Source organism: Zeus faber (assembly GCF_960531495.2).
Source record: "Zeus faber genome assembly, chromosome: 12".
Classification (NCBI taxonomy): Eukaryota; Metazoa; Chordata; class Actinopteri; order Zeiformes; family Zeidae; genus Zeus; species Zeus faber.
This window is the reverse complement of record NC_137196.1, coordinates 15,646,671-15,790,434: the sequence shown is the minus strand read 5'-3', so window position 1 is coordinate 15,790,434 and position 143,764 is coordinate 15,646,671. Positions and strand designations below refer to the sequence as shown.

The following is a 143,764-nucleotide window of genomic DNA, read 5'->3' as shown; positions in this document are numbered from 1 at the left end:
GATAGCAGGGACGCACAATGAAGTGCCACAGCCAGAAATTTTGCAACGTCTGAGCAGCTCGTCCCAAGCTTATATAATGCTGCACCACTTTCTAGATCTTTGGATCTTCACGACTGGGAAAGCAGGCCTAGTTGCAGCTAACCTCGAATTTAAAGAATGTGAGAAAAATACAATTTTTGATCAAACAATTTCTATATAAACAGATCTATCGCTGTAGGAAGCATGGAGGAATGATTTACAGTGCCCGGGCCAATTACTATCTGTGTATGTGTGTGTGTGTGTGTGTGTGTGTGTTAAGATAAAGGGTGTGTGTGTGTATGTGTGCAAGAGAGCGCTTGTGTCTTCTCTGTCTGTGTGTGTGTGTGTGTGTGTGTGTGTGTGTGTGTGTGTGTGTGTGTGTGTGTGTGTGTGTGTGTGTGTGTGTGTGTGTGTGTGTGTGTGTGTGCGCGGGAGAGAGAGCGAGAGAGGTCCCATCATCACACATGGCTGCTTCTAAACTGTGAATTATACATGTTCGGTGACATGATCTTATTTTATAGCTGCAGAATGGGGAAGTGCATGGAGACAGCGGCTGACATTCAAGTACTTAGCTCAAGGTTTCTCTGGATTTGCTTTCCTTGTTTGTTACAGAATAACAACCGCCACAGCCCAAATATTATGAAATATAAATTCAACCCACGCCAAAAGCCCACCCCCCCCTCCCCACCCCGAATGTCTATGCATTTTGAAATTGTATTGTATTTAAGTATTGTATGGTGTTAAATGTAACATGGTGGAAAAACTCGAGGAGAATTTAAAGTGGTTTGGTTTGTTTTTTTTATCCAATTAGATAGTTTGTAGAGGAATCATTTATTCTTATTTTCATAAACATCAAAATTTAAAAACAAAATATATATTGAACTCATAGACAACTGGATCATATTGCCAACCTTCAACTTGTCAAATTCAACGCCGTCAAGGTTGCTTATTTCCACCAAAACTATAAGAATTAATTGATCAGCCCGCAGGCCCGTTTTCTGCCGTTGGTACCCATGGAGTTGGAAAAAACGCCGCTGGTCCTCCATCCCGATCAAACAAGCGTGTTTTTATCACACGGCCGTGCTCTACTTACATCGCTCGGGGGGGTTGAGGGGCAGGTTTCGAGTCGTGCAGGCTGCACCTCCGGGCCCGGGCACCCTGCTCAGAGGAGGCCCCCGGAATGTGACTCACAAAGACGGCTCCGGTCCCGACGCATGCCCCGCTCTCTTTAAAACCCAGAGACGGCGAGGACACCCCGAGGCTCCTCAAGTCCTGTCCGCTCCTGGGGGGTAAAGGGTTCCTTCCATGGCCGAGAGGGAGGCTGCTGGAAACTAGTGGACATTAGTTTCCCCCCCCCTCTAGCCCAGGCGAGCATCCATTCCGCCTCCTCCGGCGAGGAACCCCACTGGATCGGCGCGGCGCGGCGCTACGGTAAAGGACACGAGATGCACCCCAAAATAATACTCCCGGACGCTCCCCCCCGCCCCCGCAAAGTCTTTCTCCCCCAACTTTCGCGAGAAAGCACTCCAAAAACGGCTCGAGAAAAAAGTGATTAGTTCAAGTCTGGGTTTCGGTCGCGGCGAGGCGGGTGTTCACCCTCCTCCCCTCTTCATCCGCACGCCGCGGCAGACAGCGCTGTGGAGCCGGACTTGAGGCGAACAAGACGGGGAGAGAAGAGACGGCGCACCGGCTGCCTGCTGCAGCAGCTGGCTGTGGTGGGAGGAGCCAAAGACCCGGAGCGGATCGCCAGGGAGGACCGGACCGGACCGGTCCTACCCGCTCACATGGTGACGGGTGTTTTAGGGAAGCGTCGCGGCTGGATTTGTCACGGTGAACGTAAAGGCTTGTTTAAGAGAATCAAGGTGCGTGTGTGTGTGTGTGTGTGTGTGTGTGTGTGTGTGTGTGTGTGTGTGTGTGAGATCCGTCTGTTCAGGTTTTCAGGTCGGTATCGGTACACACACACACACACACACACACACACACACACACACACACACACACACACACACACACACACACAGATGTTACATTTCATCACCTAAACAAGCAATTACTCACTCTCTCTCTCTCTCTCTATATATATATATATATATATATATATATATATATATATATATATATATATAAATGTGTGTGTGTGTGTGTGTGTGTGTGTATATATGTATATACAGACACATATATACAGTATATATATATGTGTGTGTATATATATGTATATATATATATATACAGTATATTGATAGAAATATATAATATTATGTTTATAACATTATATTGTGTTTTTAACATATGTTTATGCATGTTTAATACTTACTAACCAACAAACTACTAATCCATTTGACAACAACAGACGACACCCATGCATATAGATAGATAGATAGATAGATAGATAGATAGATAGATAGATAGATAGATAGATAGACAGATAGATAGATAGATAGATAGATAGATAGATAGATAGATAGATAGATAGATAGATAGATAGATAGATAGATAGATAGATAGATAGAAATGCAATGTCATGTAGTATGAGCTGTAGAAAAGTAGGATAAGCATTTACCGATGCTTCCTTGGTGTGTGTATATTCTCGTGTTCTAATTAAATATGATGCACGTTGGAGTATTAATGAAGTCCAACTTGACTTCATTAAAAAAACAGAAACGTCCCGCCTGTGGCAGGGAGACGTCTCCACCGGCGTAGTCGTGATTTGTCGAGTGGCTCGACTCGACAAGCTGCCGGCCGTGTCACCGTCTGCCTCGCAAAGTCCTGCATTAGGGAAACAAGGGGAACGGGCCGTTTGAAATTCTACTCCTTCTCTTTGGGGAAATGAGGAAAATAAAAGCGCTCCCCCAAAATCTCCGATTTTATTCAGCGCCGGCGCTCAGGTTAACCTTTGAAAGCGTCACACACAAGATGAACGGGAGCCGCTCGGCATACTAATGTTTCATGAGGTGGGAGATACATATTCTACATGCTCCGTGCTGCCAGCTGTGTTCCTATTCGGAGCCACGTGCCCCTGCAAAAAAAAACAACCCAAAAAAGCCTTTTCTTTGGTTTGTTTACAAGCTATGTGGTTTAAAAATATGGAAAAAAAGAATTGTCATTTTGGCAACTTCCCCACAATTGACACACGAGACGGGGGGGTGGAGGAATGATAATCCAGACCTTGGAAACCAACCAGTGTGTTTATCATAACGTTGTCCAACGTCGGCTCCGAAACATCCCAGGCGACACCGGTCAGTTATACGGATACGGCTGGAGTTTTCACTCCGTCGTCGCCACCCGAAATCTGTTAAAGGAGGCGTTATAAAAGAGATGCTCTGGGAGGGGGACGGAGATATTCGCAAGAGAAAAGGATTTTCGAACAAGAAGCCAAACTCGATCGGCGAGCTCGGGACTATTAATGTCCCCGAGAGGTATTCTCTCCGTCTCTTAAGTACATTGCTGGGTCAGTGGTCTCTGTTACACGTGGCTTCAATAAAAAATAAAAAAAAACACACACCGCCGTCGTCTGCCCCCCCTTACGCCCCGCCCCGCCCGGCCACACAAGGGAAACGCGAATTTGGGTCAAATTCACCAGGTGGAAAGTGAGAGGATTAGTGCAGAGCCAGCATGTTTTCCGAGGCATAATTTTACATAATAAAGAAATTGCCGAGAAGGTTAAGAAAAACCAGATGTAATGATGCTGATCAAGTGGCGCATACACTTATTTAGCGGGCGGGCGGGAGAAATGTTTATGTATGGAGGACAATGGAATACATAAACACTGTGTTTTATTTGAACGTGACCCAGCAGGGCCTACGTTATTTATGATTAATTCATTGTGTTCAGTGCGGTGTGGATCCCCGTCCGCCCAAGCCGTTTCGCTGTGGAACACGGAAACCGGGGGAAAAACCGTTGGGTTTTACCTCCTTCTGCACTTGTTTGTTTGTTTGTTTGTTTGTTTATTCCCGCGTTTAATTGTGAATATCGAGTATTAGCGTGATTAGCCACATGTACAATTGCCTTCTCTATTCATCGCAAAGCCATCAAAGCCACAAATTATTGCTGCACTCACTAGCTGTGACAAATCAATGTCATGCAAATGGAAGTCTCTTCCTTTTAGAGATGTGTAGTTAGTAATAACGGCTGAAGGGAAATATAAGTGAAATATAATTGTGAATTTCCACTACTTACAGTAAATGCAGGTCATTCCACAGTTAAACTTGACTTTTAATCATTTTTTTCAACATTGAAACCAAGAAAAACGTGCATTTAAGGACAGGACAATTAAGGACGGTCTGGTGATTTACCTAAAGCGTATTTTAACCAAATAAATGTGTTATTTTCAAGCTGTGATTTTGGTCACAGGGTCAATTTCACAACATCAGGGAAAATGCAGGAAAAAAAGGAGAGAACTTACTTTACTTCTTCAGGGAATGAAGATGATGCAACGTGCTGTTGTGGAATATCCCAAATATTTCATAGCGAGTGTGCTGATTCATGGGACACGACTAAAATGTAAACGTTTCACGATCCGTGATGAATTACTCACGAGAGGAGATGTTTTCGAGCATGAGATATGGAACGGATTCACACAGTAATGCAAAAAAACCCCACCATTTCAGAAGGGTTTGGATCATTGTAATTCAAGGTCAAGTTCTGTGAGAGTGGGTTGGGACGGGCGGAAATGCTGTTTTTCAGAGTGTAGATCGTTTTTATTCACCTTATAAGCAGTTTATCTCAAACCTGCGTGTAGGTTGTTGCATAGGAGGCTTTACGTACGTGTGAAGATCTATATTTGTAAATGTAATATCAGCGCGACACCCCAATCACGGAATATCCCATGTAACCCCAGTAACTGCATTACGTATGACTTTAAAAGTGTACGTACCGTGTGTCAATATAAACTCATGTTTATGTTGTTATACGGACTTCTGCCAATGAAGAAAATTAAGCCACAGCTTTCAGGTAAATAAACACTTTACACGCCCGTGTCCGGCCAGGAGTTCATAATTTGTATCGATCATATCGCAGCATCCCGAACTGACAATTTTCATGCCGTGATTACATTGTTGCTGTTTGTAATTATAAAATATATCTATATATATGTATATGTATATGTATATGTATATGTATATGTATATGTATTATCATTATTATTAGTAGTAGTAGTATTATTATTATTTTAATAATAATAAATTATTATCATTAAAAATGATTTTTGTAAAACAGTCTGTTTTTCGCGGTGCCGTATGAGGTCATCTGCCAAAAAAACCCTTTGACAGATAACGTCCGTGTCTGTGCGGGGCCACAACAGAGCGCCTCCAGGAAACGCGTAAACAAATAGCCATTCCGCTTAATTCCCTTTTATTACCAAGTGACCAAAAGTAAGAGCGATAATTGGATTTGTGAAAAGCAAGGATTTTTGTGGCTTTTTCTGGTGCCATCGAACCCCCCAGCGAGTCCAGACGTCTCTGAGTCCTATCCCTGTGTCGCCTCTTTCATTTACTTTTCTCCTCCATGTGCGTCAGGCCCTCCAAGCGCCGGTCACATCGCGGGCAAAACCTCACGCGGGGACGGCGGCTGTTTTGTAAATAAGAGGCCGGTGGACGTTGCTGCGAGTCATTATTAGGTGGTTTTGCTCCTTCTGATCAAAAGCTGCGAATTCAAAGGCAATCTCACACTGAAGGGAAAAAAACACACACATTCAGTGAAGGAAAAAGAAAAAGGGAGGAAAAAAAAAAAAAAAAAATCAAAGAGCCCAAATTGAGTTTTGAGGGATTTTCTGTGGGACTTGATGAATGGGCTTGGTCCACGCAGACAAAAAAAAAACAACCAAAGAAAAAAAAAAACATTTCCTGTCTGTATTGAGATGAAGCTCATTCCACAGCACACATTTACCAGTATATATGGAACAAGGAGGACACACACTTACACAGACTGCCTCTGTGTGTGTGTGTGTGTGTGTGTGTTGTGTGTGTTGTGTGTGTGTGTGTGTGTGTGTGTGCGTGCGTGTGTGTGCGTGCATGCGTGTGTGTGTGTATGTGTATGCGAGTGTGTGTGAGTGTGTGTGTGCACGCGTGCGTGCCTGTGTGTGTGTGTGTATGTGTGTCTGCGGGGCGCGTGCATGTGTGTGCACGCATGTGTGCGTGTGTGTGTGTGTGTGTGTGTGTGTGTGTGTGTGTGTGTGTGTGTGTGTGTGTGTGAGTGTCCTGTAAGCTCAGGTTAACAGGCTCCTTCACCTCAGATCCGGACCGGGGGCCTTAAAAGCGAGGTAGCTTGTTATTGTTCTTGTTCCGTTGCTTCAGCATCCTTCTGGTAACCGCACCGTCCTCCATCTTCACCCCACCCCCCGCCCCCCCCGCCCCCGTGGGACCTCCGTCAACTGCAGCCTGAGTTGACTGAAGTCAGATAAAGCCTAGATAATGGACCCAACCCTGCACACCAGATACCATCTGACAGGCAACATGGATCCGGACTCGTATCCTCTTCGGATCTCGTTGGCTCGCGGAACGCCTGGTTTGTGTTTGTTTCTCTTTTGCCATTCAAATGCTCTCACACCCGTACAAATGAATTTAGAATACAAACTCTTTGTTCTCCCAATATGAGATCCGTCCAAAAGATTGTGTGTGTGTGTGTGCGCGTGTGTGTGTGTGTGTATGGAAAACAAAACGCTTATCAGAAACAAGCACCCTCTCTCTCTCTCTCTCTCTCTCTTTACTTTTGAACTTATTTGGAGCTGCGGTTTGCAATCAATGGGAATGTTTGTCCTGATTCTGTTCTTGCATTGGGGGATATTTATTTTTCACTGTGGTTATGCGACAATTGTTATCCTGTTGTTGCGCGGCGCGCCTCGCTCTCGTTTTCAGATTGGCTGCAGCGCTGCAAAATGGAAACAGATGCCGATTGTTCCCGTTCTGGAGAGGGGGGGGGGGGGGGGGGGGATGGGAGGAATGGAGGAGGGAGGAGGGGAAAAAAAAAAAAAAAAAGGATCCCAAAGATCGACTTCCACTTCCCCATAGAGATCGCTTTGTGTTCGCTGTTCCTCCGCGTCCGCCAGCCTGAGCGGACCTGACGCGTGGCCGTCGCGCGAGTAGCACAAAGCAAAGTGGTAACAACGTAGGCTGATATTTGAATAAATGAAAATTGATGGCGTTCATTTGAACACGAGACAAACCCTGATCCGAAACGTAGCGGCGCCGTCACGGTATAAGTAAAGCCGAATCAGCGATACTGCCGGAATTATTTCGAAAAGACTTAAAAACGACGGAGTTATCTTGGAATTCAACATTTCAGGTAGCGGGCACGTCTCAAATCTATAGTTTTGTCGTCAAACCCGTTATATATATATATATATATATATATATATATATATAAACAAATAAAAATTGTCATGCAAACGGAAATCCCAAGTCTTACCGTTCATGTGAGAACAACTGAGTTGGTTCTCCAAAAACGGTCGAAATAAGTGCCTATATATTCTTTTTCAGCGTGGGAGAAACGTTTTTTTCTTTTTCTTCTTTTTGATGCCTTCAAAAGCGCCGTTACTCCGGGAGGAGTTTTGGAACCGGCCTCTATTTTTGGCACCTGGTGCTTAGACGCACGGTTTAACGCTGACACACACAGACACAATAAATCCAAAGCAACCCCCGTAAAAGGCAGAACGCACACTCCCAACACAGTCAGTCGTAATCAGAAGCAACTTTTCATTCACTCTTTTTTCTTTTTCTTTTTTTTTTTTGGACAGCATGAAATATGCGGGGGCTGGAGCGCCTTTCCATAGATTAATCAAGTGGAATGTGTATATTGTATTTTCTGGACTCAATTAAACATTTGTAAAGCGAGGCAATTGTATATTTTCCCAAAGCCGATTTTTTTTTTTTCTTCCTCTCGTAAATGTCTGAGCGTTTTCTCGTGTTGTTAAAGACGACCTATCATGAAAAAACCCACACACATTCGGGTCTCTGAAAGGGCCCACGAACACACAAACTGTGAAGTAAGACAACCCAGTCAGTTTTTTAGTGGGGTCCCTATTTCAGAAAAAGTGATTCGGCGAGCCGTTCAGATTTGCTTCCCCTTTCTGCGTCACTTGGAGACTCATTTGAATTACAACCATCCCTCCCGTCTGAGTAACTCCACCCGCGGCTACCAAGCGCCGCCGGACCACCTAGGGCATGGGAAGTGCTCTGTTTTCTTGGCCGCACAGGCCAGCACAAATCTCAAAGAAAGAGGAATTAACCGTCCGCGAAAGATAATTGTGTGTGTTTCGTTTGGCGTTTTTGGGGCTTACCAGCCAACCCTCCCGTTTCTCCCGAGATTCTCCCGTATTTTACTCTTCTCTCACGCTATCCTCCCGTAGGCTGCGCATCTCTCCAAACGAAACCCCCAAAAAGCGGTGCGTCTCTATTGTGGATGTATTTCTATTTTTTTTCCGACGTTTCCTAAATGAATTCAATAAAAAAATAATAATCCCTGTGCGCAGTGCCCTTGCCTTTACGAAAGTCGGAACTAACTTTTCAAACGAGGCCTTGTAGATCTAATATGAGTGAAGATTCAGCAGCTAATTTACATTGAACGCGGCACACGCCGAAGCAGCCCGTGGAGAGCAGGATGGTTATAGAGGCGTGTTAGAAAGGCTACAATGCATCATGTTTTTTAGCAAAAAAAACCCTTCAAAGACATGTTTTGGGGAATTCAGAGACCTATATTAACCTGTTGAAAAGGAGTATAATGGGTCACCCTTTCACACGTAATGAACTGGTCATGAGTGATCTCAATAGAAATTCACAATTACGACATCCAATTTTACTTATTCAATTATACTCCCATTCAGTGCATTGGTCATTTGAACGAAATGCACTAGAAAAGGAAAATCGGGCCGAACCAGCTTTTCTCTTTAAAGTCCGTTCGTCAAAATTATGAAGTACATGCATTAATACATTCATACGATGTTCTATCAAGCCGTTTTAAACTATTTTAAGTCATCGTGTGAAACCACGTCACGTAGAAAATGATCGTTGCCACGTGGTGAGTCTGAAAGTGAGAAAAATTACATTTCTTTCATTTAAGCCTCCTCGTAAACGGGACCACTCTCGAGTCCGCGGCTCTTTTTCCCAGCTGAGAGCGCGAGCCTCGCTTCGCCTCAGAGGCGTAATCAAGGCGTTTTCGAGGGTCACCCAGGAGAAAGGGCCCGCACTGAGAGCGGGGTTACGGGGCTTTTCTTCCCGGCGACCGTCATGTGCTCGAGAGCGCCGGCTCGTGCGATCTAAAACGCCATAAATCAATGGCGCATCTCCCAGGTCGAAGCTGCGAGCTGAGGAAATGTGCTTTCACTTTAATTTGATTGCACCTTTACAACCAGTTTCCCTAGCACCGGCACTTAGTGATTTATTTGTAAAAAGAGAAACACACACGCACGCACGCACACACACACACACACACACACACGCACACACACACATACACACACACACAACCATATGCGGTGGCTTATAGCTGATTCGTAAACCTTTACCCCTTTAAATTAGTTTTACATGCAGGAGGACAAAAGACCAAGCTTAAGAGCCGGAATAACAAATTGACGAACAAATACATAAACTTAACAATGAGACTCGGGCGTGCGGCAGATTTATGGCGGATTTCTAAGTGATTCCAAATGCCAGTTGTTTCTGGAGAATACAGTACGTATTGAGCCGTAGGTGGAAGGTAAGGGCTCCGCTGAAAAACCACATCCGACACGCGACGAAAGGTTTTGACGTGATTGAAAAAACGGTCCAGGAAGCGCTCGGACAGATACGGGCAATCACAGCCGCCGTCAGCTCCATGTCCGTCTCGACTTTTCCGTGATTTTGGCCTTTCAAGTGAATATTGCCGAGCGTATCGATAGTTCCTCCCCCGTTGCTTCTCCCGTCTACCCCTTCATATGCGCGCCATGTGTGCCTGTTTCCCGAGGTACCATCCAGACGTCCGAGGGCTTTTCGCGACAGATACTTTACACATGTTAGACTATTAAGACAATAAGGCCGTGAGATGAAACGATAAAATGTTCATATCAAGAGCATTTACCACTCACCAGGCGCCGGGCTGTCTGACAGTGGCTCAAATTGATTCTTAATTGGGTTTGTATGGACCCTGAACCGGCTGTTGATGAGCGCGGTGAAATATGGACGGGCTGTTACGGGTCTCCGGTTCTCCCCGGCGAAATACCTAGAGGAAGAGAGGGAGAGAGGAAAAAAAAAAGAAGCCCAGCCGAGGAGGGGAGCAGAAGACGCTCCTTGTAAGTTCGGTGTCAGGAAAAATAATTGTTACGATAATGGATTATCTGCACATGTTGAACAGCAATCCGGGAGATCCATCATCTCCGATGCGGATGGAACAAAAAACACTAATTCAAAGGGATGTCGTTACTCATCGGCAGTCACAACCAGTTGGCGTTAACCAGCTGTGTGGCTAAATGTCTTTTCGGGAAAAGCTCGTCTTTTTCGGCGGTCATAAATCACTCGGCGTCGCCGTGGAATGCGAGTCGCCGCTCCGGAACAGCCCCAGCGTCGGTGGAGGTGATTTTCCTCTTCTTCCATGGGCTGACATTCCTCAATATCTATTTTGGCTTGCCTGGCGTGCACACTGGGCTGTGTAAAAGCCTGGTTAAAAGGTAAGATGGTCGGGGTTTGGGGGACGGGGTGTGGGGTGGGGTGGAAGGACGGGGTGGGGGTGTTAGGAGTTCAAATGCTCCCGAGTGCATTGAACGCCCCCCCCCCCTCCTTCCAGTGGAGCTCAGCAGGCCTCTATTGGAAGGGGGAGGGAAAGAGGTTACCCCAACCTTCCCTTTTTTGCTTATGAATTTTTCTACCATGGTCACAGAGAAGGCTTGTTACCAGAGCGAGCGGAGAGAGGGGGGGAGAGAGAGAGAGAGAGAAAGAGAGGCGGGGGTGGGTGGGGGGTCGCTGAGCCGTGCTCTAAAGCCTCATTCAAGCTGAAGGGAGAATCTGCTGTAGATTATGTCTCATCCCTGGTCTGGTCTGGTCTTAATTTTAATACTTTTATAGAGTGAGTCTAGCGGGGTGATTCTGATTACTCTCTACCTTTGAAGGCCAAACGCAATTTGATCAATTTCAGGAGTTGATGATACGATGATAACAGCAGCACCAAGAACTACTGCTTCTGCTTACCGCTGCTGCTGCTGCTGCTCACTGCAAGCTCTACGATTTCTACCAGTATTAGTATTGGTGTGGTAGTAGTTAGTGATGGACCGGGACTAAAAAAAAGGCCCTGGTATTTGCAACAGAGAGGCCCTAGTTTCAACACCAACACCCGCCCCACCCAAATGTTAACATAAAAAGCTTGAGTTAGCAAGTGACCACATAAAACGGCGAGTGTCAGGCGCCAGCTATCCTGAGGGGAAACTTCGTGGGAACCAGCTACTAGATGGTTGGATAAGTCTTTTGCCTCTGGGGGGGCACAGTAAGCGGTCGTTCTGGCGGGCCCCTCCCAGGAAATTGTGAGCGTCAGACACTTCCTTTCCTGCATTCTGGCGAAATTTATATGCACCAATTTGCGCCTTTTCTGCATCAATTTATGGTGTAAATGTCTTTATTTATGCAAAGGAAAGCTTCTTTCATGTTTTTATTGGGGGGGGGGACAAATGCACAAATATTGTCAAATATTGAGGGGGGGCGTACTCTCTCTATCTATTTATCTCTATTTGTTTTATTAGTAAAAACAAACAAGGGAAAACAAAAAAAACAGTGCAACGTGTGAGTTCCTGCACAGTACAAATCGTGCACACACACAGCACCGCTGACGGGTAGCGATCGCTGCGGTCACAGCAATCATGTCATTTTGGATCCCGCTTCGACTAATGAGCATCAGGGGCAGGTAGCAGGAATGTTTGGAAAAATTGGCACGGCGGCAATTCAGTTCATCAAGTCCTCGCCACTATTTGAAGGGCACTCGGCGAGTCCTCACGCTCCTCAAAGTCATCGACAATGCGCCCTATGTCCAACTCGCCCGGTCATTTTCAGTTGATAACATGTCCAATCCACTATGCCCATCCTCTCCCGTCGTGCTCCTCAGATAGTTTTTAATTCGGTGGTTTGGCCTTTGGAGAACGAGGGCTTGGCAGTCGTGAAGGTGACGGGAAGAGTCAGAAACTGTCGACAAGACTGTTGACAACTGTTGATGATGACGTACAGATTGTTTTGGCTGTCGAAAGCGTGTATTACCCGACATACATTTGGAGGTGATTTACTCGTACATCTGCATGTTGTAATGTTAGCTGTGAGCGTGCGAATTAAACAACTAATCATGCAACACAACATCTCAAAGTGATTTAACAAATGTAATGGTTTTATTTGAGGCGTGACTGAAATTGTTGTCAATTAACTGCCAACCATGATTGTAATTTGTATGTGACTTAGGTGATATATATACAATTGAGTGTACTGACTGCAGCTATGGTAATGCTTTAAAGGTGACATCATATCAGCACTAAAACCAATTATTATGTTAATACATGTTTTGCGGCCCTGTCTATTCGGGCCGGCCATTCGGGTATTGCCCTTCTGGCATTTGCCCAATTGCCAGATCTGTCACTTGTAGTAGTAGTAATAGTAGTAGTAGTAGTAGTGGTATATACCAATAATAATAATAGCAATAATAAAAGTCATGTAATTAATCCCTTATAATTTGTCAGATGGCAGGGGGAACAGGTTGTCATTATTACACTGCCACCTCCTCTCAGAGCGGCCAAAATACATTTGACCCTTGTGTACGTCGTAAATTGGCCAAGACAACCAGGAACTGTTGTCCCACCGGGGTGGTCTGTTGGCAGTTCTATCCCAGGGTGGCCTCCGCACCCACAGGCCCCGTCAGAGTCGTCAGTGTCACCACGGCCACTTCTATTTTGGTCATCAAATGACGGGGCAGGAAGTGGGGTTGGTGGTCGGGTGGTGGGGCACCGAAAAAAAGAAAAAAAAAAAAAAAAAAAACCAAGGTATGCCTCCAGCACATGGTGGTCTCGTCATTTCCAGAAGCACCACAACACTGAGAATGTGAGGCAGAAGGAAAGAATTTATAAGCCTGAAAGCACCAGTGCTGGTGTTTGAGAGCTGGGATTCACAAACCTGGCATTTCAGAAATGGCAGGTAGCAGGTGGTGACGCGAGCCCTTAATAAAAAAGAGAATCTCGTCACCTAAAGGGAGATGGTGTTCTAGTGCTGTTGTTTTGTTCTCCCAGGTTTAAGAAAAAAAGCTGTCATTAATATTTGAACTGGCGTAAACGAATCAAATTTTGTCGCCAGAAAATACCGTTGGGTTGTTTTCCCCAGCCATGGGAATTTCGTTAAATTATATATTTATATTTTATGAACGTCATTTTTCATCTATACTGTAGAAATGACAAGTTATTCTGCTCAAGTAATGGCAATATGACAATATCCTCTTTTTTTTTTCTTTAGAAAGGAATACATTTTCATTCTGGGAGCAATTATTGCAATATTACAAAGACAAATACCAAATATGAATATTACCAAAATAAATCATTGTTATTTCCCTTTCATCTAAATAAGTATAACATGAAAATCTTTCTCGCCACTCTTTTCTATTCTGTTCTGTTCTATTCTTCTCTGCTTTCTTCCATCTTTATTTGCAACATTGTGTGAACAAAAACCCTGTTAGGAGAATCAACGACCCTTATGTCTCTATAGAAGAAAAAGTCTGTGATCTATTTTTCCTTATAGCCACCATTTGCTCTTGTGACATTTTTAGATCTTCTTTGTGAGGACAAATTTAGATTTATATATACATATATATAGATATATATAGATATATATATATACAGTACACAAATATATATATATATATACTCTTTATTACATTCCAACAGTGACCAGATTTCTTTTGTATTTTAATGAGTAGATGTATCCTCTGTATTTTTCGCTGAGAAAAAGCCACGGCTGCCAGATTTGTGGCCTGTTGTGGTCCAAAAGAACAGCACCACAGGGAACTTCAGACAAAAAGTATAACTCAGATTTCAGTGTTTGAAATAAAGTCAGCGCCTAGGGGACGAGAGCGTTTCCCAGCCCAGTATTTCAAAGCAAAGGCGGCGGGGGCACTCTCCTCGGAACAGGACGGGTCTCGGAAAAAGAAATACGAGAGAGAAAAACATTAGGCTCGACAAATATAAACATGCACAATTGGTTTTGCTACTTGTTTGCAGGGCGAGCACAGTTTATAGGGCAACCCGGCAACGACTCCGGGACAGGTGCCGAGGGTTAGTGTATCTGGCCAGAAGGTTAGGAGCGCTCAGTCTATTTACAAGGGTTTAACGGTGGATTTGCTCGACACACGGCAGCACCAGCTCTTTGGCAAATACCTCGATGGGACTTGACTCCATAATGTGTGTGCACATTTCAGAAAGAAAAAAAAAATCCATAACATTTATGGTGTCTGTGGCGCAGTGGGTTGCGCGATGAAACACATCCTTCAAGACTTTTCTATTGTTAGCGCGAGGCCGGTGTCACGGCATGGGCGCACCGAGTGGTTTTTACAACAACTTCAATATTGATCTTGAGGAGGACCTTGAGGCATGTGCAAGAAAAGCACCGTTTTGGCAGGAAAAGCAGGGCTCGCCATCACAGAGGAAAAAAAAAAAACCCAAAAAACATTTAGCATTGCAGGAGATGAAGTTAAAAGGCGGTCAGGGGGGAATGGACAAATCATTATTATGCATCATTGTCTAAAAGAAGTCTCAGTATCTCCACTTTGCGGTGAATTAACATTTGAGCGAGGCTCGCGGCGTCCTCCGTACACAGCGTACATTGATTAGTTCCTGCATGAACTCTCCCCCTCCCCCGGCTGCCTCCAACCCCTCATTGGAAATATGTTAATGAGATCCGTCACGATCGCTGATTCCCTTTGAACTTTTTTTTATATCGTCGCGGGCGGAGTAAATCACAGAGGTGGAGAGCAGGAGGTTTTTCCGCCGCAAGCCCGTGGCCCCTCTTCCACCATCTGCCGGACCTCATTTAATTTGAATAATAAATGATAGACTTTTTTCTTTTTTTTTTCGAGTTTGCTTTGGCGTTCAAGGAAACAGCCACCGGCCCGCGGATTTTTGTTTCACACAGTAGGCCCCGCCAACGGTCTCCGGGCCACTCCGCCCCACACGCCGACTTCCATGAAGCCCGCGGCGGCCGCCAGCATTTAAAGTGCGACTCAAAGCCCAAATGTAAATCGAGGCCTCAGTGTGAGGGGGATTGAGCCCTACTCTATTTGAGTAGCCGCCCGTGAAGTAAAAGGACTTGGCATCCTGTTTATCTTGGAAAACAAAAGAGAACTTGAAAAGTATTTTATGCTGGAGTCTGGTCCGGATGGGAAAAAAAAAAAAAAAACAGTTATAATAAAAGGACTAAAGCAGAAAATGCACTTTATCGATAGGCGAGATCTAGTCATTTGGGTTCTCGCCGTGGAGACACAGCAGACGCACACAGCACATAATCCAACTGTTTATTAGATTTGTATTCATTTTTATGAAATTGCGGAGCTGGCAGCGGAGGAACGGTCGGCGCGGACCTTTTCTCGCGCGCATAAAGACACCTTTAAGTCGAGACGCCGAGTCCCCAGCTGGAGAGGAACTGAAGCAAATCTAATACGGTTGTGCCGTCTTTTTTTCTTCTTTTTTTTCCCTCTCTCAAAAGGCAGAGGGGGCCACGTTCCAAATAGCGATAAAGACCCTATCCCAGGATGTTCCTCCCCGTCGCCGCGCTTCAAAACTCAAATTTGGGAGACGCGGAGACGTTGAGATGTCGGGATTTTGAACATGCGGTTGCCAATGGATTCAAATCTAGTTGGTCGCCGCCCCCCCCCCCTTCCCGCTTAGCTGTCAGCGCCCGGATTGCGCGGCTCTGTCTCAGATTGCAAAGCTGCGCACCTCAAAGGGTTACGGCGCGCACATGCTTGGCGGGGACCCAACCCACCGTAATTTGCACTTTATCCATATGAAACGGAATCAGAATATCGATGTCAACAAGGTGTTAATTCGGCATTGCTCATAAAACAAGTCAAATATTGGCTGCGCTGGAAGGAGAAGAAAAAAAAAAACAGAAGGTGCACCCTCTGTTGGAGTGTCTCCAACAGAGGTGGTGTGCGAGCAGTTTTTATTTTGCCAAGAACAAACGCCCTGTTACCATTCCACCAGAAGAGCCCGGCGGAGAGCGCACCGAAAGCCAGCCAGTCGTCCCCTCCCCCGGCAGACACCTCCGCCGCCCTTTTGACTGATTGACCTCTGCAAGTTTTTCTGAAGCCTGGAAATCGGGAATGCCCTTGACACACGCCGCGCGCGAGAGAGACGGGGAAAAACTGACCAAAACCCCAGGGATCAGCAGGGCAGTGAAGCAGGCCGTTCCATTTCCTCTCCCCTTAAGAACCACTTTCAGCCCCCGCTCGCACTGGGACCGATGTGCCCGGGCACGAACAATGGAACCTCGGCGGAATTAATGAAACAATTATCACTTGACCTTACAATTAACCATCTTTCCAAATTCTCCCATGCCTGAATTACTTCCGGAATAACATTCAAGGAAAGTGTACATAGCCTCCATGATGGAACAAAAAAACGAACCCTCGACGGCAGGGGGAAGGCCTTGTGGGGCTCCTGGGTCTCCAGACTTCCCCTCTCTGATCAAAACGATTAGTTGTGATAATGGCTATCCGCACACAGCAGCTGCGACCCCACAACGGCATCACAATGAGCTCGGTGTTTAAGTATTTCATTATTGGAGCCGTGGTGCGAGCGGCTCGCGGCGCCAGCTGAGCGCCGGCGAGCATTTGCGGGGGGGGGGGGGGGGGGGGGGTAGCACAGCGCTAATCACAAGATAAGCGCCGAGCCTGCCCCGCGAAAAACACAACACATTGGCACCTTTGAGACCGAACCAGTTAGCGGCACGAGAGGAAATGTTCACGGCGCCGAGCCGAAACAGCAGGGGGGGGGGGGGGGGGTGTTTGCCGAGCGGCTGCTTTACCACGTGGGTGACGCGCTTTCCCTCACCGCTTGTTCGATGTAACCGTGGCTGTCAAGCGCGTCGGCATCTTCCGCAAAAATGTAAAAGAAAAACGAAATAAAAATTCACGCGTTTGTTTTTTTTACTCTCAGACCAAAACAGAGACAAAAACATAAAATAAAAGACGCGAAAAACACACAAAAGTAGGATTCGAAAAAAAACCAAATATACAGGGTGTCCGTCTCGGCAGGGATTGTGGTCGCACGCCACAATCGGAACTCCGTGTGGTGCGGCGAAACCACCGCCAGGTGCATTCGTTCAGACTATTTCCCCCGGACCGATTGCTGGGCTTCACATCCCCTTTTTTTCCTTTTTTCCCGTTTCGGTCGTAGTCGGAACTCGTTTGTTGCGCCCGCCGCGTAGAAACAGCGGCGGGCACAGAGGGAACGGCCGTCCGTCCGTGTACGTTTGTCTGGCTGGTCCAGAATTCAGCCGGGGACAGACTGCGAGCGGGGAGGAGACAGCGGGCCCCAGGCAAGCTGCCCTGGCTTTGTTTACAACAAAAAGCCATTGTTTGATGTGGTCGCGCAGCCCGCTCCAAAGCTCCCGCTCCCACAGGATGTGCTCTGGGTAAAATGCCAGACGGAGGCCACTGTTGGATGACTCGGAGCCAGCCGTGGTGGGACAGCGAGCGCGCTCCTCCCGGGGCCTCCAGAGACCCCGCCCCGTCATCCAAACACGGAGGACAATAGCGCGAGTGTTGCCATGGTGCAGTATCGCTTTGTTTCCCTCGCCGTCTCTCGCCGAGATGTGCGAGTGAAATTTTCTTTTGGTTTGGACTTTCAATTTCAATTTCAGTCTCACCAAATAAGAGAGTTGAATCTAGCGGCCACACAACTACCTGTGTGCTTCACCTTGATGTCATTTCACCCTAACCCGGGGACACTGAAAACGGCATGGCTGCTCATTTGCGCTTTTTCAAAAGGACAAGAATGCATTGTGCAAGCGGTTGGATGTTATATATTTATTTATTTATTTGTATTCTTTGTATATGTATTTCTCTGTATTTCTTTATACATTTTTTATTTTGCGTCACTCGTACGCAAAAAAATAAAAATTCAATTTCTGGCATTTCTTTTTCTAAACAGAAATACATTTCCCGTCACCCATCTCAACCAAGCAAGAAAACAATATCCATGCCAACGAAATCCTTGTCCTCTATTCCCTTCCTATTTTTAATTGTACCGCTGAAGCACCACTGACATATTAACAGGCCAAATTGAAGTGTACAAAGCATATTCAATTGTTATTATTCAACACACAGCGCACGGTACATTAAGGAGTGTCCATCTCAAATGCCTGCTTGGTCCATCTCCCTCATCAATTTATTCCGCACCGGGAAGAAAATGCTTTGCTATGCAGACAAAAGGGAAATCTGAAAACGCGGCGCTCGCTTCCAATTGCAGCGCCGCGTGTTTGCCGAAGCCCCCGTGCTGCGGAGGTGCAGGGTAACAGTAGCCGGGATACGGCTCTAATCTCCGCCTAAAGCCAAACTGGCCAAGCCGGGGTACATGCGGTGGAAAGCCAAGCTTAAGTCCCCCCCCCGACGACCTTGCCCCCTTCCATGCGGAGAGGGTGAGATGAAAGGAGGTGATGATGCCTGCACCGCCCTCCAGAGGTGCTACCTCCACAGACAGGGGTGGGGGAAGGGCGGAGGGGGCGGGGGAGGGAGGGGTCAGGATCTTCATGGCCGCTCCTCAAACATCGCTAATTGCCCACTTGGCTGGAGTTTCCGTCCTAAGTGATTGGATCCAGCGTGCGGCGCTTGGAGAACACACTGTAAACAGTGCCACGCCGAGCCCCGACCTTCACCAGCCCACGTTTCATGTCGCTCGGCGCGCACAGGCGCACGCCCCCGCGCCGCTGAGCGAAGTCTCCTCGCGGGTGATGTCAAAGTCGGCGACGAGGAAATAAACGCGCTCTACCCCCGTGTGTTTGCGCGTCACGGCGCAGACCGGATTTGGGCGACCCAAGACGAGCTGTCGCGGGGGGAATTGAAAGTGACAACAAAGATCAACGCCGACTATGTTTCTTATTTTTGCACCTTGCACAACTTTGTCAAGAGACGTTGCAGCTGGCTGTTTCATTCTTCATTATTCACAGCCGGGATGAATAGCCCCTAAGCACGGGCACCTGTGAATTTTATAGATCGATGCCGCGCTGCCTCAGCAATAGCTGTTGGTATTCAGATATGATGAAACATTCTTCGAAGGCATTCATCACCGGAGGAGCGCGCCGTTCGGAAAAAAAACAAAATAAAAATAACCAAAACTGAATTATCTGAGCTGGCTTTGATAAAGATCGCTGGTCTTTATCTTTTATCCTTATCCTTATCTTGTTGAATCCCAAGGCATCTGAGTTTATAAAGTTATGAAAGAAACGCTTTGAATTAAATACAACGCCGACACACCAACATGCTCTTCTGTGCAAGGGCTTTGGGAAGATTGAATTGAGTTCATATCTCGGGAAAAAAACGTTTAAGCTCCAACATAAATATGAATATTTTCCCTCTGTCACAGGCATGGGCTTGTTTTCTGGCGGCTTTGCAACCAACTGTAAAATAAAAATAAAAAGATTGGTCTTGCAGGGAGGCTGATCTTTTTCTTATTTCTATAACTGAGAAAGAAAAAAATATTTTTTTTCGAGAGCCTCCATCTCAAAATGACTTCTATGCACCGGAGCCCATCAGTACGACTCTATATATTGAATAAGATTGTGTCTGAAGGTCTGTGCACTTCATATATGCAACCTCCTCCTTTCCGCGCATCCGGCGCTTGGAAGTCAGTAATCTGGGAAACCGAGTCTGCCGATGACCTCCGTGGCACGCTGGATGGGATTTGTTTTTATTTATTCCTTGCTCTTAGCATCCGCGCACGTCGGGCTCGTTGGCTCGCACACATTCCTGTGATGACCTCTCCGCATCCTCATCACCCCCACCATTACCTGCCAGCAGCATATAGCACCGCCGCCCGTTCCAACATTATAATGACACTGCAGGCCTTTTTTCCACTTGTTTCACTTCACAGATGATAACCCGGCGCAGGAGGTGCAGAGAGGCCGTTCTGCAAACCAATCTGACAATGTTTACTCGGCTCCAAAGGAAGAAGGTTTAGTTAAAGCTGCTATCATCGTATTTAAACACGTTGGAATAATGTACACTTTAGACGTTGTAGTAACGGTAATAAGTTAATAATAACATTGTAATAATAGCATTGTAATAATGCAGTTATAGCACTGTAATAATAATGTTGTAGTCATTTAGTAATGACATTGTAAAAAATATGTGATAACATTGTAATCATAACAATGTTATAATTTAATAATAACATTGTCATAATTTAGTAATACATTTTAGTAATAACATTGCTATAATTTTGTATGAACATTTGAATGATTTATACCATCCACTGTTATCGTGTTCATATTATTGTATACATATTTATTCATCCTGCGCAGAAATATTTCAATTATATTAATATTTACACAGACAGCCAATACGAGCCAGTGCAACCGCACCGCCACTACAACTCTGCCAGAGAACACACTTAGAATATTTAGTATTCTGACTGTGAACCAACTCCGTCTGCACTGCCATGCACCAGCCCAGTCCAAGACAAATTCCTTCTTTATGAAAATGTACTTGGTCAAATAAACTCTGATTCTGGACATTGAGCGTGTAACAGTACTTTATTGCGTGCAACTCTGAATTCTACATCATAATCACCCAAAAAATGATGACCCTTCTCCAACACAGAAACCGTCATCCTCTTCATCATTTTCATTACCAATTTAACTTAGAGTCTCGAAAAAAAAAAAGCCACAGAGTCAAGTACGGAGTCCATGGGGAAAAGAAATCGGTCTTAGACTTTTCCGCTCGACAGAACAGCTCCTTTGCTTTTCAAACTTTGATTAGGATAATTGCGTACGACAGCTTTTTTGGCTCAGATCGGGGAGAGCTTTGAATGCGCCGCTGAAATTTAAATCAGAACCACAGTGATTCATAGCAATCCTACCTCACTCAGACCTTTGAAAATAAACACTTATATAACACCCCCCCCCCCCAAACCAATTTCAGAGTTTAAGAATGTGGTATAAAGAAGAATTGATTATACACAAATCTCAATGGAGCCAAATATATATCAAAGCCATCAACGATCTGTGCAAGGACTTATCTCATTGCTGGAGAACAAAAAAGGCGATGTTCACGATGGAATGTCTTTCACTCTGCCTTTGAAAAGACCATGTGGTAGAGCGAATAATCCCCGTCCTCGCTGGCAGTCAACCTCTCAATGGCTAACATGAGAACCACACCCACCAGTTCAAGGATGCTGTGATATGAAAGATAGACAGATAGAAAGATAGATAGATAGATAGATAGATAGATAGATAGATAGATAGATCGATAGATAGACAGACAGACAGACAGACAGACAGACAGACAGACAGACAGATAGATAGATAGATAGACAGACAGACAGACAGACAGACAGACAGACAGACAGATAGATAGATAGATAGATAGATAGATAGATAGATAGATAGATAGATAGATAGACTGAGTGGTTGATTGATTGATCGATTGCAGCGAAGGATTGCTCAGAAAGGCGGAGAAAGGACCACGGAAAACTTGCAACAATTTCAGGTCCGCCGTCCAGCGCCAGCTCCATGAAAGGGGAGTTCTATGGAAGGAGACCAGGGAGGACCACTCTGCCGAGAGAGGGACACAAGAAAGCCAAAAGATACCTGGATAAGGCCAAAATCCTTCCGGGAGAAAGTCATCCTGGACGGATGAGATCAAATCCGGGTTTTTAAACAAAATGAAGCTTTCACAGGAAGGTCCACACGGTCAGACACGGAGGAGTTTCAGTCATGTTTTCGGGTTGGCTTTGCTGCCTCCGGCACTGGGAGCCTTGGATCTGCTCCTGGCATCGTGAAATCTTTCGAAATGGAATATTTTGGAGCACAGTGTTATGGCAGGAAGCCGGGTCTGCGTGGACGGGTCACGGGTGTTGCAGCAGGACGATGACCCGAAACGCGCTTCAAAAAAGAACCCAGGAACGGTTCAAAACAACACGCTGGACGGTTCTGAAGTGGCCGGCAATGAGTCGAGATCTAAACCACACTGAACACCTGTGGAGAGCTCCCAAAATAGAAGGTGGGGGAAGGCAAGCGTTCAAATCTGAGAGAACAGCAGTTTGCAAAAGAAGAGAGAGACAATCTGCCAGGAGAAATAGATAGATAGATGGATGGATGGATGCATCGATAGATAGATAGATAGATAGATAGATAGATAGATAGATAGATAGATAGACAGACAGACAGACAGACAGACAGACAGACAGACAGCTAAATAGATAGATAGACGGATAAATGATAGATGGATGGACAGATAGATATATATATAGATAGATAGATAGATAGATAGATAGATAGATAGATAGATAGATAGATAGATAGATAGATAAACAATTGATGGATAGCTAGACAGATAGACAGATAGATTGGTAGATGGACGGATAGATAGATAGATAGATGGATGGATGGATGGATGGATGGATGGATGGATTTATTTTATTTTTTTTCAATTCTGAATTGAACTGGGAACACAAAAGATATTTTCTCAAATGGAAATGCTTTTTTGGAAAAGCAAGGGCGCCAATATTTCCAACCACAAATGTAAATAGATTGCACAAGAGCGAGAGAGAGAGAGAGAGAGTGTGTGTGTGTGTGTGTGTGTGTGTGTGTGTGTGTGTGTGTGTGTGTGTGTGTGTGTGTGTGTGTGTGTGTGTGTGCGTGCTTGCATGAGTGCGTGCCGGCGCGCGTGCATTTGTGTGCGCGCGGTGAAACGCGATACGGCGGTCACCAGATCCCGATCTGAAAATCTTTTCCCAAAAAATCCATTCTCAAACACACTGCCACAGTTGCATATTGGTTGCAAGCGTTTTGCGGCTTGTACAACACGGCGCGACAAATGAACAGCGACAGAGGCAGTGGAGGTGCCACTTAAAATAGTTGTAATTGTGCCAAAGGTATTTGGGGAGGGTTCTCACAGAATATTAAATAAAAGATTGAGGGGCGGGGCGGGGCGGGGTGTTTCTTGGTGAACGCTGGCTTAGCGACTCCAGAGAGGCCTGGGGGGATAAGCCGCGAGCTGGATGGCAGCACAGGGTGAAGGCTCAGACAATACAGGAAGACGGCGCGGCGGCCATGACTCCTGGATGACACGTTGCGCAGGCGGCCACGTCTCCTCCGCAAAATTGTCAAAAAGACCCAAAAAATAAAAATAAAAACGCAGGGAGCAAGAAAAAAGGATATTGAGGACAAAAATATTCTCGGAGTACCCCCAGCGAGGTAAGTTAAGGTGTGACACAAGACGGGGAGAGGATAGCTTTGGGTTTTCTTCTTTTTTTGGGGGGGCGGTGGGGATTGAAAGAGTCGGTGGGGTAATATAATTGGTTCCAGGAGCGGTGAGTGATGTAGGGAGGGGAATCAGACGCGCCGCCGAGAAGCCTGACAGTACATGCCGCGGAGAGAAAAGGAAAAAAGGAAAACAAAATAAATGCAAGTTGACAGGCAAAATGGGCGACAGTTAGGCTTAGTGTTATTACCATGACAAAGAGTAAAAGAGCGCGGTGTCTGCTCCCTGCGTGGAGGGTGAAGAGGTTTAAGGACAGAGCAGCAGGAGCCGAGGAAGTGGCACACCGAGCCCTGTGTTGTGTCGGAACGCGCCTGTGTGTGTGTGAGTGTGTGTGAGTGTGTGTAAGTGTGTGTGTGTGTGCGTGCGTGCGTGCGTGCGTGCGTGCGTGTATGCGTGTGTGTGCATAGCAGATATTTGGATTCTGCATCCTTCCACCTCTGTCAAGCAGCATGCAGCATCCAGTCATATTTCTCTCCAGGCCTCGTTCCTTCCTGCTCTCCCAACACAACTCGTCGTCTCCGGAGATTCTGCATGTCCAAATCCCCCCCCCCCCCAACATGATTCAGTGTGTTTTCCGTACACATAGACCGGTGTTAAAGTTTGAAATCAAGTGCGAGAGGTATAATTACTAGGGACCGATATCTCCTCAGGGCCCCTTCAGGCATTAAGCAGACAGATTACTCCTCTGCAGGGCAGGAGTGACATCATCCTCGGGTTTGGAGGCCGAGACGAGTGTATGTGCATCGTAAAACCGCTCCTACCCTCACCGTTCCCCCGGAAAAAAATAATAGAGGTTAGCATAACAAGTGGCGTGAGTATTTATGCGCCGTCCACCTCTGCCTCTGCCCGCTCGACGACCACATCAAATGGGGCGAGACAGGGTTAATCTCTCCCCAGGGTGTTGTGGCGGATTTCGACTTCTTCTTTTTTATTATTTTTTTTTCCTCTCAGCCTGAAAGAAACCTCCTTGAGTGGAGAGTCCCCTGTGTTGACGGATAAATCTTAATAAAGGGGACTTATTTTCCCTTCTTTTTTTTTTCTTTATTTCTTGATTAATTTTTTCTTTTATTTATTTATATATGTACTTATTTTAGTTGTTGTTTTGTTATTTGTTTATTTCTTTATTTATTCATTAAAAAATATTTTTATTTGTTTTTATTTTAATTTTTCGCGAATTTTCTTTTTAACTCCGACAGAATTCTAATTTAAAGAATAAAACACGATTAAAGAATATTTTGAGGGCCTACATTTTTGAAGCGTTATTATTGAAGTAATGACCGCATTCCTCGTTTTGTACGACAGCATCAAGTGAGACCCCAAAGATTCTCTAAATGCAAGTTTACCATTTGAGAAAATAGGTGGAAAGCGATTCGAACGTCACAGCTATGACAGCGGCAAACTACTCCGGCACCCCAAAAGTCAACGTTGAAGGCGGAGTTTCGCAAAAAAATCAAAATTAAATTAAAAAAAAAACAATGAACAATACAGCATTTCAAATTTCCCAAGAAGTAGGTTTTTTTGACGGACAACTCCACATGAGTCTTTCTTCTGTCCCGCTTTATCCGGAATGAATCGAGGATTTGGACAAATGATTTCCTAAACGGTGTCCGTATCTGCCGCTCCGTGTTATCGGCTGCTTGGGTCGGCTATTGTGCTGTGCTGGCCGTGCCCCCTCCTCCCCACCCCTCTCTAACTGGTTGATTTCGGGAGGGTGGGAGGGTGGGAGGTAGGGGGGGGGGCAACCCCCCAATCCCTCGGGCGGCGGGTGAGAAACGGACGTTATTATGATTCAAAACCCAAATTGAGTGGTTTATCATCGGCCGGGACACACACAAAAAAATCTAAACGCAGCCCGGTAATTCATTTCTCAAACCAATTATCTGATTAGGTAATATGTTGTCTCGTTGAACTGGAGAGAGTGGACAGCGGAATTACCGGTAAGCCCCTTGTTCACCATATTTCTATCTGGGTGATTACCGCCGAGTGCAACAGGGTGTTTTTATCCCCCCGCCGTATCGGCCATGCCAGGCCGGTCGTGTTTCCTAACCTCTGGTTTCTAAAGGGGAGGCGGGGCTGGAAATGTTGTCCTCATCAACAATGACCGGGAGCCAAAATCCCCCCTAGTTATACGGAAACCATCGGCGGGGTTGAACATGATCCCTGAACCTGCCCGGCACCTGCCCCGGCTTTTTCAAACCGCCATCATTATCAGCCGCACGGGCGGTTCCACCCAACGGCCGCTGTTAGCCGAATTTTAACGACGCGTAGGAGACAGGCGGTACCGCCTCGGAAGGGGTTTTCGGACGGAATCGGTGAGTTTGGCGGCGTCTCGTAACCCGTCAACCATTTAAACACCGACGAGGAATCAATCAGTCGGCTTGCTGTGCTGGCATGGTTTTTTATTTATTTTTATTTTTTTTTTAAAGTAGTAATAACGTGCACCGACCGCGGATCATCGATGCGGTGGGCGATGGCGACGGCGCAAAGTGACAAATGGTTTGTGTCGCGGCGCACGTGGAATTATGCAGCGGCGACACCTTTTTACGGACCTTGATTATGCCACACAGCTCCCCGGGCGCCGGAGACACCGGGATGTGTGTCCAAAAATATTCATTTTGGTTTCATTTTTTTTGAGGGGGTGGGGGGGGCACGGGGGCTTCTGCGGGTGGAGATCTCCAAGTGCCTCATTGGCTCCTCGACGTGTTTACGCCAACTTAACTAAAAAATAAAATATTAATAAATAAATATATGACAATATATATATAGCATAAATATAAATACAATTATAAATAAAGCGATAAATAAACAAATAAATGAACAAATAAATACATTTATATTATTTAAGCCCAATTAAATTCAAGCATTATCTCAGAATGAAGATACGTCAATGTCAATTTATTACAACGACCAATTCATTAATATGACATCATTATAAGTAATCCCCAAAGCGTTATTTATATAAAGAAATGCAAAAATCGAATCGCATCGTAAGGATAACCATCACCTTCAACACCGTCATCTTCCCCAAGGTTCCGTCCAATCGAATCAAATGTTAAATCTTAAAGTACATTTTGAATGATTTGGTTCTGCTTCACTGGCCTTAGATCCCACCCACCCACACACCCACGCACGCACACACACACACACACACACACACACACACACACACACACGCACACACATATATACAGTATATGCAGTATATATCACTTTTGGACTTGGGCACACATGGAGCAGCCGCAGCAGATTGAGCGAGAGTTCCAGGAGGAGAATCCCCGCTGGAACCTATTAAGGACAGGTAATGAGCCTTAGATCTCACCTTTGAGAGCTTTTTAAAGTTATGGCGAGCGGCTAACCTTCCACTTTTAATCAATTTGAATTGATTTGAGCTAAATACATCCAGCTCTCAGATCCAACACTCGGCTTGTTGGAGGTTGTTAGCGGGGTTTGCTCTGGCCCAAAAGTGAGATGTACAGAGAACACCACCTGCCCTGTTCGTCAAAAACGGTGCCTGAGGTTTTACCCGGCGAGAGTCGAGCAGGAAAAACCATTGTACAGCTTGTTCCTGGAACAGGAGAGGCGCTGCCATTATATACGGTAGAAAAAGTATTTTCTGCAACCGCTTTCTCCCTCCAAGAAACACTGATCCCAGTGGAGCTCAAGTTACTGGTATTCCTGTATTCCAGCTTATATCAATAAGACATTAAATAAATCTATAAGACACATGATGACACGTGACACATAATGATATTATTATTATTATTATTATTATTATTATTATTATTGTTATTATTATTATTATTATTATTATTATTATTATTATTATTAATAATAATAATAATAATTATAATAATAATAATAATAATAATAATAATAATAATTTTTATAGTAAATGGTCCCAGTTTTCACCACAATCAAAAAAATATTAATTATAATAATAATAATAATAATATTTATATTAAACTTGTTTTCGGCGCTTACATAGACGTTTATCATGTTCTGTCCCACTCATTACCTCACAATAAAAAACAAACAATCCACCACAAAACATAAGCAATAATAATAATAATAATAATAATAATAATAATAATAATAATAATAATAATAATAATAATAATAATAATTGAATAAATCACAATATAAATAAGGAGTTGTTTTTTTTAAATTCGTAATAATAATAATAATAATAATAATAAATGATGTGAAATAAAAACACACTGTTTTTATTTGTTTTGTTTTGAGAAACAAGGAATGGGATTAATTCTGCAGGCAGCAATGCATGGGGTCCAGGGTTGGTCGGTGTGACGTGTGTGTGATGGTGTGATCTATGTGACGAAACAATGTACAAGTCCTATCCGCAATACAGAGGAATTTATTAAGGTTAGGGTTACAACTAACTACAATTCAAGATGACGTATAACCAGGGCTTCATTTGTGCCGGATCCTGCAGGAACTTGATCCTAGACCTCCCAGATTGGAACCAGCACCTATTTGACATCAATCACACACCTGTCAACCCTCCCATTTTCTCCGGGATTCTCCCTTCTCTCCCGCTGTCCTCCTGTTTAAATACTTTCCTGTAAATATCCCTAACCACAAGAACGGGACGTGCGTGATGCAGCACAGGACGCGCAGGTCTTTTTTTGGTTTCGTTTAATTAGGAAATGGAGGAAAATAAATAAATCTAAAATAAAAACACACCTTTTAAATTGGTTTGGTTTGGAGAAACGGGGAACGGGGAGGCGCAGCGGAGCGGGAATCACTCCCTCTGGTGAAAGAAAAAAAAAGCCAAAATTTGATGTTCCCGATGCTATTTCTTCCAGCCCCACCCGCCTAATTCTATTTTTTCCAGCCCAACCCACCTAATGCTATTTTTTCCAGACCAATGTGATCAAAAGCAGCCAAATTGGGTGGAAAACCGTCCAGTCTTGCAACACTTCTCCGGTTGTGCCATGTCGCAGTGACGCAACGACGATTCTCTGTGACTAATCAGTCGTCTGCGGTGTTTTCACGTGACCTTCTGGCATCTCTGACAGAGATGAGAAAAACACAGTTTTTTACTAACTCCTCAAACTTGAACCACAACATGTGTGGACTGCTGCGAATACAAATCGTATTCATTTGTGTCCGTGGGTTCTGAGCGCCAGACACTTTGACCGGTGATAATGGATCCGAACAAACACAATGGGTTCCCGCCATTCGGGCTGGACCCTTAATACGTATATCGTTTATAAATTTGACTTTAAATCAATCAGTAAATTGGTGTTTTTAGAGTATTTATTCATCGTTCATTTACCGGCAGCTTTGCATATATAGATGAAGACAGGTTTAAACAGGTTGCAAAAACCTCCACAACATATTTCACAACATATCTTTTTTTTTTTAAATCTATAACAATTGATTGTTCTTTTTTTTTTACAATGGTTCCTGCTGATTAGTTACATCGGTGAGGAATTGATCAACTAGAATTTGGTAAACATTTTCTGAAGCTCAGGAGAACATTCAACGGAGCGGCAACCACAACAACAACAACTTTCGACGTGAGTAAACAATTTTATTCATTAAACTGAATTTATTGATTTGTTCATTTTCCGCTGCTGCGCTGACAGTCGTACAACAGCCTCCGGCAAAAAAATAAAAATAAATAAATGTTTTTTTTCTCGTTTGACTTTCAGCTCATTTAGTTGTATTTCATCAAATAGGCCATTTGAGTTTTATCAATAAAACCAAAGAAAGACCATTTAAATAAACAAGCACGGGCGGAGTTAAGCGGGCGGTTGTCAGACTGAAACAGGTACGGTTAGGATTCACGGCGGGGCAGAGAATTCCGCTTTTTTTTTTTTTCTCCCCCCGATACTACAGGAGAATTAGATATGCCGCGGGCCAAAAAAAAACAAAACTTTTTTCCCCCCGCAGAGATGACCTCAGACGTGTAATTTAAGAAACGTTCACGGGACAGCATTAATGTTCCAGCTTTCCTGGTAATCCTCCCCTCCCGTAGACTCCCCACGTGCCGGGGAGAAACCGAGCTCAGTAACACGCGCCCGTTTGTAAATATGTAACTGTGGAGCCGTTCCACCGTGTCTGTTTTGGGGGCGGGCGGGGATCCTGATCAGCGGAAAGTGCACGTAAGCGCAATTGGTCTTTTTTAACCGTCATTAAATACGACTGCGGATCATCTTTGTTACCCGTCCGCCTCGGCTTGTTCCAAGGCAGCGCCGCCGAAAAGCCCCGCTCGGCTGAAAGGGGAGCGTCCATCTTTGAAACCAAAGTCGCTTTCTCGTTCTTATTTCCATTATTTAACCGCCAGGAGCCTCTTTGATGTTCCCGCACGGCGGCGGCGGCAAAAAAAGAAAACGTCACTCGTCAACCCCTTCGCCGCCCAAGATTAAAGTCAGAATCCCGTCGAGCGCACGGGAAGAAGCCGTCGTCGTCGTTGTTATCATATACCGTAATGATCATTTCTCACGCGGGTTTCACCTCGAGCAACCAAAGGTTTTTTTGTTGTTTTTTTTTAAGTAATTGCTGCTGTTTTCTGTCGCTGTTTCAACATTTTTGGGGTTTTTTTTTGGGGGGTCGAAAAAGAATCAACGCAATATTTCCCAACGCCGCGCACATGTTGCTCTCCGGAGGGGGGCGGGGGCGCTTCACATCGGGCTTCATTTACATACGCTTCCTTTATTTTCTCGGGATACTTTCTCCCCTTTGATGCCGTTTCCAAATCACGTTCGAGGGCGGGCGAGTCCATAAAACAAAAACAGACATTGTGTATTTGCATAGCGCCAAGCGTCCGCTGCCAAGGTGCTCCGGTGCATTTCCGGCGCAATTTGGGCAATCACATCCCCATGTGAACGCAACGCAAGTTTGTTGGTTCTCGCTCCGCAGCGTTTCCAGGAACGTGGCTTTTTTCCCCCTCCGCGGCGCGGGGAGCGTGCGTTGGGCCCGACCGGCCTCAATCTTAAATGCAATTTACTTATAATTGCTTTTGTCATTACCGTTCCGATTAACTTGATTACCCCCGAGCTCCGCCGCTGCCCCACGATCCTCCGAAAACGGGCTGGACGTTTCCCAGCCTTTTGTCTCTGCGAGACAGTCGGTCGCCTCAAACCGCGCTGCTCCTCCGCCTCCGTCCACGTGAGGCTTCCCAGCGGGGGGCGCTGCGTCTTGGTGGGAGGCGGCGCCTTTTACACGGATTCTACCCTCCAGTGTGTCCTTCACTTCCTCTCCCGCCCCCTTCTCAAATGTGGCTCCTCTCTTTTCTGTCTCATTAGCAGCCGCAGGGAGGAGGAGGAGGCGGAGGAGGAGGCGGAGAGGAGGCTTTTCTTTGCTCGCGTCCAGACTGGCCGCTGCCGCCAACTCACACTTCATTTTGCGGGGAGGAGACGGAACCCCGACCTCCGGATCCAGGGAAAACGCTAATAACACATGAGAGGAATCCATGCATACCTCTCGCTCTCTCTCTCTCTCTCTCTCTCTCTCTCTCTCTCTCTCTCTCTCTCTCTCTCTTGCTCCCTCCCTCCCTCTCTCTCTCTCTAGCTCTCTCTATCTGGGAGCTGGCGGGGGGTTTATTTTGGTACTTCAAGGTGCTGGGGCATTAAAAATATATATCTGGCTGGCTGGGAAGAGACTTTTAACCTATACCCAATGTGCTGGTTTGCCTCTTGTGCACCTCGTCAGGCAACCCGCCCCACCCCCTAAAAAAAAACCCCCAAAAAACGATCTGGAACAAATACAATCTCAGATGTCGGGACGAATTAAAGAGAAAAATGTCCAATACGGTAGTTATTTGATGCACAAGCTCATTTCTTTCAATATCCCATCGACGCTAATCGACTGTTTGGGGATCCCATTTCATGATGATTGCAGTATTTTTGAACGCCTCCCCGCACGCCTCAGCGTCGTCGCTGCAGACAACGGGGAGAGCTCCACGGGGCGGCAGCACGGCAGACCAGCAGCCGCCACGGGGCGACAACAGACGCGCTTGTCGCCCTCCTCGCCGGCCGCGACGCTTCCGGAGCCTCGTAGACAAACAAAACCGGCCGCGCCACCTGCACCACGACAAAACTATTCCGTTCGCAAAAGTCTCTGTGGCAGGAAAAAAAAAAAAAAGAAAAAAGAAAAGAAAAAAAAAAGCTGGAATATGACAAAAAAAAAAAAAAGAGGGAGGGAGGGGAGGGAATAGCGTGCGAGCGTGGCCGCAAATAGCATTCACAGACACAGCATAATGATTTGGGGTACGGAGCGAGCAATAATTCCAGTTGCACCCCACCCCACCCCAAACCTTTGAGGAGGTTCTGGGGTATTTTCAAAATGTTTTTGTCAATGTTTTTTTTTTTTTAATTTCTTTACACAGAGAGCAGTTCAAACTGGTCAAGCTCCCACGGTTTTTTTTTTTTTTTTTTGATTAACATTGGAGTAATTGTGGCCCCCAGTTAGAGCCGGGCTCAGGTTGAATGAGGTTTTTCCAAATCTAATATCTAACCTAACATTACAAGAGGGGGGCCCTGGGGATGAATATTTATCATTTATTACGCGATTGTTCGTATAGCGTGCCAGGTCGTACATAAACATGCTATCTTTCTTTATCTTTGTAAAATCGCGTGACCCCGAGGAGGAGGAGGAGGACATAAAAAATTTAATTAAATAAAACTAATTTACAAAATACAACCGAGCCTGCACCCACTTCAAATATTTTTGGAAATTTAGGAAAACACAGCACCGGAATGAACACAGAGCGCGTAATATACAGAGAGGAGTCGTTCCAAATGCTGTCTCTCCTCGTCAGTAATGATCCAAATGAACTGAATGCAAAACAGAAACAACGCGCGCAATTACCGTCCTCTTTCCCGAAAGAAACGAGAACCTCTCATTACCCCATTGTGATGTTCAAATGTCGGTAATTGCCGATAAGTCCGGGAGGCTGCAAGGACTCGAGATAGCACTGATGCAGACACAAGCCATCCATCTAAATCTATACCGTTTAGTCATGTAAAATTTACCATTTTCCTAAAGTGGTCTTAAAATATCTAGTCCTCTACTGTCACCAGGAACCAACTTGAATATATAACTTCCATGGAGATGGGAGGGAAGGTGGAACCAACGAGCAATGCAAAAATCTGGATTTATTTTATCTTCGATTTTATTTTGTTTTCTCTATTCGTGCAGTGGCTGCTGATGCCCTAGCCAAGAAAAGGGGCATAAGACTGCATCAACATGCAATGACCTTTATGAATAAAAATTAATAAAAAGATATATATATAAATTCAAAATCCCTGAGTGAGGTCGAAGGAAAAAGGAGGAGCAAATATTACTTGGCAAAAGAAATACCGTAGATAGGAAATATATAAGATAAGATAGCACTTTATTAATCCCTGGGGGGAAATTCATGAATTTGGGAATATACCGTATATAAGCCCCCTTCGCCGAGAAGCCTGCTTTCATTTAAGGAGTCAGTAAAAGCATGTAGGCTGGCGGAGGGGCCTCCAGAAGCGGAAATTAGGATTTATCTCCGAATTGTTTGTGGAGAAAACACTGAAATGAACATTTTCAGATTGCTCTGTTATGACACATTATGCTGCTATAACTATGGTACAAGTGGTGAACTTTCCCAACAGGCGGAAAAACGATGAACACACATAAAAAAGATACGATATCATACAATACAATGATTGTTATCATATTCAAAATGGAGAGTCACCACCAGATAACAGACATCATACATTCCACCGCTGCAGCATGCAAAGCTCTTGACACATTGGCAGTGTAATGCGTGTGATTTCTAATACACTTTAGGGACAGTTGTTACAGCTGGCCGGCAGACCAATTGTTTCGGGGCTTTTTTTTTATTCAATGAAATGGAAATAAAAATCTCATTGTTTGATCTTTAGAACATTGACTTGATTGCTGTTGACGTACATGCCTCTGAGGATAACATGGACATCTGTTTATAGTCGATGTGAACAGAAAATTGGCTTTTGTGAAGCTGAAATACAAAAGAAAAAAAAAAAACAACACATGGCACCGGCGGAAATAGGCAAAGGTTTCTGTCTTGCTGCAAGCCATATCAAAATAAAATTTAATGAATAAAGGTGCAAATTAAGATAACTTTTTCGAGGGTGGTTAGGGCAGCACTATTGTCTCAGACCTGGATATCCATATACATATATATATATATACATATGTGTATATGTGTATATGTGTATATGTGTGTGTGTTTGTGTGTGTGTGTGTGTGTGTGGGGGTATATATAAATCTATAAATAAATAAGTAAATATACTGTATATTTATATGTGTGTGTGTGTGTGTGTGTGTGTGTGTGTGTGTGTGTGTGTGTGTGTGTGTGTGTGTGTAGATTCTGTTGTTTATTTAACAGCTAGATCATCCCCTTGTTGTTTATTATAATTTCGATTTTCTTTCTTTTTCCTTTAAAGTGTGTGTTTTGCGTCCAGTCTGCACATCTGTGTCACTTTTGTTTATCCGTGCTCTTGAAAAGAAATCCGAATCAAATGTGAAGTACAAAAAAAAGAAAAAAAAGAAAAAGTTCCGTAATGGCTCCTTCTATCTCTCTGGCCACAACTTTTTTTATAACTAACAGTGGCCTGGGCATTTAAAAGATACAGAGCTCGCGTGGAAGCCGCCAAATTGAGCTGGCATTGGTTTGTGTTGGCCAGATTATGATTGGCTAGTGCTCCCCGTTGTGGTTTAAAATCGCGCAATAACCTATTTTTTTGCTCTTCCCGGACGTAGGTGAAGCTGTTATCCTTCTCAAACATTGTTCTGTACTCATACGAGATTTCTCTCTTTCCCCCTTTCCATTTTTAGATTGTTGCGTTCGTGTCTAGGTCACCGTGCTGATTGTGAAAAACACTTGTTTTAACCTCAGTTAGTACAATTGTATTATGAATTGTGTCATATAAGCAGCGATCAAAAGCATCTTGAAAAAGCGCCGTTATTTATGGAGAAATCATAATATTACAAAGAGATAAAGGTACACAGGTTTCATTCGTGTAATGTCCATTTTTAGAAGCACGCACACGGTAGAAGCGTTCTGGCGAAGAGATATATTTGAATGCGACAATCAATAAATTGTCGGACCAATAATATATCATCAAGCATGTATTCACATTATTAAAGTAGAGCTGTCTCCAGAGCGCCATTTTACACGGAAACACACACTAGCCCTGGGCAGGGAGGATAGCAGCGTCATAAGAAAACCAAACTTGTGCAGCACTTAACAACTCAAAGTGTTGAGAGTATTTCTCACAACACAATAAAACCGACTCGATGTTTGTGAAGCGGCGTGGTACTGTGGATCCTGCTGACATTACTGCGGGAAAAGAAAAAACAAAACAAGAAAAAAACCTTTCTGCGATCTCAATTACGCTCCGTGGAAAGTACAGCGTACGGCTATCCGCGACGTCCATTTTTCTCCCTTTTGGCCCGTCCTCCGGCGGGTTTTTCACGTAAACAGCTTTTAATCAGGTCTGCAGACATCCACGCTGCGGACACGGGGGCCGACTTTCTCTCACGCAACGCAACCTTTCTACCCCATGCGGTTCCACTGCCTCTGCGTGCTTTCGCCTTTACCTTTTTAAAATGGAAAACCTCCTGGATAAAGGGCTGCCAAATATATATATATATATATATATATATATATATATATACTGTGTCTATAGGGAGAGGCGCATAGGCCTGGAGGACAGCGGGGAGCGATGTGGAGCTCCACGGGAACAGAATATAAATGCTCAACTCTCCCTAAAGACTCGGGGACGGCGTCAGACATGTATGAACACAAGAGCGGCCGGGTTTCCCAGGCACGGATTAGGCTTTAATTCGAGTTTTAATTTGCAAACTCAAAAGGCGATTTTTTTTTTTTCTTTTTTTTTTTCAATTTAAATCTGAAACGAATCCTAATTCGGATCAAATTGAAACGGGCTTTTCATCCCTTTCGTGCACAGTGCGTTTCAATAGAAACCGGCTTTCATACAGTTGTTCCGCCCCAACTGTATGGCTCTATGAATAGTTTTTGGCTTCCAGGTTTTGTCCTTCAGGTAACCTTCATTTTTTACGTTCCCTTTTATCCATTTTGCGTAATACAGTTTCAGTTTCCTGTATAAATCTGGCTGCAGTGCCTGTCTATAGAACTTACCATCTGTTGGGGTTTTAAAGGATCTTAAGAGATGATTGAAATCACTATCGCTTTTCTTTCTATTTTTTATTTTTTTTTTCATTTTAACATTCAACTCTTTCGGTTGTTATTCACGACAACACACAATAAATGCATGAAATATAGAATTAATGCAAAATTAGACCTGCATACATGATTTGGTCTTTTTTATTTACTTTTTTGCTGTTTACTCCTTTAGCACAGAAAGTTGGAAGCTGTCGTTTGTTATACAGGAGTTTCATGAGCCGCGGCATATTAAGACTTGCCGGGCCGCCTTTTTTTTATTATTTTTTTATTGAGCAGCCTACGCAAAGGATCGATGGATCGAGCCGTGAGCCTGGGAGCAATATTTACCGTCCTGCAATCAGGTCAAGCCGAAGCCTTCGACGTCTGCTCTCGGGATTCAGGAGAACAGCCATTCCTCAGCCTTGGATGTGAGAACATTGCCCCCTGCTGATTCGGCACCGCACCGTGTTGGGAGGCTCGGAGGAGACGCGGCTGACGGACAGAAGACACATGTGGTACGGGATAAATCACACCAGGCAGCGGTATAGGAGGCCGACTCCGATTTCACACACAAGTCAGTGTCAGCTCCATGTGAGACTCATTTGCAGCGGAAAATCTGCCTGAAATGTACGAAACCAAAAGTCTTGGAGATGTAATGGAAGATTATGCCCAAGAAGCCGACATAACTGGAATATATTTCCACTGAACATTCATTATGCATGAATGCAGGCAGCATTCATGGCATATATAGTTGTAGCTCATGTTTCCAACTTGCACAATTTCCTGTTATTGACAGTGTAACGGTGATGCAGAGGTTTTTATTGTTGATTTTTTTTTTTTTTTCTTGCATATTGCTAATTCTTCACATTTATAGTTTATAAGTTGATTGTATATTACCAAGTCTGTCTGTCTGTCTGTCTGTCTGTCCTATCTATCTATCTATCTATCTATCTATCTATCTATCTATCTATCTATCTGTCTGTCTGTCTGTCTGTCTGTCTGTCTGTCTGCCTGTCTGCCTGTCTGTCTATCCATCTATATTACTAATACTATTAAGAAAACCTGGAAAGACAAAGCTGACAGGAAAAATGTTTTTTTTAATTGGTTAAAAAATACACTGTGGTTCCCATCATCAGAACGGGTAGTCATCTTATAATATTAATATTCATATCATTAAATCCCTTGGACACAATGGTGAATTATTTTATTGGTAAATAAATGAATAAAACACAACCAGAACAGCATTATGTAAAATATGATCATTATAATATTTTTAATATTAATCCAAGTGGGAAATGGAGGTATTAAGGCAGCAAACGGTGCAATTCAAAACATGGTAATGGGCACCCCTGATCCTGTTGCCGGTTCACCGGTTGTCCTTCCTTGGACAACCTTTTGTAGGTACTGACCCAGTCCTCTAGCTGCCACAATGCGGTCCTTGTCAAAGTCGCTCAGATCCTTACGCTTGCCCATCTTTCCTGCTTCCAACACATCAACTTCAAGAACTGACTGTTCACTTGCTGCCTCCTATATGCCACCCCTTGACAGGTGCCGTTGGAAAGAGATGATCAATGTTATTCACTTCAGCTGTCAGTGTTTTTAATGTTGTGGCTGAACGGTGTATATAGTTAAGCTGAAAAGCCCATTCGTTGATGTGGTTATCATGGCGTTAAAACGGCGTTGCTTTTTTGTTCGCTATCTGGTTTTATCTTTTATGTTACCTCCATACGACATCTAGACAGAGGATCGTGACATAAAAATGAATAAGCGAGAGGAGGGCAACTCCATACAACTTGATATATCACACGTGCATCTACACAGTGGCTGGGCCTGTGGAACACACAAGACAGTTTCACATTTGGTAGAATAAAAACTCGTATTCCGGTGGAGCCCCTGTTTCCGTCCGGTGTTGATCTGTATTCAAACAGTCTGTCATGTCAGATCAAAGCACCCAATTAGCAGTCAATTCTGTTTCAGTATTTCTAATCATGCCACCGCCGCAATTTACATTTGATCTCCGCGCACGGAGGCAGCCTCCCGCCAGACAGTTGCAAGGGACCCCACTTGGCGAGAACGTGAGCGTCCCCGCTGTGAACAAAGCGTTAAAACAAGTGTTTTGTAGCAATAGCGCCGCGGGCCGGCGGCGCCCCCGACGCTACCTGCCTCCTGGCTATGAGACTCGAGGAGACACCGGAGATAAGAGATAAGAGGTCGCATCCGCTCGGCCTTAACCCCGCCGAGTTGAAAATCAGAGCCTTTGGAGGGCGGATGAAACGCGGCCTGACTTTGAATGGAGGCGTCACGCTGGGGAGGGGGTCGCTTGGGCCCCGCAGCGTGGGGGCCTGTCCCCCTCGCCGGGTGTTCTGAGTGGAGATGAGACGCTGATTGAATTCTGCCTCGCCACCTGCATGACACCGGCGGATTCATCCTGCTTTGCTGGCACGCAAACACAACAGCTCACCTCCGGCTCGGTACACTCAAGGAGCAGCCTCGGCGCACGGGGCCCCGCACGATGCGCGGTGGTTTGTTATTAATTATAGGGGCGGCGGCGCCTGATTACTGTGGCCTGATAACACTGCTTTGAGAAAGAAACAACAGAGGAGTAGGGGGCGGATTTCACGTCTCCTATAGTTGAATGAACCGCTCGTTGTCTAAGGCAAGAACAAGAAACATACAGTACGGGAGAGAATTTCTTTGGGTGTAATATCAGGGATTTATATTGACAACCATATATGCTTAGATATTCAACATCCTTCGACCACGGCTCCCATTAAAAGCTGTCTTTCATCCATTAATGGTTGTTGCATAGTTTCAATGAACGGGCGTAAATTGAGCTGATGGGGTGCCTCTCTAAATTTGACGAGAACGTGAATATCAGATCTTTACCCGACTGAATACAGCCAAGCTGGCTGGAGCGCTGATGACCAGCGTTTCCCAATCCTTTTTCTGGCCACGGCACACTTTTTACAATGAAACAATCCCGCGACATTTAACCGCAACGAACCCTAAAAAACACGTGAATCCTTCTTCTTCTGCCCTCACCACGTGTAGCCGTACATGACTATACAGCGCGGTAAAACTCTCTTCCAATAAGCGCCCGGAGACAGGATCTCACTTTTGGTATCTTTAAATGGAAGCGGTGTAAAACTGTGGAACAATACAGAAATATGCAGTTAAACGATCAGTTTCTATGCGGATGTAGATAACCTGTTAATACGTTGTCATAGCTTCTACATTGTACTGTATGTACTAAATGAATGAACTTATCGATTGTGCTTTCTCAAGGGCAATGACTAGGCTGATGGAAGAGATGTTAATTCGAGTCTGGATGACGTGATCGGATTGACCGAGCGTGTCTCCATCTGTCTATGGCCGTTCTGATGTCATGCTATCATCACAATGCTATGATGTCGCAATACGGACTGGAGGGGAGGTGCCTGGAGGGCGGAGCAGTTTTTACTTTCAGTGTGAAACTTGAGCTTCGTCTGATGAACACAGAGCTGGTATCCTGGCTGGAATGGATGGGTTTTTACAGCATGGCAATTTTGATCTGGCAACACAAAATGTTTTTTTGGGTTTTTTTTCATATTTCAAATGTTAATATTTTAATGGGATTTGAAGATTATCAGTTCATCTGTTAACGTCGGTCTTTTCTTTGCAGTCTGCCTCCTCGTTCCCTTTCCCATTCCTCATATCTCTGCCAGGGCCTCTAACCAAGCACCAGAACAAACAATCTGCTCAGATCATATCCCACGATGCTCCTGTGGTGCCCCCAGTTTGCTGCAGAACTCTGACCTTTTCAGCATCCCACTGGCTCACCCGATGGTGGGGAGTACGGCTGCGGAACAGGAAGATCTAACATGGTCTACACACATGGTCTCCATTGATGTTTCTCACTCGCTATGAAAAAAAGAAAATCGAATAAAAATAAATAAAAAATCCAACTTTTTGAGTCACGCACTGTTTACTGATGTTGCTTGTTGTGGGCGATGCAGACCTCCCCTACTCACAGCCGGATCGGCTAGCTCTGGTGAAAAATTGGATTATATCCCTTCTCAAAATGATGCCACGGTTGAAGTCGTCCAAGACATCAAACGAGTTTATCTTGTTCCAGACAGACACATCTCTCAAGATGGATCCCAGGAGAAGACGCCGTCCCTCCAAGATCCTGGAGCACCCGTACTTTAAAGAAAATCATTTACATTAAATATATACATTGTTTTTTTATTATATATATTTTTTTAATTGATTTGTTTGTGATTAATATTATTCTTATTTTTTTTTAATTATTATTATTATTATTATTATTTTATAAATAAATAAATAAATAAATTAATTTATTTACAAGAGGTGAGAACCAATGACAATGACTCCCAAATTGATGGATCTTTTTGGTTTTGTTTTTGGTTTTTTTTTACAAGGGAAAGAGAAGCAGGGCATGACATAATAGCGCTTTTATGTGAAGTAGAAAATGCAAAAATGTAACGTAATGTAAGATTGACTTGCAATCCTCACAGTATTAGGATAAATTGGTGATCCAATCAGAAGCGAGATATGATTGTAATGTCCACTCGGATGCAACTCTATATTAAAGTGCAAAACATACAGGGCTTAGGGTAAGGCTTTCAATTTCAAGGTTCACAAACAGAGTTGGGCATTATTACAATTACATGTATTTGAAATACGTATTTTGATTACTTTTGAGTATTTTTTAAATTTGTATCTGATCCAAGGGGAAAAAAAATAGATTTGATTTGTATCTAGATAAGTGTCTTATAATGAAATGAGGATATCATATATTTATATTATGCTCGTACTGTATGCCTTGTTGTCGGCGAAAGCCCTTTTTGTATTTTTGACTGTTCAAAAATACAAACTGTCACGTGACTTGGCGTTTTGATTCATAATGCATCGAGATGACTTGCTTGATGCATTATAAAACAACTTGGTGCGTGTGCCAGCTTTGGGCTTAGGATGGCGTTCATCCCTGGTCACTGCACAGTGCTCTATCTTTATTCCTGCCTTCTCCAAAACCAGGACGACTCCGTCTGCTCACCTCTTACTCCTGACCCGGATGTGCTGTTACTCTCGAGAACTAGAGCGACGTTGCTTATTACGTCCTCTCTCACTAAGATATGTCACTGAAACATAAAGTACCGGTGTGTCTGCCTGACCACGTTCCTAGATTTTTTTCCTGAGTCTTAAGCAAACCCTGACGGTTTCTCCTGAGCCTCAGTTTTCACGGCAAATGATCCAGGTTTCCGGGTGATGACTCCAGGTGTTATGATCCTCAATTCTCACTGCAGCTTCTGTCCGGAGGAGCTTCCGGTCTCCCGGCTGTTTTGTCGTGGTGCCTCTTTCTGTTTCGGCTCGAGCCGTTGCCGTTTCTTCGTGGCCCCTTTGTTGTTCTTTGTCGGACGGAATCCGCCGCGGCGTGATACGCAACCCATGAGGAGCTCAGCGGGAGAGGCTCCGCATGTTGCGGCGCGGTACCTCAGCCAAGCCAGGTAAGGATCAGTTTCGCTGTCACTTGACTTTTTCCAAACGCCTCTTCACAATTTGGACTCCCTTTGTTTCGGCTTTGCCTTTGGCCTGTGGGGACGGGGGGACTGGAGGTGCTGTGCTGAATTCCCGAATTCACTGCCGCCGTACTATGCTCCATCGTCACTAACCACCGATTGTGGAAACCCCATGGCTTTGGGTGGACGCTTTTAATGTGTGTGATAACACAATTAGCCGGGGTGCTAGAAAGCTGTGCTTTTTTATTTTTAGCAATCTATCGCCAGCAGATCTCTGTCATTAAGATGGCATACATCAGTTCCCACCTTTTGCCGCGGTTCGGTTGGCATGTCTGCCATCAGCGTTGGTTCTATAAACTGCCTTCTCTTCGTTTGTTTGTCGTGGTGTCTGAGGCAGGTGTCACGTTCTGATCATCCCCCTCGACGTCCACAACGATCCCCCGGGGGGCCAGCACACGGCCTCTCTCGCTCGCCTCTTACATTTCTCCACGGCGACAAAGCATATCCTGGCGCACGGGCCGCGGCATCACCATCCCGTTCTGTCTGAGCACTAGGCCATTAACCGCGCTCAGATCGGCTGTGACAGGATTGAACCGCGGACCGCTGCGTTTCGACCAGCCGTCTTTGGAGATTGGTTATCGCCGCCCGCAGCGTGCGTGTCTCTCACCGCGTCCTTCGCAATTTTCTGCGACGTGATGTCGGACGCGGGGAGAGGAGACGTCGCCGCGTCGACGCGCACCTGGACATCGTCGGACGCGATCGGTGACCTGTTTTCCCGTGCCAGGGAGAGGTGACCTTGACAGCGACGTCGGCACGCACCATGCGTTTCCCCCGGTGTGCACGCCAACTCCAAATCATACCTTTATGATCAAAATCAGTGGTTGGTGATCCACGCCCATACACTAGCCCCAGAGTCTCTTTCTCAATCTGAGCGTAACGTTTCTCTGTCTCTGTCGTGGATCTTGAGGCACATGCCACTGGTTGCCATTCATCTCCTTCAGCCCGCGGTAGCACAGCGGCAAAGGCATATTTTGAGGCGTCTGTGGAGATCTTTGTTCTTCTAGATAGTCTAGAGTCTGTTTCAATTTTTTATTTTTTTTTCCTCATTCCTTGTCATGTTTCTCCATTCAAACATTGCATTGCAGCAGCTCTCTGAGGCATGCTGTCTCAGAGGATGGATTCGAAATGAACTTGCCACGGAAGTTAATCATTCTCATGGCTCGCAGGACTCCCTTCTATCAGCGGGTCGAGGCACCTTCTATATGGCTTGCACTTTAAAAGCAATCTGGCTCCACGCCCTCTCCTGATAGCTTGTCGCCCCCCAGAAAAAAAGATCTCCCCATGCCACGATCACATCTGTGTACACTCCTGTGCCTTCCAAACCCTCTATTATTGCCTCCATTGCTCTGTGGAAAGATCGCGGGCGCTGAAAAGACGCCGAATGGGAGCCTGATGTATTAAGGGGCAGCGCTCGGTGCTTTCAGCATCGAGCTTAAGCCGCCAAAACCCCTGCGAAGCATCAAGTTTACTGAAAAACTTTGCACCGAGCCATTTCGCTGGCGGTGTCTTCCCTCCTTGGGATCTGATTCATCTCTCCTTTTCACGTTCTCATTCAGATGTTTGGGATCCAGGCAGACTTTTAACTCTTAACATTTGCTTTCTTTACACAGGGGATGGAGTTAACCCAGTCCGTTGGTCGTTCGGCCCGTTCAGTGACCCCCTGGCTGCGTCGTCCCGTCCAGCTCCTTCTCGAGGCTGCCACCGAGCGGCACCGGGACCCTCTTGGCCTGTGCACCAGAGGCTCGGCGTCACTTTTCCAGTCGGATTTTGGAGGTGAACGTTAGCGTCCTTTCAAGGATATCTGGGAAAGCTATGTACAACGCTATGTGTGTTTCCCCTTTGCATTGTGCGTCCAGTGCTAGCTTTTTCACTGTGGATCTGTTAAATCTTTTTTTTTTTTAACACCCCAGGTCCTCACACACGCTTTGTCTCCCAGGAGTGATTGTCCATTAGGAACCGGCACAAACAGCACATTGTGCACTTTTCCTTTTACAGTCACTTTTCGTCTGCACGCTGCCTATGTTACTACGGGCAATTTATCATGTGCTCTAAGTGGAACTGTTTTTCTTATCATTTTGGGTTTCTCTTTGAGTGCTTCGACATCGTTTATATTTATTGAATTGGCCTTTGCCCAAGTGTCAAGCTGTAATGGAACCAGCGTCCACTCATTGACCACCAGTGGTGCAGTGGTGCAATCCATTTATCCTGACCAGTGTCTGCAATCTCTGTGTGCTGCACATTTTCTTCTTCCGCCACGGAGGCAGACACCATACAGGTGAGGAATGACTCACTGAGGTTGTCGCCGTCACCCGTGTCATTAACTGTCCGTACCTTGCATTATTTCTTTCTGTCTTTAGAAAAAACACATTTCACGTGTCTTTCCGTACGCAGGACACTGTCTTGGTTTATGCTCGTCACCCAGCCGCTTGCAACTGAACACGTCTTTGTCCTTGTATTTGAATTTGGTATCCTCGCTATCTGGCATAGCTCCACTGCTGTTACCGATGTGAGTTCCTTTTCCCTCGATATCTTTTCCCGAAAACCTTTCGTCATTAGTTCCAAAGAACATTTGGTCATGAATCAGAGTCTCTAAGGTCATTGAAATTGGACGATTTAGCGGTACGCTTTAGCTCTGTGAGAAAAAAAAACTATCTGATGACTCCCCTTGAGGCCTGCATAGGCGAGCGGAATACATACTGTTATGGTTTATAAGTTTCTTTTTTTTTTTTTTTTCCCCGACTGGCAGCGCTCTTCGAATCTCTTCGAGACCTCTTCATATCTGTCTTTGTCCCCTCCCCGAGCGAACAAAGCGATTTTGTTGCCGGCAATGGTGGGCAGCATTGGAAATCTTCCTTTCATCTGCTCGTCCTTCCACTCCAACGGCCGCAATACACAGCTGAAATCGCTGTGTATTGAAATATTTAATAATTTAATAATAATAAATAGAATAAAAGCATAAAGGCGGATGACAAATCATAAACAAACATGAATAGATAACGTAGTATTGATAGGAGTATTGATTTATCAGTGTTCATGGTTATAAATTCGGTTGTATTTATATATATTGTATTTATAACAAAACAACAAACACTACCACCGGCAAAACGCCAACCACATCAAAAATAATGGATGGGAAATACTTCACCATTGTGTCAAATTTGCCAAATGGGAAAGTGGAGGGCGTGCATATGTTGTGGACAAACAGTGACAATATGTGAGTCTGACCTCCAATTTTGAAACTCATTTAAAGAGTCCGTGCCCGGAAAAATTGGGAGAGCGTGAGGCACACAAGAAAAGCGCACATCGGTGGTGAACGAAAGAAAGCCGGGCCTTCATACGGACAAAAGCCAACTTTTTGACTGTGAACCAGTCACAGAGAGGGCGGTTGACTCACTCATAACGCCGTTCATCACTAAAGGCGGGCGTGGCCTGAGCCACGGTGCCGGCGTGGCATCCGGAAGAAGTCACTACGTAGTCTAACTGATTAAGACCTCAATGAAAGTGGGCCGAGTGCCCATCCACGTAGCAGAGTGTGCTCACTGGGGGCAGCTGGATGTTAGCCCTCCCCCTGCCGATGCCAACAGGCCACCAGATATATGGGCACTCCACCAGCCCCGGCACCCGGGGCACCCGCCGCAGAGAAGCCGCGCAGCGGGAGCAAAAGGCCAACAGCCGCCCCCTACACCCCAACCCACACCCACAACAGCAAGCAACCCCCCCAGGGGCCCCGGAAGGCTCCCAGCCGGGCCCCCCGCCCAGCCGGCGGGGGGCCCACCTGGCCACCCCCCGGCCAACCATGCCCCCACACCGACCCACCAGCGACCAGCCACCCCGGAAAACCCCAGTGCTCAATGGCACTGGGGCACTGGCAGTTGCAGTTAAAATTGCGGGGTGTGGGGATGCGAGGGCTTCAGGCAAGTCGAACCCGAATCACTCGCATCCCTCCTGCCCCGCAGACCCTGGTCTGGTGGAGTGTTGTTCGGGGTAGGATTGGTGTGCGAGTGTATGTGTTCTAAGCTAATATATATATATATATAATATATATATATATATAATGAGTGGGATTCAAATTTCGGGAAGGACGAGAAGCAAGCTGGGGCAGGAGTGTGACAGGCAAGATGGCAGCCGCCCGCCGCATCCCCACCCACAAAGCTCGCACCCCACCCATCCCGCAAGCCCTAGGGTTAGGCCTATCGTGTGGCGTAGAGCAATCGGATGTAGGGGCGCAGCAAGCCGGACAGCGACCCCAGCAGGCCCACCTCCCGTAGCTGGTGGCACCCAACCTACAGCGTTCTGCCACGGCCGCAGAGTGGACCGCCACGCACCTCCGCCATGCCGGACAGCTCCGCACCCCCATCAGGTCCCTGGTCAGCCCCCAGCTGCTGAGCAGGCGCACCACAGAACACAGGGTGGCAGACGGCACCACCACCCACAGCCCGACCCCCATGCACCGAGAGTGCCAGAGGACAGGTGCCCCGGCAGCCCGGTGTGACGACAGGAGACCACCGAAGGAGGCCACACGGTGGGCCCCGCGCCGAGCACACCCAGTTAAAGTTTGTTACGACTTTGGTTGCCTTGCCGTGCAACTTTTGAGACAAATTTTGAGAAATGTAATTGCCATGTATTTGTATTTTGTGTCTTTCTATATTTCAATGTATTTTTGCCTTTCTCTGTTCACAAAAGAACTGGAGATGACTAAGATGGACGAATCGGCCACGCTCGCCACTTCAAGGAGAAAGAGAAGACGAAAAGCAAAAGGTTCTTTAACAAAGCCTTCAGAAACACGCAGCGCTTTGTCTACTGTTCTGGGGCATTGTTCTATCCAACAGCGCTCCACCTTCGGCTCTCCACCCCACATCGCCCCACGCTGCTCCACCCACGGCCCTCCGTGACGCCGCCCTTAATCTATCCCTCCGTGAAACCCACTGCTCCACGCACGACAGCCTGCCAGATGCACAGATGGATCATAACATGCACTGCTCCACACGCTGCACTGAACTGTTCCATCCAAGGTCCTCTGGACTGTGGTCTGTCCTCTTACATTGCAAACCTCCCTATCAACCATTATGGAAATAAACACATTTAAATGTTAGTTTTACTGTCCGAATTAAAATGCAAATGGGGTTATTTACTTCCATCTTTGATTTAGGATCTCTGTGCAAACTGCAAACGTATGGAAAATAATTGGCAAACGGGTTTTGAACTTTCGTTTTACTACTTTGATGACAATATAAAACAACAGCAGGTTTTACACGGGAGTTTGCTCAACACTGCCCTCCTGTGGTTAGCTGTGATAATTACCACTTTAAAGGCGACGAGGCTGGAGTCAGCATGTTGGACTGTTTTTAAGCCTGATGACCCCTGAGCGGATTTATGTGTTTAATGTCACAAAAAATGTAATAATAGTGTAAAAAAGTGTATCTGAAATGATATGATTTTCGTTTTTTTTTTTTTTATTATCATTATTGCATTGAAATCTTTATTACAGTGCTTTATTACAGTGCTTTAGTGCTTTATTACAGTGCTTTTTTACAGTGCTTTTATGCTTTATTACAGTGCTTTAGTGCTTTATTGCAGTGCTATATTACAGTGCTTTATTGCAGTGCTATATTACAGTGCTTTATTGCAGTGCTATATGACAGTGCTTTATTACAGTGTTTTAGTGCTTAGTAACATGCCTTAGTGCTATATTACAGCACTTTAGAAAGAAGAAGTGAAACAAAGTGAAAAGTGCTTTATTACAGTGCTTTATTACAGTGTGTTAGTGCTTTATTACAGTGCTTTATTGCAGTGCTTTAGTGCTCTATTACAGTGCTTAATTGCAGTGCTTTAGTGCTTTATTACATGCTTAATTACAGTGCTATATTACAGTGCTATATTACAGTGCTATATTACAGTGCTATATTACAGTGCTTTATTACAGTGCTTTATTACAGTGTTTAATCTCAGTGCCGTAGTGCTATAGTACAGTGCTTTATTACAGTGTTTTAGTGCTTAGTTACATGCCTTAGTGCTATATTACAGCACTTTAGAAAGAAGAAGTGAAACAAAGTGAAAAGTGCTTTATTACAGTGCTTTATTACAGTGTGTTAGTGCTTTATTACAGTGCTTTATTGCAGTGCTTTAGTGCTTTATTACATGCTTAATTACAGTGCTATATTACAGTGCTATATTACAGTGTTTAATCTCAGTGCCGTAGTGCTATAGTACAGTGCTTTATTGCAGTGCTTTGGTACTTTATTACTGTGGTTTTTCAGCTCCGGTCTTCAGGCACCCCGTGTGCTGAAAGTCTTCCCACACTTTGCACATATTCAATAAGGAATGAAAACATGTTTTATTTTATTTTGATTGGGAGTGAAAGTGCAGAGCTGGAACAAATGCCTGCGAGTGGGTGAGACAACACCCTAAGTAGGTGTAGGTTTAACGTGACCTTTATGCCACATTTGCTTATAGGGAAATATCAGTTTTAGCAGTTGAGAAACTAAAGCACCACCCTAGGATTTGAAGTCATACATGGGGCTTTGCGGATCAGCATCAACCCAGAGGTTAAATAGGTTTAAAGATTTTTTTTTCTTCCCCATACCATTGGCAGAAATATAGGTTTCTTGCATCAGGTTCTAAGTAGGCATGGGTGTGAGCAAACCAATACTAATGGGATCTGTTATGATGTTATGTTGGGGACAAAAACACTATCCAGAGTTACTTAAAATGATGAGCTGCTGTTTAATAAACTGCCAACACTATGAAATAAAATAGACATAATTTGGAAACTGTTCTAATCCTCCAAGTGGCTGACTGGTTTAGGGTTCTAAACTAACCAACACAACTAACTTAACCCAAATTGAAGGCATAAAGTCCAATGTTTTTCACTGGACTTTGTGGTATGTGTGTGTTTCTGTCAATCAGTGTGTGTGTGTGTGTGTGTGTGTGTGTGTGTGTGTGTGTGTGTGTGTGTGTGTGTGTGTGTGTGTCTGTTATGTCTCAATTGGGGCCATTAATGCTGCATTCCACTGATGACGAAACTCGGATAATAACCTTCTACTGAAAAAAGTACGAAGGAGCGGCCATTTCATCTGGAATTCCAATTCCGAATTTCAGGGCAATTTTATCTGCTGTACAGATGCTCATAGAATCCAAAAGTGCGCCAAACGAATACAAATACACTGCGGGCTTCCATGTTTCGCCCGAACGGAGGCAACGAAACACGTTGAGCTCGGAAGTGGGAACTACTGCACCGTGCCAGTGCATTGCACTGCTGCCTCACAGCAAGAAGGTCCTGGGTTCGATTCCCGCCTGGGGCGCTGTTGGCACCGTGCTCCGGGCGGGTTATCCCCCAAATAGGAGCCTTTCTGTGTGGAGTTTGCATGTTCTCCCCGTGCTCACATGGGGGTTTCCTCCACCTCACGTCAGTAAGGACCCCCCCCCAAAAACATGCACACATCATCGTCTGACCAGCGATGGACACTCATCACCAGGTCCACGGGCGCGTCCACCTACGCTGCCCACTGCTCCTGGCTGTGCCCCCCCGGAGGAAGGACAAGCCAGGGATGGGTTAAACGCAGAGGAACCATTTCACCTGCCACCGCCCAAAGCATGTGCGTGTGTGTGTGTGTGTGTGTGTGTGCAAGCATGTGTTGCTGTGTGACAAACAAAGATTGTTTCTTTCTTTTTTTTTCTTCCACTGCCTCGGGAGTTGCCGATTTCCGAGTCGTGAGAGGACGCCGCGCAAGACCCCGGGGGCCCGTCCTCTTTCGGGGGTCCGAGGCCTTTCTGACGTCATCATCACCCAAACGCGGCCGGCTAATCAGGTGCGAGCTTACTGGGACGCCCCGCCATAACATTCTGACGGGAGAGCAGGGGAGGTGAACGGCGCGGCGGTGCAACGCAGACTGGTTTCAGGTCGAGCGCAGGAATTGATATGAAATGCGTTGTCGCCGAGGTTAGCATGGCAAGCTGCGCGACTCCCCGGCGTGGCTTTGTGTCCGTCTTTCGGCCCGTGTAGCTGCGGGTAGCTCGGCGCTGGGCCCCAGCGTCTGTTGAGAGCTAAGGCTAGCTAGCTAGCCATCGGTCCGCTAGCTGGGTTACTGAACGCTTAGATGTGACGTCACGTAGCGTCTAATCCCCCAAATCTACCAAACTGGCCAAAACATTGGATCTGGTCGGTTTCAAGTCGGGCGCGGCAGGATCGCTGACCCCCCAGAAGAAGATGAAGAAGAGGAAGGAGCTGAACGCCCTGATCGGACTCGGAGACAGTAAGAGGAAGAAGACCAAGAAGGGCTCCGGGCACCGGCTCCTCCGAACCGAGCCCCCGGACTCAGAGTCCGAGTCCAGCTCGGAGGAGGATGAGTTCAACACCATGAGCAACGCTGCCGCGTACGGGAAGTGAGTGCTGGGATATACACGCCGACATGCCGTGTTCACACAATAACCACGACGATCCCTGAACATATCCTCCTCGATAATGGACGAGGCTCTTAAATATTGATGCCAGTGTCGTTGTGTTTCGTGTGGTTTACAGGAGGAGTTACACGCAGTGCTGCAATGTGTGTTACCCTCTGTTTCTCTTCATCATTCTGGCCGCCTGTGTCATGGCTTGTTCTGGACTCATATGGATGCAGATCGCGCTGAAGGAAGACCTGGATTCGCTAAAGGAAAAACTGCACTCAAGTGAGAGATGAATTTGTATCTACAGGTTAAGATAAGATAACATTTAATTCATCCCCGGGGGGGGGGGGGGGATTCAGGATATTAGTTTGTGCAGTGGGCGTCCAAAGGTCCAGATTTCCCTTTGGACGCCAAAACGTTTCTTGCTCAGTTTATACTAATGTTTAACGTTGTTTTTGTGGAGCAGTGGAATCCAGCCAGAAAGCGTCCTTTCGTGAAATACCAAAATTAAGCGAAGACCTGAAAACCAAGCAGAAAGAGCTTGAGACTATCGAGAGTGGAGACCGGGGTTTGAGCAAACTGTGGTCTAATCTGACGGAGATGAACAGAAAGGTAAATTATCGCTCTTCGTTGAAGTTTTGGTGTCTTTAGATACCAGCCAATTATGTCCGGATGTTAAAGATCATGAACTTATATTGCATGCTTTATGTTGCATGCTCCTTTATTGTGGCAATGTGGGTTATTTCTTGAGCAAAAAAAGATAGAAAAATAAATTAGATATAATGAATGTGCAAAGAAATTTGGGAAATTGGCTGATGCACCCTGACTATTTGTAATTTAAAAAAAACAATTCAACTAAGATTAGTAACAAGTATTACATTATTATGTTATATGACGTGATATCAACATGTAGAAGAAGAAGAAACAGTCTTTATTTATCACACAACACACCACACTACAACACATGCTTGCACACACACACACACACACATGCACATGCTTTTGATGGTGGCCGGTGAAATGGATGTACAGTGTACATTTATAAAAAAAAAAAAAAGTACACTTTTTTTTTTTTTTTTTAAGTGCGATTTGCACGTGTCCATACACAGATATCATAAAAGTAATACAAATGTTAGTGAACTGACACTAACAGTACAATATGTGTACATATAATGCTAACATGCTACAACAAGTTTATTAGTGTAAAATGGAAATCATACAAATTATTTTGTGATTCTGCAATTCTGATCTTGAAGGAGGGGTGTGGTGTACAATCCACAAACACCAAGTCTGTGGTTGGACAATATGCTTTGAGTGAAAATTCCTCTAAATTGCAGCGGTCAAACCAATCGTTGGTTGTGTCTTGTGAAATTGTAGTGAACTAACTGATTTCTGACACTGCCTTTTTTTGTTTTTTAGATAAGTTTACTGGACTCTGCGGTCAGCCACCTCAAGGCCAACATCAAATCAGCCTCCGATTTAATCAACCTTCCAACTACAGTTGAAGAGCTCCAAAAGGTAAAGCGAACGGGGTGACTGAAGATCTCAGACACAGACGTAGTTTTCTAACAACAGCAATGTGGGAAAATATACCCCAATTTGATATTCATACGCTCGTTTTGAAATAATTATTGCGACAGATACTATTTATGTGTTGTTTTTCTTTATTTGTGTCGCATTAATACCCCTTTGTTCGTTCATTTCATTAATAACTAATGATGCCACAAATGTTTTACCGAATTTACCGTGAATTACGAGGATCAAGCGATTGTTTTGTTGTTTTCTCCTTCAGAGCGTTGCTACAATCGGCAGCACGCTAACAAGCGTACAACACGATGTGAAGACGATGCAGGCTGCTCTGGAGAGTCAGAAGAAGGAAACGGATGAATTGAAAAACGCAATGGTACATTTAAAGCGACGTCAAATGTTTCCGCTCCTATGAATTGATTGAACGGGCATAGTTAAAAAAGGAATATAGCCCACAATGAGTTTTACCATATTCATCAGTTTGTTGGTCTGTGCGTGTGTCTTTGCTGTTCTAATCTGGTTTACATGTAAATAGTCCGTGGGTTAAGAGGGCCCTGTCGTGTTTTGATCCCTGCATTGGGCTTTTATCCATAATGCATGAGACAAGTGCGGATCCCTATTCTGGGAATTCAGACGTTTTTGTTTGCAGAGTAAAACTAGGTCAAATATCTGAGAGAACTAGAGATTTTTTTTTTTTTTTTTATCTCAAATATGAACAGAAAATCAGCCAATAGCTGTCCACTTTACCAATTATTCCCTGCGTCGTTGCCAGATTTTTAGTCAGCTCTGGAGACTTCACTGGCTGGTGGTAAACATCAAATCTAATATTTTGATGTCTTTTAGAGCTACGCCGCGTTGCGGTCGCCGAGATGCGTCATGGTGGGATGGTGATGAAACAGTGATGTCTCAAACATCAACAAATGTGTGTTGTTATCACTCAAGTGGAACTGATAGAAAATTATGCAGTGTGGCGCATTTTGGATGTGTTAATAAACGCCCTCTCACACACACACAGATCCTTACTTGAACTGCTTTAGAGGAGTATTCTTTTAGTATTGATACAGAATTATGTATTTTGTCTATTATTTTTTTCTTAAAAGTCACAAAACGGCCCGACTGAATGAATCTTCTTGGGCAGAACTGCCGGGGACCTGTATGTGTTGTTTTTTTTAAGTTGTGTACATTTTTCTTCCCTTTAAACTATGGAAAGGACAGCATGTATCCTTATTTAATCACCCCAGGAGTGATGTGACACAATGACTATCGTAATGAAGCAGGTCTCCAATCTTACATTTGTTGATATAGTATTTCGCTATGCAAAAGAAAACATTCAACCAAAACCATGTCGTGGCTAAAATGAAGTGTTTGAATCCAGTTGTTTGCGGTGGTGTTTTTGGTTTTTCCCCAAATGGCCGTATTACATTGATAGAGGCGTTTATTTTCCCAGGACATAACGGTCCTGAGGACAGCTGTGGGCGAAGCCAACAGGACGGAGGAGATGCACCACTCGTGGGCCGCCAAGCAGATTCACAACCTTTTCTCTGCCACCACCAACCTGAGCCAGAGAGTGTCGGTCTTGGAGCACAGCTCGCAGCAGGGACCAGAGGTGAGTAACACGGTTAAAGACACTTTAAGGCTTCTTTAAAGGCTTCTTTCCAGGTCCTTGTGGTGGTGAAACGCTTGGATTTTTATCCTCGGAAACTGAAGTACCGGAATACCTTGAAAATAACCCCTTTTGTGCTGAAGTACTTTAAAAGTCATTGAAACCCTTTGCTTTGTTATTGAAATCGTAATGTAGTAAAATAAATTCCACAGAGATTAAGCCACGGAAATGTAAATTTAATTCAGCATGGCTGGAAAAACTTATAATAGTAGATGAAATTGATTGTAGATTTATAGATATAATAGGAATACTAATATAAATAATAGACAATGAGACTATGATTATATTTAAATTGATAAAGATCACCTGTCAAAATATATTATTTGTTTTGTGTGAAGATAAAAAAAGATAAAAAAAATATATAGTGTTTATGAACCCTTGAAGACATGTAAAACAGTTTGTTTTGGGTCATCATACTGACCCTGTAATCCATTACTTTGAGGAGAACTTTGAGGACTTTGAGGCAGAAACTCAACAGCAAAGCAGCGATGGCGTTCCAGGCGCCCATGTCGATGAAGATGCGGTTCCACCCGAAACTCAACCTGGTGCGTACAGACAAAAGTAAATGATTCTAGTGTAGCGTTATTTTCCAAGAACCACTCAACATTGATTCACGTTCACCTTTCCGTCCCGTGCAGAGGTGTCCTCGCCACCATCTGATCTGCAGCCGACCACACTTCCACAGTTCTTGTCTCTGAACCGGTCCAGGAGAAACACTGGGGGGGGATTCCCAAAGGCCGTCCCCCTGCCTGGCGTCAGTTCGATTAAAGGTCTTAAATTATTATTTTATTCATTCATATTCTGTCATTTAGTCCCAACTTTCTATAACTATTTTTGCATAGTGTAAAGTTTCAGTCTGCGTTGTGACGTTTGAGTCACACATTTGAAACAAAGCGGGAAAATATCTTTTCCAGATTTGGAGAAGCTCCTCCGACACCGCGGCCACGGGGGTCGTTTCAGGCGCAATGTCGCACCGGGACCGGAGGAGCCTTTTTGGGGCGCCGTTTCCCGGCGCCCGCATCGTGGAGTGCTTCGACAAAGACGGGGCCCATAAGTACTCGCTGAGTGAGCTCAAATCCGCTGCAGGTTTGTGAGCGCTCTGTTTTTTTGACAGCGGTGAACAGTGTTGGAACACGCGAGGGTCCCGTTCCCCTCCCGGTGACGCTGCACTTCCATGAACTGATTATTTATCATAGCGATTGTGGAACAGTGGTTCGGGCATGTCCTACTCACTGATGGTCTAATTCATATATACCCCAGTCGCAGAATGGAGGCTGACATTTAGGTATTTATCTGTAAAAATGACTAATAGAAACACCCATTTTTCAATTTTCTCATTTTAGCTGTTCCTTTCGCTTGCACAAAATAATAAAACCTGTTATTCTCACTAGTATTATTACTTTTTCATACATAAATGTTCTCACCCACTAGTCCGGAATATAGGCTGTTTCTTACATGTATGTTTTCTATATTTTTGCCAATCTCTTATCTTTTCTTCCTCTTAACATATTACAGGCTTTATGTCTTTATTAATTATAATATTCTCTACCCACCACTGCTAACTCAACTGTACCCTAGCAACAGAATTCCACTTACATTTTTAAAATGTTTACAAACGACTTCTTTAACAGTGATGCTTATTTTTTCTTTGGACTTTCCTCATGTACTACAATGCATCTTTACGTCACGTCTAATGTTCGTTACGCTGTATCTTCTAAGCTGATGATGAACAGCTAAATTGTTTTTCATTTGATTCCTGTTCGTAATATTTGTCTTATTTATCTGTTCCGCCATTCTGTCTTGTATTTTATTTCGTGTTGTGGTGTTAAGGCTGTTTATTAACCTTACCCCCCAAGTTTTAACAGTTACATTTTTTAGGATTTGAAGACCTACAGCTTAAATTATCTGAAGGACTAACTCTTATGCGACATATGTAGCAGTAACAGAAAACTGGTCCGTCACGCTTGTTTCAATTTACAGTAGTGATTTCTTTTTTTTTCGGAGGGGAGGGCAAATGAGATAGAAGTCACCCGACTCACCATCATTAGTAACAGGTAGTATGAGAAGCACTGACCACTCAACTTGTTTAGTCAGTCCATTTTTGTGGGCTCATGTAATGGAAGGTTTTGTCATATTGCTCAAGATTGTTGAAAGGAAAAAAAAAAACAATGTTTATCGCACAGCGTGGGATTGTAAAGTTGTAATATTTATGTGACATTAACAGATAAATCATCTTCTAAAGGGGGTTGGTTTTTGGATTTCAGGTGTTTGATCTGAACAATGTACATTTTTAAAAGGATTTTGTGTTTTGCTTATTGCTTGTACTGTAACATGAACAAATATAATTTAACAGTAGGCCATTTGCTTTGCAGGACAATGATTACTTGAGCGCTAGATGTTACGCTGTTTGATTTTAATTTTGGTTTTCCACACTAATGTGGGGTTTTTGTGTGAACACTAATAAATATACTGTTGAAATCCAATTTAGTGGATCCAATTTCTTGAAAATGAGTTTGGTGGTGTGATCGTGTGGGTTGGAATTTCCAGGGGAATACGCAGAACTCTATTTTCAGTGCTACAGAAGAGATTTAATCATTTTTGACGGTGACAAATTCATATACAAAAGTATGGTGGGTCTCTGACAAGATTGAACATAGTATAATGTCAATTGTTTGTTTTATTCATAACCTTAACACAAGTCTCTGACTATCACCAAAAAGGAGAAAAAAAATGTTTCATGCAAGGGCCCCTTTGGCCCTCCAGTCCCGGGACAACAGGTGAAGCAGCTCCTCTTCATCATCACCCTCGTTCTCATCATCCATCGACACATTGACGTGACATTCTTGCATTGATTTACTCCTCGCCACCTCCCTCCTGTCCCTCAGTACCTCCACCCTCTTGTAACACTCGATCTGTTCGTCGATTTCGTCAATCTGGCGCTCGAAGCGACCCTCCTCGTCGTCCTCGGCCACGATGGCCTCCGACTTGGTGTTCACTTGGCGGATTTCCTTCTGGAACTCTTCCCACTCCTTGTCCATCATGTCTTTGGGGGCCTCGACGTTGCGCACCTTGGCGTCTCTGACCGGGTCGTCGAAGAAGCCCTCGGGTAGAGCCTCCGCCGTGTTCCCCTTCTTGTCGGCGGGCTTCTCCGGCTCGTCCGCCTTCGAGATCGAGCCCGAATGGGAGACAGAGGGCGCCGCGGGGATGGAGCTGTCGAAGAAATCCGCTGGGAGTCCCGCGGAGGCTGATTCCACCTCCCGAGGAGCGTCGCTGCAAGCATCTCCATTCCCATGTTCCTCCTCCTCCTCCTCATCCTCATCATCGTACACACCGGCCAGGAGGCTCATTCCTGCAGACCTCCGAGCTGGAGGAGGGGTGGACTTCTCGCTCGGCTTCTTGAAGAAATCCGTCGGCACCCCGGACACGGAGGATTTGGCCGTTTTGCCGTGGCTGACGTCGGGCGCTTTCCTCTTCAGGGGCTGGCTGGGCTGCGGCGGCGCGGGCGCCTTGAGCTCGGAGACCTTCTCCTTGTGCTGCTTCCCCAGGACGTGGGTCTGCCACAGGATCTCGGACTTGACCTGCGCGTTGCACAGCACGCAGCTCAGGTGCCCCAGGCTGTTGTATTTGGCGAACGGAGACTCTATCCGCTTCCTCTCGGTCGTCTGCCGCTGCTTCTCTCTCATGAGGCGCCGCAGTTCGTCTTGGTTTATGACCTTCTTCCCCTTTTTAGAGGCGGCCATCCTTCAAAACAGGTTAGCTTGTGCGCTGCCTGCGCGTCGCCTGCCAAGGAAGACAAAAACAGGTCGCGTCTAGATGACGTCGCGGGGAAACACTCTTCCAAATATTATTACTTGGTTCGTTTACTGCTCAGAGTTCTTCATCTAATGAACAATAAGAAAAGCGGTGTTTACAAAAAAATTACTGTAGATCTACATTCGAAAGGAACTGAAGATTAATGTATATTTGTTGGTATTTTCGCTTCGAGACAGTTTTAAACATGGCGCTGGGGCGTGGGCGTGTCGACACGAGTGGGCGGGTTGACGCCCAGCTGTGATTGGTCAATCACCACACGTTTTCATTGGTAAATTCCACGCCTTGTGAAAATTGGTGAGTTCTGATTGGCTTTCTCCGCATGGGACTTCCGCCTCGCCTTAACGTAACCGGCAAAACCACATTACGGAAGTGAGCACCTGATGTACTGATTTATCGGCAATAAAATGTTTAAAAAAAAAATGTATTTTTGTACACGTTTTCTGTTAATGCGGTTGTGTTTTCAGTAAATGTGATTGTGTTTTCTGTTAGTGCGTTGAGCTCTCAGGGCCACCATAGGTAACAACGTGCAGTCAATGAATAGTTATAGCAAACGCACATACGGTGCGTCACCACGTTGCCAATTGATCGGGAAAGTGATACATATTGTCTGAGCCCCTGCACACTTGTCTATGTGTAAAAATGGTCTTATGTTCATTTCATACCGTACCTGTCGCTATGACAATAATTTAGGGAAAAAAAAGAATGTTTTTGTAAAGGCGGTCTCCTCTGTGGGTACAACTGGCAACTCTCACCGGGCCATACTGGTTTTCAAAAGGTGGTGGATGCTTTACTGTACTCTAACCGGCCATGCAGTTATTTTGCATCACCTACAGTAGGTAGCTATGAGTAACCTTCAGTGAACAATTATTATTATTTTTTTTTTGTGCTATGTATAATATCTCCCAGTGGCCTTGCCATGGTTTCCCCAAGAACTAAGTTGAGACATGCGAGCAGATGTGTGCTATGAAAGCTATGTGTCAAATCAAATGTATTTGTTATATACACATGGCATTTAAATAGGAGGAACGAGGGGAAAAGGACAACGATTAAAGATATTCAACCAATATAAACTATTGAGAAGTATGTATTCTTTTATTGCTGGCAGTAGTGGCAATATCCCTGAATGCCGTCAGTATAATACCGGGGATACTCGCCACGCTTTCCATTCCCGGTGAAGCCAACGCAATCCTTGAACTGCCCATTGCACTGTCCACAAAACAGAGGGGCAAAAGGCACCCGGGTTTCCTCCTTCAGTGCAGATGGGTAGTTCTTCCAGTTTACCTCACCTGTTCCTTAAACAAAAATGGAAAACCAAAAACTCTAAAATAAAATATATATGAAAGCAGATTTAGTCATATAAGGTAATTACCATCCAGACAGGCAAAATGGGCCCTCATCCTAAAATAAGGACTGTTATGTCCCTCACGGTCTTGGATAGGAGCACTTCGAGGAGCACCAGCTAGGTACCGCTTGTGGAATCAATCAATGGTCCTTTCAATCCTTGCACTTTACCTGTAAAATTGGAGCTGTGTCTGTTGCCTTTCCGAGGACATAAAACTAAAGACCACAGGTAAAATATGACTCACTAAAGGATTGCCATGTGTAAACATTGGAATGAGCATGTGTTTTACAGTGAGTGTAATTGATCTTAAATTATCATAAATAGAACAATGTTGTGATATTATTTACGTTACAAGTTTTCAGTTTACAAGATCAGAGTGATGTATCACCATGAGCATGAAGATGCCACAGTCAGGACCGCATGGTTGGTTAGGAATTCCCTGATTGAAGAGCTAAAATTACATGTTTACCAAAGAAAAAGACAGAACATACTGGATGTAAAATCAATTGTTACAGACTATTGATACCTGTAAATTCAGGCCACATCTCTCTGTCTGCTTCCCTGGTGCAAGATGTTGTGTAAGTCCTCTAAATAGACAAAGACACTGTCACTATTTGGCCTTCAGAAGGTACCAAAAAAAGGTGAACACATGCTGTGTGTTAATATGTTGAACGCTGAATACAGTCAAAGGAACATGACTGGGAAGAAGAACAAGCAATGCAAAAAGGCCAACTGAACGGGATCACTATGATTTTAAGAATTTGTTTTTAATATGGTCAGGTCATAGGAACATGACCCACATACAATATTGTCTCCCGAAGGTAACCTTAATAGAGTTAGATAAGCCTCATTTCCAAAGCCTCGTGCTCTCTCCCTGTATTTCGAAAAAAAAAAAAAAAAAGAAGAAGTCTGAAGTCTGAGAGACAGCTCCACAAATACACGGAGGAACACAATCTGTCTCACAGCCCAAGCAGGAACACAGTAACAACAGGTCCCCCAACAACACTGAGAGTGTCACCAGAGACCAGTATAACAGACTATTGACGTTAAAGTTGGCTACCACAAACAATTTTAAATGCACGCAAGGAAATAACTTGTCATTACTAGTATGTAAGTGCAAATAAAGACTATATCAAACACGTTTTTCCTTCTATGTAGCCCATCCCTCAATTTGTGTGACTCTTTGTGTGCCCACACACTGCCATAGTAGTAACGGGGCTTGAAGATTGAGGGCTGGCAGAAAGTGCAATGGTACTTTGGCATAGGGACAAAGCTACAGGGCCCCTTCATTTTATTTATTTTATTTCATAATTCTTCACTGTGATATGCTGTGAAATGAAAGATACATAATATATATACATATTAATTGATTATAGCCTATACGGCATGGTCAACATATACATATACACACAATACTTACAATACTTCAAAAGGGCCCTATTTATGAAAAGCTCACTTTTTCAGCGCTTGTGCACATACATTTGGGTCTCGGGTGGACCTACTAACACACAAACTGGGAAATAGGACGGTCAGTATTTTTTGAGCTGTCATGTCCTGTCCTGTCATGTCCTGAAACACCCCGTTCAGGTTGGCGCCCTTTGGTACGTCATTCGGGGCTTCAGCAGAATTAAAACCCGCCCCGGAATGCATAAAACTGAGTGGTCTTTTCAGCGTTGGACAAAGAAAAAAAAAATGGGGTCCCCTTTAAAATGTAGCCTGAATGCTAAGCGGGAGTCACTGCGTAGGAGCCCCGCAAATAAAGATCGCGTGGGGATTCAAGCAACGGTTCCGACCGGCACCTCCGCCCTCACGCTCTGCGGGTGCCGGTCAAACCGCCCCCGTCCAGCAAACCGAGCCTCCGGCGACAGCTCTGCCCAATGGGATTTCACTTCCGGCTCGCTCGGCTCGACCAATCGCAGCCGGCCTTCGGCCCGCCTACCCGTGTCGACACGCCCGCTTGGGGGTCGCGACGCCCACGCTCCGGCGCCATGTTTGAGCGCCGCGACCCCGCCTTTTCACCCGCCCCCACCCACCCACCCCCGCTGGCTAATTTCGGGTGGTTCTGCGGGGGTTGTCAAGTCTCGCGGCGATATTATCTCGTCCTAGCCAGCCGCCTGGAGCCGGCCGCCGGGTTGTTTTTTGTTGGGTTTTTTTTTTTGCCGCAAAGCGCACCATGGAGTCGGTACCATTTTGAAACGTACGGTCGAGAAGAACATGCGGGAGTGAACGGGGCGGTCGTTTCGGGGGTCGACTGTTGTTTATCTCGCGTCGTGATCCGTCGTCGTCGTCGTGTTCGGTGGCCAACAGCATACAACCGCACTCGTTTTGTGTTATTTGCTCATGTTCGCTGGCGGCTTACGGTGGCTTTCGAGCGAGACGAGATGTGTATCTGCGTAAGCGGCCACCGCCAACAACAAGTGTCGTGTTGTTTCTAACCGTGTCTGCGATTTAATTCCCCGCCGATGCCCGGTAGGTCTCCTATTAATGCAATATCGTCGCCAGCCTTCCTAAAGCTAAGAACTAGTTAGCCCGGTATAGTCAGCTATGACGGGGGAGAAGATTCGCACCTTGCGGAAAGACCACAACAAACAAACCAACAAAAATGACGATATCCTGGACACCTCGAACGGGACCATCCGCACCGGAGAGATCGACGCCTTTAAAACCAACAAGGCTTTTCGCCAGTCGGCGAAGCCCCTGGCCAACAGCAACACCAACAACCAAAACACCAACACTTCGGCGAGTACTGTCGACGACGACAACAAGAACCCCATCATCCTCACGAACGAGGCGCTGGAGTTCCCCGTGCACGAATGCGTGTTCCAGGGAGACGTGCGAAGACTGTCCTCTCTCATCAGGACCCACAGCATCTCCCGCAAGGATGTGCATGGTGGGTGCATCGATACGGACCCAGCGATCTTTGTTGCCAATTGTGATCGTAATGAGTTTATTCTACACGGCTGTTTGCATTTATAATGTTTCCTAATTATTTTCTGCCTTTCAGGAAACACACCTCTTCATTTAGCTGTGATGCTGGGCCACAAAGGTCAGTTGATACATGCTGTGCTTAAATGCTTTTAAATGTAATTTTTTTTAACTTACCATTACATTAAACTTCACAAAAGCAAGTGGTTGGCACTGGTGCAAATGCAAAGGACACGTGGGTGGAGGACACAGGGTTTAATAAAGTAAATCTACTATGAATACACTTTATGCATGCACACCTGCCAATGCAACTTCATCAACAATTTATCCTTCCTTCCTTTCCTTCTCTGGGTGTAGTACAATCCGACTACATCATCTGCATTTAACGTGTCCTGTCTGGCCTCTTGTATGAAAATACAAACATTCCAGGTATCAGCAGTTGGGCAGAGTCCAGTGCGATTACTGATATTCCAGAAAAGATGCATCAACATTTAAACAGTGAGATTTTGTAAGGGGTAGAACAAGTATGTTAAATTTTTAGTTTTTCCCCAAAAAAACTTGGTTTTGTCTAATTGTTCAGTCAATAATCATTGAGTGAGAATTTAATTGAACGAGGTAGAATTACTGGAGTGTGCCACTGCAACTTCAGGTAGCGATGCAGTACAAAACCTTACAGCAACAGCGCCCTAGAAATGTCATTTTATTTAAGCTTTGATGGAAAACGTCATTGCAACCACTTATTATGCAGAACATCAAACTATGGATCCCAAAATAGACAAAACAGACAAACATTACAGGTATAACATTCTCAAAGAGAAGCCTTTGCAAAATGTGTGATGTTTTGTTTTTCAGAATGTGCCCTCCTACTTCTGGCACATAATGCACCTGTTAAGGTGAAGAATGCGCAAGGGTGGAGCCCTCTGGCCGAAGCAATCAGCTATGGTGACAGACAAATGAGTAAGTCAAGCAAACATTTATTTTCCAAAGCATTATGTTGTGAAATGCCTTTTATCTTTAGCATCATGAAATCAGATTAGTCAGTTTTCAATTGTGTCTTCATTAATGTTTAAATGCTGCATGGATTCAGAAATACTCATGGGCAAGAATATCTACATTCCTTATTCATTTTCTCTAAAAGATTTATATTGAAAGCGGTTTGGAGGTGTTGTAGAACAGTCGACTGTTTATGTTCCTTATCACAATATAAGTTCATACACGGTGCTTTTAGAAAGTATTCAGACCCCTTCACTTCTTCCACATTTTGTTACATTACAGCCTTACTCTAAAATGGATTTGAATATTTGAACCATCATCAACCTACACAAAACCTAGGGGTGTAATGATAAACTCCGCTCACGGTTCATTACGATACTCTGTTCGATACAGCAATTATGCTATTTAACAAAGGTTGAATTGAAAAAAACTTAAAACTGTAGGATATTTTGTCTTTATTGCTTTGGCGTTACATGTGCAAAACAATTAAAGTATAACAATTTCAAGTACAACAGCTTCTTATTCTTTTATTTTTTCTTTCTTGTATAGTATTAACTTTTGGACTATATCATTTTTTACAAACAGATGCGTGTGTGTGGGTAAATAAAATTTCAGGTATTTAGAATTCCAGTGCTCTTTACTATATATTTTTCCCGCTGGCACGTTACAGTAAGCGACGATGCAAATGCATTTGCCAGAGTTGTTTGGCCTTCGGCTAACAGCCGGTGTCGGCAGTTGGAGCTTTTCATCTGTTTCAATCTCGCTGCCGCCCATTTTTCCTGCTGCTCTCATAAAACTATGGCTGCTATGCAGAACACATCCTCCCCGAGTGAATGTCGGTGTCAATGCAAATCATGCAAAGTTGGTTGAATGAGAGCTGATTCTTTCCTCTTCTGTCTTCTGTATGTAAATGAAAAATGTGTGAATTTAGTTTATATTGCGGTCCATTTTCAGCTCCACCATGCATATCGGCAATTTCTTTTACCGCAAATTCATTACCTTATCATTACCTTCAGCGCTGTAGAAATCTCTTGGTATGCGTCTAGCTAGCTGGCTCATTTACAGTCTCAACAACCAAACATAGGAAAGACTCAACTCTAAAATGTGCAGCAAAATTTGTATAGTTCTTTTGGACACGTAATGCTTATTTTTATTCAGTTTGTTGGCTGCCTGTTTGCATTGCGTACACGTGGACGGTCCAGTTAAAAAGGTAATGCTGGAGCTTTGGGGATTTTCTCTGATGGTTGGTCATCCAGATGGGCTGGAACACAGCCTGAACTGCAGCTTAGCATCGGGAAAGCGATGAGCTTACCGCTGTCTCCACCCTACTTAATGCTCCTGGTTCTACATCTATCATAGCCAATGGACTGTGACTAATGACATGTGAACGACAGTTTAAACCTGAGCTTCATTTGTTAATATGTCTGCTGCTAATTGTATCTTACCAATCACGTTGCTTTTAAATCACATTTCTCTTTTTCTTTTTAGCCTCCCTTAGGATTCCCTTTTTTTCACTAAATATTTGCTAAATGTTTCTCATAAGCTATTCATCATGTTATTCAAAGCATGTTTTACTATTATATCCTCTGCTGCAGACTATAACATGAAAGCCTTAAAGAATGACCCTCAACCTTGTTAGTATGCACCTCCACTCTTCACGTCTGCTGTGGCAGTCAGACAGGCGCAGGACCGGGGACTGGAGTTAATCTATGGGAAGGTCGTGGCACAGTGAGAGGGTGATCGTGAGACAGGAAGGGGGGGAAGAAGTGGCACACATTCAATATTTCCAGCAATGACACGCAAAGACGAGACTATGCACGTAGACAAAATGGCATTCAGACAGAGGCTATTTGTGTTTTAAATGGCATCCGGTGGACAGACAGTGTTGACTAGGTCAACATATTGGCAAATTAAGTGGTTAGTAGCTATTGGGAAATAGTCTTTTGATGCCTTAAAACCTTTTCCAGTCTACTTTGGATCCATCTTGTCGTCATAACTCATTTTGTGCGCACCACACTGTGGTGGTGGACGTGTGGTCACTAGAGGCGCCTGTGTGCCGTACCGAGCTGCAGCATGTGCCTCGTCAGCACTTCTTCACACTCCCGACTATTCCCAGTCTAATAGTTTTCCCGTGGTCAAGATAACAGGAGAGCGTCCGTGCTAATCACTCTGGTAAGAGCAACTAGTCTCATACAAGTGAGCTGTTGATTAGATTTTTTTTTTTTTTTTTTTTTTTTTTTTTGCTTGCCTCCTCAGTCACAGCAATACTGCGGAAGTTAAAGCAGCAGTCCAGGGAAAATGTGGAGGATAAGAGGCCAAAGCTGCTGAAAGCTCTCAGAGAGGTGAGACTCACACTGACCGCCCAACCAGGCCACTCAAGCCAAATGTTCACCATTAGATTCCTACTTTCGGGATGATTACACAGCCTTAATCTAACGGATTCCGATGCAGCTGTCAACCCTTTAATTTGATGTTTTTATATGAATCGCATTTATTTTTCTCGTCCACAGCTTGGTGATTTTTATCTGGAGCTGCACTGGGATTTTCAGAGTTGGGGTAAGTTTTGATGTTTCACGGTAAGAGGAAGCAGAAGTCATAGCCTTTACGGCCTTTTCTCTCATTACCTTTCTGTAACACAGCCTTAAAGACATTTAATTATATCACACTGATAAGCAAAGTCCCAGAGGATATCCAGTTTCATATCCTGATATTGATATTATATTGGCACATTGCCCAGCCCTTACCATAACTATGTTGTTAAACTCTTAAATTGCCACTGATACAAGCTCTCTTTTGCATCATAGTGCCTTTGTTGTCCCGAATGCTTCCATCTGATGCTTGTAAGATCTACAAACAGGGGATCAATATTAGGTGAAGATTTACCGCCGGCTCTACCTCACATCTTTGTTCTTTCAGGGATCGTCTCAAAAAAATAATCTAAATAATCCTCCCTCCCTCTCTCTCTCTCTCTCTCTCTCTCTCTCTCTCTCTCTCTCTCTCTCTCTCTCTCTGGGTTCAGACTAGACACCACCCTCATAGACTTTAACGACATGAAGTGTCAGCGAGGAGATCTGAGTTTCATCTTCAACGGCGATGCTCCACCAGCTCAGTCCTTTGTGGTCCTGGACAATGAGGCCAAAGTATACCAAAGAATACACCACGAGGTGAGCTGAACGGACCCCACACACACACACACACACACACACACACACACACACACACACACACACACACACACACACACACACACACACACACACACACACACACACACACGATGTGAACCCTCTAAAAGAAGTCCAGTCGAGCAGGGACTGCAGTGTCAGGTCAGATGTTATAGAAAATGGACTCTGTGTAATGGCGGAAACATGTGGTAATTATCTGTGTTTCTCCAAATTGTGGGGGACGTGCCCTGTAGATCACTTCTAGACAAGCAGGAAGTGGCCAGCAGGCAAGGCTTATCGAAAAAGAGGTAATGACTCCCAAACCTGATTAGTGAGATGGAGATGAACTGGCGGAGCGCAACAGTTGGTGCAAGTGTGACCAAAAGAGCCCATGATTGTTTGAGAGGCAGACGAAGGAAGCCGCTCTCAGAGCAGACGTCCACACCAGGGAACATCTGTGTTGTTTAACCACTTGAATTATTTATAGGCTGCCACTGTTAAAGACGCCGCCGCCCTGATGCAACTGGCGCCAGATGTTATTTATTTTTTAGATGGGGGGAGGAGCACGGCGTCAAGCCCTAATGGCCTCAGCAGAATCTTTGACTTCTCTTATCTCACTGGAAAGAAAATGTATCCATGTGTCTATGTATCGCTTTCTGTCCACGTCTCATCAAGCTGGTAATGGCTGCAGGCCATCGGCCGGTTTTCACCGTTACGCGGCCGTGCACCAAAAGTGTCGATTTAAGACAATGTCCTCCTTTCACTGCTGAATGTTTTTTTAAACAATCCTACGGGTCAGGCTGCGGGAGCTCCCGTTCAGTCGTGTATGCTACAGCCGCCATGAGGAGCGATGGCCGACCGTTGTTTTTTCTGCCAAAAGGAGTCTGAGATGGAGACGGAGGAGGAGGTGGACATCCTGATGAGCAGCGACGTCTACTCAGCCACGCTCTCCACCAAGTCCATCACCTTCTCCCGCAGTCAGATCGGCTGGCTCTTCAGGGAGGACAAGACTGTGAGCTACCGTGAAAGCAAACCAAGCAACATCTCAGCCAGCGGCTTGTGCTGCTCATTTATGTTGTCGTTATTTATTATAATGAACTTCATTTATAGCCGGTTTGTCGAACGAATAAAAACAAGTACAAATATTCCAAAGATGATGCTTGTAAATACAGATGTTCATATTGTAGTGTCTACTTCATGGAACACGGAATTGTTATTTTTTGGCGCAGGAGCGCATTGGGAACTTCCTGGCCGACTTCTACTCCGTGAACGGCCTGGTCCTGGAGTCCAGGAAGCGCAGGGAGCACCTGAGCGAGGAGGACATCCTGAGAAACAAGGCCATCATGGAGAGCCTGAGCAAGGGAGGCAACATCAGCGAGCAGAGCTTCGAGGTCGGTGAGATCGGCGGACGGCGGCGGAATTGTGATTCGTAATCTTAAAAAACGGTGCGCCGAACCCCCTCACGCTGACGGTCAAATGATTTGGTCCCCAGCCCGTCCGGAGGCAGTCGCTCACCGCCCCGGCGTCCAACACCATCTCCTGGGAGGAGTACATCACCTCCGACCACGGAAAGTAGGTTACCGCGACGTCGACGATAACAAGGAGTCGGAGGATGGGTTTGAAATAAGACTGAAACCTCACGTTCTTGTCTGTCCCTCCCCTCCCTCCCCCAGGCCGCCTCACCTCGGCAGAGATCTTGTCTGCAAGGAGAGCAAGAAGAATTTCAAAGCCACCGTCGCCATGAGCCAGGACTTCCCTCTGGGCACCGAGTCGTAAGTCTCTCCATTGCTCGCCGTTTGTTTTCCACGCGCGCCGGTCGCGTGTGATGTCGGGGATTCACTTTGAATCTGGAAAGAAGCGTCCGTCGCCGGATGAATAATTCATCTCGGGGAATCAAACAGGGCTGAACAGATCCACTGTGGCAGCCGGCGTAAATATTTAACTTGCTGTTGTTTGGATTGTGCTGAATTGCAATGCTTCGTACTTCTTTTTCAAATGTGATTGATCTGTGTGATGTCTTTAACATGGATGCACTAGGGACACATAGATCCCTACTACCATGATAATAGTATTAATAATACTAGGATAATAAAGAGCTGAACATTCAGATGATCCGTATTGTCTACACACGCCTTCTTTATTTAACATGTATATTAATTGTCTTCATAATTATTTATACGAGGAGTTGACTCTTGATTCACGAGCCTTCATTTTAACATTTCACGGCGTTCGCTCGGTCAGCGTCAGTGATTTAAAATCAAACGGAGTCACGTTTCAGCCAGTGCGAAAGTAAAGGCGACGAGCACCATGGGGACTCGCCCCTCGGGAGCATTGATTGGTCTGTGGCTCTAACGAGGCAAATTGTGAAACCAGTATTTGTGAAACCAGTATTTGGCCTCCTCTGGGTGTAGCCATTTCCAAAACGCTACATCAATACAGGACACTTTTTTTTTTTTTTTTTTTAGAACAATTAAATACACTTTATCTGCAGGGGTGTGGAAGCCTGAAATGGTTTGGTATCAGCAGACATTTCTATCAGTGCTGTGGTTGGCTGACAGACTTACTCGTTCTTCAGATTACTGAATGTCCTGGAGGTCGTCGCCCCGTTCAAGCACTTCAACAAACTCCGGGAATTTGTCAAGATGAAGCTCCCTCCGGGCTTCCCCGTCAAACTCGGTACGTGGCCTCGCTCCCGCTTTTCCGGTCCGCGCCCAGGCCCCCTTGTCCTCATTTTGTTCCGTCTCCTTCCGCAGACATCCCCGTGTTCCCCACCATCACCGCCACCGTCACCTTCCAGGAGTTCCGCTACAGAGAGTTCGAAGGCTCCACCTTCTCCATCCCCGGCGAATACAAGGAGGACCCCAGCCGCTTCCCCGACCTGCAGCCGTAAGCACTTTGCAAGTCCCAGGCGAACTCTCCCGACACGGAAACGACCAACTTCAAACGTCATTTTTGGAAGAATTTACTAGTTCTTTACTTTTCTTTCATGTGATCCGTTTAAAAGGGAAATCATCTCTTTTTTATTTTTTTGGTAGATAGTTTCCAAAGAGTATCAATGCAAATGTTCCCGTGCACCCCTCCACGTGAAGGTACATATCAGCGTTTGGCAGCACGTCGTATTCATTTGCCAGTAGCGTTGAACCTTTTTGTTTTGCTCTCCATTCGAGCGGCCGCACCGCTGCTCCGTGCTGCTATCCTCTCGACTGAAAAGTTGTCGGAAGACCCAGTTTGGACTCTTTGGCCTCGTTTTGGGTGAGAGCCCCCGCGAGAATCCACGTTCTAATTTCATCTTTAGTTCCTCCAAGACTGCACTGACTCTCATCTGTAAATATTTCAGAGACTACATATTAAGTTTGAAATATAGCCGTTACACTGAATTAAGCTCATTTTCCAGTGTAAACCCTGTACCGTGTGTACTCAGAAACCACACTGTAGCAATACATTTACGAAACTCCAGAATGTTTTTGTTTTTTTCCCTTTCTTTTTTTTTTAAACCCCCGTAGGAAAGAGCTTGGGGCATCAAACCGCGCTCTCGCGGTTGATCGGCCCGAGCCTTTTCTGCAGTGCAGGACTCGACCTCCTGTATCTTCAGGTTTGCTCATGTTACCTCTTGGCTGTTGTTTGTATGAACTGTAACGTGTCGAGGGTGTGTGGGCCCAGATGGAATATCAGGAAAACAGTTGTAGTTTAACGCTGCGCTGATATTAAGAATATTTAAAGCATGCCATGACTCTATGGTATTGTCGGATCAATACATTTTGGAAAATGATTTGCTCAACATTTACTCTTCAAAAATGTTTTACACAAACCTCTTAAAGAAACTTACAAGATGTAACATTTCAAGGAATCTTCTCGTACTCCTGTTTTTCATCGCAGTGTCACAAAGTTGTCAAGATTGGAAGCGGCTTTTGAACACGTCATTCCTTTAAATAAAGCAACACGGGGCGGGATATTTGTTCCAATGGTTCTACTTGGATAACATCAGCGATCCACCAACTCAACGGTGTCCCTCGGGTTGACTTTATTATATAAAACATTTTCAAACGTACAGAGAACTGTTGTGATACTACACCAAAACACTCTGCAAAAACAAAAGGTGAAAACAACCTAAACCTCAGGTCATCACAAGCTGGCAGGGGGGGAAAAGCAAACTACGGCGTGTTATAGTTTACGGAGAAGAGCAGAAACCTGCTTCTATGTGAGGAGAGTGAAGAGAAGCGTCACATCGTTATGTAAGAAACATCAATACTTCAAAGCACACTTCACATTTTAGATTATTTTTTACAAGTGGGGGTGGGGGGGGGGAGATACACTGATATAACTAACCTATGTTCACAACAAAGATGGAGGGATGGTGTGGGGCGAAGCGCGGCCCCGCTCTCGTCAGTCGCTGACGTCCATGTCTTCCTGGTGGTGATCGTCGGCGCCGTTGACCTTGGCCTGCTTCACCGGCGGCCCGGCGCCGTTGCTGTTCCCGTCGACAGAGCCAGGGGAGCGGGCGGAGTCGTCGGAGTCCTTCCTCTCCTTCTCGCTGTCGTAGCCTTGTTCTTCCTCGTCATAGTCCCTCGTGATCTGTAAGAAAAAAATGAAATAAAATAAACTGAATAAGAACCGCAACGCTCAATACAAGCTGATTGGGGGCGGGGTGATCCTTTTACATTTGTTTTCTGACCTTTACGTCTCCTTTCTCTGTGTCGGATTTCCTCTCCCGCTCCCGTTCCCGCTCCCGCTCCCTCTCCCGTTCCCGTTCCCGTTCTTTGTCCTTGCTCTTCTTCTTCTTGCTGGCGGAGCGTTCTTGCTCCTCGCGGCCGCGCTCTTTATCGCCCCTGCGGTCCCGCTCCCTGTCCTTGTCTCGCTTCTTCTCCTTTTTGTGTCTGAAATGGTGAAAGGGAGATTTGACGTCCGTATGTTCAACCCTCCCAACAGCAAAATAGGTTTTAAGGTAGACAAACAACCAATAATAAAGTCACAGCGTGTCCGTCACAGTCCATCACATCTTGATTCAAACAAACCAAGAATACCAAGTTTGAATCTAACTTGAGTCCTGATTCCAAACGTCCACATGAACAAACATGAATTCCTGCAACTTGGCCAATTAATTTGTGAGCTCCTTAAATGAGATCTCCCAATTAGAGTGCGGGGGAAATCATGTCAAAACAAATATTTATGTGGATATATTTATTTATATTATGATAATGATATACTGTATATATTATCACTAGATTTATTTGATCATGTGACAGCTGTCGTATTGCTTTTAGGTTTCTAGTTCCAATTCATAACAAAGACATGACGGCTTCACCCGACTGGTGAATGCTATTAGGAACTTCATAATCGAGTGGGAAATGTTTCCGTTAAAGAAGGACCGACCTCCTAGGAGATGGAGACCTGGAGCTTCTCCTTTTCGGGGACCTCTTAGGAGAGCGGCTGCCACTGCGACTTCTCCTGCGTCTCCTGCATCACACGGGACAAAGTAGCAGGTTCACGTGTGTGTGTGCGTGCGTGTGCGTGCGTGCGTGTGGCCCATGGACTCACCGGCTCGCACTGCGAGACCTCCTGCTTGTGCTGTAGCTTTTTGGTGGCGTTTTGGATCTCCTTCGCCCCGAGTCGTCTTTCTTTCTGTCTCTGTGGACACAATGTAGTTGAAGATTTAGGGTCAAACGGGAAGCCAAGCACAGTGACATGCTTTTGTCAACCTTGTAAAAAAAAACAAAAAAACGTGTGACGTGGAAAATACATGGCGTGTGTCAGGTATTATCACAATCATAGAAGATTCAAGACAATAGACACATCACATTATTATTATGATACAAGACCACTTTGTCAGACCGCATACTGTCAAAAATTCACCATCACAAATTAAATCATAGCAATTAGTGGGTGAGGATTATGTAGGATTTCTATTGTGGAGGTCGACAATATTGAGGAATTTTTACTGTGGTAATGCTGTTCTTTTTAAGTGTTTGAAATAAAGTCTCCTTTCAACACAGAGCCCCTCACTGGAATAAAAGGCAATCTTCAGGGAAGACCCATTCAGAACATGTCACTGTTACAAGACATTTGGCATATTCCTGTGAACACCCAACTGCAACTGCTCGTCTGCCATTTTGTCTTCAAAAAGCACTACAAATCCAATTATTTTTTTAACTTGGGTAAACCTGCTAAAAATAAGCGATTGACATCTTTCCCATTGCCAGGAGAGGAGTATGCCGTAAATGAGTGCGTTTAGCCAGGTGTCATGCTTCCGTCTGAGCCGGAGCCGATAAAAACCTGTGACTGCAGGGTAATTTGTCCCAGGACTGAAACCCGGGTGTGGCCGTTCCCACTAATGACAAATGCCAGATGTTAGTGGGTGTTACCGGGTTTTTGGTGCAGTGGGAAAGGGGTAAAAGTGGCATTTCACGGACTTGATACTTGACGACTGTACCTGACGATCAGTCACTTGCAAAAATTAATTCTATGTTACAGTAACATGAACCCCTGTACATACAGGCTTCTCTTGGTTGGGAAGACTTGTGGGTATACATTTACAATTAGTGGGAAAGCAAACACTGCACAATAGGGTGAAGATCAACAGATGTGCAGCGCACCTGGATCTGCTGCGGGATCTCCTCCCCCGCTCCCTGGAGTGGGACCTTCTGCGCCGCGGGCTCTTGGAACGCCGTCTGCTTCTGGAGGCCGAGCGCCGCCTCGACCTGCTCCTGGACCGCCTGCCAAGCACAAGCCAAGCTAAGTATATGTCTGCTCCGCATTTACAGATAGATATAAGGAAAGGAAAAATACAAAAAGAACAGCCTCGACAAAACCAACACAAGCGGCGTCAAACTGAACCAACGGCTCACCTGTGTCGAGAGCGAGATCGAGACCTCCTCCTCCTGGACCTCGAGCGGGATCGCGAGTGCTTCTTTTTGCTCTCCTTATCTGCAGCCGATGTGTTTAAAACGTTATCAAGGGTCGTAGATTATCAAACGGAACTCTTTAAGAAACAGTCGCACAGAAGGTGAGTCAATTATTTCGGTGGGGACTGCTGACTCACTTCCAGGCTCGATAGCAGCGGAGATTAGCGACTGAGCCTCTCTGACTCTCTTCATGGCCTCCTCAATCTCTTTGTTGGCCGAATCCGCCTTCATGCCGGCGTTCATATTCATGCCTGCAGCCATGGGATTGAGTCTAGACAAAGGGGCGTTCATAAGCAAACACGGTGCGGAGGGGGAGCCGAGTGCGTACAATTTGTTTTTCCCCAGTTTTCACATTCACGGTTTGGGGTGTGGAGGCATGAATATGTGGGAGGGTTTGGTCACAGCTACTTACTTTGGATCCGTCATGAACTTCAAAAGCTGATCAGCAGCCTGGAAAGAGAGCGAGTGAACTGGGAGTTTTAGAGAGAACATTCTTTGGAGCATCTTTTTTTTTTTGTTGTATTATTAAAAATGACATTGGCTCTGGGGCAATGGAAAAAAAAAAGAATAATAATAATAATCTGCCGCACCTGGGGATTCATATTGGGACCTGGGAATCCAAATGCAGCCATTGCATCCATGTTTGGACCACCAAAAGGATTGCCTCCCATCTAGAACGGGGATCAAATTGAAAAATGTGATCAGGACCCTTTAGCTTCATCAGCTTCTTAGTTCTCCCTCCAGCAAGCGCTCAAAACGGTCTCGAGCAACATTTGGAAACTATTGGCAAAACAATTCGGCGCAAACACCAAACATCGCAATTGCAAATACCGGCTGAATCACCGGTCGCCACTTTCATGTTGAGGGAATGTGAGTGAACGTCTCGGCGAAAGCGTTGGAATCTTACTTGTGGATTGGGCATTGGGTTGGGTGTTGGAAGAAGCCCCCCTCCTGGCAGAATTCCTGCAACAGCATTTGCTGGCGCCAACAGTGACAAAGCTTTAGCCTCATCTGGAATAGAGCCTACACGAAAACAAAGCGGGCGTTAGAGGAGGCAGATCACGCGTCACGTCAACAGCAACTTACACAGGAGACATTTTTGGGAGGGAAAAAAATAAAAAATAAAAATAAAAAGGACTTCACGTGACATTTATCATTCAAGGTCTGTAAGTTCATTTAAGTTCTGTAAGGGGTTACCTTCTAGATCTCAGAGGAAATTCATTTAATCATTGCAGTGGCATAACTATTGCTGGAAAATATCACACTACTCCAATGAACACTGCCAAGGGTATATCACCTGAACACGTTTTTTAAGTCATGAACCAAACGTTAGCAAGCACAGCGGCTTCTCCAGTGGGTTGTGCCCTCAATTTTCATACAGATGTTTACTGAAACAAGCGACTCACGTTGGCGGCTTCGCTACTAAAAGCACACAGAGAAAAATCGAGATACACAAAAAAAAGAGAATTTAAGGGATTTGGCAACAACACTATAGGCTGTCTGTTTATACTCACCCAAAACACAAATGTCAGAGGATATAGCAGTAAACACTAAGAAGAAATTGAGAATTCAGGATAGGTAGTGTGTCAGTTGTGCCCGTAGCTTGTCATCACCTTACCTGTCATTGCATATTTTAACTATCCATATGCAATTTGAGATCGTTCCCAACCAGAAATGACTTTGTTTCGATCCGTATTTGTTATGTTAACACAGCCCATAATGAAGCAAACCTAAATGTCTAATCAGATCAGAGACAATCAAAAAAAGAAAAAAAGGAAAAAAAAATAAAAATAAACACCCCTAGTGACATTATTCTCATATACAGAACACACACAAACAGCCTTAATACAAAAACACACTCACGACAATGACAACATTTAAAAAAAAAAAAAAAAGGGAGAGAGAGAGAATTTTGCTGCAGGAGACAAAACTGTTGGGTGGTATTTTCAGCAGGGCCTGGTATACAGGACTGGCTGAGCCAGGAAAAAGAACTGTAAAACACAACAACAAAAAAGACCACTGTTAAAGAGAGAGTAGAACACTAACATTGTGTCATGTCAGGAGGGCATCTAAGACAACTGATGACTGTACATTAAATTACCAGACAGGAATTTGGAAATAAGCACTTTGGGTCAGCCTTGAATTAAATCTATGTGCCCGTTGTTGCGCTTCAAGACAACCTGATGCCTCTCAGCTGCAGGGACATCAACAAGGTGGCGTCTAAACCACCGCACACAAATTTGTTCTGGCCCCAAAGTTCTTTTGTTTTTGTGTACCTTTCGAATTGTAAAAACTACATCAGTTGCACATGACACAGCAGATTATTCACACCATGAATCGATGCATTACCTTCAGCATTCCCCTTTTGTCTATGTGCTGTCAGACAACACCACTTACACCGTTAATTGAAGGGCTGAACAGTCTTTTAGGTTAGTCGGTAGCGCTAGTTTTCAGTACTGTCAATTGCCGCCAGGATCTTCCGATTTTCTTTACAGGCACCTGATAAAAGATTTAGCTCTCTATATATTGTTGTTGGACTGCGTAGACAGTCATAATTCAGACTATGCTTCGAGCTCCCAACCTATCTCATACGGTCTAGAAGTACCTAGAAAATGGAGAAAATGAGAAAGAGAGGGAGGGAGGGAGAGAGAGAAAGAAAGAGGGCAGAGAAAGCATATATGACACATAGAGAGAGAGGGGTGGGGGGGCTTGAATGCTTGCTGGCCTTTGCAAATGTCTACAATCCCCTGTTGGCGGGCAGAGGACCACTTTCAGCCATCAACGAGGGGGCTGCTTTTGCCTTCTCCACTACAAAAATCACACACACGCACACACACACACAAACAAATAACAGAGAGAAGTTTAACAGAGGATAGTCGAAAATGGGGGAGAAAATAAAAATACATGGTTAAGTGCGTACACACATTTCTTACTACATTTTCTTTTTTATTTTTTTTTAAAAAGGAGGTATCTGGAGCTCCCCGCAGCTCGGCAACGATCACATCCTAGTCATTAAAGCAGACATTGGTGTACGGTGCATTCCGACCCAAACTGAACCGTCAACGCGGCGCTTTTCCGAGCTGCTTGCAATGTCGTGAGCGTCGCACCCGAGCTGGAAAAACCCTGGCGTCGAGTGGCCGGCACTTTGCACGCGGTACACCAAGAATCCGCGTCGAGAAATCCGCATTCGCCGCCGCGCGTAAATCTCACGGGGCGACGGAGGAGAGCGGCATCGACAACGGCTTTACCAAATATGAGTTGGATAAGCGTCTATCGTACCCCCTTGCGTCGTGACGTGACCCCGGTTTGCAAGTTGCTTAAACAACAAGCGGGATCGGGTCCAAATCTCTACCGTCTTTCACATGCTCGCTAACGCCCCAATACCCCTGGATTAAGGTATTATTATCATCATCGATAACGGCCTTCCACACGTGCTGAATTAATATTTGGCCAACCTTCTGCAAACGGGACAACGATCAGCGCTCTGTCCACAAAGACGGTGTTGGTCAAATGTTGAGACACTCCGACAGACTCCGGCTCCTGGAACTTGACGAAGCAGACCCGCGACGTCACCGGCATGGGGGAGTCACTGGCACAGGGAAGAGCACAGGCACATTCAAATGTAGTGCAATTTGTTAAAAGAGTACTCAAGTCGCTTTACTGATGTGCTGTTAAGTGACGGAAACAACGGTCTGTCAAACGTGAAGCGTCAATGCGAGGCCGTACTTGATGCACCGTCACTATGATAAAGTGTCACTATCCCGCGTGCGGCTCCGTTAAAGTGGTAATCCATGACATTTCCTTTCCCCTCATCTCCAGTCTGAAGGCCAAATTATAACCTCCGCGGATTTCGCTGTTTGTCCGCGCCGACGCCCGCACATCTCCCAGATGTTGTGACCCGGCGGACTGCGCCCACCTTCGAAGCGCCCGGACCGCACACACCCGAGCGATGTTGTTTGGGAGGTTTTGTCAAACAGTACACAAACAACACAACAGAACAGAACAAAAAACAAAAGTTTGCCCGAAAGCAGCTTTGTCTGGTGGTGGGTGTCTCACGATAGCCATAGTTTACTCACCCGAACAGTGCATTGTTGCCAAGAAAGGCGGACCCCGCCACCAACACAACAAACAGCACATAAAGGAGAACACACCCAATGTAAATACACCGAACGCCTGTTTTTTAATGGCAGCTAAAACACATAAAATATGGGATGGGGTTTTTAGGTTTTTTTTAAACAAAATAATCTCACGGATTACCACTTTAACACAGCTAGAAGTATGCGGAGGGGGTCCAAGAACAGCAAGTGGTTAAACCACTTAATACTCACGACCTTTGATTATGAAGGAGATAAAAATGTTAATCTCCGGCGTGTGATTGGCATTAAACATTCGATGCAGTGGGAAGGGAAACGTGTGTTCGGGCCGGAGCCTCGGCGCGTTAGCATGCTAGCCGGGACCCGATTTAGCACAGCTGCTGTAGCACAAGCCCCACGGCGTCGCTGCTCGACGCGGGGACGTCCAACTCACTCTGGTGGGAATAACTTCAGCTCCTCGATGGTTCCCAGGAACCCGAACAGCATTCGCATCTGCTCGGATGTCGTGCTCGGAGAGACGTTCGTCACCTGAACTACCTTCGTAGAGTAATTCATCTTCCACCCCCCGCCGCCTGAAATGAAAACCACTTAAAATAATAACACCGGCGTCCACACGACACGGTCCGAAAAGTCGAAGTCACCCACCCCCTCTCCCTCTCCCCCGCGCGGTCGACGGGTTTCGTTAAGCGAAAGGTAGGTTAGCAAAACGGCTAGCTGGTGCGCTCCGGAGACTCGGCCGCCATATTGAGGAGCACAAAAGGTACTGCGCATGCGCGGCCCCCATCGCAGCCGCGATATTAACGAATAACAATAAATTAAAAAAAACAACAACAACAACAACAAAAACAAAACAAAACACAACATTCGGGATTGTGAACTGGTTTGAACGTGAGACGCGGCGGCGTAAAAGTCGCAGCGCTGGTCCAAAGAACAACGGCGAGATTGCACGTACGCGAGGTTATCGCCGTTTTCGGGGGGAAAGCTCCGCGTTCGTTCTTACGCTCAAACGGGGTTAGTCACGGCGGGTTCGCGGCACAATGGCCGCTCCGCTCAGCGCTAATGGCGCCTTTTCCCACGGGACCGACGCACAGTGTCGCCTTTGTCCGCGCTCCGCGTCGAGCCGTAATCCCCCGCTCACCTGGATTATGTCCGGAACGAGACGACGCAGATGCAGGCGCAGAGGGCTTCACATCAGAGAACACACGTGTCTGCCCCCCCCAAAAAAAACACAACACAGCAAAGGGCGACGTGTAACTGAAACAAACACAATGATGGGATGGATGGAGAGAGAGAGAGAGAGAGATGCTAGATACAGACACATAAATAGATTGATAGATATAGATACTACATGGAAGAGAGAGAGAGGGATAGAGAAAGATATAGATGGATAGAGAGAAATATATGGATATAGAAAGCGATGGATAGATAGATGGATGGATGGATGGATGGATAGATAGATGGATGGATAGATAGACAGACAGACAGATAGATAGATGGACAGATAGATGGATGGATAGATAGACAGATGGATAGACAGACAAATAGACAGATGGATAGATAGATAGTCAGACAGATAGATAGATAGATAGACAGATAGATAGACAGATAAATAGATAGATAGATAGACAGATAGATAGATAGACAGATAGATAGACAGATAGATAGATAGACAGATAGATAGACAGATAGATAGATAGATAGATAAATAGATGGATGGATGGACGGATAGATAGACAGACAGACAGATGGATTGACAGACAGATAGACAGACAGATGGATAGACAGATAGACAGATAAATTGATTCTTTATTCACCCCCAGAGGGAAATTGCAATGTCCCAGCAGCTCACATCAAAAAACGATAATAATACTAATAATGAAAAATGACGCATATAAAACATAGAACAGTGAAACATGTCAATAAAAAAACTGAACTACACAATGAACCTCACGGTTTACTGTACACGGCAGGATAATAACAAGTACAAACCTCGGGAATTCAAGCAGTAAGCAGCATTAAACAGTAAACACTAAACATACCCCTCTGTAATAACAATCTATCGATAACAAATATATTTTCTAATAAACAATGTTGTTGTTGTTGTTGTTGTTTTACCACACGCAAATTGCATCATCCTAATCCTATCCCCAGTTTTATTATACAAGCGTTATTTCTTAAAAGTAATAAAAAAGCACTGCCGACTGGATGGACATTATGGGATTCCCTGCTTCACGTTCACGTCCCACGTGTACGTCTCTGTATTTGTCCCAACCGAGCACTACACTGGGGGGGGGTTCAATACTGCTATGTGTGCGTCTATATGCAAGTCACCCTCCCTCAACGCGAACAGCTATAGGAACCGAAGAAGAAAAATCACGCGTCCGATTGCAACACATTCCCCTGATGACAGAGTTCTAATTTTGTGAAATGTTGTTCAACGCAAAACAAATCGGGTTTGAGAGGGGGCCGGAGAGGGATCTCCACACAATGCTATTCTTGTTCGCTTGTTCTCGGTGCGACGGGATTGGCTGGATGCCGCAGTGACTCTGTGTATAAGTACCTTCAATCGGACGGCGGGTCCGAGACCTTCCATTTCAGAAGTGACCACAAGTCGTCTGACTGTGTGTGTGTGTGTGTGTGTTCTCTGTGCGTGCGTGCGTGCGTGCGTGTGTGTGTGTGTGTTCCAACAACGACAAGGAACAATGGTCAGCAGGTGAGTTTGGGACACATTTGACCCATTTCATTCCACTTCCATCGCTTCTAATGGCACGTCAGTGTACCGACCAATGTGTTGACGGGGGCCCGCTTTGAATGATCGTACACGCCGTGACAGCGTCAGAAAGTCTTATGCTACGAAGCCACTTCTAAAAAAAAAAAACTGTGTTTTAGGGTTCACTGAGGTGCGATTATTGTCGGATTTGGAATTTATGGAATTTAATGATTGATTTGAAAGTCCTCCCCCCCTCGATCCTGTGACTCTCACAGCAACTTAAAGGCTCAGTGCCGCTGCCGCTCAACAGTTAATGCTCTCGGAAGATTTTAAAGGTCTGAAGACTGAGACCCGCTCGCCATGTTTGTGTGATCCGGGTGACCGATTCCAAGCGTTTTACTGTGTTTTTGACGATGACTGGATTTTTGTTTTTCTTTCTTGAATATTAAAGGAACGCGTCTCTTCATTTCAATTGCAACAGGTTTGAGCATCCAGCGGGCGGCTATAAAAAGATCTTTGAGACTTGTGAAGAGTTATCTGAGCCCCTTCCGGCAACGGTCACAGGTTTGTTGGCTGCTCTCCGACACTCCCGGACAATCAGAATGGGAAATAGTGTGCGAGCATCCAAATTAGGGGCGGATATTTGAGCATATGTCTTCAAAAGTGTCATGTTTTTAAACAAAATAATATTGTTACAGGCCGAATTCCTTCGTTCCTGAAGGGAAGTCTCCTCCGCTTGGGACCGGGTCTCTTCGAGGTCGGGGATGAGCCGTTCTATCACCTGTTCGACGGCCAGGCGCTGATGCACAAATTTGATTTCAAGAACGGACAGGTCACCTACTTCAGGAAGTACGAGGGGGCAGGCTCGACCTTTACGGTGGCGGCGCGTCAGGGGCGTCGGATTTTTAAGAACATAACCCATATTTCCGCCCGCCTCCAGGTTTGTCAAGACCGACGCCTACGTGAGAGCCATCACAGAGAAGCGTGTGGTCATTACCGAGTTCGGCACCTTCGCTTACCCCGACCCCTGCAAAAACATCTTCTCCAGGTCGGTCCCCCCCGACGGCCCTGCGGTGCACGATGACCTCTAACTCCGTAATGTCTGGAGTGCACTTTGAATGCATCTGCACGGCATCGAACCACGGAGCGGCCGTTGCGTTTTCAGATCATTTTTGTGCGCGTCGGCTCATCTACAAACTGTTCTCCTCGTGCAGGTTTTTCTCCTACTTCAAGGGCGTGGAGGTGACGGACAACTGCCTGGTGAACGTGTACCCGATCGGCGAGGACTTCTACGCCGTGACAGAAACCAACTACATCACCAAAGTCAACACGGACACTTTGGAGACGCTGAAAAAGGTACAACGATGTCAGTTTTGTCGCACAGCCACAGGTAGTCGTTTAAAACGCAATCTCGCTGTTTGGTTTTGGATTCTTGGAACTTTTTTTTTTTTTTTTTTACACCGCGCAGGTGGACATGTGCAACTACATCAACATCAACGGCGTGACGGCTCACCCCCACATCGAACGGGACGGAACGGTGTTCAACATTGGAAACTGCATGGGGAAGGGTGCTACGCTGGCCTACAACATCGTCAGGATCCCTCCCACGCAGAAAGGTCAGCGCTCGCTACTTGTGTCACTCTATGGAGCCCTAGACATTCCTTTGCCGTCGTTTATTTTCCATTAAAGCATTGGGGAGTAGCACTCTACTGTGGCTGATTGTGATCATTTACCCCGCATCAGTAACTACAGATAGTTATAAAAGGGCCACACAGGACAAACTTGAATGTTATAAAAAAAAATTAATATCACAATATACTTGTGTCTTTTCGCCTCAGATAAGTCTGACCCCATTGAGAAGTCCAAGGTGGTGGTGCAGTTCCCCAGCGCTGAGAGGTTCAAGCCGTCCTACGTGCATAGGTACGCGGCACACAGCTTTCGGTGGCCCACGTCAAGAGTTCGATTTATTTCATCGAATTCATGGCAATTTACCGATCTGACCTCGTCCGTGACAGCTTCGGCATGTCCGAAAACTACTTTGTGTTTGTGGAGACCCCGGTGAAAATCAACCTGCTGAAGTTCCTGAGTGCCTGGAGCATCCGAGGCTCCAACTACATGGACTGCTTTGAGTCCAACGAGACCCTGGGGGTAAGAACCCAGAGTAGATCCTGGTTCTGGCTTGGTTTCTATAGAGCCTGTACTATAACCATACATGCTACTACCGTCCTATAACAGCTGTTTTATGTTGCTTTTTTCGTAGACATGGTTCCACTTAGCCCAAAAGGACCCGGGAGAGTACATTGATCACAAGTTCAGGGGAGCCGCCATCGGCCTCTTCCATCACATCAACACCTACGAAGACCAAGGCTTCGTGGTCGTGGACCTGTGCGCTTGGAAAGGGTACTAGGTTTCTGTAAGACAATTTGAGGCCGACAACGTTGCTGTTTTTTTTCTGTTCCCTCACAATGTTTCCATGTGCGGTAGTTTTGAATTTGTTTACAACTACCTGTGGCTGGCCAACCTGCGTGCCAACTGGGAGGAGGTGAAGAAGGCGGCCATGATGGCCCCTCAGCCGGAGGTGCGCAGATATGTCATCCCCCTGGACATACACAAGGTGAGTTGGTTTCTCTGCGTCGGGCATAACCGACGATGGTTTCCCGCTCATGGAACTCGTGTTTCCCGGGTCCTCACCACCTTCTTGATGTTCATGGACTTTAAGGAGGAGCAGGGGAAGAACCTGGTCAGTCTGCCGTACACCACGGCCACAGCGGTGATGCACTCCGATGGAACCATCTGGCTGGAGCCGGAGGTGCTGTTCTCTGGACCTCGCCAAGGTACAGTGACCGCCTCAAATCCGTTCTCCCCTGTTGTGATTGAAAATAATGAATTGGAGTCGGCCTCCGTTTTTATTGACTCATCTTTTTTCATTCCAATCTATTTCGGTGTCCTTAGCTTTCGAGTTCCCCCAGATCAACTACGAGAGGTACGCAGGGAAGAACTACACGTATGCCTATGGCTTGGGTTTGAACCATTTCATTCCCGACAGGGTAAGTTATGAGAACACAACCAATCGCCAGTGGTTCAGTGAGTGGAAACTATGTTTCCGTCGCTTTTTCAATTCACCCATTGCTTATCCACGTGTAGATCTGCAAGCTAAACGTGAAGACCAAAGAGACATGGGTATGGCAGGAGCCAGACTCCTACCCATCCGAGCCTCTGTTTGTGCAGACCCCTGATGGAGTGGATGAGGATGATGGTAGGTCACCAACCACACTAATGCAGCGCACTTCTGACTGGACTTTTGTAATTGTCGCGCTTGGGGTGAAAGCTTCATCGTGCCCTGGCTCTGTGCTTCCAGGCGTGCTTCTGACCATCGTGGTGGCGCCCGGGTCCCAGCGACCAGGCTACCTCCTCATCCTAAACGCCAAGGACCTGTCTGAGATCGCCAGGGCGGAGGTGGAGTGCGCCATGCCCGTCACCTTCCACGGGATGTACAAACCCTGAGCCGCCGCGTCCTGAAACCTGCACGGTCAAGTTCAAGGCTCTCGACCTCGGCTAGCTCGGCTTTTGAACAGGAAAAAGAAAATTACTTTCGTCACGTCAGGAAACTAAATTCTTGGTCAGCGGTAGTGATTTGTCTTCTCTCATGTGCACAATTGATTTAGGGTGCTCAATGAGTTGCAGGTTTAATTCAAAACTTTATGAATCAGTGCTGATCTATCACTAGAGCTTTACAGTGCAATGTACCATGTTGTGTGTGTGATGAAAATAAAAAAAAAATTTTGTTCATAAGATGCGTCTCCTTGATTCATTCTATGCAAATTGGAGGTGAAAGGAGCACCATGACAAGTTTTATAATGAAATACTAGTAAATATAGGTGTATAAAGGCAAGCTCCCATGACAGCGACCATCCACTTAATTAAATTCTTACTTTGATTAATAGACAAATATCTGTACCAGCTCTTTTGGCATAGTTGTTTAGCAGAATCTGTTTAAAGGCATTTTGCTTAAAGGTTTCCCCTGTAGAAAATTCTAAAGGTTGTGATTTTTCAATCATCCTTTTCATTTCTATTCCTGTAACATCCAGCTGCACGGACCATTCCGATCCAGGAACAACCGACCCTTGTTTTCTGTTCAGAAAAACAAAATAATTATTTTACACATCTTGAAGCTGCTAAAGCTTTCGTTAACAAAATACATTTGTGGCAGTTTCGCCTACCACACGCCCCCCAAGTGGCGTTTTCAGGACCACAGAGTCACAGATGATGCGGTTGCAGACGCACAAGTTTATTGTAGACAGGGGGCTAGGTGCAACAAGCTCCGGAGCAGATGGACATGTGTCATGCCAAGGGATCCTCTCCTGGATGTGTGTGGGGATGGGGGTTTTATCTGTTGCCAGTTAGACCATTCGTGCAAGGAGCAACTGGTGTACAGCCACTCTGATCCTGGGCCCATATTATCTAGACCCAGGACGGGTGTGATTGCTCAAACCACACCATCCCCACATCACAACATTCTATATAAAAAAAACCAAAAAAAAACAGCGACAGCTATTATAGATATTTGATATATGTAACAGAAACTGTTGGCGAATAACTTTCCTCGTGTTTTCAAGGCCGTGAGATTAATCTTTCCACAAAGCTTTCTTTTAAAGTTGCCCAATTGTAATCTGATCGCCCATCATCACCCAAAGCATGCAAATCGTGACCATTACAGCAACACAAAGCTGATTAACTGCGTCATTAACCACAAAAATATCTTGAATTACCAGGGTGTAACAGATGTGTGGCCTTTCTTAAGATGGCGAAAGAGCATCAGAAGCTGTGAGCCAAGATAATCCGCATTTCTTCACACAGAACAGGGATTTCAAATAACTTGGGTTGAATGGTGATGCTGCTTTTCAGTGGAAAAATAGAAAATATGAACTCTTGCTACCATCTGTGGTACAACCTGTTACTGCACTGCCAAGCACTTAAAAGCCAAAAGGTTTAGCTGATGTAATTTACCAATTTCATTTGCACTTGTAATTCAATAATTGGATGCATTAATTGGAATTCCTGCAGCCTTTGGCAAACCTGATGATGTCATTGCATTTTCAAAAAGGCATTCTGAAATGTTGCTTGGATTCATCCGCCAATTTACATGTAGTTTGTGCTGAATGAATAAAATAACAACTGTGTGCTTTCAGATTTATTTTTGTTTTACAGACATTTTCAGAAAAACAAAAAAAACAAAACATCTTCAAACCAGAGAGGAAAATCGCAGGAAAATAAAGCTGAGAAGTACGACATGTTATCTCAGATACATCACGTTGTGTGAGAATTTTCGGAAATTGGTTTGGGACAGAGGTTTGCATAATCAGGCTGGAACCTGTGGAATAGCTTCATAACTAAGGCCGCGATTCTAGAATATGCGACCGGTCCATAATACTACAAGAAAAAAAAAAAAAGTTAAAAAAAAAAGACAATATATAAATCATGAGGGAGAAAAGGAAAGGACGGCCACAGAAACAGTAAAGCATAGTCACCAAGCAAACTGAACCCAACGCTGCAGCCCAGTTTGCGGAACTGCACTAAAGGAACAAAAACCCATAAATCATGAAGCCGACCACGATCGTTTTCAGGAACGTGACAACGAACACGACGTGCGAGGGGATTTTAAAGTCAACGGATAGAATGAGTCTCATCAAATCGGGTGTTTTCGCTGTCAAACCGGAGCCAACCTCTGTCCCTCTACGTACACGGTACAAAAAAAAAAAAAAAAAAAAAAAAAAAACCCCAAAACACAAACGGGTCAAGACGAACCAGAGTCACGCCACAGGATCACAGAACTCATGAAACATCTTCGGGATTACTTCAATGTGATAGCTGTCCACGGACATAATTGATAAGACTTTTATCAAATCTTTTTTTTTTTTTGTTGTTTTTTTTTTAACTTCAACTTCTGCATTGCAAGGAAAAAAAAAAAAAAAAAAAAAAGGAAGGAAATATTGTAGTGCAAGGTATTAGGTATATATTAATATATTATTTCCATTATAATCCTGTACGTAAAGTGCAAATCTCTGGATCAGATGGATATTTGTGCAAGCATTTATTCATTTGAGACTGATCCACCCGCTCATGCAAATGAGCCCTTTACATTGGCTGCCAGCGTCCGTCACCTCTTTGGGTCAAAAGGATGAACCTTACACCGCAAAAACTCCAACTTCTCCAACTTTCGATTGAATACAAGTTGTTTTTTTTCGCCGGACATTCAGAGGCAGCTTCGCCATTTGTGGTTAAATTGGTGATGGAAAATTCTCAGTGACCCAATAAAATGAACAAACAATGGGATCACACAGATCTCTGCCGAACATACACGTTATTATTTGTTGTTGTTTTTTTTTTTTTTTTTTTAACGCCCTGTGGTTTCTAGAGAGCAGCAAGCAGCTTTTATGTAGATTTCACTATTTTATACTCACCTCCACAAAGTGCAAGCCTTTTTTGTTTTCTTCTTCTTTTTAAACGCTGGGAGCACGTTGATGCTATGAGGTCCATTTCCTAATGGTGCCTTGGTGATTCCATGAAATTTGCATTTTAATGTCTCGGCCAGATTCTATCAACAACTCAGTAGCTTCATTTCTTTCACTAAAATGGATGCTCACCTGACGCCAGCGATCAGTTTGGGGGGGGGGGGGGGGGGTTGAGGCGCCACTGAGACCTGCTCGAGTGGGGATCCAGAGTGGGTTGCAAAACACGGAACGCCGCCGCACCCCACACCCACACCCACACACACACACACACACACACACACGTACGTTACCGTACAGATCCGTCTAGTCGTTCTATCAGCACAGACGATTTGGTGTCACACACTGTAGGGGTGGAAGGCAGTTTGTCGACTACAACATCTAGTATCAAAACGGTGGCGGGAGGGGCGGCCGCGGGGGTTTCTTTGTGTTTGAAGCTCGGCGGCGGGCGTGGTCGGTGCGAGCGTGGAGGGGGGGGGGGGGATCAGTTGGTCTCGTAGGTGGAGAGCAGCGCAGCGTCCACGGGCTCCATGCAGGAGGGGCAGGTGAAGGAGCGCATCAGCCAGTCGTCTATACAGTCCATGTGGTAGATGTGCATGCAGGGCAGGAACCGGATGGGGTCCCCGTAAACAAAGTCCATCATACAGATCACACACCTGCGAAGAGGACGCACGGCGGGAATCACACCACAGCAAGATGACGGAGTATACTTATTGAGGGTTTTTTTTGACTCACAGCTCACTTTTCAGGTTTATACTGCTCACAATTTTCCTGTTTATTTTCCCATATCCTGCCATATTTTAGTGTGTAGGTCACTTTTCAGGTTTATATTGCCTACTTTTTTCAGGTTCATTTTCCACTAGTCTGCAATATTTAATTTTTATTCCAGTTTCATTCCAGTGTTTGTAAGTATAACAGCCTATTCACATTTTTATTCACATGCACTTTACAGCACATATCTGTATATACAAATAGCCTATCCCATTATACATAAGTCTATTCCCTTCTATTTTGTACACACGCTTTGTATGATCTTTTTGGCTTTTATTTTATTTTTTTACATTTTATTTATATTATTCTATTCCCTAACTGCATTACGTTTTAGGAATCAGTCAGGTTCAGTTAGTTGCTAGGAAGGTAGGTAGGAATTATGTTTGCTATTATGTTTGGTTTAGTAACTTTTGTGCATAATCTCCAGGTGCGTTGCAAAGACATTTCACTGTGTATATGTATGAACGTATGTATATGTATGTGAGAAATAAACCTCTTGAACTTGAAACTATTGTTTTTGATGTGAGATGCTGGGACATCTCACATCCATCTATCTATCTATCTATCTATCTCAGTGTAAACAAAGCAATGCCAGGTGGAAAACACCTACTCCCGAATCTTTTTCTCTGAGCCGTCCTGGCCCCCGTCGTACACGCCCCTGGGGAGGTGCTGGATGAGGCCGATGCGCTGGGCGATGCGGACCTGCTCCTCTTCCGTCAGCTGCGTGGCCAGGCGGGTCTGGCTGGGGGTGGGATGGTACGTGGGCATGTGAGCCTGCTCCTGGAAGATCAAAAATCAAACCAGGGATCAAAACAGGACACGTCACCGACCGAAACAACTCACATGTTTGGATGTTTGACCTTAACAGCGGCGAGAAAGTCTAAAACCGAGGCCAATAATTAAAGAGAAATCATTGAGGCGGAGGAGCAAAAAGGCCCCTAAACCATGGTGCAGATTATTTTGAGAATGGTTTGCTATAGTTCAAGACTAATACTCCGAGAGCAATAATACAAAAGAAATAACAATTGAAAATCATCCACTGATCATGATCGTTCATCATCCTTCAAGGTCGATGACCCAAAACTGAAATTCGCAATAATATTCACCTATTTTTTATTCCACGCATTAAGCTTGTTTGCTTTTTAACATTACTATTTGAGTGCCTTTTAATAATGTGAAGCACTTTGAGTTGCATGTTGTATGTGAAAGGTGCTAGACAATCGAGGTTATCGTCATCCTTATATTATTATTCACCTTTGAAATCTAGCGCCACACTATTTTCCAATAACAATTAACCCTAAATAAATACAACTACTTCAAATCCAGCGCTTTATGTTGGCAATTAGATGGGATCCTGGTGGCACTTCCCCAAGTATATTGTCCTGCTCGGCTTCATTTTAATAAGCTATGACCTGCCCATTTGGACTCCTCGTCGTTGAAGGTGCTCCCCACCTGGTAGGGCGGAGGGGGCTCCAGGTCGGGGTCCGCTCCGTCTCCATAACTCGCTCTGTCTGACTGCGATTCGTGAAGCAAAGAGATGTCGTCCGATGTGGGAGATTTCAGACAGTTGCCCATATCTTTGTTTTCTCCGTGGCTTGATGACCTGCTAGCCAAGCACCCAGCAGGCGTTTTTTTCTTTTATAGTGTGTATATATGTATATATAAGAAAAGCCACAACGAAATTACCTATTGCCCAGAGGTGTGCCGTGCATTATTTATAGAACAGGGATGTGTGTCTCAGCAGCCGCACATGCTAGCAGCTGCTTAGCATAACAGCTATCAAAACAAAGCACTCCCCTCGGAAGGTTAGCCAGCTTAGCGTAGCACAGCATACACTTCCCGGTTTATGCCTCGCTCATTGCTCGACAGAAGAAAGATAAGGTAATGGCGGTCGCGGAAAATAATTCACGCCGACGGCCTCCCCGCGCTCAGGACGAAGGGCTGTCTCTCCGGACTTGCGCCGACAGCCTCCCCCTCCAACTTCAGGTGTAGCGTCGGTTAGCTTCCTGGCTAGCTCTCCCCGGAGGACATGGCGGGGCCAGCGGAAGTGACGTCACGGGCCCCGCTTTGCGGCGCTCTTCGTTCCGCGCGGATCCATTGGATGTTTTTCTGAGACGTCACAGGCCCCCCCCAAAAAAAAACAACAACAACAACAACAACAACAAAAACAAACAAAAACACACGTGTTGTTTACGCGTCGCGTGCACAAAATGAATAAATAAATACATTGAAATTTGTATATTCAATATGCAGCCTGCATATATTCATGCAATATTCCATTGCACAAATATTAATTCCCCCCCTGCACTGTGATCCCATACACACACACACACACACACACACACATATATATATATATGATTATATTTGTTATGTATATATATAATGTTTCATAATATAGATTATATTATTATTAGTATTGCTCTGCTGACTGTTTTTCACAGCCTCTGCAGTTCCAAATAAACAAATAGTATGTGCAAATAGTAAACAGTGCGGAGTCTTTCAATAAATACAGTGGCATATTAATAATAATACCAGTAATAATGATAATGATGATGAGAACAACAATAATTCCACCGTCATTTCAAGCATAGGGACGTTGTGCTCCAATAGAGGCGGTGCTGGTCCAGGATCAGGCTTGGATCCAAATCCTCTGAGGCGTCTGGGATGGAAGAAACCAATGCCGCTCAAGAGTGCAACTCGATGACACTTTTATTTGTATTTACAACTATTGTACACATAAAAACCCAACAATTATATGAATTCCGGTAAATTATGGTACAAATTGTCATCAATGTTTTTGGTTAAGTGAGTTTCACAGAATTGGCCTTCGTCAGGCAAAGTAAATGAATACAAATACCTTAAAATTTGAAATGTCGTCACCTTAAAGCCCATCAGCCTATACAGTGTATTTCACTCGCTTAATCTTACAGACAGCATATTTGTTTCCTGTACATTATTAGTAATTAGAAGATGAATGCATAATTTGGGTGTTCATGTGTAAATGGCGTGTCATGATGTGTAAAGTTTTTCTACAGTTGTTTGTCCGCAATGGTTTTAAACATCCACAAAATTTGTTAAAAAGTTAAAAAGATAGCTAGGCAAATGAAAAGAGTTGAACGATCATATTGTTTTCATAGTATTACCCTGATTTTCTATTGTGTACATATTTTTTCTGAAATACAAAAGACTAAGTGTTAAATACATTGGATATTGTGGCAAAATGTTATAGTTAATTGCACATTATACCATTTTTCCAAATTCATGAGTCTATATGTGTATATCTCTTGCACACTCAAGCATACCGAAATAATTCAGCATAATGAGTATTGCTTACTATTATCCACATTGACACATGAGGCTTCACATCATTTCCAGATGGACAATTGAACTAATCAGGTCAAAGAAACTGTTGCAAAATATGTGATAATGGTGTCATGGCATCACAATGTATTTACAAAACTGTGTATTTAAAAGAAAACTTGTTTCTCCTTTTGCGCATAGTTACATCTCCACACACCCAACAGACAAGAGCAACATTGATTCGTTGTTAGAAACACCTGCAGAAATGACAATACCTATTGACATATATGACATAGTTCTAATAATTCCACTCATTATACCTTCCATTCACTTCTTTTGCATTTATTTACCATAAATCCCAAGAATACTTGAGGCTCATTATTACTCTATCTTAAAAACAAATAAATAAATAAAAACAGGCAATGGACCGTCCTCCTTGTCAGGTATGTGTCAATTGGCAACTAGATTGAGGAAGTGTTGTTCTCAAGTTTTTATTAATTTTTTTCAATTCCCATGTTACAAAACATCCATTACCCAGAAACTTCAAAAGTCTTCACGCCAACAATGACAGTGTCCCCCGCTCTATTCATACTAGTGCTCTCCTACACCTTCCTGGGACTGGCCCTCCTTCGTCTGCTCCTCCTCCTGCTCCTCTACCCTCCTCCTCTTCCTCCGTTCGTCTCTTTAGCACCGGTCGTCCTCCTCTGTGTCACTGAGTGGGTCGCCGCCCGCCACAGATACCGTCTGCGCCAGGCGTTTCCGGAAGTGTCCGTTGGGGACCTGCCAGCCGGTCCGCGAGCGAGTGCGGACCGAGCTGATGGTGTTGGCGCGCCCCAGGCTGTGGGCCACGGCCGCCTCGAAGGTCAGCGTCTCCATGGGGCCGGAGGGGTCCGGGCTGTGGTCGTCCTCCTGGGAGGCCAGGAAGGGCTCGGAGGGGTAGCGGCGAGGGGGGGATTGGCGTCGGCTCGCCGCGCCCTGCCTCTCGGCCCCCGCCCCCGCCGCCGCCGCCGCCGCCTCTTGCTGGCTCTCCCATGTGGGTTTGCCTCGCCTCAGGGTCTCCGGGCTGCCGTGCTCGTCCTCGCAGACGGAAGGCTGCGTGTGACACACGAGAGGGGAGTAGGAGACGTGGGGGCGAGAGCGCGTCGGGGTCTGGGACAGAGGCCGCCGGCCGCTGGGGGTACTAGACTCTGAAGTAGAAGGGACTGGGCTTTCTGAGCTGTTTCCCTGGAGACAGGAACAACAAAATGTATGACATACAGCTTGTCTTCTCAGGAAGTGAACAAAGTATTTAAACTATTCTTGCTGTCAGGACTTTCCAAACAGAGAATCTGTGAATGAGCCATTTTAGGGACCAAACATACCCGAGTAAGTATGCAAACAAAATCACTGCAAACCTAAGGTCTGGTTCTACCAACTAGGCGTGCGCTCCTATGTTCCTGTGGAGGTAATACCCCTGGACTCCACCAGGGAGCAGTAGATGTGGTTAGCAGATTGACATCCGCAATAGACAAACAACCAGGAAAAAAAAAAAAGAGAAAAAGAATCATCGCAAAAATAAAAAGAAAAGACTGAATCGCTCTCAGAGGAGTTGAAATAAATGTGCGTTAATGAACATGTTCCGCCACTCGCCTCAACTCAAATTCAATCTCCATGATAAGTGGAAGAGAATTTAAATATAAGGGATCAAGTGAACACACAAAACATGAAAAAAATATGAGGGATATAAAATATAAGAGATTTGGGAGGCTCTCTGACAGTTTCCTGATGTTGTGTGATGCAGCCCCCCCCTAGCTGCAACACGTGGTACTGCAGCTGCAGCTACGCAGCTGAGAACGCAAGGCAGAAGACGCGCACGCAGCCTCGCGTGGCTCATACTTACAGGTACGTTTTGGCCCGAAGTGTCGCTCTGGTATTTAACTTCTACGGGAGTAATTCCTCTCAGACTCTCTCTCTGTGGTTGGCCAGGTTTCCTGGATCTAAAGTTTTGTTTATCGCGCATCTTGGTCCTACCTGTTTTTCTCGGGGGAGGTGCTTCTCCCTGCTGGAGCAGCGCGAGGCCTGCTGGCTCCTTTCCTCTGAGTTACAGCGAGACGTGTCTGTGGAGAGGAGGTGGCAGCGCTCCTTGGAGCGTCCGCGCTCCCTGTCACCCTGCTGCCAGTGGTCGGAGCGCGAAACTGCAGGAGGGGAAACGACACGACACTCTAAACTTGAATTTCAAATAATACAAGAGTATAAATAAAACCCCAAAAGGGTATATAATACACAGTTTTTAACATAAGATATTGTCTTATCTGCATACATACGACATACCAGCCGCCTTGTAGCTTTTGTGGCGAGGTCGATAGACTCTCTCAGGGCTCTGTTCCTCTTGCCACATGCCATTCACCCGCTGATCTGTAGATGCCGAACGCTTCAATGAGCCACTGGCAACCTCAGTCTGATTACACCAGGACACAAAACGAAACAAACAAACACACAAATGTATTCAAAGAAAGCAAATTTAAAGGAGAGAGAGAGGGCACTTGGTAAATGCATGTAAAAACTATATGAAGTTTCTGAGAAAGAGCAACTGAGAAAATTCTTAACGTTAGCGGATCCATGCAATGGACACCGGTGGGAAACCCTCAAGCACTACTAATTGAAGTTTATGTTTCTTCGTCCTGGCTTCCCGGACTGTGAAATGCCGGCGGATGTTGCGAATGAAGTTGACAAACAGTATCGGCATCCCAGGGTCATGCAGCGCCTCTCGACCGGCCAAAAACTGACCGAGCCTTTAATCAGACACCCAAAGTGACAGATCACCGGCCAAAAACCCAACATTTGAAGTCACCTGGTCTGAGACACACGTGCACACAAGGCAAAAGGCGTTGCATGCAGCCAGAGAGGTCCCACGGATCCGACGTGGAGAGCCGTGGAGGATGCACGTTCAGAAGCCTGTACCTGGGACTCTATTGCCAGACGCGGCATGGAAGCGGCCCGCGCGCACAGGACCCTGCCTAGCGGGAGCTCTAGTGAGGCTCCGACCACCTCACCGCTCTGCCCCACCTAGGTGAGCAAGGGAGACAGAGAGAGGATGGCAAGGAGGGACAAGGCACCCGTCAGGCTGGTCTGGAGTCCCGTCTCCAGGGGAAGACGAACGAGGGCAGGCAAAAAAAAACAAAAAAAAACTCATCACCGGGCAGTCAGAGGCGGCCATGACCAAGTGCCCTCCTCAGTGCCATCATCCATCCAATAAGAAGCCATTGCAGACCGAGAGCGACAGAGCAGCCACTCCTGACAACAAAAGACAATGACTCCGAAGAGAAATTTGGTTACTGAAGGAGGCGAGCGGGAACACGACAGTGACAAAAGCGATGACAACTCGCAGGGAAAAAATGGATTTAGTGCATCTGTTCTGAAGTGCAAACAGTCATGCCGGGTCAGGCCCTGATGTCCCCGTTAGCCACCAAAAAAACCCCGAGCTCGCAACATCGGTCTCCGTGCTGCGGCCGCGGTTTACGACAAAAAGAGCACAAACACTAATATGAAGCTGTTCTTGAGTAAACCTCATTCCTCGAGCAAACACCTCAGACCAGTTAAATCACACAATGCAGACAATGAGACAACGCAAACAGCGAGGCAGCTTTCCTCTGCTTATCCAAACCGCCACGGGACCAAAGCGTAGGTACTGCATATCGAGGACAGGAGCGCAGAGAGAGAGAGCGATGCCGCGCTCTGCGAGGTGCGGAGAAACTGCCGACACTGGAACGTTAAATCATCAATAACATAACCCAAAACCAAACATATTTGCTGCACCAACGTGAATGCCATTCTCTTATGAGTGCTATTAAAGGAAATCTGCGGTAGGTTTTAAGCCTTGGGTTTGACAGGATTTTATTTTAATTCATCCAGTATTGAAGGGATAGCTTCAATGGGGCAATCTCGACTGAGTTCGTCTGCTATTTTTTCCAGGAAAAAAAATACCGGAGTTTTCTTTTAATGATGCGGATTACTCATTCATCTTTTATGTTATTGTTGCCGCTCACTCATCCTTCTTACCAGAGATTGGTTTTGGCTTGACTCTGCGTCTGTAGGTATTGGCTGCAAAAACAGTTCCTGGGGTGAGATAGGACTCAGAGCCACAAAACCTCCCCTGGTCCTGTACGGGGACAGATGCAAAGACAGATATGGAAAGATGCTCAGCTCTCTAACACACACACACACACACACACACACACACACACACACACACACACACACACACACACACACACACACACACACACACACACACACACACACACACACACACACACACACACACACTTACAGAGCCGATCCAGCGCTGTGGGCCATCATGGGAAGCGGCTGGGTGTTGGAAAGTATGTCCTCGGGAAGAGTGGAGGCATCCAGACGCTTGAACATCAAGCTACTCTTCTAAAATAAAATAAAACAAACAAAATAAAAACAAAAAAAAAACAAAAAACCCTGCAGGTCAGATGGTTTCTTGTCTGGGCCGCGTGATGAATTTCAACTAATAAGGGTTCCGACCTGGGCTTCTAGCTGTTGCCTCAGCTTCTTGGCTTTGTTCTGCTTGAAGTAATCCATTATCATCATCGAAGCGTAGATCTTCCCCACCGTCATGTCGGTGTCTGTGTTGGCAGATAACGACGGCCATTTTCATACACACCGATGCGCATAAAAAATCCCGGCAGACAGTCGCACCATAAGCAAATACACACAGGCGCACACATAATCACAGACCTTTGTTGATCGGCACCAGCAGATCCAAGGTCTTCTGTGGCAAATAGGGCCAGATAACGCTGATTTCCTTTTGTAGTTCAGTATCTAGAGCTATACGGTCCTCCCCACCTGTGACAAAAAGACACCTGTGAGTTCTCTAACGCTCCGACCGGCATTTCGCACCATTCCCCGTGCAGCCAATAACGGAAAAACAACACTGAAAACTGACCTCTGGCGATTTTAATCTCCAAAGCCGTGCGGATGAGAGACATGAGGGTGGACGTGAAGTGGACGGACATGTCCTCATCCACGGGCATGTTCATCAAGACCAACCTCTGATGATGATGACGACACACACACACACACACACACACACACACACACACACACACACACACGCACACAAAGAGATAAAAGGACACATCTCAATAAAAAATAAATAAAATCCTTTACTATAAATAAATGAAAATAATCAAATAATAATACTAACAATAGTAACAATCGTAATCAATACCTTATAGGCGATCTTGGCGGGACATTTCTTCCCCAGGCCCAGCGGTGGTGACATGTGAGTCAGCATCTCGTACATGGCAGTGTAGTGGATGCGACCACTTGATAAAAACAGTTAGTTAGGAAGTTAGGAGGAAGTTAGGATAAACAGTGAAAGCTGGAAATGCTGTCAGTCACAATCTACTCACAATTCTAAGTCGTAATCTCTAAAGGTACAGTGACTTCCCACTGATGGATTAAAGGATCATTTGGGCGTCTAAATGAGTCAGCGCACACATTTTACCTTAAGCCTGGCCATTTTCATGACGATAGGTCCCAATTTAAGATTTTTAATCTGAATTTAAAAAAATTTGTCTATATTTTCAGGTTTTGTCATATTTTATATATTTTTTTAAAGCCATATTGGACCGCCATTTCAAATAAAATTAACAAATACAAAATATAGCAACATATGAAAATAGAGACAATGCCACAATTAAGTGTTACTGTAGTGGTTAGTGACACAGGGAGAACATTTTAAGGTTTCTCACCACATTTCTCCAAACCAAAAAAAATAGAGACAATATCAACTAGAATTACCGCGTTGCAGTTGCATGCCTCCGCCAACCAGTCAAGTTGCAGTTTACACTTGACCTTTGACCACCAAAATCTAATCAAGTCATCTTTGAGTTCAAGGGGACGTTTGTGCCAAATTTTAAGAAATTCCCTCGAGGCGTTCCTGAGATATCCCGTTCACGATAATTGGGACGGACGGACAACCCCGAAAACATAATGCCTCCCGCCACGGTTGTTTCCGGCGCGGAGGCATAAAAATATAAAAATGTGAGCCATCACCAGGAAAAAGGTCAGGGGTTATGAAAAATGTGTGCGCTTACTAGTAAACAGCCTCAAACTCACTCTGCCCAGCATGGATTGTGTGGCAGTGAATTAGCGTGGGATCAAGCAGTGTCAAATAATAACAGCGAGAATTTACCACGCCGCGCGGTCATACTCTCCCCAAATGCGAACAAACTCGTCCAGGTGATGGGGCCCCAGGATGGAGGAATCTCGAGTCAGATACTCAAAGTTATCCATGATCACAGCCACAAACAGATTGAGCATCTACGGAGCGACGACAAGGTTCGAGAAGGAAAAAGCAAGTCACGGGCTGATATGAGGGAAAAAAACAAAACAAGGTTTGACAGCATGAAGTCCTCAGACGTAAGGCCGATGAGTTTTTTTCTGACCAGAAAGGAGCTGAAGAAGATGAAGGACACGAAGTAGCAGTAGGCGAATTCCGTCCCGCAGCCTCCCTCGTGGTCTGGGGAGATGGTGAGCGGCGCAATGGAGGGGTCCGGCTCACACTCCTGACCCCCCAGACAAGAGAGCATGATCTCCTGCCAGGACTCCCCCGTCGCACTCCTGAAAGGGGTTTAAAAATATATAAAAAATAAATAAATAAATAAAAAACAGGACGGCCGGTCACTTCACTGACGTGAGGCCGATCAGCTAATTACTGTGACCGCTGTGGTCAGACGCTGAAGAGTCATTCAACGTTCACGATAAAGGTTTGGAGCTCAATTATCACCTGAACAAAAGCATGAGAGCGCTGAAAAAGTTTTTAAAATTGTTGTGCTGGTTGATGTGGCTCTCGTCATTCAGCTTGATGTTTCCAAACACCTGGTCGGAGAGAGTCACATTTCAGTGGGATTAGACCACAGCTGTCAGCTACACGTGGTTTCTCTTATTGAAGCGGGGAAGCATAAACTCCAGCACCACCTGCATTCCAATGATGGCGTAGATGAAGAAGAGCATCGCGATGAGGAGACACACATAAGGAAGCGCCTGTTGGAGAAAGGACAGGATGTAAAATAGACAGTTGCTTCTCGGTTAAAAAAAAAGGATCCGCGTTCACGCGTGAAACAATATTATCTGTGACAAATTCAAATGGAGGCAAAGGAAAATCAAAAAATGTTCACCGACCTTGAAGGACTGTACAAATGTCCACAGAAGGATTCGAATGGTGTAGCCTTGCCGCAGCAACTTGATCAATCTGGCTGCTCTAAAGAGCTTCAGGAAACTCATATTGATGGTGTTCAAAGACTAGGAGGGATGGAAAGCAAAGGTTATTTCCCAGGATATAATCTGCCTCAATGAAAACAGAAGAAAATATCTTCAGCTCTTCGCCCGTTTACCTGTAAATCCACAATTATTTCGGTGATGCTTCCGAGCACGGTGATGAAATCAAAAATGTTCCAAGTGTCTCTAAAGTAGTTCTGTCGAGGAGGCGAGGGGAACAATGTTATTAGACCATGCCTAAAAATGATTCAAATGATTCCAACCTTTTCATCCCCTTATGTTTGTACTCACCACTAATCCAAAGGCCATGATCTTCAGGATACATTCCATGGAGAAGAGGACGGTGAAGGCCGAATTCAGGTGCTTCAGGACTGTGTCATACGCTGCAGGCGCCGAATGGTACTGAAAGTGAACAGCAGATACGGTTTCTACGGTCGATATCAAACAAATTCTATGACAGGATAACCCCACTCCAAAGCCCCACCATCCCCTTAAAAAGTCCCTTGACAGTTTGGTAGTGCTGTACCTTCATCATGAGAACCACAGTGTTCAGGGCGATCATCACCAGCACTGTGTACTCAAAAGATGGCGACGCCACAAAGTGCCACAGTCTGTACTGGAAGGTCTGTCTGTTCTGGGGCATGTAGCGGGTCATGGGCTTGGCACTCATGGCAAAGTCGATGCAAGCCCTCTGATGAAAAGAGACAAACATAATATACAGTATACAAGTCGGAATAAATGTAATATATAACACACGCGCCTTTAATTGGGTGTGTGTGTGTGTGTGTGTGTGTGTGTGTGTGTGTGTGTGTGTGTGTGTGTGTGTGTGCGTGCGTGCGTGACTACCTCGTTTTTCTCCAGACTGCACTCCTGGATCATCTTGTCACCTTGCTCCTGGAAGGTGATGATGATCAGAGCCACGAAGATGTTGACAAAGAAGAACGGGAAGACCACAAAGTAGACCACGTAGAAGACGGACATCTCCATGCGGTTCCCCCGGCTCGGACCCATGTTCTCCTCCGTGACGTCGGTGGAATGCTGCAGGACCCTGAGAAGGGGCAGCGGGGAGAGGGCGAGTGCAGCGGCCATGTTGTTAAAGAGAGGTATGTGTGTTGCAGTGCACAGTATGAACGCACTCAAATCAGCATGAGCAGCACCCGAAGTACTTGTTTTTTTGCATGAATACTCACATACTGTACCTTTCCAATTTCAGCAATTTTATATCATTACGCAATGTTGCAGTTATTGGCAATTGCAAACAGCATGTTTTTTTCCCCCCGCTCATTACAGAAAAACAACGGAGAAAACCTGGCGAAAGTGCTGATTTTAAACTTGTCAAACGATAGCACATTCATGTCTGTGCATGGAACGGCTACAGAGATATGACAAATCTGATCACAAATTCTTGCTGTGTGTATAATCTTGTGTTGCCCATAGAAAAACATGTTTTATCAGCTTGGAGGTATTATAGACATTTGTTGAATAGTTTCCTGATTTTGATAAATCATACATTTGACTTCTAGGTGAGTTTGTGCAACAAAAATGCTGACATACATTAGAGGGTAAGACAATTGCCCCCTAAAAAAGAATGATCACCCTCACCCAATTGCAAAAGTGAATGTATAGCAAAACGGCAAAAAAGACTCAAGACTCCAGAGGGGGAACACATCCATGTCTTGACATTTTTTTTTGTCCCGTTTTAGACCCTTCAGACAACACCACTGCCAAAGAATTTGGAGAAAGCTTGAATCGAAAGATATGGGACATTTAAAAAACAAACAAACCAAAGAAAGGTTTGCTTTGAAACGCTTTCTTTTCATTATTTGACTTGGATTCACTCACTGAGGCCATCCCTCGCCGGTGGAGACGGTGAAGAGCGTGAGCAGCGCCCAGCAGACGTTGTCGTAGTGGAACTCGTGTCTCTTCCACTCCCTCCTCTTGACCTCCTTCTTGTCGCGGCTGTAGTCAATGTAGTAGCCTCTGTGGGGGATGAAGCCGGCCAAGGGGCAATTGTTTTTCTCCTCATTCACAGGTTCGGCAAAGAGCTTCGATAAAGTGGGGGCTCTTACGGAGCGTCAATGTGTATAACTTCATACATATTTATTGACACTGTTTTTTGTGATGTGACCACTGAGAAATGGGGTCGACTGCACGAGAGGGGGGAGGCACTCACTGGCATTCCTTCTCAGTGTTCATGGACCCGTCGGTGCAATAGAAAAACTTCCCCTTGAAGAGCTGCACGGCGATGACGGCAAATATGAACATGAAGAGCTGGTAGACGATGAGGATGTTCAAGACGTTCTTCAGAGACGTGACCACGCAGTCGAACACGGCCTGCGGTGAAGGGGCGGAGCGAGGAGGAAATCTGTCAGTTATTAGCGGCAACGGACGGACCCAGAGTGTTGAAGAGAGAGCCAGGTGTTCAAACACTGGTTATTACCTTGAGTTTGGGGAGCCTCTTGATGGTTTTAAGAGGTCTCAGAACCCTCAGCACCCTCAGGGACTTTATGGTCTTGATGTCTCTGCCTTTGTTGTTCCTGTCAACGTTGACGCACAGGTTTTCACAACCAGGAATATGACCGCGCGGCTTGAAGATACAGTACATGAATGGTCACGATAAAGTGAAAATTGAATAATAAAAAGGACACATCAAAACATATCTAAACACATATCACGTATCTAAAAATACACATTTCAAACTAAATCGAAAAAGAAATCGGCCTTGAAAACTGAGTGGGAATCTTAACGATTAATAAACATCCAAGGAGTCCACAACACAGGAACACGCTGATAAAGACAAATGGTGAAATGTGATGATATGAAGTTAAAAAAGAAAAAAAGGCAGAAAAGTGATAATAATAATAATCAGAGGTTTACGAGAGAGATGTGTCAAATGTCTGCTTTACCCCATCACATTGCTGGCAGCCCAACAGAGAATAAAATCCACAGGAACAACAGAGAAATCGAGGCATAAAGAGAGAGACACTGTGAGCACAGCTCAGAGGGTCACAGCTATAATAATCACAACAGATAAAATAACACACAAATAAACAGGAAATATACAGTACACATATATAGGAAATGTTCAGGTTTCAGTGTGCATGCACGCCTATGTAAATACGTACATTTCTTTATTTTTCTATTTGAACGATTCTAAATCAGTGCAAATGAACAACTAACAATTTTGTACGTTCTGAAAAACCCACTAAACAAGACAAAATTAACTCAATTAAAAGTCTATCCTGTCTATTTTGCTTGCGGTTGTTACGCGGCGGTTGACCGCTCCCCGCATTTGAGCTGCGGAAGTGCCGAGCGCCACATCGATCGATCATAACAGGCAGAGTGGTCAGGGTGGGGAGGGTGGGGTGCGATTTTCCCCAGTGACTCAGGTATTAGTCAGCGCCAGGCGGCGGCTGTGCATTGTGACTCACGTCAGAGCGAAAGCAATCAGAGCTCCCACCACCACAATGAAGTCAAGAATGTTCCACAAGTCGCGGAAGTAGGAGCCGTCGTGCAGAATGAGACCCTGGTCGATCATCTGAAGCGCAAAGACGGGACGGAGGTGTTAAGACAGCGGGCGGAGATACGCACGCTTTACATGCACACTACAATCATCACAGCTCCCACCTTAATGATCATCTCGAATGTGAACACTCCGGTGAAGACGTAATCAAAGTAACGGAGAACCTGGGGGAGAAGAAACATCAGAGTTTTTTAACGCAACACCCCGGCACGGATGTGCACCGATGATCTATCTGCCGGCCAAAACCTCACCCTGTCCCAACCCCAGAACCGTAAGGAGTCAAGACACCGTATTCGAGGGCACCTTAATATTGGCATGACAGGATACCAACAGGGGACAGTTAATTTAATGGAAAAATTCCCTCACCCCTGAATTTCCCCTGGGGAAATCTCACCTTGTTTCTGTCGGAGTTGGTGCACACCGGATCCTCGGCCGCCAGTGCAATGCTGCTGGCCACAATCACCAGCAGGATGGTCATCTCAAAGTAGCGCATGGTGACCACGTAATGGCAGATCCTCCTGATGCTGTGGTTGAATAAAGAGCTCTCTGTTGACAGGGGGGTTAAAGAGCCGCACAGCCACAGCCACAGGCACTTGCACCCGCACAGAGACACAACTGCGGGCGTAATTGTATTTCAGCGAGACAGACAGGCAACAGTACGGCCGTAATCAATAGAAGTGGCGACACTTCTTTTCAGCGTCTTACGGATTGGAGGCCTTGAAAAGGAACATGCTGTCTGGGGCCATGGTTTTCGGAGGGATGGGTGCTTCATCCTCCTCCGTCTCCTCCTCTCCCTCAGTCTGCTCGGAACTGAAAGCCTCGATCTCCTTGCTGTTTGCTAATTTTTCGGGCAGAGGTGTGAGAAGCAAAAAAAAAAAAAAAAAAGGTTTCATTCCACACAGATAAAAATGGCTTGGAATAAACCATGAACCATGAATCAGTGCCATTATTGACTCACCAGAATAGACTAAACGTGTCAATTGCTATTAGATGTGAGTGACAGGAATACTTTAGGAATACAGTACAGTGATGCTGACACTGATTCACAAGAGATCAGTGGTTCTCAAACATTTTCTGCACGGCATTCCTTTGGGAATAGAAAACCCTTCACACCTCCTTTCCGCACCACAGCAATCCATTTTTCCCCCTTGCCATTAATAACGGCAAGACAAGTGACAAATCAAGTCGTAGTAAAATAGATATAAATTAAATAAAATTATGAAGAACATGGATATGCATGTTTTCATCCAACCTTTTATCAAAATAATGTAATTCATATTTTCCTCTGTTTGCCATTACATTGCTGCTACCTTAGCTCCTGTAAGCTGTTGCGCATGTTAAAATATAAAATGCAAAAGAAAGGTGATGATCAATACGATTTAATTTAATCAAAAAAGTATAACATATGTTTTATTCCATCATGAATTTAGTTCCACTATACATAATTGACCCATAACCAATCCCCTGCACCGCCTCCTGCAGTACCTCTGCACCCCTAGGGGACGAGCCCCACACTGTAATAGACAACGCAAAAGCAACGCAAATAACAGAGAAAGCAACTGAAAGTGCCGCAGAAAGCCACAGCACCAGTAGCGCTACCTGTCATGGGGGTGAGCTCCAGTAGGGGTTGTGAGGACATTTCAATGACCACGCCTCCCTCTGCGTGGGACATGTCAAGGTTCAGAGAGGCAGGATGGTTTTCAGGCTCGGTGGGCCCGACAGAGAACTCTGTGGCCTCGACAGCAGTCTCCACCAGAGGGTTTTGGCACACAGTGTGCCCAACCTCACCCTGCCCTTCCCAGTCCAGCAGGGCGGGGTGCAGAGGCTCCGTGAGCTGCTTACACTGGGGAGGCTCAGGAATGTCTGAGCCCGACACACTGACTCTGAAATGGAAGGAATATCATAAAATGCAATTAGGAGGAGCTTTATGGACCATTTTTGAGGGTCACTTGAGTTACATGAGTTCAGTTGAGATAACTTCACTCAGGCAGACTGTGTGGCAAAAATCACAGTTAAGAAGTACTACGCTATACATCAACGTCGGAAGCATTGCAGCAATGTAGGAGCATTTACCCTCTTCACAGACCTACAAACTAACTAACACCAACTAAATATTTATTTTATTAGTAATAATTAGCACTACGTGAGATAAACATGCAACGTTATATGCTATAGTCCCCTTTATCTATAACACACCTTACAACAAGTATGTGTAATCAAACTGCTTGTGCCGAGGTGTGTTCATTTCAATTCAAGTGGTAGTTTGAGACAGTTGGACAGTCTTACCTCCCAGGGTCCTCTCGAACCTCTGCATATGGATTAACAATGCATGTTCCGCCATCTTCTTGCTGCAACCCTCCACCTGCCTCTGCGGCCTCCTTTTCTTCCCTGTCCTCCTTCTCCTCCCACTCATCCAGGATCTTTCTCTCCTGGCTGACTGCCCTTCTGATTTTTGCGGCCTCTTGGGGTGACTGGGTGATGTCCAGACTCTTGGCCTCGGGGCGAGCCTCGCGGTGACGGTGGCGCCTGTGCCGCGCCCCGTCATCCAGCCCCGGCGTGGGCCTAAACTTACGGGCCACTCTGTGCCTGCCCCCACCCGTCGACCTGTGGTTCGTCCCGCCTGTTTTCTCCTCCGTCAGGGTCAACAGAGGTAAGGGGTCCACTTCTGGAGGTTCAGGCATGGGGATGGCAATGGACATCGGGGGCTCTGGTAAAGGGATGCCCACAGACATTGGAGACTCAGGTAGGTGCGCTGGACTGACCTCTGGGGACAGCGCTGGGATGTGGTGGGAGCTGGTGGGGGTTTCGACGGTGTCCTCTGTGGGACTGCTGAACAGCTCCTCCTGACTGGCCATCTGACGGCGCTTGCGTAGCTGGTTGGCCCTCTGCTCCCACACAGACATGTTGACCTTTCTCCTTCTCTCACGCCGGTTGACAAAGGCGTTGGAGCTGTTGAGCGGCTGCTCATCGGCGCCCCCACCACCAGAGTCTTGCTCATCGGGGAAATTCGGCCGGCCTCTGTGAATGGCCCGCTTTCTGTATAGGTAAGGTCTTCTTCTCCCCCTAAAAAGCACATCATATCTGACTATCACTAGAGGGCAGCAATGAGCCCAACATTTTTATGTATTAATGACAAGCAAAGTTAGAGCAGTTATCTACACAGTAAAGTGAGCATAACACTTATATAACAAAAAGAGGTAAACAAATTGAAAATTGCAAGAAAGAGCAATTTTCTTTAAATTAAATTGGTAGGTGAGTATTAATATAAAAATATAACTTTTGGAGAATATGGAAAATGCTTAAAAATACATTCAAGCCCACAAAAACCGTAGAATTGGGAAAATAAACAAAAAGCACAAGAACAAAAGGGGAAAATGCAGGAATAAAGTACATAAAAACTAGAAAACAATATTTAATCCATTAGGAAACTCAATGGATAAATTTTGTGTGACGGAGATGCAGACAACTTTACTTACTGGTATTCAGACTCTTGTTGTCCATGTAATCAATGAGTGATTATTTGAAAACAAGACATTAGTGTTTACCAACATACACAGAACAGTTGTTGTGACACAGTCCAAAATATGCATAAATATGCTACATATTTAATTGGAAATCGCTGCAATTTCGGACTTATAAGAATCAGCTTCCAGGGTGTGAAAGTGATTTTGTATACGTTCTCAAGTGAAAGGTCTGGAGTAATAGTGATGAAATACTGTAAGAATTTGAAATATACATCCTTTTGGTCGGTGGCACATACACAGGCATTGAACAAGACAAAATGATGAAGGCAGCGATACACTCTAATATGCCCCTGAATCTGCTACATTGATAGCTGTGACACATACAACATTTAAATATGTAACGAACAAATGATACAATTAAGTGTCACAACTAGAGTGTCAAGGTAAAAGAGTTGAGGCAAATACCTCCCTGCCGTAAAGCCATTATTGGCCTTTGCTCTCCTTAGCAGAGGAAAAAACCCACGAGATGCAGTCCACCCCCGTAGTAAAACAGTCAAACTAAGAACGGCCTTTTTTGAAGGTCATGTTAAGCCGTTTGGAGTGCGGCATGTATTGATTCAGTGCCTGGCTCATGGACACTAACTTCCATAGTTACAAGAAATCTATCACATTCCTTAACCTCTATTTACCTTCTGTATCTGCAACGGCCACTGATTAGGACAGTCGCCGAAAAGCAAGCAGGTAAATATAAGAAACAGTTAAGTCAGTGGAGAACTATATCTTAGTAGCAACTTATTATACATATTACACAACTTATTAAATATACTTAGCATGTGTTGTAGTGTGGTGTGCTGTGTGACGATTAAAGATTGTTCTATTTTTACAGATGACAACAAAATAATCGTGTTCTTAAACATTGGCTTCTACAGAGATGTGTGGCGTTGTCCTGATATTGCTAGCGTACAATATACAATCCTATCTTCACAAAGTCTTGAACATGCCTCTCTCACTTTGCATTTGCCACGCAAGTAAAGGTTCTGAGGAAAATATCACGCAGATATGTTGGAAATAATAACAAATTGTCATATTTCCGAAGAACAGTATTGCTTTTCCCACAGCATCCAAAGCCCTAGGATGCAGCACGTCTCGACCACGAAGTACAATTCAGAAATAATATTGAAAGTATATGTATTTGATTGTCTAAATGGTTTGTGGGCACCGTTGGAAAGCGGTGATTGAATGTGAGAGCATTGATTTGTAACTAAAAAGAATATGGCAGAGTGCCAAAAGCCACGTTAGCGATTTGAATGCTTTGGGTAAACCATCTCAAATCAAGGTTAGGTGCTAATGGATGACTTACTCAGACAACAAGCCGTCTCTGCCTCGAGCGTATCTTTGATTAAAGAACTCCTCTTCCTCTTCTTCATCCTGATAACAAAAGACAGAATGGAGAAAGCAAAGTTATCAATAACCAAATACGCTTCTGTGAAGTGAAGAGATTTGCATATGTCCATGACATAATACAAATGTGGCTGGCTTTAAAGTGGTAATTCGTAACAGAAAAATAATAATCCCGGGGGTGGTGGAGGAGCCACATATCTGGCTGTCATCTGGTTGTCCTGGCTACACTTGGCTATATGGGTGAGTGTTCGGGGCTTGTGGCCAGTTTCAGTATGGCGAGCCTCGCCTTTGGCATTGGTGGGTGTGGGGGCCCCGCCAGCTTGCCTACGGGGCGGGCGGTTCTGCCGGGGTGTCAGTCTGTCTGCACTGGACCTGGCTCCAGGCCTGTGATCCGTGCCTGGCACCCGGGGCCCGGGTTCTGCACCTGTGGGTGCGTCTTATGCCTGCACGTGGGGGCGGGTTGTATGAGTGAACTTTGGGGGTGGAGGGTCTCTGTGCTCTCTGGGACGGGCTTATGCTCCTCTGGGCCGTGCGAGGGTGTTAAACCCCGGGCTCCTGGTTTCCCTGGGGGCCGGGGGGGTCTTCTGTGGCTACAGGGCATGGTGCTCAGGCTGCAGGGCCTTTTCCGCTGCTTGGAGGGGCTACGATATAATTCCAACCTCATACACCAGAACCAATTGGGACAAGTCCATACACTAACCAGTGAACACACAAACACACACACACACACACACACACGGACTCATCACAGGCACACACACCACCAGCACCTGCTTCCGAAAACACCCTCCTGATTACATCCTTCTTTCCCTCATTTACTGCCATAGCTATCACAGGAAGAGGCCACGTGCATAATTGCCGTTCAAGTTTTCCTGGACTTAATTATGTTTTGTTGATACAGGTTGTCGTCTGATGTTTCTACTATGTTTGCGTTTTTCCATGTCTAAGATCGTTCTACAAAGAGGGGGATTGGTGGCGGTTCTGTGTTACAAAAAGCTGTGCTCTTGTCATCCTACAGGTCGTCCACAGGACAGAGTTAATGCAGCAGTTCTTGATGATTAAAGAATCAATAAAGAGTGGCATTGCAGGTTGAGAAGTTGAACTCCACTTGCAGATTAACTCTGTCCTAGATGCAATGGCACACAAATACTCTGTGTTGTATGCCCAGCATGCTGACAGCACAGGTAAAAAAAAAAAAGTAAAAAAATAAAATCCCATATGTTATACATTATTTTAGCTGGTACTTTCAAAGAGACAATGATTCAATGTATTTTTCATTATTGTTTGGTGGTAAAGAATGCACCATTGGATGAAAAATTAATCAATTAGAAAACATCGAAGATTTTCACTCCTAAGTTATGTATGCTGAACACTAGCCCAGTTTGATTGTTTAATGGTTAAAAAAAAAATCAAATATTGAGGTCTACATGCAATGGTAAATACCTTAGTCAGTTCCTGTGCATTGGCCAGATTATCCACAGCGATGGCCAAGAAGACATTGAGCAGCGTGTCTGTTATCAGTGATTGAGAAAACATTAAGTAACACTGGGAAACCACAGTCTCCCGAACAAATTTGACAAGTTCAACCTCCCATCAGGGTAAACATGAGCTCTTGGCTATGCTTTTTAATGTAAAAATGCTATTTTACCCAATGTCAACCCAAGCTGGCTACTTCCCCATAACTCCTCACAAGATTCTGGGCCTTCCTCCCTGACTGCTCTGAGATTTCTTGGAAGAGGGGAACATTTCATTTCTTTTGAATTTCAATGACCAGTTGGCACCACGCTTTAATGCAAGGCAAATTCGACCATTTCCGCTATTCAATAAGTTCAAAAAATCTTGCCACGTGCTGATAAAATGTTTGAAATGAAACGTTATGAATCAGAGATGTCTCAGGCGGGGTACACACGTCAAGATAATAACGCCAATTTGGGGCTTCTGACAATCGTGAGCAAAAAGTCCAGATTTTTTGATGGTTCTGAAGATTACCGTGCCATATTATCCTGTGTTGTGAGGTATGTTACGAGCGTCTTGTACTTCTTCCCGGAAGTCCGTCCTGGCAGCACCGATCGCAAATCGAAATTGTTAAAGTATCAAAAATTTATTTTAAGTTTATTTTAAAAAGTCTTTTTAGCCGTTTAGCCAGAGTGGCTGGGAGCCTGGCGGGGAGCGTGGGGCTTCTCCGCTGCGCTCCCCACAACTCAAAACATTTCCTGGTCCCTCATGCAGGAAAAAATGATTTGACTTCTGATTTTTGGATTCTAAATCGGATATTAAATGATCGAACGATATTCGTGTCTATTTATACGCCAACTTCCGGAACGTCAACGTGTGTATCGTATCGCACTGGTAAATGGGCCAAAATGAGCGTGTCGACCCGGGCATGCTGTTAACATCAGAGCTGAACGGAGATGGAGCCAATAAAAACCTGTATCTATTGCAGGGTTATTTGACCCGGGACAGACATCCGGGTGTTGCATTTCCCACTTATGACAAAGCTGGATGTTAGCCGATGTTAACGGGTTTTTGTCGCGGTGGGAAAGGATGTGTGTGCTGTGCAGTTTGGGCAAATTGTTGCTCTCCACACACTAAAGGATCAAAACTGTTCAATTTATCATGAGATATGTGGTTATGTGTGGGGTCTCTCACATTTTCAATCTCTGTTAAGGTTTGAAAAATCCTGTAGCGTCGGCCAGGCTTAAGTTGACTCCTGTGGGGTTTCAGAGAAGGATACAGTTTCCAAACAGCGTAAGCACAATGAAGTAGATGGAGGACCACATGCCGTACTGCACTCCGCCCTGAGAGCGAATCCCATTATACATCACCTCATTCCAGTCTTCTCCAGTCAGGATCTGCAGCCAAACAAACAGATATCTCGGCATTATTTGTGATTGTTGCCGACAATTTCTCCAGCAAGCTAGTGCCCTGGTAATACACCATGAAGGTAATGCTTATTTTTTAGTCGCAAAATTGGCCCAAACAACTATCCCAAACCGCCCCTCCACAAAGCAGATTTCTTCTTCCCGTGCACCCGATGCAGATGTTTTCCGACGTGTTTCAATGAACAGGCTCTTGCGTTTCGTTCATGTTTTCACCACCTGATATCAGTGTGTACATGGATGTGTGGGATGACAGCATAGACGGGGGCGGGGGTGGGGGGTTGGGGGTCGGAGAGCATACAAGAAAGTGAGCTGAGCTGTTTAATCTGAGCCCGAAGTGAGAACCATCCCAGGGTGCAATGTGTCATGGAGGGAAGGCAGAGGGAGAAGGTCTGTGGGAGCCAAACCTGAAACACTGTCATGATGGCAGCTGGAAACGTGTCAAAGTTGGTGGGAGTGTAATCTTCAAAGATGAACCTAGAGGGAAGAGAAGCAGATATGACCGTAGAAATGCGGAAGGAAAAAGAGGCGGAGGATGGGGAGCTATTTTCATCCGGACGTGTCACTTCCTCCTCCTCCCTTCATCAAAGGCGGCGTTTTAAGGGAACTATTGTTGTGTAACCATTGAAAAACTCGACGGCGATTTATTCATATAGGTGGGCGAAGACGCACCGTGGAAATCAGCCCCCATAAATAAGTGCCGTGCTGTTTTGAACTGAGCGAATGGGTGCGGGATCCTTGAGGCTTTACCTACCTGCCCCCAAAAAGCTGCATACCCAGCAGAGCAAACACCACAACGAACAGAAAGAGAAGAAACAGCAGGCTGATGATGGACTTCATGGAGCTCATGAGGGATACGACCAGGTTCCGGAGCGACGCCCAATATCTATAGAAATGACATTCAAAGAGCACTGCTATTATACTTCTGGAAGAATAACAGCTACAGTTATGTGGACCAAAACGGACCTTTATACAAATCCAGGTGAACCATCTACGAGAGCACACTGACGTTACTCCACTCACTTGGTGATCTTAAAGATCCTCAGAAGCCTCAGCGCCCTCAGAACGCTGATACCAAAGGACATTCCAGGTCGGAAGAAGCCCCACACCACCTCAAAAATGCTGCCCACAATGACCTGCAGAGAATCCATGCCACAGACAACACCTCTACTATATATATATATATATATGTATATACATATGTAAAGCATGGTTAATTAGACGAGCAGAAAAGTCTGGAAACTATGTTTTCTATGAATTAGAATACGATTCAAGAAAAACAGTAAACAGGCGACAGAACTCTGAGGGGGAGGAACTCACCCCGCAGTCAAAGCAGTTGAATGATGAGTGGAAGTAGAGCCTAAAACCCAGACCGTACATCTTCAGGAACATCTCGGCCAAAAAAAGCCCCAGGAATACAAACTCGGCATAGTCTGGAGTGGAGAGGACAAAGAGAATCAGATCAGAGTCGAAGCTAGAAATATCAGCTAAAATAAACACATTTTTACAGTACTGTTATAGCATGGGAGGATGGCATGAAAGCATCAATATAAATACATTGTTATATATTGCGTTAATATATATATATATATTGATACATTTCCTCAATTTATCTTTTGATACTGATAGTGGTATCTTATATTTAGGATAATATTAAAAGTTAGGGGTGGATAACTGCAAAGAAATATTTATAAAAAGAACCATATCAAGCATACAGTATTTGATTTTCAAGAAAAGTGACAATATCTTTCAAAATTTTAAACATTAAGAAGTGTGTAAGCTCTCACGGAGAAAGACAGATGACATATCAATGTATTATTGACACCTAAAAACCAGCCTAACTCATTTCTATATTGTTCAGCACAAGTAATGAGTGGAATACTGTATCAACCCACACTTTACAGAGATAGTTATTGGTCAAATTCAACTTTAAACAACAAATCTAACCCAGATTTAGATGAAAAGACTAATACCAATTTCATACTTCATACCGTGTCCAGAACTTGGATAGCGAAAGGCAGCATGCTAGGTGTAAGCCCAATATTAGACGGTAGAGGGAATCGACAATCAAAAGTGTTATAAAGCTTAATTTAAGCAATATAGCTTGCTTCTCTATGAAAAGTAAAAATAGAACTTAAAAACAAGATTTTTGTTGTGTTAAATGCAGATACATTGAGAACTGCTTCGAGACTTAATCCATCCATCCATGATTATCAGCCTGTGAAGCAGCCCTTCCAGTGGGTTGAGGGTTGCCAAGTACAAGCTGCAAATGCTGACTGAACTGGCAACCCCGCAGCACCAGTGTGTTGAGTTTCACAGGCGGCTTCACAGCCGATAATCACAGAGGATAGATGGGTGGGTGTCAAAACATTGTTCTGAATGTAGCTGCATTTAAAACAGCTAAAATCTTTTTTTTTTTTTTACTTTTCGGAAAGCCGTTAAATATTTCCGTTTTGGACACACTGGGTGAAATCGGACCTTCTTGCCTGAAAGTGGGTAAGCTAGACAAAAAGGGTTATCGCTGCATCCCACGCTTGAACTTATCTAGAACGGGGTTCAGGATTGGAACACACAGAGAAAGATGGAAAGCCAGTCCGGCTGGTTGTGGTGCACGATAGCCACGCAGATGGTGTTGAGAGCCACCAGGCTGAGCACCGTCCAGTAGAAGGTGTCCGTCTTCACCGTGCGACGGATGGAGATGCGGAACATGCGCTCCTTGCGCCGCAGGTACGCAGCGGGTCCGCGACGGCCGCTGCGGAAGTTCACTCTGGATCGAGACATGCCTGTGTGAGTTTGGGGGAAATCAAAGATTTCCAAAGGGACAAAGAGAAGGGGGGGGGTTGAATTAAGACAGAGCAGGCAGTTTGGAGAAATGGGGTGGAGCAGGTTTACTGTTAAGGCTTTGAGAACCTGGACAGGCACATTCTGTCGGAGAGGGAGGTGCTCCCTGAGGGTCCTTACTCACTTGCAGTGGACGTGTCTGCATATTTGTCCTCTCCCGGCCCTCCTCTGCGAGCGCCTGTCTTCTTACTGGTGGCTCTTTTCAGCACTGGACACATTTGTCATCGTCATCATTTTAATCGCATCGGCCTTTCATTTGTGACAATAAACGAACGGCTCATAATGTAAGCCGTATCCAAAAACAAGAAGAAACAATATTAAGTCCCAGTGAGCACTGAAACACAGTGGAAAACATAGTCTTGTTGGAAGACAGCGGGCCTTTTGGCAGCGGAAAGCATCTGCCAAATCTGTTCTGTTCTGTTCCAAAGACAGTTTTGTCAATGGTTCAAAAAGCAAAACAACTCACTGCAAACAATTATCTTGTACTATGAGTTATGAAGATTTACATCAACTTTAAATGTATTTTCATTTTTTATTTAATTTTCAACCTCTATTAATGGAGGTCATAAATTAAAATAATGGTTTAGTTTAAAGGTAAAACAAACAAAAGTCCAGAATATAGTCACTTTTTTACAGGCCTGATTGTCAAAACATCCAGGAATATTGCAACATGTTAAATCTAGCACAATGGCAACTAAGTTTGATATAACGCATTTTCTGCCTAGTTTAACAATTCAAATTTGCCAACATCTAAAAATCAAGATGATGTGTCTTTCACGTGAATTTGGATAAGGCTGCGCCCCTGCAAATTGAAAACCAGCCTTGGTCACAGGTGAATCCATGATTATAAACACGAGGACGGTGTGTTGAACCCTCATTAAAGGTCAGACTACAAAACACATTTGTACTCTTACCATCTAAAGCCGATCTCCCAGAATTCTTATTTTCCTCTGCGAGCATGACTTCCTCTGTAATTGAAACAAAATGAAAGTTATGTTCATTGTTTTTTTCCTTCGAGGCACATGCATTGGGAGTCGACTGAACAGTGTTTGCAGGAGAATGTTTCTGAGAGCTGGTCCTCCCTGGTGCAGTTGTTGTCCGTGGGCAGAGACACTAATCAGTGAAAACTCGCCCGGCTCCAGCGGCCAAGTTTCCACATTGTGCGGCCTGAATAACCTTCTTATCGCACTTGTAGACCTCTGACTAATACATACATTCACTCACTCTCTCATTCTCTCCGCCATTCTTTTCTGCTATCCGTCCCTCTCTTCCCACACTCACCCACACACACAGACACATTTACAGGCCCGCATAAGGGCATGAAGGCAAACCAGCACGCACGCAGGCACACACGCACGCAGGCACACACGCACGCACACACTGAAATGTGTGCATCTTGTGTGTTCTGTCCTTTTCTCACGGACACACACACACACACACACACACAAAAAGCATGCACTCACTCACACACACACACACACACACACACACACACACACACACACACACACACACACACACACACACACACACACACACACACACACACACACACACACACACACACAAATTGAGTCAGTGAGTCAATCTCACCTTTTCCTCACCCTCTACTTGCGTGGGACGCAAAGCGTGTAGATTGCCATTACAGCATTGTGTGTACGCTCAGCCCAACAAAGCTATAACTTCACAAAGTGTCTGCAACACGGCAGTCTTATTTCAAAGGCAGCTCACTTTAATTACAACGTGCTTCATCCGCCAATAAACTAGTACCAGGCATGGGCTCCAATTTATCCAACTATTATGATGAAAATGAAAGAAATGGAATTGCATATCTAACTTTACATGAATATAACAACGGCGAAACACAGATAATGCTGGGCAATGCCAAACCAAGGACCTTATTATGAGAGAAGTACTTAGTTACAAACAGATTTATTTCCTTTTTAGTTTATTTTTTTAAGGTATTTTGCTAAAATATTGGGGGTGCTAGGCTATATTGTATATTCCTAATAAGAGAATAAACTAGGTGCTACATTACAGTGTGACTCTGCTCTACATAACATCCATGGGTCATGTATATCAGGTAGATATCTTGAAAGGTATTACAGGGTTCCTAGCAGAACCCCAGGGGCCCGGGTGAGCTACCAGGCTGTCCAGTACCTGCCCTGTCGATCCAGGCCCGGTAGCCGTTCAGTTCTCTTTCCACCTGCTGCTGCCGCCTCAGCTTCATGAAGGCCCGTCTGTTCTCGACCCTCTCCCTCTCTTTGGCGAATTCCCTGCGGAGAGGGGACAACCGCACAAAAAACCTCCATCATCCGGGCACGTAAATACAAGAGCGGGAATGAGCACGCCAGGACATGCACAGACTCATTTACATACAGACAAATCATGATACGCACCCAGAAAGGACTCCCAAAACCAGGTTCAGCACGAAGAACGAGCCGATAATGATGAGAGGAATGAAGTACATCCAATTCCATGTCAGACCCAAGGCATCATTGGTCTAAAAAGATAAAGATAAGATAGTACTTTACTGATACCCAGGAGGGGAATTCGAGGATTACAGCAACTCAGTAAGGGAACCTGATATATACAGTGTACATATGTACACTATATGATACAGTTAATGATATAAATACAACATAAGAGAACGAGTTACAATTTTTCTAGTTTAACAAGCACCTAGAGACAAACCCTGGACTTATATAACATTGGTTCATAATGTCACAAAGCGCTCTGCCCCTCAAACTAATCAAGGTACGCCAACGTTCTTCAATTTCCGGTAAATTTGCAATGGTTTATCACAAAATTTCTTCTACAAATGTAGATCGATGTGGATTCAACTTGCACGACAAGATGTCTGAAATGCCCTGGTTCCAATGAAACCTCAACCAAGTAACCAACCAAATAGGTATTTCCGCCAATGAATATCAATTAATTTCTTTTTTCTTAACAAAGTAGTCCTTCATGTTCAATTCAGCATTCCTTGCTCCTATTTTCTTCATTTCGGCCTTCTTATGTTTTTTTGTCTATTGAAGTAATGGTAAGTTCAAAGTGATGTGTCCACAGTAGTGATATGTAGTATCTTGTTGATGTCGGCTGAATACTTGTCTTCTTAATGTTTTGTGTGTTTACACAAAACCACTACTTAACACCTTCCCCCTTTTCAAGTCCGCTACATTTAGCTGTAGGAAGCTGCATGAACACGAAGTTTCCTTTAAAACAACCGTCTATCTTTGACTCTAAACCAAACCTTGTCACTGTTATAACTCACCGTGTTGTTTGTGGAAGTAGAGTTGGAGCAGGGGCCTCAAACTCACGGCCCGTGGGCCAATTGAGGCCCGCGGGACGATATTTTGTGGCCCCCTACTTGACATCAAAGTTTAGTGTTAGTGAGGCCCACGCGTTTTTCTCACACGCACATTTTTGCCGAGTCGTTGCGCGAGTCGTTGCGCTGGGCGTTTTATATATTTTTTTTATCACTTATGGGCTACCATAGCTCAGGCTTGTGACAGCTTCCAGTGGTGTTTGTTGACAAGTTAGCCAACGCGTTAGTTACTTGGTTGAAACGTGATTCCGGAGTGACACTAAGTGGAAGGAAAATATATCCTGTCACCCAGTGCAAGGTACAGAGGACTGAGGAAGTGGGCGGACTCAACAAGAGTAATCAGTGACCTAATAAAGACAGCATAGTGTTGCAATAGGAAAGGGAAAAGAAGTTGTACTTTTTTTTGGAAACCGTGAAACCCTTTCTTTGTGGAATACTTGATGCAGCCCAGCCTCACCCAGACTCTACCTCCAGCGGCCCCCAGGTAAGTTGAGCTTGAGACCCCTGATGTGGAGTCTCGGTGACGGAAGTTGATGTTTGGCGTCGTGTGGGGCAATAATGACTTATTTACGGAGGCTTACGAAGGGAAGCCAATTTACGTAATTTTAGTGGTTTAGACGCCTTTCTGTGGATTACATTTTCGATAGGTTACGTTTACATGAGATCCGAAAAGCGTTGGCGGCTTTCAGCGAGTAATTACAATTTCACAGGTTGTAGTTTTCCGACGCGTTCATAGCACCTGAATGCATCATTCGTTCCCACAGTCGGGTGGACTTGTCGTGGTGAGGGGTTTCTGTGGATCAATGTTTTTTTCCGCGAATCCGGCCACCGTAAGGAGGACCACAACGCCACATATAACCGGGGGTTATATCGGAATACAATGTCTTAATTTACAAAAAAAACAAAGAGATAGAATATCAATGGAACAGCCCCACAGACATCTACCAGGTAAGAAAGTACATAAACAGACACACGCGTGTAGTTTGACTCTACACTGCACTGACGCAAATGGACATTTAGAAGCCTAATCTGCACATTTATAGTACGTTGGATGATGATGTCACAAAGCGTCCTACTCTAAAACTCATCTCGTTCAATTTGTTTTCGAAAGTTGGCGCGTCGGTTAAGTATAAATGTTTGGCTACTTTGGGTCAAATTTCGTCGGCTTTTCACTCATTTCTGCTCCGTACGTGGATCGATATGGATGAAACTTGAACCGTAGCTTCTGCAGTTGTTCTGTTCCAGACAGTTTTAGCCAGAATAATTCTGAGGAAAATAATAAAAATCTTAACGATAACAATAGTAGGCTGGACCCCTAAATAATAATAAAAATAATAATATAATTAAAAAAAATACACTAATTTAGATCCAGCTAGGCCTTTCGGACTACTTTCGAAAAAGATTTCTCCATCTACTCTACTTACATTATACAGGACGGCTGTCCATCCCTCCATGGTGATGCACTGGAAGACGGTGAGCACGGCAAACAGGATGTTGTCGAACTGGGTGATTCCATCGTTGGGTCCGATCCACGTGTCGTTGCAGTTGTATTTTTCAGGGCACTTCCTCACTCCACATGCAAACACCACCTCGGACGAGTCTACAGTCTCGTTTTCTACCAGAGGAAAAAAAGACAGCTGTTTTGTTTTCTTTTGATAGATAAATTGATATATTTTGACATTATTAATATAGTAAGACACTACAATTAACATTTATGACTGGGTAGCTGACACATTTCCTGGTTCATTCTTAAGTAAGTTAAAAATCCATTGAAATATATCCAGCAATATATTAGCTTCCATCGCAGGAGTTCTCCACCCTTCCTAATAGTACACCCACATCACCAACGATCCCTTATTTGCCATGTTCAGTCTGGTATGGCACCATTGCAAAAACGATTCCCAATGAGTATTTTCTTGTTTGATGCCTTTATGCATTAAATTAAATTTGGGGTTTTTTTGTTGCCTTTGTAGTACCAATTGTCCATATAAAGTCGGCAAGCATTGTGAAAACATGAAACTATCTGTTGCTTGTTACCACAACTGCGTTTCTGCCACCAGGAGCAGTTGTCACAGCTGCTGGGCTGTGCTGTTAGGCATCGCTGTTCATTTCTTCGTTTCTGAGCCTTGATGAGAACCTTGTCAACATATACTACTACTTGTCCTATGCTTTGCAATCTGGCTTGTCTGAACTTGATTCTCTTTTTTTTTCTTCTTCTTTTTTTAACCTGTGCTGTCAGCATGCTGGACATACAACACAGAGTATTTGTATGCTATTGCATCTAGAACAGAGTTCTAGTGGAGTTCAACTTCTCAACCGGCAATGAAACTCTTAATTAATTATTTTATCATCAAGTACTGCTGCATTAGCTCCTGTCCTGTGGACGACCTGTAGAATGAAGAGAGCACAGATTTTTGTTACAACAGAACTACAACCAATCCCCCTCTTTCCAGAACCATTTTACCATGTTTGGGTCTATAAACAACTAATTACTACTCCATGACGGGGGAGACAAAAAAACATAGAACCAAACAACAACATGTACATGGAAAAACATAAACATAGAAACAAACAACAACATGTACATGGAAAAACATAAACATCAGATGACAACATGTATCGAAAAAAACAGAGTTAATCAGGTCCAGGAAAACTGGACCAGCAATTGGGCACGTGGCCTCTTCCTGTCATAGTTATGGCAGTAAATGAGGAAGAAAAGGAGAGGAATGCAACCAGGAGGGTGTTGGGGTGCGTTCAAAGCGGGTGCCGGTGGCATGAGTGGGCCTGTGATGAGACCGCCTGTGTGTGTGTGTGTGTGTGTGTGTGTGTGTGTGTGTGTGTGTGTGTGTGTGTGTGTGTGTGTGTGTGTGTGTGTGTGTGTTTGTGTGCATGTGTGTGTGTATGTGTGAAGTGTCCACCGGTGAGAGTACCGGTATTATGTTGTGGCGTCTGACTGGCTCCGAAGCCCTCCGAGTCCCACAGCAGCATAGACACCTCATGGCTGCATGAAAGTCCCAAGCACCCTACACTGAAGCCACAGAAGACCCCCAGGCCCCCAGAGAAGCCGGAAGCCCACAGAGCAACCCCCACGCCCGGCCCCAGGGAACATAACCCAGTGCCAGGGAGCACGAGGAGACCCTGTATCCCTGAGGCGCACACATACGACGCACCCCCATATGCAGGCACAAGACGCAGCCGCAGGCACAGACCCGGGCAGCAGGGGCCAGACACGGACCAGACCGCAGGCCCAGAGCCAGGTCTCACTCCGACAGACCGACACCCCACCCGAACCGCCCACCACACAGACAAGCCCGCAGCCCCCATGCCCACCTGCGCTAGAGCAAGGCCTGCCCTACCGCAGCTGACCAGACACCCCACCCGGCAGCGAGCTCTGAGCGCCCATCCACGTTCCAAGAATCAAACTGTAGCTTGGTTCCTGCTGTTGATGCCACAGCAAGTAGATTTAGTCTGAACGCTAGCAGAAGTATTACTTCGTTCACTCCCGTTCACTGGATCCACCATTCAATCCTGTGATACAACACACAAGCAATGGGAACACCCTGAGCTGAATGTGTCATAGCTGCGTCCAAAATGGTGTACTATACGTAGTAAATGTGTGAGTGTTGTCATCCATCATACTTTAGTATGTGAGTAAAAAGAACGATGGCTTTTAGGACACACTACGTCGTCATATAGCCGTCTTGCCCTCACAGTGCATTGTGGTATACGCTTGCCAGTGTAGTGTGCAGTGCTACAATATTCCACCGGATGTACTTTTTCATCCTCGAACTTTTCACATACAGTACTATTTGATGCATGCCGTAGTTTCGGACCACACATTAATTTGGCACACTTAATAGCTTGCGAGGACGTAATTTTGGATGCAGGGCTGGTGTCGACTGTTTGTGTCTTTGTCTATCGACATTTTGTCTTTCTCTGAGGTGTAAAAAAGAGAATTTGCAATACATATGATATTATGATGCACAGTATATTATATCAGAGCTCAAAGTTCTGATTCTACTGGTGGTGAGGCAAAGTTAACACAGAACAATCACCAATTCCTACTGTATAGAAATGATTCTGTGTTGTCAATGTTGTTGTTTCAGACCTATGTTAACAGTGCTCGCGGTATCATGTTATGGCAATAAATAGTGTGGTGTGGCTCGTATAACAGAGTATAATTGCTGTCTGATTAGGATGTGGCTAAACGAGCCAGCAGGACGCAGCGACTCTAATAATACCTCTGGGAATGCTGTGACCCTGATCTATGAAACCCTCCATTGCTGAAAGACTTTTACAGCCTCTGGCTTGGAAAAAGAAAACAGAAAACAGACTAGCAATTTTGATTTAATTGTTGGCAAAACAACCACGGGGGTTTATTAAAATAGCTAAACAACGGGGCAAATCGATGTTCTTTTCTTAGTTACAATAAATAAGCGACAGGGTCCCGTCCAGGTGTATCCTGTCACAGCAAAAGAGGGTGAAATGGTCCGGTTAAAACGGGATGCTTCAATGGGATGCCTATTTTTGGGAAAAGCTCTGAATAATCATGACAACTACGAGGACAGGCCACTAATTCTCAAGCCCTGCAGCTACAAGGGGGCACACAGAGTCCATGAATCACAATTGTGATGTTATCTATGTGATGATAACCTGATTTTATCCTGTGCCAAAATAGGGACCATGACTCAAAATAAGTTAATATGGTTTCATGAAGGATCCTTACCCAGGATGTCATCCAGCGGTATACAGGTGTGATGGAGCTTCCCGCTGTAAAATTCCAGACCAATGATGGCAAACATGAGGATGGCAAAGAACAAGAGGAGGCCAATCTGGAGCAGCGGGATCATTGCCTTCATAATGGATTTCAGCACGATCTGCAAGCCTGGGGTGGTTCACAAACGGGGGAAAACAAGTGAAGTTACCGTGCGAGAGATATAGAGTGAGAAGCCAGTTCAGTAGTATGTGAGCACATGGAACACTCCTACAATTATACACGGTATCATTAAAGTATCAAAAACCTCAAAAAAATAATTTGGCCTTGCTTTGATTAGACATGGCCTGAATGAAAACCCCCTCTTCTCTCTTGAAAGTGGGATCAAAGTCACATCTTTGCACTGCTACTACAATGTCGATGTTAATGTTGTCTACCTGTGCTGCCTGGGAATTCTACAGCCAAATGAAGAGTTGAGAAGAATAGCTTTTACCTGATTTATGCTTGATCTAATATGGAGGTGGCAGCGTGTGAGTGTTTTTCCGGAGCAAAACGTACGATATAGCAATCCGACCCATTAGCAATCAGGGTGATGGAGCGAGATGTACTCGAGGAATTTGTAAAATACATCAATGTTTTTGTGTGTGTGTGTGTGTGTGTGTGTGTGTGTGTGTGTGGCTCACTGGGAATGCCAGAGACCAGTTTGAGGGGTCTCAGGACTCGCACCGCCCTCAGCGTGCGCAGATCAACTGGAATGTTCATGTGAGCGCCTGCAGTGGCCAGGATCCTGAAGCACGACAAAGAGACACACACAGACACACACACAGACACACACACAGACACACACACACACACACACATTAGATTTTTTTACAGATAAGCTTGTTTATACCTTTTTAAACTAAGTGAATTATGTCATTTCAGACAGTTTGATTTGTTTGATTTTTATCTAGAACACTAACAGAGACCAGTCCTAAAGAGTCCATAAAGATCCCTGAGTTTGAGAAAGGCTTTACTGTTGCTTCAGCTCAGCCCCCCGTATGCGCAGGTCGCAGAACATGATTTACACAAGACGGAAAATGCTCCAGGATCAAAATTCCTATCAGCGGATGGTGCCAAAGGTTATTAATCACTCGTTCTGTCTCATGGCACAACAGTGTAATGCTGATGGTTTGGAGCAGCAATGATCCAAGGTTTTATCGTCCCCCAGAAGAGATATTGATATAAAAATGTTTTGTTTAGTTTTTTTTTGGAATGAGAGATGACAAAGAGATTGGCACTCGTTGTTTGCCAAATTTACTGGAGAGCCTGGTGAAAACAGCCCGACTGTCGCTTTGTTCGTCGTTATTCTTTTGAACATTTCATAATGTCCTATCAATTTTACGTGTTCTATGAAATTGACCTATTGATTGTTTTTATGTGTGTGCTGTTAAGTTGTTATGAGATGCCAACTCTGCTTAACCCTAGGGACGGTAAAGTTTTGATTGACTGATCGCCCACGGAAACACTTAAAAACCGGATGTCATGTCACCACAAAAATAAAATGAATGCTCACAATCGATCTCTATTCTGTTAATCTGTTAATAAAACACCACTCACTCCTTGTTGCGGGTTGATTTCATATCGATAAAAGTGAGATGGCTCTGTTTTGTCTTTGCCTCTTGGTTGCTACTTCTCATTATTGTCAATATCATTCGATTTGATTTGCGTAACCTGCATTTACTTCCAACCAACCAGAGTCTGGTTTTGACTCTCGTCGAATGAATGTTACTTTCAGTCCATCCCACTGACTCAATATGAAAAGCCTCAACTATTGGCTATGTTAAAAAACTGATCCCAAAGTCTGTTGCCATGAAATGCACAATTTAAACCATTGAACATCCCCAGAGGAGGATGAAATAACTCAAAATACAACATTAAAGCCCCTCTCTCAAGGGCCCAGATTACAAAAAATGTTAACATCACACGACCAGGCCTCGATGTTGTCCGGACGTCTTACTGATACCGACACCAACAGCGGGGCCAGATCTACAAGTAGAAATGTGAGAATTTCATATTTGATTTCCTGTTAACATGTGCAAGCGACTTTCTGAGTGACGCTTAAACAGCTGTTCTACAAAAAGAGCCACTGTGTTGTGCTGATGTGGCAGGTGTAGTTTATTCCATCCACCATGACAGCGCCCGTCACGTTGTCTCTGCCGCTGGGATTGACACTCTTTAGGCTCAAACCTCAACTCCCACTGTCATGGTTCCATGTCTCTATATTGACACCATTCAACCAATGCGATGCATTCAAAAGATACTATATACAGTATATTGTACGTCCATTATAGTTTTTGAATAAAAACATATATGAAAAAAAGTTACGATAAAAAAGGTTTTTCCTTACTAAATGGTATCAATGAAATTCAATTGATACTATTAAAACTTTAATGCCCAGCCCTACAAACAATAGGGAAATTAATCAAATTGGTAAATAACTAAAAATTCACACCAGACCAATTTACATGAAAGCCTGAATAGTGGACGCCAAGTTAAACCTTTTATTTGATTTGTAGCATGACTGTTAAATCTGCCTTTTTATGTTCAAATACATTTTTGGGTGAGCTCCTAATGATTTAAGGTAAGATATTCCTTACTCAAATTGCATTCTCTCCATTGATGATCTGGTACTAATTGGGTCGCAGCCGCTACTCCAGCGCCTCTGTCTCTCGAATCTGCTAATTAATGGGACGCGGCCTTTTATTCATATGCAAGTTATGGAGAATATTTCTGTTTTACCAATTCAACATGTAACCGCCCCAGAACAGGAGTGCAATCCCTGAAGCCTCATTTTGAACCATTTGTAATCTCTAGCACTTGCATCAGTCAGTATCAAACATCACAATCCCTTTGGCTGAATTTTGAGATGTGAATAACATGGCAATATTTTGATGACGGCACTTAGTCCTTTAATAGAATATTAAATGTTAACTACAAACAGTGAAATGGTCATGGTATTGTGGAAATGACCGGCAAACAGATCAGCACAATTATTGTTCCTTTTATTCATGTAGAACAGTGTTATCAGTTCAGTAAATGTAATTAATTGGCTTTATTGGCAGTGAAAATGTGATGAGAACAATGATATTATAGGAAATTTGCCATTTATTTAGCATACCACCGTATCATATCACAGGGAGGACATCTCAGAAATCATCTCTTGTGAGAGAGTGAGCGAGCGAGAGTGAGGGGAATATTCAGTTTATGATAATGCTAAAATAATATATAATGTTACAGTATGTTGCAATAATGTTTATTTTCGCTCTCAGATATCGTCCCGCGTGTTTGTGTGAGTGATTAAGTGAGTGAGTGAGTGAGCAGGTGAGTGAGTGAGGGGAATAATGAATTTTATAATAATGTTTTTTTTTTTTTTTTATTAAGATGAGATTTTATTTTTTTAACAAAGCCACATATACCTCGCAGGCATCTCTGCTCACTCGCGCCCACATGCACATTGATATCCAACCACCTACACACCAACACTGCAACAAACACTGAACCAAAAAGGAGGAGGGGACAAGCCGCTACACAATCTGCTGCTCGTGTGTGCCGGAACCCATGCGTGAATGTCACCTGGATCCCCCTCCACGAGCATGTGGGGCTGTTTGGACCCGTTACGGTTTGGTTTTGTTTTTCTGACATGAACGACACGGAAGGTTGATCAGCTTTTAATAATTAATAATAATTAATTCAACAATTCAAAAAAATCGTGAAAATCATCAAATGTGAGACTATGTTTCGGCAAAGATTTTACAAGATTTCACTGATTTTACTGGCCAATTTAGTACGATTTATTTCCAATTGTACAAAGTCTTCCGTGGAGAATTAGATCAAGAATCATCATGATATATTACAGATTTGATCAATTGTTTACATGCTAACACTGGTACTTGAGACACAATGACCACAACCAGTAACTCATGTGCCAATCCCCTGAATAAATTCTGCTAAAATGAAAGCATATTTCCTGCTTTACACTCAGATCGCAGTTCTAAACTGCGCATGGGTAGCGTGGATGTGTTTCACATTTGAGTATAAAAACATTCTACAAAAATATTTTGTATTATACAGACTGTAAACATGACATTGAACATGCAAAAGGCATACGTTTCCTGATAAGGCCTTCGTACTAGTGTTTTACGTTGAGAACATCAGTGTTCAAGTGGTTCTTAGAAATGACTATTCATATGATGGTGTAGGTGTGTCATTTCAACACGAAATACCATTTTGAGAAGACATCACATTGTTTTGAATGCAGAGTTTCATTTTGCAGGAGATTTGTGGAGTTTTGCCTTATGTCCGTTTTTTTGGGGGGGGGATTTGCGTGTAGAGTTCTGAGAATAAGAGGTATGTTTTCAGAAAATGTGTGTAAACAATTGAGAAAAACTGTATTATAATAATGTAAAAATATTATTTACAGATCACTGGATGTTAAATATATCATATGAAATGATTATAATTTAACATTAAAATTGAATTATATTCTACATTTAGTCAAGTGAACAGTTAAAAAAGATTATGATTCCATCTCTATCTATCTCTTCCTGGCTCTCTGTCATACACAGGCTCATTCACACACACACACACACACACACACACACACACACGTGCACACTTACTCACATGAAATCTTTGGATAGTCCTGGGAAGTGTGGGGGAGGGTGTATATTCGTGTGCGTGTGTGTGTGTGTGTGTGTGTGTGTGTGCGTGTGAGCGGGGGGTGGAAGGGGGGGGGGGGGGCAGAAGCACATGGCAGAAACTCAAGTGTGGGCCCACGCAAAATCTCCACTGAAAGCAGTAGAGGGATGGAGGGATGGAGTGAGAGCGAGAGAGGAGAGGGGGAGAGATTGTAAGTGAACAAATGAGAGCGTTTTAAAGGGCGAGCGAGCAAGTGAGCGAGTGAGCGAGTGAGTAAATGTGCAGTATGTTTGTGTGTTTGCGTCAAAGAGAGAGAGAGAGAGAGAGCGAGAGAGAGAGAGAGAGAGAGAGAGAGAGACCGAGCGGAGAAAGAGTGGGGAGAGGGACAGAAAGAGAGAGAACACGATAGAGAGATGGGGAGAGAAGAGGTGTGGGAGTCTGTAGCTACAGCCATCAGACACGCACAGAAAAACATGACTGCTTCAAGGCTACATGTTGAGACGACAATTCAAAAGGGAAAATAACCCAGAAAGATAATTGAAAATATACAGGTATACTGATTGCTTTTGGTGGACGAATATTCACTTCTCCATGACATCCAGGTCATTTTGGGCGTTAAACAAAAGAATGTTGTAATTGCCTTTTTTTCCATTTTTATTATGTATTTTTTGCCAATTGGCATCTATTTTTATGACTTTATTGAGATTGCCTATTTGATCTGATGTCTGCTTCTGTAACATCACAATTTCCCTTCGTGGACGATTAAGTATCAATCTATCTATCTATCCATCCATCCATCTATCTATCTATCTATCCATCCATCCATCCATCCATCTATCCATCCATCTATCCATCTAACCATCCATCTATCTATCTATCTATCCATCGATCTAAACCTCTATCCATCTATCTATCATCTATCTATCTATCCATCAAACCATTTATCTATCTATCCATCTAACCATATATCTATCATCTATCTATCTATCCATCAAACCATTTATCTATCTATCCATCTAACCATATATCTATCATCTATCTATCTATCCATCAAACCATTTATCTATCTATCCATCTAACCATCTATCTATCTATCTATCTATCTATCTATCTATCTATCTATCTATCTATCTATCTATCTATCTATCTATCTATCTATCTATCCATCGATCTATCTATTCATCTATCTATCCATCTATCTATCTATCTATCCATCTATCTATCTATCTATCTATCTATCTATCTATCTATCTATCTATCTATCTATCCATCCATCTATCTATTCATCTATCTATCCATCTATCTATCTATCTATCCATCCATCTACCTATATAAATAATTGATGATTTGGTTGATCTTGTTGAAGACACACACCTCTTGAAAACGTAGTAAATACTGAGACACCCAACTGTACGGCAACGCCACAAATATCATGGACAGTCAACGACACATGTCACACTATTATAAATATTCAGCAGCTACAGTGTGTGTTTCTGTGTGTGTGTGTCTGTGTCTATATATTTGTGTGTGTGTGTGTGTGTGTGTGTGTGTGTGTGCGTGCGCGGGCGTGTGTGTGTATTTCGGCAGCGTATTTGTGCTCGTATTGAGAGAGATAATCTCTTCTCGGTTGGCTCTAAATCTAGCACTGTTGTCGAGAATTGTAACCAAACTGGCTTTGAAGAGGATGAATTCATTACATGCACAGAATGCAGCCTCACCCACACACCTCCACCTACACTGAGTACACTACTAAAAAAACACGCACGCAAAGTAATAATTTGAGCTGCGTTGCTAGATCCATTTGGACCAAGTTGTGCGTACAGCAGCAACAACAGCGTACATCTATGTTTTCCCAAGAGCAACCCACACTGGATCATAAAACACTGTTTATCCAGTTCAATTAAAATAACAAGATTAGAAATGGGACTGCAAGAGTCCAAGAGTTTAAGGAACATTGACTAAACAGAACGTAAATTCTTGGAATACATTTTTCAGAGTCTTTGGTCTCGGTGGAACAGCTAGAGCTGTCACAACTATTACCTGATTGCCTGGTCGCAGTTATTTGAGCTGATCGCAATCATCTTTTTTAAATGGTTGGATCCTCAAGTCATAATTTCCATCCATGTTTTGTGGGGATTTGAGCCAATGTTAGAATCCTTGCAATAAATAGAAAGAGTTGGGTTAACTGTCCACGGTCCACTCCTCTGACGACATCCTGCATTCGCTGAAACCACGCTAATTTTCTTCAACTTTTAGGAATCGAGCCACGCCGCCACACTCACTCCTCGTCCACTTCTCGGAATTTTTCACAAGTGCGCAGAGGGTGGAGTGAGGCTCAAACCGGGTGGCGAAATGACTTTTTCATATAATGTCGATTATTCACAGATAAACACAGTACACACGCTCTTACCTGCACACACACACATAAACACACAACAAGTGTGTCCCAAGCAAAGCTGCTTTGATGGGGCTCGCACTCGGGCGTCTGTCTTTTTGCCAGATGGCTAATGAATCATTCAGCACACCCACCGAATTGTGTTATTCATCCCAACTAAAGAGCAGCGTTTTTAGCAAAGTGTCACACCCTGCGATAGGGACAAAAATACTGAGGCAAGACGTGGAGGAACCCTGAAGCTTCAGCCGAGCTGATGGCCACATACATAGGCGTCGACAAACACACTATCTATTGTTTATTGTCAACCTGGTTTTGAATTCATATTACAATTTTTCTCAATTGTCTTGCACACAAATGCTGGTGCTTAAGATACAGTGACCACACCCTGTAACTTATGTACCACTCCCCTCAGTTAATTCAGCTAAAATGCAAGCACATTTCCTGATTTGCCCTCAGATTGCAGTTCTAAACAACACTTTTTTCCTCATGAATGACATCTCTTGTGTTAACATGGCAACACACTGCCGTCCAAAGTGCTCAACTTAAATGTCCTGCTTTCCACACTGACTCTGCACACGGGCAAACACATGTTGCACAATTGTTCAATTAGCAATCAGAGCTTCACTGTAACAAAAGGGGCACCAGGGGAGCTCTTCTGTCTTGGAGCAATGGACGCCGACATTGGAGAGAGAGGCATAGCAACAGGAGTGAGAGTTAGAGGAGGAGGAGGAGGATGAGGAGGAGGAGGAAGAGCAAGACCAAGGAGAGCCATCATTTCTGATGAAAGCCGGGCAACTTTGGTTGACCATGAGGTCAGCCGTGGTCGATGAGGGAATGAGGGAAGCTGGGCAGAGAGTACAACCAAACTTGAGCAGGTTCACAGTTGCATCCATTGTCTGGACCTTCCAAAATGAGAATAGGTGAGAAATGTACTCTCATCACAGCATTGGACTCAGTACTGCATACAGTACTGAGCACTATATACTTATTTGTTCTGTATGTAACACTTTACACATCTGACCTTGTGTTTTTTATTTATTTATTTATTTTTAACAGTATTTTGGGGAAAAAATAAAAAACATAATTTTGTTTATATTACATATTTGTGTTTTATATTTGGGTATAAAAACGTTGTACAAAAATATTTTACAACGGACTACTGTACCTACGTTGTAAGTACAGCACTGAACATGCAAAAGGCGTAAGTCTCCTGATCAAGGCCTTCGTACTGATGTTTTACATCAAGAACATCAGTGTTCAAGTGGTTCTTTAAAATGTCTATTCTTATGATGGTGTGTGTGTGTGTCTCATTTCAACCCAAAATACCATTTTGAGAAGACATTACATTGTTTTGAATGTAGTTTCATTTGGCAGGAGATTTGTGGTGTTTTGCCTTTTGTGTTTTTTGTTTTTTTTTGATTAGTGTGTACAGTTCTGAGAATTAGAGGTATGTTTTCACAAAATGTGTGTGAACAATTGAGAAAAACTTGTAAAAAAATTATAATAATGTAAAAATGTTATTTACAGATCACTACAAAGTCTGGGTGTGACCCACCCTTATAAATGCACTTCAGTTGCACCAGCTCTCTGAAGACGATCGCACACAGCTGACTTTTTAAAATGTATTTTGTGGTCTCTGAGCAGTTACCACCAGCTCTCTGAAGACAGTAATAATTTGACACTAACTGAGCATGCGTATTCGCGCTGGTGTTTGTGAATTGGACATTTTTTGCAATGAAACTCAATTGCAAAGAAAGGGTCCAATTTTACACCAAATGTATGAATTATACCTCAGTTAAATACTCGCATATAATGCCGGCCCACTGAGACACTATTTGCGCACATTTCACCATTTGCGGGTGCTGTGTGAATTAGACGCTGGCTTTCTGTGTTATCGGGACAGGTTCAGCGGCCGCAAAAAGCCGCGCAATCCTTTTGTGAATTCGCCCCTCAGTTTCTTAAGCAGATTTTAAGCTTCCGGTATTAACTGGACTAAACCAGACTTGAGAAGCGAGCGTGACATAGCTCCAAAGTCGGCGATCTTTGACAAAAGTAATTGGGCATGATCTCTGCCACTCCCATCAAGATATCTGAATTAAATTGGGCTCATCAGAACCACAAGAGTCTCACCTTTACAGCCACTGGTGCAGCGTACAGGTGCCGCGCGGCGTGCTGTAAGTGCTGCTTCCTATTGAATCCACTGTTGGAGCTCCACCGGCCACGTCAGTCATGCAGGCAGCCATTTTTCTATTTTTGCGCGGGAGGTCTATTATTATTGGGTTTTTTTCAACTGCGCCTGGCTACGCAGCCTTTTCAATGGAAACAAGAAAACATCCGATGCTTTCAAACGGCTTTTTTGTAGGAATGAAGGGAGCAGAGTCTCGCTGGGTGATGGAGCCCTTCTTTGTTTTTGTCAAGTTTTACAGTTTTATGTTGCCTTGTTGGTTTAAGTTGCCGTCTCCTGCCGCCAGCCAATGTTTACCCCCTACATGTAAGAGAGAGCCGATGCTCCTCCCTCGCCGGGAGGTGCCCTGGATGAAAAGGAGCGCCCCCACTGTCGCCTCAGGTGCACAAAGCGAAGGCACACACACACGCACACTGTTCTGACTGTGAGGTTTTATTTTACTATTATCATTTATGTCATGACTGTTTATTCCTGTTCCACACAAAAATAACTATAGTACTGGTTTTATTTATTTATTATTGTGATGATTTTCAAAATATTATACATATGAATAAATAAATAATTAACAGAAATTAATATTTGAATTACCCAGTATCCTGGACACCTCCCCTCCCATCAGATGAACAAAATCGTGATACACACCCAACTGTGAACCCACTGTACTGTTGCATCCCCACTGTATAAAATGACCTAGTGTGACCTCTAGGATAATCACAGCCTCGCGATACTCTAGACCCAGAATCTAGACTCCTAGACTATCCAGAAAATGTATGGGATGTCCGGGTACATTGAAGATAAGTGGGTTTTTCTGAGCCATTTTCCAAAAATAGTGCGTGTCATCCGATCGTCAAAATCCCCGATTTTCCAGTCACTGATACTGCAACAAGGCATTAAGTTTTCTAAAGTGTTTTTCAAGGTCACGAGGTCTTCAGGTGGTCTTTTGTTGGATTTTTGACCCTTTCTCCCCATTCTCGGGTGGTCAAAAATGTCTAGAAAATGTACTTAAGCTGTGTAATTAATGGTATCAACCCAAAACTTGGCACAGCAACTAATCACACATAATTGAGGATGGTAATGACAATCATCAGGCATGAGTATGATGTTCAAAGACCCTTCACGCTCAAATTATTAATCATTTTATCAGGCGCAATTAAAAATGTAATGTTTATTATCTTTTAATTGATAGAAAAGATTGACATAGAGTTCATCCCATAACCCCATATCCAATGACCCCAGCCGAATACTCTTTTCAGTGTAAATGTGGGTCGAGAAGTCATTGGAAGCACAAACCTGTGCTATCAGAGATCAGATCCATCTCTGATAGCCCACTTGCGAACGGGGACACAATCAACGGTTTAAGGAATCACTCTGTCTCAAATTGCTCTGTGTGGCTGGTTAGCAGTGTTGTAACTTTGGGGCCTTTTTTGGTGACATACTCCTCAATCAGATTAAGGATTCTAATTGAGCCTGCCGTCCCCACAGATTAGCTTAGAGCAATTCATTAATACCAAACGGAATGACACGCCGCCAGCGCTGGCCCAGTAGCCTCGTTCTGATTCCCAGCCGGCCGCCATGACATGTGTGCATTTTCTTTTAAGTCTGACTTACTTCTAGGGTAGCGACAGACTGAGAGAGGGAGAGAGAGAGAGAGAGAGAGAGAGAGAGAGAGAGAGAGAGAGAGAGAGGGAGAGAGAGAGAGAGAGAGAGACGGGCAGAAGGCCGGACGGACAGACAGACGCAAATATGGCACCAGAAAATGTGTCAAACAAGTGGCAGGAAAGCAGGTCATTAGTTACTAGTTCCAGCTGTGGCGGCGAGATGGACACAGGGAACGACTGTGTGAAGTCCCTGATTTTAACCTTTCACAGTGTAAATCACATGGATTCACTGAGATTTCAAACTACGGATACAAAAACAAAAAAAAATAATGTTTACCTTTAGTGTGGATGAAATCATTTTTAAGGAACAATTCGGCCGTTCTAAAAAGTGGTGAAGTAAATTACATCACATAAAAAATAGTAAGGGTAGAACTACACAGTTGGAAACATACTAGCCCACTCAATTACAGTAAGGAGTAAGTAATAACTCTTATTAATTACTCTAATTAGTAACTTCCTTCAAGGGCTGGGCAATATTGAAAAATAAATATCACAATATTTTAATGAACACCTCGGTATTGATACTTGGGCAATATTTCGGGGATGACTTAGTACTTTTACGATCAATTTAAACACATGATTCTGTTTTTGAAACAATCACTATTAATGTGGATATCATTACCAAGCTGGTAGAGGCCTTGATTTGAACAACTATGAAGCCTATTAAGTTCAGAAACGATATTTAACTATATCGCGTACCCAAAATCCCAGGCGATATCTAGTCTCGTATCAGCATAACAATATTATATTGATACGTCGCCCAGCCCTGCATCTACACTCCCGCCTCCAATAAAATGATTATTATGAAAGTACGTCGGCAACTACATCTGTTTACTCGCACATAACTACATGGTCCCACTCATTAACAGCGGTTAACACTGTAACCCAGCTGGCTATAAGGAAAAACACCAGGACAGCTGTTCAGCTTGGACCTGTGCTGAATTGCCTGTCAACGTGATGCTGATGTTCTTTTTATGTAAGAGGATTCAGCGGGAGAGAGGGAGCGCAGTGAGAGCTGAAGGGAAAGAAAAGAGGAAGCGGAAGAGAGCGCAGGAGAGAGAGAGAGAGAGGGAGAGAGAGAGAGAGATAGAGAGAGAGAGAGAGAGAGCACGAGATAGAGGGAGGTGTGGGTGTCAGGTTGAAATCAGAAGTCAACACGCCAACAGCGATCTTCCATGAATAGACCACTCTGGCCCATGCGGAGCGTAGCCGCGGTAATACTGTTAACCTCCTGCACAAGGGACGTGTTAACAAGTGGATAAGCATATGCAATTAAGCACCAACTCAGCCTCACGAGTCTCACCAAATAAGTCTGTTATTGGAGCTACTATGGGCTATCGCTACATCCGCTGTCTCTTATTCCTAAAGAGTGCTTTTTTTGTTTTTTTGGGGTTTTTTTTACAAATGATCCATTTTGCTGCATCTTCCTCTTTTCTCTCTCTTTCTGTCATCCTCTCCAATTTCCTCTCCTCATCTCTCCTCCTTTGCATACAATTTTTTCAGGGCTGCATTCACATTTAATTCACAGAGGTCCGCAGGGCGAACTGAAGCAGGATTTTTAGACCCGACCGCCAATCCACTTATCCACCCACCTATCTGCCGGCTGCAAAACCTGAATGTGCCGTGGAAACGCACTTATCTTTCCAACGTCAGCGTGGCTCCAACTGCTGTCGATGGTGTATGTGAACAAGCCGAAAGATAAATTAAACCAAAAGCCAAAGATGAGGAGAGCCATGGCCACCGTCAGGTAGAACTAGGCACATGGACACTGATATATGGTTTAAGGCTGTTGGGCAAATCACTTACTAAGCATTTTAAACCTAATTTCAGACACATTTCAGAGGGGCAAAGTGTGTTTCGGTAGGGGGATGGTAGCTCAGGAGGTAGAGCTGGTCGTCTAGTAATCTAAAAGTTGCTGGTTCGAGCCCAGGCTCCTCCTGCTAGCATGCTGTAGTGTCCTTGAGCAAGACACTTAACCCCTAATTGCTCCTGATGGCTGCGTCTGTCGGTGTTTGAATAATTGTAAGGCGCTTTGGATAAAAGTGTCTGCTAAATTTAATGTTTAATGTTTCTCTAACTGTTACATTTACTTTTGAGGGCAAACTGGGAAGGTTCTGGAAGAGATTACTTCCTATAACGAGATTCTCAGAGGAACACCTCTATCATGGTGGATCTCCAAGCGTTCGTATGGCTTGTAGTTTACTTATACTTTTTAGGTCATTCAGTATAATTTTTACATTGTCAGAAATTGGTTTTGTGATTCCCTGATACATTTAGCTTATGAGCAAAGTTTTACAATTTCAATTTTCTTCAGTTGGGAGTTGCATCCCATCCCTATATTTAATTAACATTCAGCATCACTGAATTAAGCTCTCTTCAGTCCTGGTTGAGGGATTTGTTTTTTGCACAAATTCAATCGTTAAACTGAAACATTTAAGCCGTACTTCACATGCATAACGTGACTGGAAGACGGTCCCATTCGCTGGTCACAAAGTAAGCTGTTGTCTTAGCAAATGAAACATTATTTGATGGCGATTGCAAGCACAAATGGTGCTTTATCTTTGATGTGCTGTCCGTAAATCTAGCCCTGAGAGTTTTCTTTCAGCCTACATCGTTTGAACTTTTGGTACAATTGAAGTTAAGGGCTGACATTTCACAACACATTTCGACTCGTTAATGTGTTTGTTGAGGAAAACACTTTGCCGAAAAAAGGTGAGTTACAAAGCTCACTTACGTATGTAATGGTTACTAACTGTCACCAAACTACACAATATTTCAGAATTTGTGATTTGAATGGGACTGAGACCCACTCTCTCACTCACCCGCTGAGCACGACTATAAAGTCCATGACGTTCCAGCCGTTCCTCAGGTAGGAACCTTTATGGAAAACAAAGCCCAGAGCGACTAACTTGATCCCGGCCTCAAAGCAGAAGATTCCAATAAAGTACGGCTCTGTCTTCTCCTGCGTAGGGGTAGAATGCACAAAATCAAGTCAATAATAATGTAATGACGCTTTTTTTATGCAGTATGGTAGATATGCAGTACAGTCCTAATGTGGTAAAACAGCTTTTTCCTCACCAGTCTCTTGGCCATGGGAGTCTTATCCTCTCCAGGAAGATGCTGCTCCAGGGCCAGGACCACACAGTTGGCAGTGATGGTGGCTAGGATCATGTACTCGAAAGGTGTAAAGGTCACTAAGTTAAGGAATGTGCCTTCGTACGTCGGGGATAAAGAGATGATAGACACATGGGCCATTTACACGTATCTGGCTAGCTATACTAGAAAAAGATGTCATCATTAGGAACGCTTTATTATCATTTTTCAACCCCAATACTGCGTTCCAGCACTAAACCTTATGTCCCAGCCCTACAAATCAGTTGTAGTGCTGGCCAATACGAACTATTGGTACTTTCAAGAAATATTTACACATGAAACGTTCATCAGTAATGTGAATAATGACCAAACCGGTAGAGGCATTGATAAGAACAGCTAGAACAGTCTATGAAGTCTAGACAATTGTATGCAGCCCTCCATTATTACTTAATGAATGACATACTACAGGTATATCATTATGACAATAAACATTGTAAATGTACAGTTACGGTAACAATACAATGCAATTCCATGATCTCTGATATATCTGAGTATATTCTTAGTAATAAAACACAAACCTCTACAAACTCTCTTTGTTGAGTTGTAATATATTTTAAGGGTCACTTCTGATCTTGTGTCTCAACACATTCGGGATTATGCTAATCACTATATCCTTCCACACAGCTAGGATTTATATTTATTCCGACTATTTGGTTTCTGTTTATTTCATTTTCCTTTTTGAGATCCAAACCTGGCTATATGTGTATGTGTTTGTGTGTGTGTGCGTGCGTGTGTGTGTGAGTGCGTGTGTGTGGAACACATTTGCGTACAAGGAAAGTCAATAAGATAGGGACAGAAAAGTCATGGATGCATTATGGAACAGTTTATTTCCTCTAGCCTTGGAAGCAATCTGTTGCACAGAATGCAGTATCCATGGTAACCTGCTTTATAAAGTACTAAAGGTGTGTGTGTGTGTTGGGGGGGGGGGCGAGAATGCTTGTTTGACTTTGGCCTGACGGAGCCCCATGGCTTGGCCGTCCTTCCTAAAGCCTCACAGATAGACAGATAGCTCAGAAAGCGATTCTCAAAATGCTTTCCCTGCGATCGAGTACATGCTGGAGCTGCATATGCTCGTTGGCACCACAGACAGCATGCTGACATGTCTGTGTATCTGTGTGAATGTTTGTGTGGGTCTGTGGGAAAGTCGTGTTGTAAATTAGAGCCACCAATCCATCTAGATATCGACTAGATATAGTCTCGGATTTTGGTTTTTCTGATTTTGGTGATCATAGTTAAATGTTGTCTTTAAGGATGCATTACAGTGAAGTAATGCAAGTTGATCATTATAATATGCACATTGCTAATGATTGTTTTCTCTTGAGTAGAACTATCTTAAAAAAAAACCCCACCAAGAGTCATCCCCAAAATATCATCAAATTATCGATATCGAGGTATCACTCAAAAAGATATTGTGAATATAAACTTTCTCATCTTTGTGCAACTGGGTACAGGACTTTTTGACAAAAAGGCCCCAGTTCGTTAGAATCCACAACATCCCTTCGTCCCCCATCATCCATCATGAGTCAGAGTACAGGTAGGAACAAAGGAGATGATTGTGGAATTTAGGAGGACCCGCACCACCCCCCCCCCCATTCCCCATTACATCGGAGGAGCAGCGGTCAAGATGGTCTCCCGCTGTAAATACCTGGGGGCGCACATCACAGATAACCTCACTTGGAGCATCAACGCAGCCAGCACGGTGAGGAAGGCCCCTCGAACGCCTCTACCTTTTGAGGTGGCTGAGGAGCGCTGGCCTCGGCCCTTCAGTCCTCACTTCTTTCCACAGGTGTGCGGTGGAGAGCATCCTCACTTCCTGCATCACCGTGTAGTACGGTAACTGCTCTGCCGCAGACAGACAGTCACTGCAGCGGGTGGTAAAGAGTGCAGAGAAGATCATTGGCAGCGGTCTACCCACCATCAGTGACATGTACTGTACATCAGCAGGGGCAGGCAAAAGGCCTCCGGCATTACGAGGGACTCTACCCGCCCTGCAAATGGACTGCCCCCCTCCCAACAGGTAGGAGGCTACACAGCATCAGGGCCAGAAGGGACAGCGAAAGGACACCAGGCTAAAGGACAGCTTCTTCCCTGATGCTGTGAGAATGATAAATTCTGCATCTCACTGAACAACTTCTGCTTTTATTATTATTATTATTATTATTATTATTACTAATATTATTACTATTATGCTGTTCATGTATAACATCTTCTGGAATGGAAATAAAAATATTCTTAAATATTATATTTGACTTTTTCCAATATTCCCCAGCCCCGTTGCCAATATGTATGTATCTATATATATAGTTGTCTGTGTATGTGTGTTTCCAGTCACACAATTACACAAAGCCCCCCATGAGAAAGCTTCTCTCAGATTAATTTTCGTGTCCTGAGTAAAAATTGTGTCACCAACTCACAGAGGAGAGCTCAGTTGGTTGTGTGTGTGGGGTGTGAGGTGTGGGGTGTGGGGTGTACGTGTGTGTGTGTGTGTGCGCGCGTGTGTGTGTGCATGCGCATGTATGTGTGTGTGTGTGTCTATATTGCCATAACAAAAACTAGTTGTAAAAGATGCGTCTAAAAAACACAAAACAAATCCCAACTCCATTGCTTAAGTCCCCCCTTCTCCCATTCGATGCAAAATAAAAGTTCAACTCTTTAGTACGGTGAATATAGCCTAGAGAATAAAAAGTTCATGCTAATGCTAAATTGTTAGATGTTATTAGGAAATCGTGTTACCTTAATAATTTCAACAGATGTGTGTGTATATATATTTCCCGTTGCCTGGTTATGAACAACAGAACTTGACGTGGTCAAAAGCAATAAGAGCAACAAATACATTAAAGGTTAACCGAAATTTTCCAACGTTACATATTAAACGTCTTTTTCAAATCCATTCATGTATGCCTCGCTGTAATTTTCCCTGCTCTACCTGTGGTCAGGAGAAGGAAATGAACGGAAACAGCAAAGCACACGATTTTTGTACCGACACCTACTCAAGGCCAGGTTCATATTCAACCGGGCCCACATCCCTCCTCCACCCAGCCCACATCCCTCCTCCACCCAGCCCACATCTCTCCTCCACCCAGCCCACATCTCTCCTCCACCCAGCCCACATCCCACCTCCACGGCAAGCAGGGCTCTTGCCAGAGATAAGAAACTAATGTGTTTCAGCGTGCACCTTTTCCAGGACATGAGCCAAACTCATGGCTTGAAGACAGGGGTCAGATCAGATCTGGGCTAATTCAGCGATGGGAAAATGTAGGGACAACAACATCGATATGATCCGCTAATATTTTAGGGGAAGAGTATGGGCGCTTCATATGATGTTTGAGAAACTATCGTTATAAATGTGGATCTTATCACCAGGCGTGTAGAGGCATTGATAAGAAGGGGGAGAGCAATCGATAAACAAAACATCTGACTCTATTATGACATTACAATAACCAAAACCAAAATATCTAGTCACAATATTTAGCGATATCACATTGACATATCGCCCAGCCCTGGAGGATTATAACCAAAATCCCAGGTGAAATCGAGTCTGATGCGGCAATATTGATATTATATCGATATACCGCATATGTCGCCCAGCCTCGACTTCAACCAAAAGCCTGATATAAGATACGATAACACATTATTAATCCATGTTGGAAAATTCACGTTTGTGTCACAGAAGAACTTGAAATAAAAACAATAGAAGTCAAGGGGGGGGGGGGGGGGATAAGAAGTAAGAGGAAATAAGAACAAAAACAACATCTATCAACAAAGTCAAAGCGATGCAGCGCTATGCTAACTAAAGCTCAACTAAGTAGACGACCTCTTACGATGTATCGCGCTACATCGCCCGGGGTTATGATCTAAAACCCCAACCAATATCCACTCTAATATCACGACCATTACATTAGGTTGGAATACCCGGTATGCGCTGGCTAACCCGTCAACTTTGGAAGAGGGGTCTACGGTGGCGCATGCAGCAGGTGGGGCATACGGGTGGGCGTTGCGGGTCAGGGGCACGGGTGGCGGGGCATCCGGGCAGAAGCTCCGCTTTTAAACGTGTGCCCCGGGTGAAGGATATGGCCACTCGATCACTCTCCGGGCGTACTTCCGGATGATGTTGTCCTCCGCGAAGACGAACAGCGACCTGTTGACGGTGAGGCAGTTGTGGCGGTGCGGGACGGGGTTGTACAGCGCCATGGTGCGGGCCCGCTGCGCCTTGGCCCGCACCACGGAGGCGGCCAGCCCGCCCGTCGACCCGGCGTCCGGCGCGTCCCCGCCGCCCTCCGCGTCCCCGCCGCCGTCCGCGGAGTCCGCCGCGCTCGGCTGGGACTCGTCCCCAAAACGAGCCATTCTGTGGGGTGGGGAGGAAGAAGAAGAGGAAGAAGAAGAAGAAGAAGAAGAAGAAAAAAAAAAATGGATGTGGTTTGGAGGTTTTTCAGCACAAAAAGTTAAGTCAGGTTGAAAAAAAAATTTTTTTTTCAATTTTAACGATTAAAAAAACAAAAAAAAAAACAAAGAAGATCCACCACAGTTTCCTCCCCAAAACCCCCCCCCCCCCACACCCCCAAAAAAAGTTGCTGTATCGTGTTTACTCCATCTCCGCACGAAAGCTATTCTTTTGTTTGTTGTTTGTTTTACATTGAGGCGCTCATCGGAAAAGGGAAAACATCCATCTAGTTGTGGGGATGGAGCGGCACAGACTGCACGAACCCCGCGTCTCTGTCATCCCATCTGGTCGAGCTGGTGGGAAAAACGGCGCATTATAATAATCGGATAAGTGCGGCTCTTCTTTATGTAGTCTACGTAAAACTACAGGTAAAAAAAAAAAATCATAATAGTAATTAAAAGAAAAAAAAAAAAATCCGTCCGATATAACTTACGATTTCCGTCAATAATCCACAGTCCGGGGTGCGGGGAGTGTTAGAAAAAAAAAAAAAAACCGCTTTCCTCAAAAACTGGCGGAACGAGCCCCCGCAAACTTTACGCGTCTTCTCCCTATAATGAACTTGGCGACTCGCTTAAAACGAAGCCGATCTGTACCCCTCCACCCCGGGAAAAAAAAACAAAAAAAAAAAACCACCTCCTTGATTTATTTCACGCTTATTTGGAAAATTGTAGGCTGTTCCTGCAGCGAGAGAGCAGCTTGATTTGACAGAACAGTATCTTTCAATCTTGTCAGCTGTACGGACCGAGTGGCGCACGCTCACACACACACACACACACACACACACACACACACACCTCCTCACCCCTCCTACAATATATGATGATGACATTTTTTTTTTTTTAAACTCATCTGAATGAAAACTGTAAACAGAGGGGGTGGGAGGTGGTGTTAACTGTTACATTCCTATGGGAAATCATCTTTTTTTTTCTTTTTTTAAACAAATATCTTCCCAAAAATTAAAAGGCTGGGTCACGGGGGGGGGGGGGGGGGGGGGGCTCAAACAGGAGTAAGTGATGTAAGGATGCTATTCGGAGAGACATTTTACAGGGGGATGCAACAGGCGTTTGCGTTCTACAGGCGAGAGGGTCAATAGGCAGATTTGAGAGGCTGATCAAGGGTATGACGCCGGTTTTCGTGTGTTGTCCGATTTTCCCAGAGAACACGGGGGCCGCCGATTTGATACGTGGACCACCCTGTCACATTTCCAAAACCGAAGGCAGACTTGCACTCACCAAACCTTTAAAAACTAGGTCAATGTGCTAATATTGGAGGAAAAGACAGCAGCGGAAAATAGACCATGAAACAGATCGTAGGGGCTGCTCCCTTTTTTGGAGGGAGAAGGAGAGAAAAAAAAAGCCCGGTCTCTGACACTCAAAGTGAGCCGAGCTGGACCCCATTAGGGGGCCGGGCGCTCTTTGCTCCATCTGCCGCCCTCTGCCTCTCCCTACTGGGACCGGGAGGACACACACCGCCCCCCTCCCCGAAAGAAAAGCATCATTTCAAAAGTTGCGGTTCAATTTCCTGCATGCAGAAACCCCCATCCACCACCCCGGATGCAGCGTGTGCATGTTGCGCAGCACACAAAGCATCGGAGCTGACCGACCCCTTCTCTACATGGGGCAACACCCGCCAATCGGCAGCTGAGGAGAGGGGGTTTTCAAATGTACAAGTCGGGGCGTCGCGCTGGGCAAGGACGGCATTCAATAAAAAACTGTTTCAACAGCAATCAAAGCAAAACAAGTGATGCTCTACATCAAAAATAGTTCTCCGTCTCATCTCAGCCCCCAAACCGGCGGTAATTCCGTCGCAGCCCCGCTCTTATCCCTGAGCAATAGGAGTCAATAGGAGAACGCTGTCATCCAATTCTAAATAATAGAACGCAGTGATATCCTATTTCACAAGGATCGCAATTGTGATAATGTAATAATGGGCATTATAACAGCTTGTAACAATGCAAAGAGTATCTGTACAATCACACTGTATGTCCCTCCAATATGCTATAGTGATGTGTATCCATTGAGAAATGTTGACCATAACAAGTGTTATCTTATCTCATCTTATCCGAGCTCATCTTATCACAAAGAAACATACACTTCCCTAACCCCACCGCCCTTATCATCAGACTATACATCACCGTCCATCTGTACATTTGTCCATCTCTACGTTAAACATCTACATTTCATTCACTACCCACCCCCTCCACCAGTACCACCACCTCCCTCTCCCTCATTTTTTTTTTTTTTTTTTGCAGTTGTTTCCATAGCGACATGGCTCCCCTGAATTTCTGCTCTGTTCTTTTCATTCCGCCAACAAAAGACATGTTGCACAATAGAGCAACCTCTTCCTACAGAAACCTGCCAGGCCCCCCCACGCCCACCACCCCCACGTGCGTGAAGGACTCGCTCTCCGGATTTCGAATGGTGGCACTGGACACCTTGGAGGAGAGGGCTGACGGGAACCATCACCGTCGCCGTCGTCCCCCAACTGATCCGCGCCGAAAGATCTTCCGTGTCTGATCCACCAGATGTAACTCGGCCGTGGAGCGGCAGTGATTATAGGTTGTTGTAGGCTGTAACGCCATTTTTTCAGAGGGTGTGCTCCACTTCAGAAGGTTCTGAAAATAGCACGGCGACATGTTAACAGGTTCTCTGTGTGTGCGCGCGGCGTGTGTGTGTGTGTGTGTGTGTGTGCGCGTGTGAGGGAGATGTGTAGGAGCGACTGACGAGCTCGCTCTCCGACCTGTTGAATGAGATGACATCGGCCGGGGGCGACACTAGAACTAAACCCGACAAACAGCATCGGGCTCGATGTGATTTTCTTCCCCGTCCGGTGGGACGCGGGGGACACGCGGAGCGTTCCGTGAGTGGCCATTGTCCAAGGCTCCATCCATCTAGGTATCTTTAGAACTTCCCCACCTCCGATGAGGGGGTGCTTAGAGGTGACATGCGCTCAGAGCTCAAACACTAATGGCTCTACTTAGTGCCATAACTCTGGAGATCGTTTATGTAATTGCAAATAGGCTAGGCTTCCACCCTAGCGTTGATTGGAGTGGTTTTAGCATTTATATTTTTCCCTCGCCGTTACCTAGCAACAGACACCCTCCTGAGTTATGTCATTTCCATCCATCCGACGAGTTACTGACATTCATGAGAAGACAAATTGGCGTGGCGCAAATGTAAATTTAGATTTTGATCACACTGCACTTGGATTTTGCGGCGATAGATAAATAAGGAAGAAAGTTATGAAAATATTGTCATAACGCAAGTATAACCAAAGTCAACAATTGCAATTTGGCATGAGAATAACCAAAGGAATGTTTTTTTATTTCCATACTCAACCATTACCTTACTCAAAGCAATACAACTTGTACTGCTTTAACCTTGTGGCTGAATATTCAAATTTTAGTGACACAAATTGTTCACTATTTCAGCTTTAGTTTCAGCAAACATCATGCAAGGAAGATTCACAAAGTCAAATTCCAAATGGAAAGCTGCAAAAGGTCTTCAGGCGCTACAGCTTTTAAAGTTTGAGTCCACAGCGCCCCCTAATGGACAGATAACCACAATACATGCCATCCTGTCGTCCTCTTAGTGATAACACAGTGACGTTTGAATGTATTGATCTCATATTCAGGATTCTATATCATTCATCCATGGTTAGAATCAGTGCATATATGTCCAATTTGCAAGAGCGTATTTGGCGCAAGAACAAATAGGCACGGTGCATTCCTGAAATGTGTGCGTGTGCGGTTGTGTGTGTATGCCAGAGCTACACAGAAAACCAGAAACAAAAGACAGATACAAGTGAAAAGGAGAGAGAGAGGGAGAGAGAGAGAGAGAGCGAGAGAGAGAGCGAGAGCGAGAGAGAGCGAGAAAATATGTTGACAACACAACAATGTAGTGTATATGGAGTGGGTGGTGAGGGTAGGGGAAGGGGGAAGACAGTGCGTGTGTGTGGGGGCGGGGTGAGTGGGGGGGGGGGGGTGAGTGGGTTGGGGGTTAGGTGGGGTTGGGGTGGGATATATTTGATGGAGCACCACTTCACATGTGAGTGGTGGGAAGCAGTTAATCAGCGCGATGGGGCACCAGCGTTCAAAGGTCCACCTGTAACCATGCTTTGCACGGCGAACAACAATCTTTCGAGGCATGTGATTAACTCACAGCTTACACAGTAAACGCAGTTTAAAAAAAAAACAACAACCCACAAACAAATCTTTTACTGAGGCTTTGGGACGAAGGCGTTGGAAATTCACTCGTTATTAATCTCGATGCCAGCGCGTTTGTACTCACTCCCACTCTTTCCTGCGGGCCTGCGGCGTGCTCTGGATCTTGTGGGCCTGGTGGGCCATGATGACGTCCCTCTGCTCCACCAGGCCCCCGCGGCGCCGGTGCATGCTGTGGGGGCTCACGGAGCCCGAACCGGCCTCGGACGAACCCTCCTCGCTCCTGTAGGGCACATCGAAGCTCGCCGCCCGCGGAGGAAGCCCCAGGCACTCCGGCACGGAGCCGGGCACCTGCAGGGAGCTGGAGCGGGACCCTGGGGCGAGGCCATGACGGACCACCAGACTGGGACTGGGGCCGGGGATCCGCCAGGCCTCGGGCTCAGGGAGGGACAGGGAGGACTGGACGCGCCTCTCCCCAGTGACCGAGATGTGGAGGCTCGGTCGGTGGGAGAGAGACTGGTCCGAACTGGTGTGCATCTCTGGATGGGTAGGTAGTTTGACACGCTATAGGCAGGGCCAGAGCCGCCACGTTCACCATAACGCTGCGAAGAGAAAGCAAAGGGCAGAGATACGGATTTTCTCTCGATATACAGAAATGACATGGAATGCTTGTTCAGTTATGAAAGCAGGCTTGTTATCTTTCCCTTCGCTGAAAATCTCCGTCCTTTAACCTCAGATGGCATCGCGCGCATATAATGACACGATGCTCGAGGAGGAACCGCACAAACCCACTTATTATCCTTATGTTTGATTTTTGTGTGTCCATGTGCATACGTGTGAGAGACAAACCACCCCGGAGACTGAATAATGGCTGGGGCCAAGCCGGCAAAGCCCGGGGAAAGCGGCAGTTTAACACGAGCTGCGTCTGAGACAGATGAGGCTGGTTCCGGTGAGCCGGAGCTGAAAGGAGGATGACTGAGTGTGGGAGAGCTGAGGCTCGGGGAGCATGAGTCACTCATCAGCGGCGGGGCTCTTCAGCGCTGGACGGCCCCGCCCTCACCTGCAGTCGGCGGGGCTAGGAGGTCAACGGAGGCATGTTCTGATCGGAGCTTTATTCCACCGACGGGGTTGGCGGCACCGGAGAGGAACAATGTGTTATCGTCGTACCGCATAACCTACGGCGAATAAATCGGTTTACCGATCGCCGGGCGGAATTAATTCGCCGGGACACCTGGGTTTCCACTCACACAAACGCAAAAGAGCATTCGAACATCTACTGTCGAGAAAGACTGCTGCACAGTACACGAGCAACGGAGAGAGCTCGTGGATGGATCCATGATCTGGGGGTACAGTCCGCCCGAAGACGATCATCCAAAGATGGTGAAGTTTGTGATGAGGCTTCATCACAGACACTAGCAGAGGACCAACCTGATCTCCCTAATAACAAAGATCCTTATTTGTTGTCAACAGGGACATTGCATGAATTGAACCGAAGGCAGACAACAGTAATAATGAACAAAAACAGGTGCCTCCGTGACCTCCAAGCTCCAATTAGTACATCCACTCACAAAACAGTGTGATGGAAGGACACCCGGCCAACTTCTTCCTTAGTATTATCAACTTACTCCAAATTGGGGATATAGGTTTTTCTTTTTCCTTTTTCTTTCTTTCTTTCTTTTTTTTATTTTTTTATTTTTTTTTAACAGATTAACGCGCGTTTCCGTCGCAAAACCGAGTGAAAACACACACCACACTATATACCACACCACGCTACATATACCCCGGGGAAAACGCGATGGGAAGAAGAGAGAAAGGAAGATAGAAAGGGGGAAGAAGAGAAAGAAAGAAAGAAAGAAAGAAAGAAAGAAAAAACACAATTGGCTATAAATAGACGATTTTTACCTTTAAGTGACGCGCCTTTCTCCATCATGTCGACGGACGATCGGGCAGGTGGGTCTGCATCCAGCCTCATATTCCAAGTTGAGTGGTGGGAGATGGATTCCTTAGTGGCGCTTTCCCCCTCCGCCGTATAAATACCGGAGGGAGGCTCCGAGCCAAGGAGTCTAGCGGGGAACAACGTAAATAGGCATTTGGAAGAGAGCTAAGCATGGAAATAATCCCAATTATACCCACCGACTGCACTGCTATGAGTCAGTTTTGGAGATCTACATAAGTGCACGCACATTTCCACTGAAAACGACAGGAACTTATGTCAGGCACTTAATTTAAATTGGTAGATGATGATGATGATGATGATGTTGATGATGATGATGATGATGATGATAATAATGATTAAAAAAATGACGATGATGATGACGAGGAGGAA

At 44.8% G+C, this 143,764-nt stretch overlaps 8 protein-coding genes across 13 annotated transcripts in view; 3 read left to right on the top strand and 5 right to left on the bottom strand.

Annotated features, from left to right (window-relative positions):
- adgrl2b.1 (adhesion G protein-coupled receptor L2b, tandem duplicate 1) overlaps positions 1-1,283 on the bottom strand; it is a 69,242-nt gene extending 67,959 nt beyond the window's left edge. For all 3 annotated transcript variants that reach the window (XM_080011505.1, XM_080011503.1, XM_080011504.1), the window contains exon 1: positions 1,112-1,283. The gene's annotated coding sequence lies outside the window, so the exon portion shown is untranslated. The remainder of the gene's footprint in view (positions 1-1,111) is intronic.
- A 47,796-nt stretch (positions 1,284-49,079) lies between these two features.
- On the top strand, positions 49,080-55,284 carry efcab14 (EF-hand calcium binding domain 14). Of its 2 annotated transcripts, none has more exons than XM_080011511.1 (9): positions 49,080-49,608; positions 49,745-49,893; positions 50,078-50,223; positions 51,031-51,129; positions 51,404-51,514; positions 52,586-52,744; positions 53,247-53,346; positions 53,440-53,571; positions 53,716-55,284. In XM_080011511.1, the coding sequence occupies exons 1-9, from the start codon at positions 49,433-49,435 to the stop codon at positions 53,853-53,855; spliced, it is 1,212 nt and encodes a 403-aa protein (XP_079867637.1). In that variant the 5' UTR covers positions 49,080-49,432; the 3' UTR covers positions 53,856-55,284. The 2 variants fall into 2 exon arrangements, with proteins under 2 accessions (XP_079867637.1, XP_079867636.1); XM_080011510.1 differs by having other exon boundaries at positions 53,244-53,346.
- Positions 55,285-55,367: 83 nt separating this feature from the next.
- On the bottom strand, positions 55,368-56,759 carry znf830 (zinc finger protein 830). The gene has a single exon (XM_080011513.1). The coding sequence runs from the start codon at positions 56,539-56,541 to the stop codon at positions 55,537-55,539; it is 1,005 nt and encodes a 334-aa protein (XP_079867639.1). The 5' UTR covers positions 56,542-56,759; the 3' UTR covers positions 55,368-55,536.
- A 3,293-nt stretch (positions 56,760-60,052) lies between these two features.
- On the top strand, positions 60,053-68,992 carry LOC307238504 (ankyrin repeat domain-containing protein 13C-like). The gene is made up of 13 exons (XM_080011506.1): positions 60,053-60,846; positions 60,961-61,002; positions 61,734-61,838; positions 64,131-64,216; positions 64,385-64,430; positions 64,679-64,745; positions 64,894-65,038; positions 65,919-66,050; positions 66,268-66,429; positions 66,531-66,610; positions 66,712-66,810; positions 67,614-67,714; positions 67,792-68,992. The coding sequence occupies exons 1-13, from the start codon at positions 60,501-60,503 to the stop codon at positions 67,926-67,928; spliced, it is 1,548 nt and encodes a 515-aa protein (XP_079867632.1). The 5' UTR covers positions 60,053-60,500; the 3' UTR covers positions 67,929-68,992.
- Positions 68,993-69,037: 45 nt separating this feature from the next.
- LOC307238505 (uncharacterized protein) lies at positions 69,038-77,278 on the bottom strand. Of its 3 annotated transcripts, none has more exons than XM_080011507.1 (13): positions 77,170-77,278; positions 76,465-76,603; positions 75,393-75,526; positions 72,845-72,960; positions 72,528-72,608; positions 72,350-72,387; positions 72,075-72,208; positions 71,881-71,959; positions 71,629-71,748; positions 70,574-70,663; positions 70,409-70,492; positions 69,711-69,912; positions 69,038-69,610 (listed from the first exon to the last, which is right to left on the bottom strand). In XM_080011507.1, exons 2-13 carry the CDS (start codon positions 76,584-76,586, stop codon positions 69,422-69,424), a joined length of 1,389 nt encoding a protein of 462 aa, XP_079867633.1. In that variant the 5' UTR covers positions 76,587-76,603; positions 77,170-77,278; the 3' UTR covers positions 69,038-69,421. The 3 variants fall into 3 exon arrangements, with proteins under 3 accessions (XP_079867633.1, XP_079867634.1, XP_079867635.1); XM_080011508.1 differs by lacking the exon at positions 77,170-77,278 and adding an exon at positions 76,677-76,695; XM_080011509.1 differs by lacking the exons at positions 75,393-75,526; positions 76,465-76,603; positions 77,170-77,278 and adding an exon at positions 73,235-75,339.
- Positions 77,279-78,733: 1,455 nt separating this feature from the next.
- rpe65a (retinoid isomerohydrolase RPE65 a) lies at positions 78,734-82,245 on the top strand (the record flags this gene model as incomplete). Its single annotated transcript, XM_080010381.1, has 14 exons — positions 78,734-78,744; positions 79,223-79,305; positions 79,440-79,590; positions 79,682-79,789; positions 79,956-80,097; positions 80,210-80,357; positions 80,580-80,661; positions 80,757-80,889; positions 81,002-81,141; positions 81,226-81,355; positions 81,461-81,575; positions 81,694-81,788; positions 81,886-81,997; positions 82,100-82,245. The coding sequence occupies 14 exons, from the start codon at positions 78,734-78,736 to the stop codon at positions 82,243-82,245; spliced, it is 1,596 nt and encodes a 531-aa protein (XP_079866507.1).
- Positions 82,246-83,919: 1,674 nt separating this feature from the next.
- LOC307238509 (RING finger protein 11-like) lies at positions 83,920-88,031 on the bottom strand. Its single transcript, XM_080011514.1, has 3 exons — positions 87,474-88,031; positions 86,632-86,801; positions 83,920-85,906 (listed from the first exon to the last, which is right to left on the bottom strand). The coding sequence occupies exons 1-3, from the start codon at positions 87,594-87,596 to the stop codon at positions 85,735-85,737; spliced, it is 465 nt and encodes a 154-aa protein (XP_079867640.1). The 5' UTR covers positions 87,597-88,031; the 3' UTR covers positions 83,920-85,734.
- Positions 88,032-90,008: 1,977 nt separating this feature from the next.
- On the bottom strand, positions 90,009-141,975 carry cacna1eb (calcium channel, voltage-dependent, R type, alpha 1E subunit b; the record flags this gene model as incomplete). Its single annotated transcript, XM_080010380.1, has 49 exons — positions 90,009-90,548; positions 91,335-91,498; positions 91,635-91,761; positions 92,265-92,369; positions 93,363-93,462; positions 93,634-93,740; positions 93,855-93,955; positions 94,068-94,175; positions 94,276-94,381; positions 94,561-94,657; positions 95,530-95,657; positions 95,783-95,957; positions 96,124-96,215; positions 96,315-96,380; positions 96,519-96,638; positions 96,731-96,811; positions 96,906-97,016; positions 97,141-97,305; positions 97,461-97,662; positions 98,457-98,594; positions 98,788-98,948; positions 99,055-99,151; positions 99,521-99,532; positions 100,046-100,152; positions 100,242-100,301; positions 100,532-100,661; positions 100,843-100,975; positions 101,595-101,651; positions 101,737-102,020; positions 102,424-103,200; positions 104,962-105,029; positions 106,446-106,513; positions 107,737-107,854; positions 108,289-108,358; positions 108,636-108,767; positions 108,905-109,017; positions 109,202-109,314; positions 110,455-110,664; positions 110,847-110,930; positions 111,637-111,690; positions 112,883-112,998; positions 113,122-113,225; positions 115,475-115,665; positions 118,777-118,935; positions 119,448-119,551; positions 132,505-132,644; positions 132,761-132,876; positions 136,906-137,180; positions 141,566-141,975. 49 exons carry the CDS (start codon positions 141,973-141,975, stop codon positions 90,009-90,011), a joined length of 7,296 nt encoding a protein of 2,431 aa, XP_079866506.1.
- Between the last annotated feature and the right edge of the window lie 1,789 nt (positions 141,976-143,764).

Bases quoted from the DNA above. Each gene is read 5' to 3' on its own strand.
- LOC307238509 (XM_080011514.1), bottom strand. From the start codon at position 87,596: ATGGGCAACTGTCTGAAATCTCCCACATCGGACGACATCTCTTTGCTT. The intron at 86,802-87,473 runs GTGGGGAGCACC...TTGATCTTCCAG, and splicing joins AGCCCCCTCCGCCCTACCAG to GAGCAGGCTCACATGCCCAC. The intron at 85,907-86,631 runs GTAGGTGTTTTC...TCCTCTTCGCAG, and splicing joins TCAGAGAAAAAGATTCGGGA to GTGTGTGATCTGTATGATGG.
- LOC307238504 (XM_080011506.1), top strand. From the start codon at position 60,501: ATGACGGGGGAGAAGATTCGCACCTTGCGGAAAGACCACAACAAACAA. The intron at 64,746-64,893 runs GTGAAGATTTAC...CTCTGGGTTCAG, and splicing joins AAACAGGGGATCAATATTAG to ACTAGACACCACCCTCATAG. The intron at 66,430-66,530 runs GTCGGTGAGATC...TTTGGTCCCCAG, and splicing joins TCAGCGAGCAGAGCTTCGAG to CCCGTCCGGAGGCAGTCGCT.
- LOC307238505 (XM_080011507.1), bottom strand. From the start codon at position 76,586: ATGAATTACTCTACGAAGGTAGTTCAGGTGACGAACGTCTCTCCGAGC. The intron at 71,960-72,074 runs GTGAGTCAGCAG...CATCGGCTGCAG, and splicing joins CGCTGCTATCGAGCCTGGAA to ATAAGGAGAGCAAAAAGAAG. The intron at 69,913-70,408 runs GTCGGTCCTTCT...TCACCATTTCAG, and splicing joins AGGTCTCCATCTCCTAGGAG to ACACAAAAAGGAGAAGAAGC.
- efcab14 (XM_080011510.1), top strand. From the start codon at position 49,433: ATGAAGAAGAGGAAGGAGCTGAACGCCCTGATCGGACTCGGAGACAGT. The intron at 49,894-50,077 runs GTGAGAGATGAA...TTTGTGGAGCAG, and splicing joins AAAGGAAAAACTGCACTCAA to TGGAATCCAGCCAGAAAGCG. The intron at 53,347-53,439 runs GTGCGTACAGAC...CGTCCCGTGCAG, and splicing joins TCCACCCGAAACTCAACCTG to AGGTGTCCTCGCCACCATCT.
- znf830 (XM_080011513.1), bottom strand. From the start codon at position 56,541: ATGGCCGCCTCTAAAAAGGGGAAGAAGGTCATAAACCAAGACGAACTG.